Raw genomic sequence first — 125980 nt, 5'->3', positions numbered from 1 at the left:
CCAGTAGTAGTTCAGGTGGTTAAACTCTCCTGTCACTCCCATACCTTAGTTTCCAAGTCTGTAATGTGGACGAAAAATGATACCTGCCCAAGGTTTTTGTGACGATTAAAGGATATGGCCATGAAAATCCAGAGATCAGCACCTGGCCGTAAGTTCTGATATCTACTCGCTGTTAGGTTTCTTACAGAACCTGTTAGGAGAGAGCCTTGGCATGCACCAAGCAGCTGGGATCTGGAATGTTCTCATCTCTTGTGTTGGTTTTCTCTATTCTCTGTCCCGTGTGGATGCTTGCTGTGTCCTTCCGCCTGGACACCTGGCAGTGCTTTCCTAGTTTTTTCTTTTTCTGCCCTGGGCAGCATATCTGGGGCCTGTCCAGCTGTCTGCTGGCCTGCCTCAGACCCACATCCTTGTCTAGGGCCTCAAGGTCACCAGAACTTTCTAAACTGGATCACAGTAGATGTATACAGTAGATGCAGTATTAGCCGTCCCATTTTACAGATGGAAAAATTGAAGCTTATGGAAACGAGGGACTTGATTAGGGCCAACTAGACAGAGTAGCAAACCCAGAACTGCAAATCTCTGTTTGTCACCTCCAGTTCCAGTGTCCTTCTGCTTTATCACGGTTCCTGGGGTCCAGGAAAGGGCACTGCAGTAGAAGGGGAGGAGCTCAGTATTTCAAGCCAGACTTGGTGATAACTATTTTGTGTTGGAAAATCTCCACCTCGTGTGGCTTTGGTTTCATCTGTAGCATGGATCATTAGTGTTGGTATGAGAATCAAACAAGGCGGTAGAGAACAGCACTTAGCTGCGCCCAGGTGATGGGTGACTTGGTTGTCACAACTGTTATGGAGGCCAGTTTCAGGCAGGGTCCAGCCTAAGCAAGAAAGTAGGGGGAAGAAAAGGCAGGTTGGGGTGAAGAGGATGAAATGGTGCCAGCAGCTAGACTAGAATATGGTTTGGGCTCTGTGGCTGTCTGCCAAAAAGAGATGATATGTGGCTCGGTTGCCTTCATCTACTCAGCCAAGCACAGAGTCAGTCATACAACAGGGCCACAGTCAGTACTCGCTCCCACTAAAGATGAAGACAGCGCTTGCATTCGACAGCTAGTGATGTAAGAGTCATCTGCTTGAGAGCTGTAACTCAGTGGGTGACGTGCTTGCTCAGTGGGTAGCATGCTCAAAGCCTGAGGTTCAATCCCCAGCACCAAATAAACAGCACATTGGTGCACATCTGTAATCCCAGCACAGAGGAGCTGGAGGCAGGAGGATCAGAAATTCAAAGTACCACACGCCCACTTAGCATCCGTGACACAAAGACCTTCATCTTTCCAAGATGGCCCCTGGGCTATCTCATTGGCATTGGCCACTTCCGGTAAGGAGACACAGTCCCATCTAATCCCTCTGCTCTGATTGGTCAAGTCAGAGACACCCATCCGCAGGAACAGAGGATGCCTCACCATCATCTCAATAATATAGACCGTACCTGGGTGGGAAACAGAGGCCCTGTTCCCTGAGATAGGAGGAACTGATGCTAGCCAAACAAAAACAGCCAGTAAACATAAAGGAGGCATGCTAGCTCCATGCTGGAGATTTAGAGCAGGCACTTGGCACACAAAGATCCAGGGTTCAGGTCCCAACATGAAAGCAAAACAAACATACCATTGTCTCGAGATGAGGTGGTAACAAATTGCAATTTGTGCTCATGTTGAAGTTCACTGCGTATGTGGAAATACAAAGGCAGGCAGAAGGAAAACGGAGCTGAAGCAGAAGGAAGAAAAGGGGGGACTCAGTTCTACTGAATGAGGGCAGCAGTCGGAATGGCCTTCCTAGAGAAGGTGGTTTGAATAAGACCTTGAACGGTAGATGGTGCAGACTGTTCATCAACAGAGAGCCAAAGGGCCTGCCAGCGGAGGGGACTGCACAGACAGGGCTCTAATGTCCCGAGGAAGGTAGACCCGGGTGCGAATGTACTGCATGGTTCAGACAGCATGGGTGCTGGCGGACTTCAGGGATGAGGCCTCTTCGTATCATCTCAGTGCAGGAGAACAGGAGAGCTTCCTGGACTCAGGAGGCTGGCTGGGTATGAGGTGGCAGCAGTGGCTTCAGCCTTATTCATTTCTTCCTTCTGGCAAGGAACTTCATCCAGCTTCAAGAAGATGCCCTTGAACTGGAATAGGCAGCTTCTTCCACCTCTGTCCCTCCCTTCCCTTGAAAGCAAGGTTTGCCCTAGGTGGCCCTCCAGCTCTCCAGTCTTTATTCCAGGTCTAAATGGGGGAGTCTTGGGAGCCCCAGGCCCTTGCCAAGTGCTCCATCTGTGTTAATCAATCCTTCTGAAACCCAATCCGGCGTACACTCCAGCCTCACAATAAACGTGCAGAGTGTAGGCGCCTGGCTTTTATGGTGAATGAGAAAATGGATTGAGAACAATGGGAGCTGTGCAGAGGGCGGCGCAGAGGGGCAGATGCTGAGGACTGAGTGGCCATGTCAAGGGCAGGTGAGCCTCACCACAAAGCCCCTGCAGGATCCTGTCAGCTCTCTGGCTTGTGTCTGCTCTGTGTGATGGAGGAGTCTTGGCAATTACCAGACCTGCCTAATGGCCTCTCAGCCCTCCCAGTCTTTGTCACCCATTTAGGTGGCTCTCTAGACAGCATTTGCTTTCAGAAATTCCAAGCATGTATGCTCAATGCAGGGCCTCCTGGACTGTCAGGGCTTCACCTGAACAGGCTGGGGCTTTGGGACCTATTCTTTCTCTGACAGTGTGTCTGGCCCTCCTTCCGTTCTGAGCTGGAGCCCGATATAACCAGGAGAGAGCTGTTGCATTGTCTTATGACCTGGATGTGTGACAGGCCACCTGAGTCTGGGAGACAGGATGCTGGCCAGAGAGCTCACTAAAGCTTTTAATTAACTGGTACCTGTTCTCAGCTCCTAGGCAGGAGCAAGCCTCAGATTCCCCCGCATGGACTCAAGGGATTGTTTCCATCTGAGCAAAGGGATCAAAGCAGGGGTTACTGCTAATCTGAAATGTCAAGATTCCTTTAAACCCCGATGGAGCCTGGCATGCTGGGGCACACCTATAATCCCAGCTCCAAGGCATTAGGAGTACAAGTGTGAGCAGGCTCAGGCAACACCGAGTTCCTAGCCAGTCTGAACAACTTTGGGAGACCCTGTCTCAGAAGTAAAAAAAGGGATGAGGTAGAGCTCAGTGGGAGAGCCATTATCCAGCCCGTGCATTGTCCTGGGTTGGATGGCAGCACTGAGAAACAGACAGAAATCTGGCCAAAGCCCTGGCTCCTTAGGAAAACGCACGTAAATGCATATACAGATAGTCATATAGGAATAACCACATATATACGCAAGCACATGCATGAATATATGTGCAACACAAATGCTCATGTGTTCCTTTATACATACACATGCGTGGATGGATATATGACCTTGCATGTACATATACATGTACACATAGATTTCCTGTCAAGATTAGGTTCAGGCAGGCGGCGCCTCAGGTGGTAATGATTCCAAGTCCTGGCCCCACCCCTTCAACACGCGGAAATTATTTATGCATGCCCTCCGCACCAAGCATTTTTCAGTATCCTACTTTCTTGTCTGCAGATGAAAGCCCAGAGTGGGGCGGGAATCCCAGGAATCACAGAAAGCAGTGTGTGTGTGTGTGTGTGTGTGTGTGTGTGTGAGAGAGAGAGAGAGAGAGAGAGAGAGAGAGAGAGAGAGAGAGAGAGAGAGAGAGAGCACTCCAGCCTTCTTTCCAGCTTGTGGTTGGTTCTGCCTCACCAGCGTTTCCTCTGACTGATTAGCTATTGCTTATTCTCCATGCTGCACAAAACAAAAACCACTTCTTACCCCCACCCCAGGAATGTATAATGCTTTCACTGACTGGGGTGGAGTGGGTGGGAGGGAGGAATGAGAAATCTATTTCCTAGTTGAGGTCCACAAGATCTTGGCCTAATGCTTATGATTAAACTCTACTTCAGACAGCTTGACGCTGAAAATCCTAGGTACTCTTATTTCCCAAAGAGGAACTATTTCAATGTCCTGATATTGAAAACTTCACAGCTTGTAGTAACCCCAACATAACACCCACAACCCTTTTACTGGCCTGGCTAGGGTGACAGGTGCTGGATGCCTGGAGGCCTGGATCCCTTAGCTGCAGTTTCCTGTGGAGGTGCAGTAGACCCCTTCCTGCAGGGGGCGCTGCTGAGTAGCCACTGCAGGTTCAGAGTAACTGGCTCAACTCACAGTCCTCCCACAAGGTGCGCGCGCGCGTGCGTGCGTGCGTGCGTGCGTGCGTGCGTGTGTGTGTGTGTGTACGTGTGTGTAGGGGTGGGGGCGGGGGCTGCTGTGTTTCAGGAAGCTTTCTGTAACCTTTAACCTTGGCAGGGCTTTGGGGGGTTGTTGGGCCTCCTTGATGACCCTGCCCCCAGCGTCTTTGTTTGGAATTCGTGGTGCTGGTTCCCATCGCACTTTTATCGGTGGCGATGGCTGCACCACTCCTTCCATATTACAGCTCCTGGGGTTCCAGGTCCCTAGCCTGGGTTGTACTCATGCAGTCTAGCTTTGACCACACAGGCCTGGCCGGAAGGAGCAGTGCACAAGTGATGTTCCTTTCTGAGCCACTGACTTTCAGATCATTCCAGGTCTGGCCAAAATCTTTGTTCAAAGAAAAGATGGCTGCTACGCTTGTAACTCGAGGCCCTCTCAAGCTGCCTGAGTTCCTGTCTACTTTCTAAGCCATTCCTTGGGGATTCCCTGCAGACCGCTTACTGGAAGACCCTTTGGACTCCTGCGGGCCTTGAGTCTATTCCTTACAATGGGGGCGAACACTTGTCATCTGGATCTCCTAGGACTGCTGCAAGCCATGCAGACTCAACAGTCACATGAGGCTTCTTCCGGCAACAGGATCTGGAAAATAAACTTTCTTTTGGGCATAGAGAAGGAAGAAAGGAAGGAGGGAGAGACGAGACAGATAATTGCTCCTCCTCCACTGTGTGTATATGTGTGTGTTGTCTGCACATATATTTACATATGTGGGGGCACACATGTGGGGTTCGGGTACTTGTGCATGGGGAGGACTAAGGCTAACTTTTGGTATCTTCCTCAACACTCTCTACCTTACATATCAAGGCAAGGTCTCTTAATTGAACATAGAGCTCTCTGATTCAGCTAGTCTAGCTGGCCAGCTTGCTCAGGGGATCCCCTGTTTCTGCTTCTTGAATGCTGGGGCTACAGGCAGCTCAACACACCCAATGTGAGCGCTGGAAATCAGGTCCAGTCCTCTTGTTTTCATGGCAAATGCTTTTCCTACTGAGCCATCTCCCCAGCACTACCTCACCGTGTGAGTCCTGTCTTTCACTGAACCTGGACTCACCAACTAGGCTATTCTAGTTGGCAGCCCCAGCGAACCTCCCGTCTCTGCCTGCCTAGTGCTTCTGCGCCCTAGAGGATGCTGAGGCTTGGAACTCAGGTCCCCGTGCTCACACAACAAGCCCTTTACTGGCAGAGCTGTCTCCCCAGCACCAGGTTTGTTTTTTTCTTGTTTTACGGTCACCTTATTACCTGGATCCCAGCTTGTCAACTGTACAGCATGGTGCTGGGCACGCTGGGCTGGGGTGGAATGCAGTGGGCAGCGTCAGGTTGTCCTTCAAACTAGTGAGCTCCCTTATTAGTGTAGAGGATGCCTCCCCTAAACGGAATCCCCCCACTGGGTGCTCTCAGCCTGTCCATCAACACAGATGGCCCCTCCCCTTTGTGTTCCTTGTAAATTCTGACTGAAATCGGAAGTGCCGGCGAACACTTTCCTTTTAGCCTTTGCTTCCCACCCTTAGAAACAGATTTATATAAAATAACCAGGAGGGGTTTCTAGAACCACATTTTTATTCCCCAGCAGCTTTTCTGTGCCAAGATATTTCCTTGATGGACTGTGATCCTTCAACCTGCAATTTAATTGGCACCTGCTTGGTGAAATGTCTCCCACCGAGGCTTGCTGAGCGGCAGGGAAAGGACTGTTTGCATCTCCGTGATACCAGGAGTCCCTGGGGTGTCCTTTGCTTCAGCATGTAATCTAGTATATCTTTAATAAGTGGAGTCAATTCACTTTCAAAACCCTTGTAAAAATTCAGCCTTTTAGTCATTCTGACCAGAAGCATTCAAATTGCAATATGAATAGATAGCCCTGCAGCCCAGGAGATCTGCCTGGGAGACCAGTTTAGCAGTTGCATTGATAGCCCTGGGAGGCCTTTGCCTAGACAAAGGCAGTCACATCTGTGTGCGGGAGAATCCTGCAGACTCAGCGCCTCTACCTGTCAGAGCGCTTCCCTGGGGGATTCAGAAAAACCACAGGGATCGTATCCCAGCTACCAAAGCTCTGAGAACCCCGTGGGACCAGTGGGCCTACAGCAAGCACAGACAAGGAAACATGCAGATACAGTGGGCTAGGGAACAGCTAAGGCTGCAGAGGAGTTGGGGGCAAAACCCCAGTGTCTTGGTTTCCTGTAGGATGTGTGTATGTGTGTGTATGTGCGCGCGTTCGTGCATGTGTGTGTGTTTGTCTGTCTGTCTGTGTCTGTGCGTGACAAAGATGTGGAGATCAGAAGGTAACTTTCCACTTCAGATTCCGAGGCTTGAACTCAGGCTTGAGTAATTGGGCTGCAAGCGCGTTTATCCGCTGAGCCTGTCTCACTGGCCCCCCTGTCTCTGTCCCTTCTGTGGTTAAATAAAAAACGAGAGTGGGCATTGGAAGCTTTAAGTTTGCTTTCTTGTTCTGTCGCTTATCACAGGCTGTGGGGCCTCAAGAAGGATGCGGCACTCCTCTGGGCCTCGATTATCTTATCTCTAAAATGAGCGTGGTCAGAATGCCTGTCTCATTCTTTTGATATAAAAATTTAACCAGGTAACAGAGCACTCCTAAACATGATCTCCTCACCCACAGACACCTGGGACTCATACTGTTTCTATGACATGAAAATGAGTTGTTACAGTGGAGATTGTGGAGCAAACACAGCCCAAGCTTCCCAGCTGGCAGTGTTAGGGAGCCAGGAGTCTCCCTATAGGTGAAGGGATTTTTCCCCCTAACATGCTTTAAGACACTCTCTCTCTTCTCTGTCTTCTGCACACTAGGCCAGGACTTTGCCACACACACCCACACCCCGCCCTAAGATTCATATTTGGTTTTTGCTGTATTTTTTTTTTGAGTCAGGGTCTCACATCTCAGGTTGACCTTGAATTTAACCTGTAGTGGAGGGATGACCTTGAACTTCTGATCGTCCTGCCTGTACCTCTGGATTACACCCTGGGCCCTCACACGTGCTAGGTCAGCTGTACCCATTGAGGAAGATATCATTGGGTTATGAGTCCTGTTCAGACCTTCCATGGTTCTCTCTCTTCCTGGAAAGGTTTTTAGTGGGTACTATGTATCCAACATAGAGAACAAAGTTATTTCTATCCAGGGGCTCAATGAGGCTGCAGCCATAACTAGTTCTACAGGAAACTCTGATTCTAGGGAAGGGCAGTGGGGTCCTGGGCTACATGTCAAAACACCTGGGCTCTGGGTCTTATCATCTTACAACCAAATGCAGACATTGGTAGAATGCCCCTGTTGTTTGTGAAAATAAACCATGCATGTCTGAGTTCTTTCCCATGGGAACACGCCAAGTGCAGAAGGCATTTAACGCAGAATCGCGCATGAGATTGAGGTGATCCCTGATCTTCCTGTGCCTCAGTTTCCTCACCTATCATCCAGTGTGAAAGGTCATTAGATGACTGTCCTTATCATGCTACTGTGTAGAATCCTCAGAGGTTATTTGGAGAAAATTAAAGAAATAAAATGAAGTACATTATGTAACAAAATACCATGCAGCCAACAAAAGGAATAAGGCAAACCACACGTCCCTGTGGCTGGAATTTTACGTCCAGCACGGGGACTGTGAGTGGTGTTGGCATCCTTCAAATTAGCTACAAGGGAAGATGTTGAAGATTCTTGCTACAAAGAAGTGCCACGTGTTTAAGGTGATGGATATGTGATTATCCTGATTTAATCGCTGAACAATGTACACATGTCTCAAAACATTATATAAATGTCAAAATAGACAACCTTAAAAATAATATGAAAAAGAGGGCCGGTGAGACAGCTCAAGGAGTAAAGGGTTTGCTGGCAAGCCTGTCGACTCACATGTGGAAGGAGGGAACCAACTCTGGGACCTCGTCTCCTGACTTCCAAACTCTGGGTGTGGCATCCGAGCATGCACATGCTCACACACACTAAATAAAAATGTACTAGTAACATTAAAAGGAAAAGGCAGACACTACCTGATACGGTATCCCTATGTTTTTTTTTTTTTTTTTTTTTGAGATAAGGTCTCATTGTATATCTCTGATTGGCCTGGAACTCATGGAGCGCTGCCTGCCTCTGACTCTTGCAGAGCTTTGATTAAAGGCATGTGCCACCATGCCCCACTGTCTATGTCTTAACACTTGATTGTATAGTGTCTGCAAACATATGTGTGGGGAAAGCTTTTGAAGTCAGACTAGAAAATAGGCACATTTCAGAGAGGCTCCACAGAAGGGGGCAGGGGATTTGGAGGTAAATGAGAGACTGGTGCGAGGTGCCAGGCTGCCAGAAGACACAAGAGACCCTGTTCTACTCAACTACACTTATCTTGGGTAGAAACAAAATGACAAAAGTTCTTTGGGCCTCCATGATTTCCTGGGCTCCTCCACTCTGTGTTCACCGTCTTGGACAAGAATAGTCAGAGCTAGAAACAGTGAAGGATTCCAGAGCAGCAGAGCCAGAGAGCAAGCCTTATCTGAGGTAGGTGGACAGGAGCCATAATATGTGTAGATGGCATAATACAAGCTGATAAAGCCCGTCTGTTACACAATCTATTTACATAATCTGATAGTGAATTCTGCCCTGGCCGATAGAGCTGTATTAGTAATCACCCCCTCTCCCTCCATTTATGTATTGTTTCTTCAGTACCTTATCATCTACAACTGTATTTGAGTTTCTGCACTCTGGAATTCATAATAAATAAATGGTGGGGGGGGTTGTGTGTGGGGGTGTGGTGTGTGTGTGGTATGTGATGGGGCAGGAGTGGGAGAACTGTGATGTCAGAGCGCGTGGGAGTGCTGGTTCCGGCACTCCATGCTGCCAGGCACTTGCCAGGAATGCAGAGTCAAAAGCCAAAAGTCAAAAAGATTTTTACCCAATACCAGGTATGATTTGAAAATAACCGGACTTGCCTGGGACCAGTTCTAACTGTCTGGACCTTAAACAAATGCAAAACACAGGCCCACAAGCAGAAGAACCCAAGATAGTAAAACTGTGGGTGTCCTTTCCATGGGCAGGGAAAGGGGTCCTGGCAGAGCCGCTGGACTAGCTGAAGTAAGCTGTATCCTTTCCGTCCTTCAGCTTAGAACTGCTGTGTTTCCCGACTCCCCCCACCGACACTTTCTTTTCTTGAAAAACTTAACGCATCACCTCACCTCTTGACACCTGCTGTCCAAAATCTTATCTGCTGGCACCACCCACTCTGTAAGATGGAGGTCCATGGAGATGGAACAAATCACAGTTTCTAAAAGGCAGCGGGTGAAGATGGTTCACCAGTACTAGATGCTGGCTGTGTAAGCCAAATGACCTGAGTTTGGTCCTTGGACCCCACATGAAGGCAGAAGGAGAGAATGGCTCACTGTGGTGTGTGTGGCATATGCCACAATAATAATAAAATATTTGAAGTGTTTTACATTTGTTTATTTTATGTCACGTGTCTAAGGTGTTTCTGTCTACAGGTATGTACATGCACCATGGGTGTGCTGCTCAGAAGAGAACGTCAGGTTCCCTGGAACTGGAATTGTAGTTTGTGAGCCACTGTGTGGGTGCTGCTCTTCTGTTGAAGCATCTCTCCAGCCCACTGATGACGTTCAGCACAATGGGGTCTTCCCTTCCTCCTTTCTTGTTTTCTTCTTTCTTTCCTCCTTCCTTCCAGCTATCCTTAAACTCTCAGGCTGATACCCAATTTGGCCAGTTCCACAGACTCAGCAGGTTGTTGCCACCATCTTTTGAACATACCGAGGAACAACGTGCACATGTAGCTACTAGTGTCTACAGCTCACTCTACTGAGAACAACATGAAGAAACCCACTGATGAGAAAGTGCTTTTGGCCTTGTCTGTGTGGTAGGGACCCATCTTCTCTTTGATCCTCACACCCTGGGATCTTGGGGTTGACATTAAGGAAATCTTCTTGCTTCTTCAAGAGCCCCTGGGTGCCACAGGCCTTCCTTTTAGCATGTGCCTTGAGGGTAAGGCCATGGATGCCCACATAACTAGAGAGATGGCCCCCACCATGGAAATCAGGACAGGCGTGGTTCTACCTTTCCTGGGATGAAGGTGGACACACACAGAAAATAGTCCTAGCTGCCAGGAGGGAGAAGAAAAGGCTCAAGGATGAGATGCACTACACTTGTCCTGAGCTCTAGGCAGAACCAGGACAGCTTGGAGTGAGAACGTGAGCAGGAGAGCAGGTAGCTACTCTCAGAGCTATTCTAGGAGTCTCAAGGAGCAACTCAGTCTGGGGCTGTTCTGTGATTGGAGGTGGTCCCCACAGGCATGGGTGGCAATTGAGGGACTTGGAAAGAACTAGTAAGGAGGGGCTGACAAGGACCAAAAGCCAGCCCGAAGACCCCTCTGGAAGGAAAGGAGCTGCCAGTGGTCCAAGGATAATGATGTTCTAATGACAAGGTCGCAGAGGGAGACGAGAAGTGAGTGGGGCTGTGCAAGCCTGGAAGTGGGAACACAAGGCGGGAGCTTGGGAAATACTTGGAGAAAGGATACCAGGCCTAGATATGCTTGTTTGTTCTTGTTTAGCTCATCCTCTTAACTGTGGCTCAGAGCCCCAGCTGTGAAGACCACTGTGAGTCGCTGTGCACCTGCCAGATGGCTCCCTGCCTCTCGGTTGAGTACACTTCTGCTAACTGGCATGACGGGCTCCAAGGCCACCCTCCACTGGAGCCCATCCCAGAGTGACAGAAGCATGTCATGTGATCAGGTCATCATCTTGCCGTGGCTCACTGTGTTGTTCACGGAGTTGCCAGCGGAGAGTTGAGCAGAGCTGCGCCCTAGTCCAGATGGTGTGTTAATGCCCAACTCTACCAGCCTTTACAGCCAAGTCCAGAAAGAAAATGAGCTGGACCCAGCTTGACTTTTCTTGTAGTCACATTGGCTCTTAGTTCTTGCTTATAATTCCAAAAGCCTGAATACCATTTCTCCAGGACTAATATTCAGGCCTGGGGTCTGACTTGATGGGGAATCATTCTGCCACCAGACTCCCCCTGCCCATTTGCCTGGAACTCTGCCATTGGACCACATCTGTGCCTGAGTGTGGGCTGGGCTGTTTCCTTTCTCCACTTCTCCAGATTTTAATATTTTCCTGGACTGGAGAGCGACTGACCACCATGATGGCAAAAGCACTGTGACCTCAGAGAAGGAAACCCAGGCACAGTCACTCTCCCACTAGGAGCTGGAGGCCTAGGAGACACCGCTGGCCCAGGCTCCTCCCTCCGCCAGGCAGGGAGGTCAGCTGCTGCAAATTGCTAGTTATTCCTTTCTTCAATTAAGGACAATTCTTCTGATGCAGGAAGTTAACTCCCACCAGTTAATCTAATGGCCTTGAGATCCGAAGTGTTTGCTCTGTCTGAAGGCAGGGCTGAGAAACTGCCTTGGCAGTCATTCCAGGTCTATGCACAGAAGCTGCCTGAGAGGCCTAGCTGTGCAAGCCTTTGCTGGGCTCCACACCCACCCCTCAGGAAGCTTCTTGCTGGCTGGGGTTGCAGAGAAGCCTTACAGGGAGTCAGGAAGTCTGCTTTCTCACCTGGCCAATCTGGTCCACTGTCATTCCATACGAGGAATGGAATGGGGAGCTGTAGACTTGTGAGGTGACTTTGCAAGTACCCATCTGCTTGGCACCTCAGCTGTGTGATCCACCCCTGCTCAAGGTCAGTAGTCTAGGGCTTGGGATGGCCAGACTCACAGAGAAGAGGGTCTTGGGGGCTCCTGTGGAGTATCACTAGTAAGCACATGTGTTTTTCTGGGTCTCTGTGTATATGAATGTGCACACTGGTATCCATGTACATGTATACTCATGTATATGCTTGTGCACAAATGTGTGTGTATGGACACACACATACACACCCAGCTGTGCCAGGAAACAGGGCTGCCGTCAACTTGTGGTGACTGTCCCTGGTGTGAGCCAAGACCTGGGCTTGTGCTTAAGCCCAGCTGTGCCCCTTCTGGGACTGGTTTATTATGCCTTCTGTAGCCAGTGGTGTCTACTGTCACCACTCATGTACCCACAGGCCAGGTGGCCAAATTGAGACATTGTACAAGCTTCTAGGCCTCTGAAACTCCCACAGTTGAAGGGGAGTCTGAGGACAAGGAGACCCAGAGGGATAGATAACAGGCCTGAAATGGAATTCTGTAAGACCACGAGTCGCGGAGCCCTGAAGTTTCTTAGCCTGTTTCCTCGGTGTAAACTGGGGATAACACAATACCCTTCAGAAGGTACATTGGGACTTAACAAAAGTCCATACAGAAAGCCACTCACAGACTGCTCGTTCAGTAACATCCACTGCAGTTCCAGTATGGGGGAGCAGTCCAGGATTAGGGATGGGTTGGGAGTATCCACACCCTCTCTCTGGTAGCCAATAGCATGAGCTGGTGAGCAGCTCCGAATTTATGACTTTAGGACTTCTGAACTTCTATGTCGACAGGAGTCTGTGTTGTCTGAGTCTGGAGTCCTAGGGACTAAAGGGTTTCTTGAGAGGTGAGACTTTCATAGCTAAATCTAGAACAGTCCTTGTCAAAGCACAGTGGCAGAGAGGATCCTAGGAAGCCCTGGTTTGGCAGATGAGGCATCAGAAGGCAGAGAGACCATGGGTAGGTGGTGCAGGATTCAGACTTCTACTCAGGTGAAGAACATTTTACTGCTAGATCCGTGCAAAAGTTTTGGAAAGGCTCTTGCCTGAGGTACTGAGTTCACTGCCTTCGTTTAGAATCAAGAGGGAACTGAAAGACCACTCCTGATTAACAGGAGCGGCTGTGTGTATGATGGGCTAAAGGTCCATGGAGGCCCCTTGTGTGCTCTGTTTCCATGGGACATTGGATATGACACTAAAGTCCTGGCTGGCTCACGGGTGGAACTATCTGGTGCACAGGGTGGGTGCTTGACTGCAGACTGTGGGAGAAACGTAGGGTTCAGGAGAGACCCAGCAGGCTTCTGAAGAACCTATCCCTCACAGAGGTGGCCTAGAACTGAGCTAGGGAGAGGACTATTCTCTCCTGGACACTACCTTCTAGGCTCCATCTAAAACGTCTGGTCATTTCCTGTGGGCCCTCTGACTGCATTGAGCAGAAACCACTATTTAAATGTTTCAGGAGACCTGTTAACTAGAATGCCTGCACTTCCATGAGAAAAGTGTTAAGGAATACTGCTTCTTGCCAGCCCCCTGCCCCCCCCCAACCTGCTTAGGTTGGATGGCAGGTGGGACTTGCAAGTTTAACGGGTCCTTTAGTCTAAAAGGACAAAAACCCTTTCTTCTGCGCTAAAGAAGATCCTAGCACCGTGAATCCCTGGACCCAGGAGCTGATGAAGAAGTCCCCACTGTCTCTCATCTGTGTAAGACTTCGTTCGTTCTAGGATTTTCCGTCTCTTGAGTCTTGGTTTCTCTTGCTCTCGCCCTGTCCTTCTCACTGGCCCTAACCAGCTCCGATTTCCTTGAATTTCTCTTTCCCAAGGGTGTTTTGGCCGTAGGAGTGTCTCTTTCTGGCTCAGTGTCTCAGGGTCACTGCGCCCCAGGCTTGCAGACCTTGTCTCCATCCCTGTCCAGCTTTCAGCGTCTCTGAGCTGTGAACCATAATCTGTCTACGTCGGCGACTCGCCTCGGGGTCTCGGTGGCCCCGGCCCGTGGGCTGCGCCTCCTCGCTGCGGTGGCCGCGCGGCTTGGGCGGGAGTGCGGGCCCGCGGGGGCGGTGTCGGGCGCCTTCCGTCGTCAGTCCCTCCCCGGCGGCGCGGAGGGGGGGGCGGCGCGGCCGCCGCTCGGCGCCTTTAAGGGAGCGGGAGGGAGCGGAGAGGCGGCGGCTGCGGTGGCGGCGGCCGAGCTAGCGGGGCGGGGGCGCGGGGCGCGGCGCGCGCGGAGAGTCCGCTCCGGCCGGAGGTGCCGGGGCCCGGCCGGGAGCGAACAGCGCCGGCAGCGCAGCGGAGCCCGCCGCCTGGGACATGGCCAAGGCGGGCGGCGCAGGTGAGCGCGGCGCGGGGCGCTCGGCGGGTGGCGGGAGGGATCCCGGCCCAGGTGAGCCCCTCGCCAGGTGGGCGGAGGCACAGAGACCGTGGGGACCTGGCCGGACCCCCGGGCTTTCATAAGGGGCTCCGCGCTCCCCACGTCCTTCCCGCGCCCCGGGTCACCTCGCGGGACACGGCATCATGCTCTCCCTGCAGCAGAGGGTCAGGTCTGCGCCTCCCCTATCCTGTCCGGCAGTTGGGAGCTGTCGCTGCCCTCCGAGAGGCCCGGGAGTAGACCCCGGCACCCGGACCCAAAGGGGTTGTCCCGTGGCCGCCTATCCATCCCACGCCCAGCTACGCAAACCAGGACGCGCCCCCTTGTCCTGTCACTGTGTATCCTGAATGCGACAATCCCCCACCCCCGCTGCCAGCTGGGTCAGGAGACCCGGATTCCTGGTCGGACCGCAGGAGGAGTACTCCACAGCTGGGGAACCGCCCCGCCCCCCACCCGACCTGGAGGTAGAGCCTAGGTGCCAGGTTAAGCAGGCGGGGCATCTGCTGGGGTCCCATGGGCTCTGCTTTCTCACAAGCTCTGTGCTATAGCCTGAGGATCTCAAGGAGTGGGTGTTAGTCATTCCTTCATTCATCCAGCCAGGGGTTCATTCACCAGCATCTGCTCTGGTGCCAGGCCCTGAGTTGGCTGGGACCTGGAGAGGATCAGATTCAGTCCCCTATTTCCCAATCTGCACCCTGGACTCCCATCGTACCCTGGGAAGCCAAGTTGAAGAAAGCCCATGCAGGCGAGGCTGGTCTCAGCAGTCCTGAGCTTGGGAGCTGGCGTGTGAGAATCTACCATGAACTCACACCCAGCCTGTGACGTTGGCAGGTGCCATGCCATCCCCGTGGGGCCTGGTGTGAATGCCACTTCTCCACCCATAAGGCATGGTAAAGATGGAATGAACATGGCCATCTGTCCACACTCTGGACGTGAGTGCCACTGAGCAGCCTGTGACCCAGGGACAGGTCCCAGTTCTTGGGCTTGTCCTGGCCTTGTGACTCAGGTGCCTGAGACTATACTCCCTGCTATTACATTGAAATCTTGTCAGGGAGAAGCTGGTTGTGTGAGGTAGCAAGAACCAAATGCATCTAAACACCCCCTTTCCCACTTCCCTCTCCTGCCCTCCTGAGAGAGGCACAGTGAGATGACACCAGGAGGCTGGAAAAGGCTCTGCTCCCTTTTTTCTCCTGCCTTGGTCCCTCCCTACCCCTGCTCTTCACAAAGGGGGAGGGCACATGTTTCTGTCTCTTGCCCACTTTACATGTGCTCATGTGTGTGCAGAGGTCTGGAGGCCAGGATCCAGGTCTCTTGCCAGGGCGCCACAGTAGCAAGAGCAGTTAAAGCAATCCCTTTTTGTACTGTGCACCAAGTAATGTGCCAAATCCCTTTACTGCCCCATGATCCTGAGAGGTAGGGTGGCACTCCCCTTTTTAAATCCTTCAGAAGCAAATAGCTCCCTTGAGGTGGCTGGGAAGCTGAGGGGTCTGGGCAGAGCCTGGATGTCAGACCAAGTTATTTGGATGCTAACGAATCTTTCCACTCCCCTTCCCATTCTGGGAGAGGGGTGGCCCCAGGTCCTCTGCAGTGGCTTGTGGGTCCTTTGGTCCCTGGCTGAGGTCCATAGGGATGAGTCCCTGGTGAAAGGTGAAGAAATTGCCAGGCCTCCCAGCACTGCTGCCTGGAGCTGCTTTACAACTTTGTGATTTCACACTCAGTCCTTTCCCTTAGAGCAAATCAGACTTCCCTCCCCTGTGACCCTGCTGCCTGGTGCCTCTATCCCTTACTCAGCTGCCACCCCAAGGAGCTCTGCAGATGACCTCTGGCAAGATCTGACTACTCATCCCTTCACAGCTCTTTAAGGCAACTTTGGCAGCTTGCTAACATCCCTTCTCTTCTTTAGCTGCCTAAACCCAGTGACTTAAAAATACACAGTAGAGAGGGAACCAACCCCATTTATGTTGAACAATATAGGCAGACTTTAGAGCCAAGTCCTTCTGTTTATAGCTAAGGAAACGGAGGACCAAGGAAGAGATACACAAGAGGGGAAGGTGGTAGTTTCTTACCACCTGCAGATCAAAAGGCAGAAGATTCAGGCCTTCACTTTGAGAGGTGAGGCTAGAATAAAGGGAGGTTGTAGGTCTTGTGTAGAGGTTGTAGGACATCTTGCCCATGAGAGAAGGGTCTGCTTCCCAATTTGTGTGGGGTTTCCTCTGAAAACTGGCCAATAGCCCAGCCTCCGAGGGAAGAGATGGGATTTGGGTCCTGAAGCTGTTGTGGTACCTGATTCCAGGTCATCACATCGTGGTAAATGACAGTGCTTGAGTTGTACAGTATATAGCCTGAGTCGAGCAGCCAGCCATGGCTGTGCCAGCTGTGCCAGGAGTGGAAGAAAAACAGTTCAAGGACTTTCGTGTAGCTAGGAGAATTCAGGTACAAGAAAAAATGTAAGCAGATCCCAGAAAGGATGAGATTAACTTGCAGAGAGTGGATCCAACTTGATTATTACCAGTTTTCAACCTCCAGGCAACCTCAGCCACATAGGAATCATTTTAGTTGGCCAGCCCCAATACTTGGAAAGGAAGAACACTCCTTGGTCTTGCTCCGTGGACAAAAGAAAGACAGGATGAAAACCAGTGGTAGGGTGGGGAGGAGGAGAGGACTGGAAGAAATGACTGTTCTCTGTAGAGAGCCACCTGTGGGCCAGAAGAGGCCGCAGGTTGGAGCAGTGAAGACTGGACTTTCTAGTTGGCTCTTTGAGGTTAGCAGAGTTTGAACAGGATGGTAGCAAGGGCCAGGCTTCTTGGTTCTGCAGAAGCTTCAGCAAAGGCTGGGAGGCTGGATAAAGGGGGAAAGAGCACGTGTGCAGGGGCTGCTACAGAGAAACCCAGCTGATTGTGGTGCTGGGTTCGTAAAGCCTTGGTGCAGAGGTTTGCAGGAACTCCAGAGAGCATGGGGACCAGCAGCGAGATGCTGAGCCTCGTGTGTTTGGACAAATCCCTCTGGCACACTGTGAGGGTTCTGGAGGCTGGAGAGCTGCCAGCATGGGAGCTGCCTCTGTTGGGAAGGGCTTGCTCTGCTTTCTGCCAGCAGTCCTGCCCCTCCCTTCCTGTGAACCTTGCTATTCTCCCCCCCCACCTTTATCCCAGTGCACCCACAGGCTTGGTCTGTCCCCAGGCTAGTGCAAACTGGAGACATGGGTCCTTAGGCAGACTGAGCACATCAGGTAGCCAGTAGAGTTTGTTAAGCTCTAGGAGAAGGACAGGAAATGTTTGGGGAGCCTAGAGCCCATGCCACAGGGCTGGGCAGGTATTCCAGGCTGGACGAACCAGTCTGTGCCATTTCTAGGTGTTGGCTGACAGAGGACAGCAAGACTAATCATCAGCGGCACTAAAATACCAATCGGATACATGGAGGCTTGGGGGGAGGTACTTGCAGATACTCAGGTTCAAAGCTCTGATTGAGAAGGAGATGTGGAGGCTTAGGTGTGTGTTCAAGGTCACAGGAAAAGGTAACAACAGACCGGAGTGCTCTAGGAGGTGGGTGTGTGTTCTCACACCTCTGCAAGGGACCAGGGAAGCAGACCAGGAGAGAAAACAACCCGAAGTTTGGGGAAGGGACCAAGGCTGGTCTTGCACTTTGGGAAGATGGCAGAATAACTGAGCCACATCTGAGAAACTCCCAGACCTAGGGTACCAGGACAATATCTCTATGTATCTTGGGAAAGTTACCACTTCTGCAAGGGGCCTGCCATCAGACTCCAGAACTTCTTCAGACGCTGCCTCCAGGAAGCCTTCCTGAGCTTGCTGCAGTCCTGCAGTGCTTAGGTTCTTGTGTGAAAACGTAGTCTCTGTGAAATCTCTTGTCACAGCGGCTGATGCATAGGCTATAGTCTGAGACCCTTCACAACCTCTTAATCCTGGTGTGGTTTATTATATGAGCAAAGATGGTACAGCCCAAACAGAAACTGTTAGCATGGGACCCTTACTCCTTACTCCCATTAGAGGTCCCTGTTCCTTGGTCTGTTTGGGGGTATAACTTTGGGAGACATACTAAAGGTGGTTAGCTGTGCTCCCTACTGCTCTCTGGAGCCCTGTCTGCAGCTGGCAAAGTGTGATAGTTCCCAGTCAGAAGTCTGGAGACTTCTAGTTCACCTGTTAAAAATTCACGAGGGGAGTGGGGTAAAAGAAATGGCTCGGTGGCTAAGAGCACTTGTTGCTCTTGAAATGGGCCCAAGTTCAATTCCCAGAACCCACGCAGGGAATAATCACCATCTATAACAACAGTTCCAGAGGATCTGATGCCCTCTTCTAACCTCTGTGGGCACTAAGCACACACATGGTACACACACACACACACACACACACACACACACACACGTCAAACACTCATGCATAAAATAAGATGAACTAATCTAACTTAAAAAATTATGATGGGAGGCAGAGTCCAGAGAGGCAAAGGGTCCCTCCATGAATCAAGGGCAGGAATGTGAACTCCAGAGGTTTCTGAAAAAGAACCAGCCACTTCCCAGGGGTGCTCTGAGATGCCAGGTTTGCAGAAAGGAAAACAGACCAGGGGTTTGCATCTGGCTCTTTTTTACGGAAGCCCTTAGCATTATTTCCCAGCTGATGGCCAGACAGCACCTCTTTGCAGAGGTGAGGTCGGGGGCTAGGAGGGGTATGAATGGGTGACTGGGCACACATACAATCACAATGTTGTTCCTATCTTGTAGATGGGGAAACGGAACCTCAGAGAGGTTGAGCATCTGGTTCTAGACTCACCCGCAGACTTGGAGGCAGGCTGAAACTAGCAAGTAGAGCTCTTTCATTCTTGCCTCCAACATTATGTTGTCTAACCTGGCATGGGGCTGACCTTGAACAGCTCCCTCTGAGCCTCAGCTTTTGCATCTGTAAAAAGGAATGAGAAAGAAGAGTGTGGGTTCTGGAGGGGCTGGAAGTTCTACTTAGCTCTTGCTGTGCTCTTTCTTTTCTATCCACCCTCGTCCTGGGGTCTATCTGTCTTTACTGCTCCAGGAAAGGGCCTCACCTCATGTAGATGGGACTTGGAGGAGTTGAGGATTGAGAATCCCTGGAGAGTCAAGGGTATTCACAGCCTAGGCCTTCTAGGGGTCTTTGACTCTAGTTTGTCACCGAGCCTCATGGAAGAGGGTGGCCAGAACTCCCCTCGGGAGAGGTTTGGAGGTGGGAGGGGTAGGAGAGAATGCATAGCAAATAAGTTTGGAAATCAAATGAGATCTGAGCTCCCCACCCACTCCCTCAAATCTCTCTACTCTCTCTCTTTTAAAATTCTTGTTTTCTAAAGAGAAAGAAAATGCTAAATTGCACCCCCTTTCTCAAGGAATCGGAGCCTTAGTGAGTCACTCCGGAGGTAAATGCCACCTCCAAGGTCCCACGTGTGCCCGCGGAGGCCTGTACAGCTGTGTGGCCACAGCCCCCAACTGGGGTATGCATGTGGGTAGGGTGACAGGGTTCTCCTGCTTGTTTCAGCTCTGGGTAAGAGCTGGGTCCCTGCAGGAGGACCTAGTCAGCTGACCTGCTTCCTCCGGCATACCCCAGATGGGGCCAGGCTTTGAGCCAGTGTAACAATCGGCTTTCAGTTTCGGGCTGAGGAGCTGTGTTTGGTGGCATGGTGGGGCCATCTGAGGCTGGAATGGGTCACAGTATGGGTGCTCTTGAGGCACTGGGGGTGAGAGGTTGGCCCACGCAACTAGGTGTGCCAGGCTGAGGGGGTCTCCTGGCGTCGAGCTGTGGCTAGGTGTGTCAGGGCAGGCAAGGTCAGTGAGGAGGTGTGCCACCTCCCCGTGACCCATTATTCTGGAGGGAGGAGAAGTAGCCCGTCTGTTGGCTGGGGATGCCAAACAAGGGTTGAAGGCAGAAATAGAAACGCACTGGGCTCCGTCTGGGAGGGGCGCTGAGGCGCTGAGTTCTGGTGGCTGGAGAGGCCTCTTCTGAGCCGGCTGTTGCTGACGCTGTGTTTGTTCGGCTCTGGGTATTTGCAGACTACGTCATTGCCCTCCTGCCCTCCTTAGGGACAGACTTAGGTCTACAGACTTTGTGACCATGAACTCAAGGTAGGCTGGCAGCTGGAAGGCTCTGAGCATGCTCCAGGAGCCTGTCTTCATGCATACGTTGGTCGCACGTTTGACCTTTCCTGGATTGTTCCAGATTGGTCCCAAGTGCCATGCTCCTGGATCAGAACTCCCTTCTGCTCTGCTGCGGCTTCCCTTTATGAGCCTGGCCTGAGCTGAGCACTTCTGGAGTCTCCCCTGGCAGCATAGCTATTTTGAGCCTCCTATTAGGGCCTGGTATGGGGAATGTGTTTATCCTTTGCTGTGTTTTGTTTTCTTCTTGTGTAGTATAATTTGGGGCAGTGAAAGACAGAATTATCCGGCCTGCCTCTGGGGCTCCGCTGGTTCACTGGCAATTGCTGGCGCTGTGATTTGACACCAAATGGAGGGGCCTGAGGGCAGAGATCACCTTGAAGCCCATCCTTACAGCCTGGGAGTTGCAGGTGGAATGGGGTGTCCATATGGGGTCACACTGGCCATTGCTGGGGTGTGGCAGGGTCCTGCTGATGGCAGCCTTTGATGCCCTTACCAAAAGCCAGCTATCTCATTGGGGGGGCTGTTCCTGCAAGAATGTGCAGCATCCTCCGAGGAGTCTCCGGCCGTGCTCTGGCTTCCTAATCCACTGGCTTGATGCATAGATGTCAAGTCCATATTCTCTGGTCCCTACAAATGGGTCCTGGGATGATTAGGGAGAATGTCATCCTCTCAACACCCCAGACCGCCCTATTGTCCTCCCACATGTGGCACAGTAGTAGGTGCCTATGGAGAGATTCCTATGGGGTAGAGGTGACTGCTTCTGCCTTATATAGCAAGAGTCTGGTAGGACATAGGGGGGACAGCTGGGCATTGGGGAAATTGTTCCAAATAATTCAGAACTGTTAGGATCCTAATTGGCAGAGCAAATGGAAGTACAATAGCCAAAGCTATTAATCACTCATTATCTCCTAAATAAAGTAATTAAGGGGTATTAAAATGGCATATTTATAAGATACCAGCAGGTCTTCAAAAGCACATCTTTCCCAAAGCAACTGGTTTGGCCAACTGGGCCAGGCACAGAGACTGAGGTTCTAGTTCCTGCCTTGTACCCACCCTCCCCTTCCCCCTAAACTCCTCTCTGCAGGGACATCCCTACACTTGGGAAGGCAACAGGTCACAGAATCCCCTGCAGTGTATAAAATACATTGCAGCATCTAGAGTGTGCTGCAAAAACATTTTTCTTTGTCTTTCTTTTCTTTTCTTTTCTTTTCTTTTCCTTCCTTCCTTCCTTCCTTCCTTCCTTCCTTCCTTCCTTCCTTTCTTTCTTTCTTTCTTTTTTTGGCTTTTCAAGACAAGATTTCCCTGTATATCCTGGAACTTGCTTTGTAGATCAGTCCGGCCTCATAGAGATCCACCTGCCTCTGCCTCCTAAGTGCTGGGATTAAAGGTGTGCGCCACCACACCTGGTCTACGAAAACATTCTTTAGACACAAACAGCCTTATGACATTTTGGCTCGGTGTTGTCACCTACAAAGTTAATGCTTGAGATCTGTGCAATGGAATTTATAAGATAAAAGTATTCTAATAAGTTAAATAAATTTACAGTTTTGTATTAGACCCTAATCATATTGCCCCTTAGTCACATATGGGCTGTAGATCATAGCTATGCCTGAAAATTATTTGATGTGGCCCTGGGTCCAGACTGTGTGCCATGACTGGATTCCTCCTGTGCCTATACTTGCCACTTGTCATGTGACTGACTTAAGGGTAGGCTTGTGGTCAGACTCAGGTTTGAGTTTGAGGCTGGTCTATGCTAACGGCTGAACCTAAGGTTTAGGATATGGTTGAGGTCAAGGTTTAGGCCATGGTTGGGTTAAGGAATCCAGTTGTTGTTGGGATGATTCTGCATTGTGAAGGCTCAGTGCCAGCCCTTGGGTGTGCTCCCCATGGACTGGATCTCTCCTTCAGGATCCTGGCTCCTGAAGCTGGGTACCATAACAGACAGCCCCTTTGGGGTTCCTGACAGTCCCCTGAAAGAGATCAGCACACAGCTCATCGGTGGCACATCTAGCATTTTAGGAGATAGTTAGGACTGTTTCTATAGCAACCAACCCCCGACCAGCACTGGTTTCCTTCAATAATGCCTTTTTCTGGAAGCAGCTTCTCCTGGTCTCTCATCCCTCCCAGGGTGTCCGCACAGCCCCTTGAAGGCCAAGCATGAGATAGTTGGTCTTGGATTGTCTGGTCCCCATTTTACCCTGACCTACAAAGGGGGCCTGAGGTCACACCTTAGGGTATACTCCCCAGAGAGCAACCTTCTGAGGTCCTTCCTGTGCTGTTGCATGCTGAGCCCCAAGAGAACTTTTACCACATAGTTCCATTCAGGGAGAGGCTATGGGCCTGGGAGGGGCCCCTGCCAGGCATCTCCTCCAGGGAAGCCCATGATCCAGAGAGGTAGGATGGCAGGGATGCCGACATTGACTCTGGTGGGACACTGGTGAGTAATTTGGCGCTAGTCTGACCTGGGAGCAGGGAAGTGCCTCCCCTTCCTCTGGTAGGGATGGGGTGGAGAATGGAGGCCCCACTGAAGGCCTGGAGGAAGAGGGGGAAGCGTGGAAAGTTCTCAGTGGCTAGTGTGGCTAGGGCCAGACGGTGGGAGGGTAGGCTGAGAGAAAGCCGAATGAGGGGAGGAGAGGAGAGGAGCAGCTCCCATTCCAGGGGCCCCAGGAGAGTGGCCTGCTCTTAGAAATTTCCGCTTAAGAAACAAGCAAAGAATAGCCCTTGGATAATCACGGCTTCTTATTCCATTTAACACGTTCCTTTACTTATTTTCTTCTACTTTATTTATTGCGTGTGTGTGTGTGTGCATGTGTGCATGTGTGTGACAGACATGTTTGGAGATTGGAGGTCGACTTGCAGGAACTGGTTCTCTCATTCTGCTATGTAAGTTCTGGGGATCAAACAAGGGTCATTGGGCTTGCACAGTAAGGGCCTTTCCCCACTGAGTCATCTTGGCAGCCCCTTAACAAGCCCTGCAATGGCGGCAGTGGAGGCTGAGTCCTATGCTGAACCTTTCTCAAAGACTCATTCATTTACCCTCTTCATTACTTGTGATGTAAGTGTGACCGTTATCCCTGTTTTACAGAGGAGAAACTGAGGCACAAAGTCATTGGTAAATGTCTAAGCTGGAAATGAGGCCACTGGGAGTGGGTAGGTTCCCTGGAGGGAGGAGGAAGGTATAGGAGAAAGGAAAGAACTAGGGAAGGAGGAGGAGATGACAGCAGAGGCAGTGGTAAGGAGGCAGCTTCCTTGGGATCAGTCACCTGTCTGTCTGTAGAGCCTCAGGCACTGTAAAATGTCAGTCTCCACGTGCCGCCTCCTGACCCTGAGACCCCAGCGCTATCTTGAGGATCAGGGATGTGTTTCTAAGTGTGTTTCAGTCACACTGATGGCCAGGACTTAGACCACAGCGCTGGCTTGTAGAGCCCACTTGTCTGTGTGTGCATGGTAGTGGGTAGGGGTGGGTGTCTAAGGACTGTAACCTTACCTTCCTGTCACCGTCTCTGCTGACACACCGAGGTTCCTGTGTATCAGTGCCACCAGGACAGTTTCAAATGCAGTGGGGCAACAGTCACTGCCAGGCAGGCAAGTGTGGCTATAGACAAGCCCAGCGCTGTGCAACCCAGGTCATGTTCAGAGGTGCTTGCTTCATCCTGGGATCTATTTGGATACCCCAGAGTCATGGCTCCCAGCAAATGTCCATGATCTTACTCTGACATACTGAGTTGCCAACTGCAGGGTGGGGGTGGTGGGAAGTTCTATATCCTCTTTGCCTGGAAATGGCTGCCACTGTGGCCTTGCTTTTCCCTGGCCCTGTTCTGTCTCTGTCTCATCAGCCCTGCTCGCTTCTTCCTTTGAGGCTCAGCTTGGATCTCCTCCCCAAGAAAGATCACTAGGTCTCTTCTTGGGGTGTGGTCACCCCTGTGTGACCCTGCCTGGACAGAGACCTTTTCTATGGAATCTGGCCCACGGACCAAGCTCCTTGCCCTCTGCAAGACAGAGCAGGCCTGTGCCTTGAGCCAGCACTCCAAAGAGCCAGGATGGTTCCAGTTCCTCTCTATGCTCACCCCCCTCCTCTCTCCAGGCACCATCTGGTCTAAGGTTTGGCCCAGGAAGCATTGGCTTATACTTCTGCCTCCTTCCTGTGGCGTGGCTTCCCTTTTAACCAGGGCTCCTAAGTACAGGGTAGTGTCTCCTTAAAGAGGGCACTCTGCCTTCAGGCGAGCTGACCTGAGGTCCTCAGGACAGAGCAGAAGGCTCCTGTCTGGTTGTGTCTGCCTTTTGGTCTATTATAGACGTGGGACCTGAGATGGGGCCAGTGATCTGAGTTGGTGTCTGGCCTTACTCGTGTAGGAGAAACCCAGGCCTGTCCCTAGTTCTTAGAAACCACACTGGGCCTGAGGTAGGGGGTTGATGGGTCTGGAGGCAGACTGAGGATGGCTCTAATGCCCCCAAACCCCTGCAGGCCCAGCTTGGGACTGCGGAGCAGCAGGAGGATTTAGGTAGCCTCTTCTTGATGCTGATTTTAGGTAATTGTGGTCCTCAGGCAGATACAAACTGAGCCTTGAAAGACATAAGCCTGAAGGAGCCCCCTGGCAGCAGCTCAGAATTTCTTGGGTATTCTTTCCCTGCCTTGAGCCTTGGTTCTATGGCTAACAAAGGTTCCCTCCAGGCAGTGGACTGCAAACTCTGGTGGCTGATCTTAAACTGAAATCTTATAATAATGAAGTAAGACTCATGATGCCCATTGTAGAGATGAGAAAAACTGAGACTCTGAGAGGTTAATTTTCTTTGAATCATAGAGAAGTGAGTGAATGCAAAACCGTGTCATTCAAAAGCCCACACTCCAAGTTCTGTGCAGAACTTTTACCCGTGCCTGGCAACTGATTGCCTGTAACACAGGAACAATCCTAGGAAGGCAGAGCGGAGGATTGGGAGCTCACACCCCTCAAGGCACACACATACACACACACACACACACACACACACACGTTCACTTTGTGAGTCTGGTCTTTTTCATCATTCAGTTTCCAGCTTGCCTGATTTCTTTTCCAAACAGCTTTTCCCTCAGCAGACTCCTGTGCTCTTTTCTTTCTTTGAAATATGATCTTTGCCATTGCTAAAATCAGCATACAGAAGGGTCTGCCAACCTATAGGAGAGTCTGCCCACAGACTATCCTCTTCCATCTGGGAGCCTGCTTCTTTTTTATCTATCTATCTATCTATCTATCTATCTATCTATCTATCTATCTATCTATCTATCTATGTGTGTCTACATGCATGGACATGTATGTATATAGGCATGCATTTGCTACAACTTTCAGGGAGTTGATTCTCTTGGGCTGTGTGGGGTCCAGGATCAAATGCAGGTCTTCAGGTTTGATGGCGATCACCTTTACTTGCAGAACCATCTTGCTGGTTTTGACAGCTTCTTCTTTTTTTTGTTTTTGTTTTTTGAGGCAGGGTTTCTCTGTAGCTTTGGAGTCTGTCCTGGAACTAGCTCTTGTAGACCAGGCTGGCCTCGAACTAGCAGAGATCTGCCTGCCTCTGCCTCACGAGTGCTGGGATTAAAGGCATGTGCCACCACCGCTCGGTGACAGCTACTTCTTAACATGACCATTCTATTATTATTATTATTATTATTATTATTATTATTATTATTATTATTATTATTATTTTAGAGATAAGATCTCACTGTGTAACTCTGGCTGGTCTGGACCTCACTATATATACCCAGCTGGCCCAGAACTGACGGAGATCTGTCTGCCTCTGCTTACTGAGTACTGGGATTAAAGGTTTGCAGTTACATTTGGCTACAAGTTCTTTTTTATATTAGATATTTATCTTCTTTAAGATTTCTATTGCTGTGATGAAATAACATGAACAAAAAGCAAGTTATGGAAGAAAGTGTTACTTCAGCTTACACTTCCATATTGCCGTTTATCACCAAAGGAAGTCAGGATAGGAACAGGGTAGAGACTTGGAAACAGGAGGTGATGCAGAGGCCATAGAAGGATGCTGCTTACTGGCTTCTTTCCCCTGGCTTGCTCAGCCTGTTTTCTTATTGAACCCAAGACCACCAGCCAATGAGTGGTACCACCCACCATGGGCTAGACCCTCCCCACTGATCACTAATTGAGAAAATGCCTTAGAGCTGGATCTCATGGGGACATTTCCTCAGCTGAGGCTCCTTCCTCTCTGATGACTCTAGCTTATGTCAAATTGACACACAAAACCAGTCAGTACAGTATATAGGTGGGGTCCCTGTTAGTTTTACAGAGGTTGTTTTTGGTAGACTCTGACCAGTGAGAGAGAAGGCCTAGTGTCTTCCTTCTTTAAACAAACTTAGAGTACACATTGAAAAGAATGTGGGCGTGTAGTTTGAAATCAAGGAGGGTACCGGGCGGTGGTGGTGCACGCCTTGAATACCAGCACTTGGGAGGCAGAAGCAAGCAGATCTCTGTGAGTTCAGGGCCAGCCTGATCTACAGAGCTAGTTCCAGGATAGCCAAGGCTATACAAAGGAACCCTGTCTCAAAAAAATCAAACCAACCAACCAACCAACCAAACAATAAACAAAAAAGAAAGCAAAAATGAATAAGTCAGAATGTTTAATTGAAAATAAACTCAAAGATAGGATTTGAACACAGAGGGAGGCAAAGGCATCACCAGAGAGGAGAGTTTCTGTGAGCTGGAGACAAAGGGAGCTGCGAGGTTGGTTCACACATAAAACTAGCATGCGCCATCAAGTGCTTCTCATGAGCAAGGCCGGGTTACAGACCCATGCATGTGCCTGTCTTTATCAGGCAGTGCTAACACTGTTAGAAACACTTGTGGAAGAAAGAGTTGCAAGGGACCAGTACACATTTGTAGTACCTCTTCCCGTTGGGGTGGTTTTGTTCTTTAGGTGATCCAGGTGGCCTTCGCCAGCCTTTTAGAATGTGAGCATGGCAGCAGCCCCACCCTGTCCCTTTTATTCACCACAGTGTCTCTAGCCCTCCTTGCAGTGCCTGTGGGATGGGATCTTCCTTTGAGGCCCACCAGCCTCTTCATTGCTGTTTCAGCTGGGAGAACTTGCTCCCCCTGTCAGAGCCTCTCTGCTTCTGCCCCAGTGCTCTCTGGGGACCCTCAGAATGTTGTAGTGACCTCAGATGATATGGCTGGTCCTGGGGGCCACGGGGAGGATGATGAACCCTCTTCTGTTTTTCTTAGGCTGTGGCACACACTGGAAGCAGGTGGTTGGTAGGAATGCCCATGCCTTTGCGCTCGTGTATATGGCCTGTGTGTGAGCATCTCCGTGTGCAGACGCCTATCACTCATCTCTGGCTATTCACACTCAGGAACCGGAGAGACTCTAGCAACTCTCCAGACGGGTCCATCACTTCATAAGCGCCCACTGCTCACTGTCCCAAGTGCAGCAGTTGAATAGACAAGGATGACAACACTTTTCTTTCTTTCTTTTTTTTCAAGACAGGGTTTCTCTGTGTAACAGCCCTGGGTGTCCTGGAACTCGCTCTGTAGACCAGGCTGTTCTCACAGAGATCCACGTGCCTCTGCCTCCTGAGTGCTGGGATTAAAGGTGTGCGTTACCATTGCCCAGGGACAATGCTTTCCTTACCACCCAGGCAAGCTTTTACTTCTTTGGAGTGAAATAGACTTGATTCGTAAGGGATATTTGTATATCAATAAATAATATGTATTCATATAGGCTATATGATAATTTTAATAATTAACATCTGTTTCTTGAGAAAACTATTAATTAAGTTAATGTAAGTTTGGGGCAAATTTTAAATGATTTTTGTCTTGTCTTGTTTTGTTTTTTTTGTTCTCTGTGTAGCCTTTGCTGTCCTGGAACTCACTCTGTAGACCAGGCTGGCCTCAAACTCAGAGATCCATCTATTTCTGCCTCCAGAGTGGTGGGACTAAAGACATGCACCACCATTATCTGGCCACTGTTTTTACATTCTTAATTTTTTCAGGTTTATTTTTATTTGTGTGTGTGTGTTGGGGTGTGAGTCAGTGCCCATGTGTACAGGAGCTTTGAGGAAGTAAAAGACTCAGCTTCCTCCTGAGCTGGAGTCCAGGCAGCTGAGAGCCTCCTGATGTGGGAATGGAAGTTGAGCCCTTTGCAAGAGCGGTGTGTGTTTTTAACTTCCGATGCATCTGTCTAGCCCCATTGGTTGTGTTTTGGAGTCACAAAAATCTCTACATATATTTGAGAACAAAAAGACAATACCATATCACAAAAACTATTGAGGCATAAATCAAATTCCAGCTGTTCGTTACTAGTGTGCAGGAATGCAGTGAATTCTTGCATATTCATCTCGGTTCCTGCCAGTCATGCTATGCTCAAGCATTAGTTCCTGTGGGTTCTCTCTGTAGAGTTTTGGCCTTTTTGTGTAGATGATCATGTGATCTCAGAATAAACACAAGTTTGTTTCTGGTTTCTCAATTTATATTTTCCTTTTTTTTCCTTGTCTTATTGCACTAGCCCAAAACTTCCACGTCCATTTAGAAAATAGTCTCATATTCATGGTAGAAAGTCACATCTACATTCAGACCTCCTTACAGCAAAGCCAGGGCCTAAGGGTGGGAAACTGAGTGCCCCTGTCCTTCTGAAGTTTCAAGGGGCTCCATAGAAAGTGTGGGGCCAGAAATGACTTTGCATCTAGAGGGGAATTCCACATTGGTGCTTCCTGTGACCTCTGCCCTTTTGTGTTTCAGAATGTTCTCTCTCTTGGCTGCAAACCATAGAACATAACCTGGGTATGTGTCTGGGAGTTTGTTCTGGGCAGGGCAGGAGGGTTGGCCTCTCTAGAAACTGTTCATGCACAGGGTGGGGAGTAGTGCCAGCATCCTGCAGGCTGGTGCGGTGGGGTGAGCTGGGATGTAGTGGGTTCTCCACAGACTGTGCTCCCTGCCTGAGGATGGGCAGTAGAGTCCACCTCTCACAGTTCTCGGTACCAACTATGTGCCGGATGGACTCTAGATTTAGAATCACATTTTATTCCCCCCATAGGGGGGCCTCAATCATGTTTCTCATCATACAGATGGGGAAGCTGAGGCAAAAGCATTGTTGGTATTACTGGCCCCCCCAGTCTCTGTGGGGACAGGAAGTGACAGCCTGATGGCCAAAGCCTCTGGTGCAGGGAAGATGTACCCTATATGCATGGTGATTTAATGTTTTTTATTGAACATGCCCAGACTGCAGGATACAGTCTTACTCTACATATCAGTGAAGAGAAGGATTGAATGATGCTACTTGGCTCATGATGTACCCTCACCTAAGTCACCACGCAGTTCCAAAGATACTTGTGTGGGGAAGGTGCCTCTTAGAACTGGCAAAAGGAGACCAAAATCTTGGTAATCATATAAGATTACGCACACAGTGTGAAAGCTGAGTTCCCTCTGCCTTCTCTTATCAAATACCACTCCATAGAGATAAATGTTTATAAACGGCATCTTGGCATGTGTCCTCCCAAACATTTTAACACCTCTGGAAGCATATTTATGTAATAATTACTGTTCCAAACACTTGATCTTTGCAAGACATGATGCTAAGCTTTTCATACATTTTGTTTAATCATTGCAATTCGCTCCTAAGGCTGGCATGGACGAGCCCCACAGTATAGATGAGGAAACCAGTGCACAGAGAGGAGAGGCAACTCACTTGACATCACACAGCTTCTAAGAGGCAAGACCTGAGCTTGAACCCAGGCCTGACCCCTTAGCCCACATGCCACACATATCTCTCAGTATGCTGGTGTATGTCATTTTTAAAAAGGAGGTCAAAAGAATATTCTGGAACTCTCTTGTGTATTTCTCTGAACCACACGCCATAGGCATCTTCCCATGTCAGCGCCTAATGCGCTACTTCATTCTTTCAACAGCTGCTGGGCATCTCATATAGCTGTATATGGATGTGTGTAGCTCATCTCCTACAGATGAACGCCAGGGTTTCTTTGCAGTATAGGTATCACCGAAATACTATGAGCAGTTTATACCTCTGTCTTTGCGAACGTCTCCAGGAAAATTACCAGGTTGATTTTCTTCTACCACTTCCATGGTTTTCATTCTAAAAACCAGATTGCAATCTACCTGCAATCTCTTGCATCTCGCACACTTCTGAGTGTGTATGCAGAGGGCTTCGTGTGCATGCTGGTCCCATGTGAACCCCAGAGTGTTGAATAGGGAGGATTAGAGAGTGGGGGTAGGTGCCTGCTGTGTTCTTGTCCTACCTCCCTTTGGCCCCAGGGCAGGAAGTAAGATGGGGCAGAGTTTGGTTAAGGGACCACTCTCAGTGTCCATGTTTCGTCCTTGCTCCGGAGGGCCCTTAGCCCTGCATGCTGCCTTTGGGGGGGAGACTAATAGTGGCTGCTGCCAATTTTGAGCCCCCCTGAAACTCAGGCATGGAATACATAATTTCTTATCCATTCAGCTGGAGATTGATTGTCTGCAGGGGGAGGGAGGAACTGAGACTGGGATGGAAAGGGAGTGGCTTTTCAGACTGCTAATGGCAGAGACAGGACACATCCTCAGTCATGTCCCTCTTCTCTTGGATGTGTTGTGCTGAGCTCTGTCCTGTCCTGCATGTACTGTGTGTGGCTGATGTCTTTGGTGGTCAACAGGATGCCTGGTCTTCCTATGGGGCTTTGACCAATGAAATGGGAACAGAGCATGCCATTCCTGGGCAGAAGCGTTTAAATCTGGGCATGATTTCCTGCGTTTCCTTGCTTCACTGGACCTTGACATCTCATTTTGAGATGGTGACATCATAAGGTGGTGGCTCCTTGGAGCGAGCATGATGAAAAGGGCCCTTTCTGACCCTTGTAAGTGGAAGTGAATCACCATTGCTATAAACAGCTGAGATATTTTATTACCAAAGCTCTACTAATGCTGACCAATACACTCTCCTTGGTTAAGTCTGTGGGCCACTCCCAATCCTTCCCTGTGGAGCTTCCTCAGAGAGAATTTTTGGACTTAAATGAAAACACCGTGGTGAGAAGGATTAGTGTGGTCTGAGGGTACAGAAGGGGAGAACCCAGACTTCGAGGGTGAGGTTGATTTTTGTCTGGGAGAACCCAGACATGGAGGATGAGGTTGATTTTTGTCTGAGGGGTCTCGAACTGGCCCCACTGTATTGGGGCACTCTATTAGTCTTGACTAACATATATGCTCTCTTTGGTAGGTGGCCCTTCCCCGGGTGGCGGTGCCCCCTGGCACCTTCAGAATGTCCTCAGTGATTCGGTGGAGAGTTCAGATGATGAATTCTTTGATGCTAGAGGTAAGTTCCATCTCCACACAACCAGTTGGGCGACCTTTTGAGATATGCTAAAAAGTGGATCCCTGCTGAGGCCAAGAGCCTTCTCCACCCTTCTTGCAGCCTTCTTGCAGTTTTGCACTCCATTCTTAGACAATTGATGGGATTAGAAATGTTTTTAAATCTCCTAATATGTGTGAGGTGATTGGGACACCATGGGATATGGTGGTCTTGCTTGCTGTTCTCATAACCGTATGAGCTAGCTCGAGAGGCAAACATCACAAGATGATACAAAGGACCTTGGTGGGAGTGAGGCCATCAAGTAAAAGCTACCAGCTGACATGAGGGAGAATTCAGCCAGGGCACTGGCTTTGATGTGGGCAGGATATCCTTTCTGCAGAGTCAGGAAGTAGGAGCTTGTCAGGTGAGGAGATGAAAGAGGCTTCCAGACAGATGTGAGACCAGGTGTGGTGTCTCTAAATTAGGAACGACTGAAGAGTATTTGGGCCCCTGAACGGAGGTGGTTGGAGGTGGTTGGAGGTGGTATGCCAGTGGAAAAGGAGTCAGCGAGACTGATCTGGGATGCCTACAGTACCCATGTTGCTTCCAAGACAGGCTTCACAGATATGAAGAGAGCCACCAGTGATGCTTAGGAGAGCTGTGACAGATAGTGGGCACCCAAATGGCACCCAGAGGGACCACAAGAGTGGCATTTCAGGTAGGGAGAACACAGGCACCAAGGTGTGATTGTATCAGGCAGATGCCAGGGTGGGAGATGTGTCAATCTGGAATTAGGAGAGAAGAGAAGGTAGCCACGCTGAGCCAGCCTGGGTACAAGTGGTGAAAAACCCTGCGAGTCTGATCTCGGCTGGAGGGTCCCTGTGCCTTCTAGCTTTGTTGGTCCTACCCTGGGTGTTAACTTATTTGGAATGGAACTAGTTAGAAATGCCTGGTAAACATGATCTTGAAGACAGACAGATGTTAGGCGTCATCTAGACCTAGAACAGGACAGCGGGGACAGGTCTGAACATGACCCCGACTTTGGCTTCAGTTAAGTCTTTCCCTTCTTGGGGTCTCAGTTTCCCTCTCAGCTCTGTATACCCCCAATTTGAGAACATTTCCCAAATATTAAGGTTCAGAAGATTTCCAGGGAAGCCTGGCTGGATGCGGGGGCTGTCCTCACTCAAGGCTTCCCCATCCCTGGCTCTGGGCAGAGAAACCTCTCCCCAATGCTATCCCTAAAGCAGCCCGTTGGGGGCTCATTTCCCATCTTCCCTTGGTGTCTGATTGGAGTGGCTGCCAGGGCTGCGTTTCTCCATAGCAACTAGCCCACAGTATGACAACACAGCTTCAATATTTTGATACACGGAAGAGTTTCATTTCAATATTTCTGCAGTTCATCAGGGCTGTGTGTCCCTAGCTGCTATGATGGCATACTGCAGGAGGCAAGCATCTGTGGGGGGCACCAGGTCATATCTGTCTTGGGGCTGCTGACCCATCTTCCCTGTGAACAGCTGGAGGTCCTGCCTGCCCCCACCCCTGGGACCACTGTCTCTCTCAGCTGCCCTCAGCCGTGTTTGTTTTCCCTCCTCAGTCTCAGAGAACCTGGCCCTCCCATGTGCTCGCCTGTGGCCACAGCGTACCTCTGTTCTTCCCTCCCTCTGTCTTGTCATCGCCTTCTTTCTGATCTCCCAGGATTCTAGGCTCTCCCTCAGGAGGTGGCCTCAGACCCAGATCATATAAGACCTGGGATGCCCCTCTAGGTCTTTTATGTGCATATTTGTATGCAACGTGTTTGTGTGTGTGATTTGTTTATGTGTGTGTGTGTTTGTGTGTAGATAATAGAAGTCAACCTTGAGTGTCATTCTTCAGATGCCATCCACCTTAATTTTGGGACAGGGTCTTTCAATGGCCTAAGGAACATCAATCAGACTAGTCAGGCTAGTCAAAGAGTTCCAGGGACCCACTTGTCTCCATCTCCCCAGCTCTGAGATTGTAAATTACCCAGCCTTTTACATGAGTGTTGGGGATCAAACCAAGTCACTCACACAGCAAGCATTTTACTAGCTTAGCCTTCTTCACAGTCCCATCCCATTTTACAAGGTGAGAAATGGAGGCAGGGGATTTATTTAGGGATACAGATTGTAACAGAGAAGAGGGTAGAATTCTACTTATTTAGTCCCTTCTTTCATAGGTATTTATTGAGTATATGCTCAATCAGCGTTAGGCCCCACCCTCAGTGTAGAGAAGACAGACTCCATTCCAGTCCTCATGGAGCTACTGCTTAGATAACAGGTGAAAAGGGAGAAGACAGTGCTCAGGCAAATAAAATACACTGAGAATTGCTCTAAGAAGAACACAAAGCAATAGGCACTTCACTGTAGAGAGTGTTTGAATGGCAAACAAACACATGCACAGTTGCTCAGCACCATCAATCCTCAAGGAAAGGCAAATCAAAACTGCAGAGAGGACTGTAAGGGTGGCTCAGCTGGTAAAGTGTTTGCCTTGCTAGCACAGGTACATGAGTTCAATCCCCAGCAATCCACTTACATGAAGACACCAGGCATTGATGTAATCCCAGAACTGCGGAGGCCAACACAATACCAGTCAGTCTAGTCTAACTGATGAGTTCCAGTGAGAGACTCTCTCAAGGAAATGGATTGTGTTCCTGAAAATGATACTGAGTTTGTCTCCTGGTGGCCACATGCATGTGTACACACATGTATGTGTACACTCACACATTTAAAACAAAACAAAACAAAGCAACCTGTAAAGATGGGCTGGTGAAATGGCTCAGCAGGTAAAGGTGCTTGTTGCCAAGCTTCATGACCTGAGTTCAATCCCAGGAACTAAGGTAGTGGAAGCAGAGAACCATCTCCTGAGAGTTGCCCTCTAACCTCCACATGTGTTTTGTGGTACAAGAGTACCTCTCCATATGCACTCAAAATAAACAAATATAATGAATTGTTTAAATTGTAATGATACCACTATGTACCTGTTAGAATGTTCTATTAGAATGGCTGAGGTCAGGCGGTGGTGGTGCATGTCTTTAATCCCAGCACTTGGGAGGCCGAGGCAGGTGGATATCAGTGAGTTCCAGAGCAGCCAGGACACAGAGAAACCCTGTCTTGAAAAACAAACAAACAACAAGCAAACAGAAACCCAAAACAACAACAACAACAACTCAACAAAATGTGGAATAACTGGTCCTTTCAAACTATTCTCAGGGGAAATGGAAAAAAAAAATTGATGGCAGCTATTAAAGAGGGGTGGGGGGTGTAGAGCAATGTGGAATTTCCCAGCATGCACAAGGGCCTGGGCTTCATCCTGTTCTGTTGCTAAGTGTTTACTCAAATTAAGGGGAATGTTATGCCAGCCTGATTTATTCTAATCCCAATCTGAAAACGTCCCAAATGAAAACCAGTGAGCGAATGGCGAAACAGAGTCTGGTCTAGACGGAAGGAACGAACTGAGGCAGGCGACAGCGGGGACGACATCGGAATAAGTCACCCTGACAGAAAACAAGTCCGACTGCAGAAGAGCGTTGTCTGACTGCCCTGACAGCAAAACTCTAGAAAATGCCACTCAGCCTGCAGGGACAGGAGCAGATCAATGGCTTCTCAGGGTGGGAAGGAGGGTGAAACAGAGATCACAATTACTGCCTTGTGGTACCTACAGTGGTCAAAACATCACATTAGCTGTTTCATTTCATTCATTCATTCATTCATTCATTCATTTCTCCAAAATTTTTATTAGAAGATTTAAATTTGCACAATAAAAACTAATGAAGGTTGAAAGGCATCAAGATCAAAATGAAAACTGTTAGGGATTGCTGTTCTTGTGGTCCGCGATGTCTAGGCACATTCCCTCATTGAGTTGAGAAGTACCTGTTCCTTTCGGGTTTCCTCTCTGGCATCTAAGTACCCACCCCTCCTTCGATGAATATGCATGAACAAACTGGACTTGGCCTTTACAGGGCCAGTGCCTGGGGAAATGAGGGCTCTGGGGCCTGATTATATTTAGGTACACTGGCGCTGGGAAGTCTAACCAAGAACAAAGCAAAGAGACCCCCTCCCCCTCTCAGGGCGCCAACCTTCTGTCCTTTATCCATCTCTGTTCTCTTTTTCTTGGTTCTCAGGATTAGGCTAGTCCCCTGTCTCTGCTTCATTTAAGGCTGGAGTGTGTAGACCTGGATGCTGGGCAGCATAGACCATTCATGGTTGTAGTCCTCTGCCTTCCATAGCAGCTAGGAGAAGATGGTGCTGAGATTAATAGCCTCATTTTACAGAAGACTCTAAGGCAAGGGCAGGTCTCATAGCTGATGGGGAAATTAGGCTAGGTCTTCCCTCCTTGTTTGGGCTTCTGTTGTGAGATCGTGACTCGCAGAGACTCCAAGCTGGGAAAAGACGGAGAAGAAAACCTGGGATCTGAGGGCCACTGGCTGGTGGCTCTCTGAGCTCAGGCATGTCTCAAACCCCTCTTTTTTCCTCTGGAAGACAATAGGAATGTAGCTGTTTAGTCCATGGATGAAGAGGAAAGAGGCCATGGGGAGTAGAGTGGTGGTTGCTAGACAGAGGAACTCTTGTAGATGCAAACCAGAGGGGTCTCTAAGGCCCTGCTCTCATCCCTTGTTGGGGGAGGGGGTGGAGAGAGAGCGTCATGATGCTGCCCTAAAATTTCTGGGGGTGAGGTAAGGTAGGGACCATCATCAAGGTGAGGGAGAATGTAGAGTGTAGAGACATTCAGGATGAGGTCTGTGTTAGGGCAGGGTGAAGGTGAGGACCAAGTGACAAGCACTAAGGTCTTTAGAAAGACTGTTTTTGTGGGCCTGATATGAATGCTATTGGACAACCAACTAGAGAAGGTGACAAGTCCTCTGTTCCATGAGCTGGAGACCCAGGAGAGTGCTGGAGCCCTGGGAAGGAAGAAAGGCTTCCTAATAACTCTAGAGGCTGGGCTTATAGGGTGCTCCCAGGATTTGTCAGGGGCTTAGCCAAGGGCAGAGTCGTGCTGGGGGTAAGGTCAGAGTTGTACTCAAAGTGAGTGAGGCTCAGCATGGAGCTTAGCATGAGGAGGGACTGGAGATGCCGCCACACTGTCTGCACCAGGGGCTACGTGGGTATGGGAACTAACATGCAAAGGAACATATACTCAGTTCCCAGGGCAGTCATTCAGATGTTTCCTCTGGGGTCCTGTGGTCTACCAGGAAAGAAAGTGAAGGGAGGCTAGGGTCGGACCTTTCTGATAGGAAACACTCTGAAAGGAGCCATTTTACATGTTGTGCATTCTCTCACCCTTCTGCCCTTCTCCGTGTGTGTGTGTGTGTGTGTGTGTGTGTGTGTGTGTGAGAGAGAGAGAGAGAGAGAGAGAGAGAGAGAGAGAGAGTTCTGGGCCTTGTAGGGGGCAAAGCCCATTGCTTCCAGAGTGAAGATCTGAAGGCTGAATGTGGAGGGGGGGGGCAGGCAAGAATTCTAGGGGGAGGGAGAGGCAAGAGACAAAGCATTTGGAAGGGTGGGCAAGTGGAGAGGGAGAACGGGAGAATAGGGCAGAGAGACAGGGAGAGGGAGCAACCCAGGGGAGATTCGAGAAAGGAAGCAGGAGGGAGAGAGGGAGAGAGGACACCACACACACACACACACACACACACACACACACACACACACACACACACACACGAGAGAGAGAGAGAGAGAGAGAGAGAGAGAGAGAGAGAGAGAGAGAGAGAATGAGAGAGAGAGAGAGAGCGTGAGCTCAGGAGTGTAGAACTGAGGGGGGTGGAGGATGTGGGGATGCATAAGACAGCCAGTGATCAGGAAGAGGAGGGGCAAAGGGCAGGAAAGTCTTCCAAATGGAGTGAGGACCCTACGCAGGAGACAAGATCCTGCAGAAGAAAAGGAACTCCAAAGACATAAGAGAGATTAAGGAGGCTCTTCCACTCAGAGAAAAGGAGAGACCCAGAGGGAGGGGAAGAGGGCAGATACTGGGCTGTGATAGGACAAGGGAGAGACAGTGAAGGCATCCTGAGAGAACACAGGGAGTCTGAGAGACACAGAGGCAAGTTCAAGGACCCTAAGAGGTACAGGCTCACGGGAGGAAAACCCTTGAGAATCCATCTTTGGTGGTGGTGGTGGTGGGGGGGCACGACGACAGGGTCTGGAACCAGGCAGGAGGGATCATGCTGAGTTTGTGAGAGAAAGAGGTGTTTGATGCAAAACCAGACAAGAGACCAAAGGCGAAGGGAGTTGAGCCACCCAGGGAGAGAGAGACAGAGAAAGAGCCCTGATGCACAGAAATCTGCATGCTCAGAGCTATGGAGCCCTGGCAGACCCCAAGGGCTCTGGTGGCCTCACATACACCTCTGGGATAGAATCTCCTGCATCGTAGGAAGCACTCACCAACATGTACTGAGCACCTTCCTGGCACTGGACCTGGTCTTCCCAGAGTTCTTTATGGTGATGTCCTTCACATCACTGACTTCCTGTGGGACAGAGGTCATATCCTACACACACAGTATGTGCTTAGGAGTCTTTTTGCTGTAGGATAGTTGTTGGAATGGGCAAAGAAATACCCGTTTGCTTGGATAATCAACAGAGCCAAGAGACAGAATTAAGGCATGTGCCACTATGCCTGGCTTTAACCTCATGGCGGTTCTGCTTCTTTAAGGATGATGGTACCTTGTATTTTTGCACAGTGTTTTAGCTTGTGTAGTTCTTTCAAGTTTATTACATCATTTGTTCCTGTGGCAGCTTGATAGAAGAGTAGGAGAGCTACAGGTTTTATTGCTGTTTGAGGGACAAGAAAACAGACCAAAGTGTGTGTGTGTGTGTGTGTGTGTGTGTGTGCAAAAGGAAAGTTCACAGCTTGTACAATGGGAACCAGAAGCTGGTTTAGATACTTTCCCAGTAATTTGATGCCACCTACAGGTGTGAACTTGTCCCCAGAAGGAGCACACCTGACTGAGGAAGCTGTCCAGGTGTGTGGGGCCAGGCAATACAGGATGTCCAGGACAGGATATCGGGAGGGTAAAATGTTAGGGCAGGGCTTTCTTTATGCTTTTTTGTGAGTCAGGTTCTCACTATGTAGCCTAGGTTGGCCCCAAACCTTATGGTCCTCCTACCACAGCTTCCCAAGTGCTGGGATTATAGTTGTATGCCACAGTGGCAGGCTGAGGGAAATCTTAGTTTACTCAAGTGCCCAATGTATCTGGTTTTGAATCTGGATGCTAGGTAGAATCCTTGAGCAAGGATTATTCAACTTCTGTTTTCTGCAGTTTCCTGGTTTACAAAATAAAGATAGTAATCATTGTTCCTTGTTGTTGTTGTTGTGTGTGAGAGAGATTTTGTGTGGTGTTTGTGGGGTGCATACGCTTGTTGCTATGGGTTTTTCGTGTGTATGTGTATGTGGAGATGAGAGGTTGGGTGTCTGTTTTGATGACTCTCCACTATACCTGAAATTTAATTGGGCAAGGCTGTCTGATTAATCAGCTTCAGGACCCACCTGGCTTTGCCTCACAACTTCCAGCACTGGGGTTGGTTACAGGCATGTGAAGCCATTTTTTGTTTTTGTTTTTGGTTCTGATAATCTGAACTTGTCTTCATGCTTGGATAGCAAGACTTTACTGACAGAGCCATCCCTAATCCCACTATTAGTCCCATTTGTACGAGAATTGAATTAGTTTCTTTTTGGTTTTGCTTTATATAGTTTGAGAGAGGGTTTTATGTAGTCCTAGTTGGTCTTGAATCCACGATATAACCAAAGCTGTCTTGAACTTCTGATCTCCTGCCTTCACCTCCTGAATGTTAGAATTGCAGGGATGCACCACCATGTCTACCTTATGAATTAATATTTGTAAATATGTATACCAATATCACTAGTAAAAGTTTCATAATGACTGTTAAATCAATCAAATAAATAACGCAATAAGGCAGGAGGCATTTTCAGATATGAGATCCGGATTACTGAGCGCTAGTGTGAGTCAGAACGCTGGACAGCTCCCAAAACTTTTTGTCCGCCATATTGGTTGCTGGAGAAACCTTCTGCCAGAAAGGCAGCTATCAGCTTTTATTCTTTATTACCCAGAATTGGGGATTCTCCTCAACACCCTTGCTTTCTGCGATGTGAAGGAATCCACAAAGCTCTTCACCATGAGGGCTCATCTTGGGTGGGTGGTGACAGTGAGAAATGTGTCTGTTCCCACTGGTGTGCTCTTATAGAAAAACATTCCTTCTCACCAGCAAGAATTGTGTCACAGGTGTGGTGGGGGACCCAGAGGCTTGTGTATGGTATGGATGGGGGATAGGGATCCACTGCTTCTTCCCAGAGTAATCATTAAGGACAGAGACAGGGCTAGGGGAAGTGGAGCAGGAATGGAGACATTAGAAGGTTCCTGTAGTTGAGATGGAAGCTAAGGTCTCCATACAGCTCATACACCTTAGAACCAGAAGGCTTTCCCTCCCCTTACCTCAGAGTTACTCCAGCACCACTCCAGATCCAACCAGCCCAAGCCTTGCTGGTGAGAGACTTGTCAGGAGGAGACGGGAGCACAATGGCTCTTATCTCTGGGCCCCTTCTGTGCACCAAGGCTCTGAAACCCTTCACCTCATCTGATTCTCCCCAGAACCCTGTGAGGTGGACATTGCCTGTTTATTTTACTGTTGGGAAAAATGGAGGTTCATAGAAGTCCAGTCACATTTCTGAAGGAAAACCATGGGCAAATCATACATTTTTGGTCTTTTCTTTCCAAGAAATGCTATTCTCAGTGCTAGGAGTGGATAACTGTCTCATTGCCAGTTTCTTTTGCTATAGCACATGGGCCCTGCTGAGTCACAGCATCATGGTTGCAATGACAAATTCCTCAATAGTTAGTCCTGTGAGTGAAGATACTTTCAGTAGTTGAACTCATGGGTGGACGTCGAAGCTCAGTGGTAGAGGTCTTGTCTGCCATGTGCAAGGTCCTAGGTCCATCTCTAGCACTGAAAAAAAAAGCCAAAAGCTTTTCAAATCTTTTTCAACTTGTGGGTGAGATGAGTACCCCCTTAGACACCAGCTCTGGTTAGGGCCACCCATACCTGGCCCCATTTGCTAATATCCATCTCTCCCCTTCCCTCAGAGGAGGTGGCTGAAGGTAAGAGTGCCATCCTTATTGGAATGAGCCAGTGGAGCTCCAATGACCTGGTGGAGCAGATTGAGACCATGGGCAAGCTGGAAGAGCATCAAGGTGAGCCTCTGCCTCTCCCAAGACTGGCTGTGCATGTGTGTGTTACACGGTGGGGGTGGAGGCTGCCCCTTGTGCCTGGGACCTATAAGACTCTTTGAGGGACCATATGTGGGGGCTGACTGGGGCAAAATAACCTCAGGGCACTTCAATAGGACACCTCTTCTGTCCTCAGAATAGCACTCAGGACCATGGGTAATCAAGGGCTATCTAGGCCAAACTGTTAGAGTTCTAGGTCTATGGGATTGAAATCATTTAGATAGATAGACTTCCAGGAACCGACCTGCTCACAAGACCTGCATGAGTCCCTTCCCAAGGGAGTAGTCACAGCCCAATCACTTCCTAGCAGGCTCCATCTTTAAGATACTCCATAGTCTCCATGCTATTACACTAGGAACTAAGCTCCCAGCATATGAAACTTTGGGAACAGACATATCCAATACCTAACATCCATTTCATTTTTCCAATCCTTTCTTAGCCAGACTAAAACACTCGATAGTTTTAGTCTGGGCAAGCCAGAGTTGCTAAGTAGCCACAGCCAACCTAATCAGGAGTTGTCCAGAGAAGGTGGTGTTAGCCCAGCCCAAGAAAATGGCCATCTTGCCCCAGGATTCGCTCCTTTTCTTATCCCAAATCCCTTCTATTTTGGATCAGGGCTTGTTCCATGCAGAAGTACCTACCCTGAGAGACAGGCAGGCTCAACTTATTGTTTTCATTTTAAGAATGAAGAAGATACAGAAGCTGGGTCCGGGTCTTATTTAAGGTCCTTCTAGGCTGGGACATTGTCTCTAAATTGGCCTTAGGGGTCAGATGAAGACTGGATCCTTCCTTGAATGTGAGAGCAATCTAGGGACCATTTAAAGAGTTGGTTCTACTGGTGTGGGTGACAGTGCCCAGCCACGTATTTGTGGCTGGATCCTCAGTCTGCTCTTTGCTTCACCCCAGGAGCTCAGAAGGAATCCAGGATGGTTCCCCTATTCTGGATCCCACTCTCCAGCCAGGCTTAGTAGCCACAAAAAGACAAACCCAGGTCTGTAGTCACTGCTCAGTTGGCCTTCCCTCCTCGCTTCCACCCCCACCTGTCTGCTAAGGCTCATGTGACTCAGACCCAGTGTGAGCTCAGCAGGGGTGAGGGAGAGGCAGTGCAAACGGTGAGGGTGGTGTGGTGGTGGGTGGGGGGAGTGGAAGGGGGAAGAAAGCAGAAGGAAGGTTCATGGGTCAGGCAGAGCCTCTGAAGTATAAGGTCTGGACAGGAGCTTCTGTCCTGCCACATCTCAGGAGCTCCGAGTCTTGTTTTCTTCAGCTGCAGTGTGGGGGGTACGAGTAACATGGGTGTGCGAATTATGAGATCATGCTTTCAGTAATGCAATCAGGTCATTATGATGATGAGTGAACCATCTTACACTTCATCAATATGCGCCTGCCTGCTTCAAACTTTCTGCCCTTCCATTTACATCTCATCCGGGGTACCCCTTCATGGTAGTGCCTGGCTGATCGCCTTACCTCCCCAAACAGGAGCTCTTAAGAGCTCCAGACTCCTGTTTGCTGGCAATACTCTGTCTGCATGACTAAAAGACCCCTCGTCTCCACAACTTCTGAATCCTGCTGACCTTCCACTGCCCCTTGAATTATCTTTTGCTTTCCATCTTTTCTGTCCACCACCATTTCTGTCATGCCGCACAGACACTTCTTTGCCAGCCTAACATCCAGACTTTGAGGGTGCTGGCTCTGGGGAGAGTGTACCTGTGTGCACGTGCTCCTGGGTTATACTTCTTTTCTTTTTAAATTGTGACCACTTCTTGGTCTCTTGGTCACCCAGTTGTCTGTGTGTTTCTTCATGTCCTAGACCACGTCATGTCCCCAGAGAGACTGCTCTCGCTCTCTCTCTCTCTCTCTCTCTCTCTCTCTCTCTCTCTCTTCTCTCTCTCTCTCTCTCTCTCTCGTTTTTTAGACAGGGTCTCTCTATATGTTCCCTACTTTACTTTCCAGGGACTCACTCTATAGACCAGGCCATCTCAAACTTACAAAGATCCTTCTGCCTCTGCCTTCCAAGTCTAGTTTCTCTTGTTTTTCTTTCTCTGAACTGGGGGATTTCACTCACCTTGAATATTTTTATGCTAAACCTACAGTTCAGAGTTTCTATTCCCCATGGGTGGTATAAATTTAGACCCCACACCCATAAGTGGCACAGAGGGTGTTAATTACTCATGTGTGACTTTTTCTTTCTCACTGTCTGTGAATGTTTTTTTGGTTGCTGTCCCAAAGGAATGGTGTCTGACTCTCTCTGTGTGTATGTGGATGTGAATTTTTGTGTATGTATGTATATATGCATTTATATATACATATATGTGTTTGTGTGTATGTTATGTGCAATTGTATATATGTATGTGTTTAAGTGTTTGTATATATTTGTGTTTGTGTGTATATTGTATATATATGTGTGTGTCTAAGTATTATGTGCATATGTGCATTTGTGTGTATATGTGTTTGTATGTATGTGTGTACTGGGGTATGTGTGCGTATGTGTAAGTATTCTTTTATGGACATCACATTCCTTCAAGGATCCACTTTAGCTCCTCACCATCCACAGACTGGGATCAAATCTCGAGTTGGCAGCTTGTACTCAGCCTCCATCCATGGGATTCCAGGATCCCGGGTCTGGGTCTGCTCCGTGCTGATGTTATCTTCCTCTCCAGGGCTCTTCTCGCTTTGTTTCTGTCCTTTGCCTGTCATCACTCTTTATTGTAGGCCAGGCTACAGATTCACATTTGGGGTGATATATATTTCACTAAAAAGAGATCCTTAGGTGTGAGCCCTGTGCACTTTAGTTATTATTTGATCATTACTTCTTCTATTTTAATTAGCATTTTATTGTTGTAAAATCTACATAGCATATTTTAAAAAAATATGTTCAGTGTCTGGTTCAGCAGCATGACGTCACGTTGCTGTCTGGCTGTCCTCATGCATCATTAGAACTTTGTTACCATTCCAGACTGACATGCTGTATTGAGCACCTGTCCTCACCCCTCAGCCCCTGACAGATAGCAGGCTGCTTCCCGTCTCTTCTCCAGGCCCCTAAGAAGTAAGATCATACGGTGTTTGTCCTTTTGTGGTTGGCTTTTTTATTAGCATAATACTTTTGAGATTCATCCATGTTGCAGTATGAATCAGGACTTTATTCCATTTTGTGACTGAACAATTTTCCATTGTATATACCCATTGTGTTAATTCATTCATCTCATGATGGACATTCAGGTTTCTACCTATTGTGATTAATGCAGCTGAGAGCATTAGCATACAAATACCCACCTTCTTTCTAGACTATGTTCTTGTTGGAAGAAAATCAAACAATAAAAACCAAGCCAAAATCTTCCTTCCTGGTCCCTTTCACCTTAGACCTCCTTGTACAGCTCTCTAACTGGCATAGTTCAGTGGCTCAAATTAGACATTAGTGTTGCAAATCGCCTGTTTTTTTTTTTTTTTAACTTAGCAGTGGCCTTGAAGAGCTTTTTCTATTGCAAACAGATTCATCCCATTCTTTTTGCCTCCAGTATTGTACAGTAGATGCACCATCATTTACATAGACATTCTGTAGTGACAGATATTTTTCGTTATGAGAAGAATGCTTAAAGGTTTATTTCATTTTTTAAAGTTATATATACCTGTGTATGTGTGTGGTTAGATGCACATGAATGCAGGTGCCCACAGCAACCAGACGAGGACATCAGGGCTCCTGGAGCTGGAGCTATAGGTGGTTGTGAGCTTCCTGACATGGATGCTGGGAACCAAACTCAGGTTCTCGGCAAGAGCAGTGTGCATTCTCAGCTACTGATCTCTCTCTCTCTCTCTCTCTCTCTCTCTCTCTCTCTCTCTCTCTCCCCCCTCTTCTTAATTTATTATTATTATTGTTGTTGTTATTGTTATTATGAGTGTGTATGTTGAAACAGCGTCTGGCTGTCCCGGAACTCACTATGTAGACCAGGTTGACCTTGAACTCACAGAGATCTGCCTGCCTCTACCTCCACAGTATCTCACAGTATCTGACCTTCTTTCTTTCTCTTTCTTTCTTTCTTTCTTTCTTTCTTTCTTTCTTTCTTTCTTTCTTTCTTTCTTTCTTTCTTTCTGGATTTTTCGAGACAGGGTTTCTCCGTTTTTTTTTTTTTTTTTTTTTTTTTTTTTTTTTTTTTTTGAGCCTGTCCTGGAACTAGTTCTTGTAGACCAGGCTGGCCTTGAACTCACAGAGATCCGCCTGCCTCTGCCTCCCGAGTGCTGGGATTAAAGGCGTGCGCCACCACCGCCCGGCAGTATCTGACTTTCTTAAACACATTTTTTATCCCATCCTCTATTGGCATGTTTGTCTTTTGCTTATATGTGCTTACATGTTCTGGATGTAAGTTATTTTCTGTTATTGAGTGAGTTATCCAGTCTGAGCAGGGACCACACCTTCCTGGGTCAAGAAACAGAGACTGAAACATGCCTTGAGCCCGGCTTTTTCCTTTTTTTTTCTAACAGGTGTCTATGTATGTGGTATGTGTGTCTGCATGTTTATACATGTGCATGTCACACGTGTGTGTGAGACCATAGTTTGGCATTAGGTGCCTTTCTCAGTCATTTTCTACCTAGTGTATTGAGGATTTCTTGGAGTTTACTCATCTGGTTCGTCTGACTAACTAGCTTGCTAGGGGCTGATATCACAGGCAGACTGCCACACCCACCCACATTTATGTGACTGCTGAGGGTCTGAACTCGTAGTATGATAAAAGTGACAATCAAAATGAACCATCACAGCTGCATATTTGAAATTTTGCTTCTTCGAAATCTTGTACCAGCATTAACAGTTTGTCAGCTGAGTCTTTTGGGTTTTTCAATGTGCCATATCATCTAAAAATCTTAGCAGTTATATTCTTGCCAATATTTATACTACTTATTTTTCTTTTTAAATTGCATCATATAGCTATCTTAGAATTTTGCCTCCATATTTACTCCAATTTCTGTAACAGGGCAACCCACTTCAGGAAGCAATTTATTTACTTTCATTTATGTGTTTATGTGTCTATATACATGAATTTATCTGCACCACATGCATACAAAGTGCCTGTGGAGGCCAGCAGAGAACATCTGATTACTCAGAACTGGAGTTCCAGGTGGCTGTAAACTGCCATGTGGGTGCTGGGAACTGAACTCGGGTCTCCTGGAAGAGCAGCAAGTGCTCTCAATCACCGAGCCATCTCTCCAGCCCCAGTGATCCACTTTTAGTGCCCAAATCACAGTTCACAATAAAAATATCACATATTTATTTGTACAACAGGTACCTGAGGTGTTTGTATCCCTAGGCCAATATCTAGCAGATAAAATCATGGCAGGCTTTTGATTCTGATTGTGGTGATGTCACCCACTTTACAAGAAATGACAGTCCTTACTGGTGGTTTCAGAAATGCCCACCATCAGGTTGACAAAAGAAAACTTTCTAAAAAATTATATTTTCTAGTTTCCCAACTGTTAGTATCCATTCTTCCCCATCATTCTCAATCCTTTTTGTCAAAGATTTACCAATTTTGCAAAAAAAAAAAAAGTATGGTTCTTAGTTTTATTTTTAATCAGCTCTACTGCCAACTCTGTTTTTTTCTATTTAATTTATATAAATTGATATTGCTTTTATTTCATGACTTCCCCTCCTACTCTCCATGTGATGCAGTTTAGAGAGAACAGAAGACACTCGCCAGTCCTTTCTGAGGTGCTGGGGCGGGGGTTACATCTTCAGTGGGAGATTAATTTCGCAAATATCTTTTGATGATTTTTTTTCCTTAAAGGAGACTCCTCCATTGTACAAGTTTCTCTCACTGGTCCATCTCACAGGTCTGAATAAGGAATCTTCTCACTCAGTTAATCCCAAGGGGTTCAAAACCTCCATTTTCTTCTTGATCTAATGAATACTTAGAACCGTTTATAAAAATCTTGGTGAATAGATTATTTTTTTATTGTTAATTTGCAATTTTCAGTACCTTGTGGCTAAAATGTTTGATTTTTAAGTATTACTTCTTCAAGGCCCCTTCTTGTTTATTGTATGTTTTCCCCATCTATGAACATTCCTTACAGTTTTTGTGTTGTTTTTGTTTTTTGAGACAGGGTCTCTCTGTAGCTCAGGCTTCCTGGAACTTGCTCTGTAGACCAGGCTGATCTCACAGAGACCCGTCTACCTCTGCTTCCCTAGTACTGGATTAAAGATGTGTTGACTACATAAGGCTTCCATGATGTTTTTAAAAATAAATTTCTTCTGCTTGTAGGTTCTATTTTCTCTATCTATTAGGTCAAATATATCAACCTTTCTCCTTTCAGTTTTTTAATGCCTTTGATTGGAATAACTAAATTTTTTTTACACATCCTTTTCCTGTATTTCTAAAAACTTGCATTTTTAAACATTTATTTGCATGTGTGCCTGTGTGTCGACCAGGAGACAGTTTCTGAAAGTCTGGTCTTTTCTTCTACCATATGGGTTCTGGGGCTCAAACACAGGTCAGGCTTGGTGACAAGGGGCTATACCCCCTGAACCATCTGGCCTGTTCAACAAGTCCAGGTGTTTTTAAGCATGCCTTTGTTTTGCCTTTGAATGCAATGTTGGTTACATACAGATCTTTGTCAGTGGCTTTCTTGCATGCTGTGTCTCTGGCGAGCAGTCGGAGGTAAATGTAATCCTCATTCCTGGGTGGAGAGCCTGTGGTTTCTGTCCCCGAAGCTGTCACTGCTCCAGTGTTCTCCTCTTTGCATTCTGCTCACACTTTCTGAGTGGAATTCACTGGCATTGTTTGTGTGCTGGCACCTGGATGTTCTCATCATTGCTGGGAAGTTTCCTTTTCATTGTTCCTTCAATTCAAGAACATTTTTCCTGTTGGCCCTTCCAATGCTTATGCTGGACTGATGCAAGAATTTTTGCAGTTGCATTTCAATTTCGAACTTATCCTTATCCCTCACACCCCACCTTATTTATTATTACTATTATTATTATTATTATTATTATTATTATTATTATTATTATTTTATGATAGGGTCTCACTATGTAGCTCTGGTTGCCCTAGAACTCCTTATGTAAAACAGGCTAGCCTTGAACTCACATGCATGCCTCTGCCCTCCAAGTGCTGGAATTAAAGGGCTATGCCGTTATATCTGACTAACTTGTCTGTATTATTTCTTGGTCCTGTTTGGGTTCTGGGTGGTTTTCCTTAGTTCTAATTAGCAGCTAGTCCATTTTCTCTTCCTCAGCGCTTTCTTTTGGCATCTGTGGAGCTGGTTTCATTTCAGCAATCATCTTCCCACTTTCTTATACTCCCATCCGGTTTTGGTTTTTACCTAACCCGGCATTGCGTCATTGAGACCACAGGTTCAATCTATGTTTTCTGAAGTTCCCTTTTGCTCTATTAAATCTCAGAGTTTCCTGTTGATTGGAGATGGGCGAGAACAGACCACACACTTGAGGTGTGATCAATTAGCCATGGCTTGAAAGCGAGATCACTGCACAGGGCAGTGGCTTTTTGATTCCATTAGCTCAGGAACGTGCAGCTCCTGCGAACGCTGTCCAAGTGAAATACCTCTTGCCAAATTCTATTTTTAAGCTGAGGTATAATTCACATGCTATAGAATTCACTCTTTCAAAGTGTTCATCCCGTGGTTTTTGTATTGTTACCTACTTCCAGAACATTCTTTGTCCCCCCAAAAGAAACCCCTTTCCACTCGAGGATCACGCCAACCCTTGTCGATGGACTCCAGCAGATATGGTCCTTTGTGTCTGACTTCTTTCCTCTGTTGTCACTTTCTGAGCCTCTCCTCTATTGGAGCACATATCAGTGCTCCATCGTCTCTTACGTTCCGTGTTACTCCATGGTGCAGACACACCACATGCTTCCACTTTTTGGCTATTGTGAATAACTGATGTGTCTGTGCGTGCATGTGTGTGTGTGTGTGTTAGTGTGTGTACCCACACGTATGTGTGTACACATGCAATCAACTCTCTTGATACATAGCTAAGAGTTAGAATTTTTGTGCAATATGGGAATTTTGTTTAACTTTTTGAAGAACTGGCAGCATCTTCCAGAGGAGGCGCCCCTTTCACATTCCCTCTGGTGACATGAAAGGGGTCTGGGTTTCCAGAGCCTCCCTGATGCTCGATGCTCATATCCGCTGCCTTTTAGGTTATTGCCTCCTAGTGAGTGCTTTGGATTTTCATTTCCCTAATGGCTAGTTATGTTAGCATCTTTCATGCGATTATTGGCCGTTGGCTTTCCTTTTGGAGAACTTTCCACTCAAATCCTTTGCCCGCTGGTTGTCTTTATTCTGTTGAGCCGTGAGAGCTCCAGATGCACCCCAACACTGGCACCTGACCAGATGTATGACTTACAAATGCTCTCTCCATCTTATTGGTGGTCGTTTCATTTCCTTAACAGTGCCTTTTGAGGCACAAAGATTTAAAATTTTCTTGAAGTTCGAATAATCCATTTTCATTGTCTGTGCTTTTGGTCCCATAGCCAAGAAACTATTACCTAACACAAGAGACTGACGATTTATATGCTTTTAGAATTTTATAGTTCCAGCTCATATACTTAGGGTTTTAAAAAATTAATGCACTCAGAGTTTGTTTTGTGCATGATATGAGACAGAGATTCAGCTTTATTCTTAACTGCTTTCATTTTTAAAGTCTTATGTGTATCTGTGCACGTCTCTGTGTGAAGGAGGCTAGAGGCATCATATCCCCTGGAGGTGAAACTGCAGGTGGTCGTGAACAGGTTCTCTGCAAGAGCAGCAAGCTCTCTTGACCCCTGAGCTGTCTCTCCAGCCCCTCAGTTATACTCTTTTGCATATAGGTAATCAGTTGTCCCAGAACCATGTGTTGAAAAGATTTTCATCCTTATTGTCTTGCTTGGGTATCTTTGTCAAAGTCAGCTGGTCAGAGGCATATGGATTTATTTCTAGATGTTCCATCTTACTGAGCTTATGTGCCAGGGAGTTCTGTGTATTTACAATAAAACCAGAGGTAGGACAGCAAAAAATTTTTTTTCTTTTGCAAGATTTCTCTGACTGTTCTGGATTTTTATATGATTTTAGGGTCAGATTGCTCATTTCTGCGAAGGGACCAGCTGGGACTGGCTGACTCTGGAGATCAGCCTGGAGTCTTACTTTCATGGCATTATCAGTCCTAACACATCAATATGGAATGCCTTTACATTTACCTAGGTCTTCTTTGTTTATTTCTTTAAAACTAATGTGTCTGTGCATGTGTGCATGTGCATATGTATGTGAGAGTGTGGTATATGCCCATGTGTGTGCACAGAGGCTAGTAGCGGATGTCCGGGGTCCTGCTCTATTCTCTTCTATTCTCTTGAGTCAAGGTCTTTACTGAACCCGGAGCTAGGCTGGTTGCTAGCAAGCGCAGCATCATCCTGTCTCTGCCTCTGAAGCACATGTGGCCACACTCTACCTTCTACATGTGTGCTAGGATTTGAAATCTGGTCCTTGTGCTTGCACAGCAAGTGCTCTTTCCTCCTGAGCCATCTCTCCAGCTCCTCTTCTCTAATTTCTTTCAATGATGTTTTATAGTTTTCATTGAACAAGTCTGAGCACTTGTTTCATTAAATTCACTCCTCAATATTTTCTTTTATTGTAACTGGAATTGTTCCTTAATTCCATTTTGACACTGTTTATTGCAAATCTGTGGCAATGCAACTGACCCTCTTTGTTGATCATGCATCCTGAAACCTTGATAGATTTACGTGTGTGTGTGTGTGTGTGTGTAAGAGCAAAGGGATTCCTTAGGGTTTCCTATATGTAAGGTCATGTCACCTCCAAATAGAGATAGTTTTGCTTCTTTTTTTCTAGTCTGGTTACATTTTGTTTCTCCTAGTCTAATTTCCCTGATCATGCCCTGGAGAGTAACGTTGTACAGAAGTGGAAAGAGCAGAATCTTGTCTCATTCCTGATTGCTTGGGGATGTTTTCAGTCTCTTACCATTACACATATTCATTGCAGTGATGTATTTTTTATGTGTAAATAGGTGTTTTACAGCATGTATGTCTTTGTGCCACCTTCATGCCTGGTGCTAGCAGAGGTCAGAAGAAGGGGCTGGATCACCTGGAACTGGAGTTAGAATTGATTTTGAGCCTCTTCATGGATGTTGAGAGTGAACACAGGTCATCTGCAAAAGCAGCAACTGCTCTTAACTGCCAAGCCATCTCTTTGGGGGTTTTTGAATGTATCCCTCATCTGTTCCCTCATATTTCTAACTTATTGGGGATTATTATTTAGTTGAAGGTGTTGGGTCATGCCAAATGCTTGTTTATGCTCCTCTATTGAGATGCTTGTGTGTTTTTCCTCCTTTGTTCTGTCTCTTTGGTATAGTTGACTTTTATACATCGACTAACTTTTTGAGGTGCTTGACAGGCTTTTCCATGTTGTTAACCTCTTATACTCAGGGTTCATATCTTCCAGAATCGTATATACTAATAGTCTACGAGCTATCCCTTAGGAGTCGTCTAGGGTCAGGGCTCTTTTCATTCCTAAACAATCTCATCATCACTGATGGCAAAGAAGCAGTCAATATTATGTATCCCTGATAAATTTCTCTGTCCCCATCTCTGCACTCTTTAGCTCTGCTCCCCAGCTGTTCACCGCAACTTTAGATTCCATTCCTGCATCTAGACACATGGTTCCCAAAGAGTTGGGCCAATAACATTAGCATCACTCGGGGACTTCTCAGAAATGCGAGGGCGGGATTTCCACCCAATCATACAGAGCCAGCTCAATACGAGAGGCACTTAGGAGCCATTTAGCTAGCCCTCTAAGGGACTCTGTTGCGTGTTAACTTAAAGAGTGATTAAGGATTATGATGCCGGACGGTTCTGGGGATGCACAGCCCCATTTCCCTCCACTTGCCTTGCTGCAGCCGTTGAGTTTGGTAACTTTCTTGCACAGCCTTGGCTTTCCTTTCATGTTTAGCAACATTTGGCATTGTGTTCCACTTTGTAGCTGCCTGTTAGTGGAGCTCTGAGTGATGGGAACTGTCTATTTAGCACAATCTGCCGCCATGTGATCACTAGAAAGGGCTAGGAAACACCACGGGATGAGTAAACAGCTCCTGATTTATTCTTTTTGCATATTTTCATCTTCTAAAGGGGTCCTCTTCCTCAGATGTCCACTTTTTCTCACACATAGGGAAGGTGTCTTTGCTTGGCACACACAGGGGTCTGGGAAGGCTTATTTCACTGCCTCATCCACTGTGGATGGATGCCCAACTTCTTGCAGAATTCGGGGCCTCTAGTGCTTCCCCCTAAGCCTGCTTTGTTCTCTGAGCTTCCTCCACATGCCCTAGACCTCACCCTGCAGAGCTGAGCTTAGGCGCTCCTCTAGACTGAGCTGGCTTTCTGGGCACTTGGCCTTTGTAGTCACACAAGGCTCCACACCGAGAGGGGTCCACAGTCCATGTCATGCTCTACTGTCGCCATCTTGAAATCTTTAACAGTTTTGAATAAGGTGATTTAATCTTCCATTTTGCTCTGGCTCCTTCCAACTCTGTAGCCATCCCCAGCTCTGTCCTCCAGTACTCTCTGCCTTCTGTCTTTTTTTGGGAGGGGGAGGGGGCATGCTTATGCACAGTTTTGTTTTTCAGAAGACATTTCTTCTTATTTTCCTTGGCTGCTGGAGATTCAGATGGAAGTAATTTATGTTCTTTGTAGAGATTTGGGGCAGAGGAAAAAGTCTGGGTCATGCAATCAATTTACTGTCTTCCTTCTCCACTTCTGTGATGTTCCTAAAATAGGAAAGCAGTAACATTGGCTGCTGTGGTAGTGGGAACTGAGTCATTGCTACCTGCAGGATGGAGCATAAAACTTCCATCCTGGCAGGCATGGCCATCCTTGTTCCCCACAGTCGTCATTTCCCAGGGCTAGTGAGTTCTCTATTACTACAAGGAATTTAGCATCCTTGAGCAGGTACCATGAAGGACATTTAAAAAGGGGGCATCAAACTATTGCTAAGGCCTGAGATACCAACATCATCTCTGATGGTCTCGGCATTCCTCTGCTCCCCTCCAATCAATCACTCTGTGTTTCTAGTTCACTAGAGAGGATCAGGGGTAAGCTTGTCAATGCTTGCTCAGATCCACCTGGAGCAGCTCCACCTTCATCCTTCCCTGCTCCATCTCTAGTTCTTACTATCCTGGGCTCCAGGAAGCTCCCCTGAGATCCCATCCTTGTCCTGTCTGCCCTGCCCAGCACAGCTCATCTGCCCCTCACTTGCCTATCTGTGCACAGTTGTGTCTTTCTGGGTTTGCACTTTCCTTACACAGCCTGGCATTTAAGTCCATCTTGACCCCAAAGCAGCCAGTCAGGTGTCCTCGTGCATCCACACCTCCCATCCCTCACTCACATGTTACTTTGTGTCAGAACCTGTGCTAGTCCCTGTAGGTAATTTGGGAAGGGCCTCAGGTTTGATTGATTGCCCAGCCTCCAGCCCACTTGAGCTGTTACAGTCCACTTAATCAGTTGCTCTAACAAGATGGGGGAGAAATAAAGAGAGAGCCAAGAGGACACAGAGCCAGAGCTGAGACTCCAGGGGCTAAGGAAGCTGTGCTGGGGCTGGGATAGACCAAGGAGGACACAACAGACATAGGGAGCAAGTGTCAAAGTGAGGAGGAAGGTCTGAGAGGCAGGGAGGTTTGGGAAGTACGTGAAGCTCATCTTATTTCCTTTTCTTTTTTGAGGGGGCACGGGAGGTTAGGGCCTCACTAAGTAGTTCAGTTTATCTGTGACCTGGAGACCCTCCTGCCTGGGTTTCTTTCTTTCTTTTTTTTTTTTTTATTTTCGAGACAGGGTTTCTCCGTAGCTTTTGGTTCCTGTCCTGGAACTAGCTCTTGTAGACCAGGCTGGCCTCGAACTCACAGAGATCCGCCTGCCTCTGCCTTCCGAGTGCTGGGATTAAAGGCGTGCGCCACCACCGCCCGGCCCTGCCTGGGTTTCTTGAGTGCCTAGGTTCAGGTGTGTGCCACCATGCCTGGTCTACAAAGTTCCTTCTCACTGAAGTTGGGGTATTAGGCATTAGATGAGGAATAGAAAGGGGTGGAGGAGTCTTGTGAAGGGAGCAGGGAAAAGAAAACTGAAGCTGAAGCTGAAGGTCCTGCATGGAGGCTGAGGAATGGGGGCTTCCTTGGGAATGGCCCTGGGTCTGTAAAATGGATTAAGCAGGGAAGTGTTGAGCTAATTTTGGCGGAGCTCATTCTGAAAAGCAGCTTAGTCACTGAGGGTTGGGGATTGGAGGTAATGAACTACTTACTACCTGCAATGAGCAGTACTCAGCATTTGGGGAGTGGCCTGTTTAGGAGGGGCAGGTAGGTCTTTCCTGGCCAGCCTCCTTCGTGAACTGACCTAACAGCTGGGCTGAACCTGTTAAGGCTTTCCAAGGCCCAGGAACAGGAGCATATCAGGCACATAGGGGCTTTAGCCTCTCGTGTCCTGGAAGAACAGATCGAGAATTCCCAGACCTTGCTCTGGGGTCTGAAACCCTCCCAAGGAGCCACACAATCTCCCTTTGAATGCAGAGAATGGTTTCTCTTGTTCTGCATGTTTGTTGAAAGAGATTGGTTCGTGGTTATGCATTTTGCATATTTTGTGTCTCTGGGAGAGAGCTGGTGGTTTTCTGGAAGAGGGGTGGGAAGAGGAAAGAGATCACTTGGTGATTAGCTAAGAGTCATTAGCACGGTAGGAAGTGTCTTCTCTGGGGAGATGCTGTGGCCAAATCCCCCAGACTGTATGAACTTGAGAAAGGCAAGATTTATGGGACTACAGCCTGAAGCAGCAGTGGCCCTAGCTCCCAGCCCAATCCTTAGCCTCCAACCCCAGCCCCCAGTCCCCAACCTCCAACCCCAGCCCACAACCCCCAGCCCTCTCACCTAACTATCTGGCTTGTGAGTGCTTCTGGCAGCTTCTGTGATTGAAGCAAGCTTAAGCAGAGACAAAGTGGTTGGGCCCAGGGGCCCTGGAAAGTTCCAGGCCAAGTGGGGTCTCATTTAGGTAACGCAGAGCCAGCTGCACATTTGGTTAATGGCCCACGTCCTGGGAGCCCGCTAATCAGGAAATGGGGTTTCACAGCTTATATAATTCCTCTGTCACTGGTGGTGGCTCTGAGGGGAAATAAAGCCAGTCTAGGCTGCCAGGCAAGGCCAGCCTGCTGCTGTTGCTGCCATCCCCCATCCCCATCCCATATACATCATTTATAATGTAGATTGTAGGCCCACCAAGGTGACAGTTCTGTAATCTAGCACACTGGTGGTGTGGCTGAGACAGGAAGATTGGAATTCCAGGCCAGCCTGGGCAACATAATGAGATGCTCTCTGAAAAAACAAGGGGTCGATAGGGATTGGAGGGAGACCAGGTGGGCTAGGTGGCAAGAATAATCAACGCATTGTACATATCTGTAATAAATCAAAGAACAAAACTGATAGAGAGAAAACAAGATGGCAACAGCAAAAAACAGACTCGTGACCTCAGTGTCCTCATCAGTCTCGTGGGATACCTGGCTCCAGCATCACTGTAGGTGAACTATGTCTGCAGGAAACACTGGCCAGCCTCAACACCCCTTGCTAAGAGTCCCTTCTCTGCTCTCTTCCCAACCACCCTCAGCCTTTCTGCCTCAAAGACCCTCCCCTCACCACCTTAGCCCTCCCAAGAGGCCACAGCCTAGAGATTACAAGAGGCAGAGAGGCAGGGTAATGGGAAGGAGAAGTCCTCATCATGGCCAAGTGATGGAGCCCACTGAGTCTCCATCTTCGTATCTGTGAAGGGCACCTGTTTTTCATAGGTGGAAGGCACAGCTATTTCAGGTGTGGAAAGCACAGGCAGGATGTAAAGTATCTGCACTCCTAGGAATAGCCTGCTGAGTGTACACAGCAGTAGCCATGCTCCGGGCTGGCTGTGAGATCTCTGGGCTTATCTCTGATCTCCTTCCTAACACTTCCTTTTCCAAATCTATTAGCATCCTATGTGGCATTATCTCAAATTAACAAGCCTCCTGACTTCCCCCACTCTCTACATCTCAGCTTCTCCAGCAGACTCTCAGGCCCTTTGACCACTTCTCCATCAGATAAACTTGCTGATGAAAATCCTGCCTCAGTTCAAAGTTGTCCTTGCTTTGTGGTCAGGAGAGCACCAAATGGGGCGAGCAGCTCATAAAGGGTCTAGGTGTGGAACTTCTGTGGCCTGGGCGAGGACCCAGAGATGGTGAACCAGAACGGTCTCCCTTTGCTGGTAGGTGTATAACAAATGCCAGGGCATTGTTTATTATAGTAAGGGATGTGACCAGTGCTCCTTGGTTTGGGCTTTACTGTTCCCAGTTTGGAATTATTTCATCTCCGATTTTGTGGTTTGTGAGTGAAGTCTGCGGGTCCTGTGCCCCAGGCTGAGGCTTTGTTGAATGTGACCCTGTGCTGCAGCACCTCGAGACCTCCCGAGATGGGTGCTTGGCTCTTCCTCAGTCCCATCTGGCTGCCTGTCCCACCTTTCCTTTCCCTCCAACAGGAACCTGGGCTCAAGCAGGGTAAGGGACAGGTGCTTCAACCTGCTATGTCTCCCTAGGCTGGCACTGTCAGGGTGTATTCTGAGCGTAACTCGGAGGAACCAAACTATTACCCATCCTATCCAGGAAGCAAGTGCTCCCTTCCTAGAGGGTGAGGACAGCTCACCCTAGGTGGGGACAAGAGGTACGCGGGAGGCCAGGTGTATCACTCCACTCCCCAGCTGGCCATTATGCACCGTAGCTGGCAGAGGCTGGCAGTGGAGGACTTGGGAGATGGTGGGCTCCCAGTGTGTGTGTTCTGTGTCAGGGAGTGGGGTTCCAGGCTACTGAGAGTCACTGCCGTTCTTACAAGGAACCCTGAGTACAAAGGATCATATACTAGTATTTGGCAGACCCAGGTTGTGAGTCTTCAGAACAAACTCGGCACCTTTGCTGCTCTTCTTGCTATCCTGGCAGAGACATTGCTGTTCCTTTTGCCTAGAACTCAGCTAATTATGTAGCTGTTTCTGGGTCCAATCGAAGCGGCAAGAGCTTTGGGAGCTATTGTAAGTCGTTGCTGCACCAGAGCTTGGCTTTCTTGCTTATTATATTCATGTAAATGAACTTCCTGCCCAGGGTCACCCACCCCCGCATCCTGCCTCTCCTGGGCTTGGCATGCCTTGAGCATGGTGTTTGCTGACCGTTTGTAACAGCCTGCCTTTTTCTCGGAAGCTCAAATCATGGCTCTGCTGCAGGCTTCCCCCCCTGCCCTCGTCCCCCATCCATCATGGCTGACTGCATGCTCAGCACCATGCTCCATGCAGAGGTCTTCTTGTACGCACTTTGCTCAGTATTGCCCAAAGCACTTGGTACCATAAGTGGGAAACAGAGAATGTGTGACCTCATTTCTGTGTTAGGGAAAGTGACTTTGTCCAGATGCACTTATGCTCTGTGGCCTCAGATGATACCTAAGAGCGACACCTGTCATTGCTATCTGATGCTGGGTCTTCCCTGGTTTCCGTCTGCATCCAGGTTATTCTCATTCCTGGGACACAGTTTGTGGCTATCCCATCATGCTGGGTGGGGGCCACTCCATGAAGGCCCCATTCTCTCTTTCCCAAGTGGACTCTTCTTGGACACAGACTGTCCTGCTGCTGGGCCTGGGAAGTGCTCTGAGCCATGCACACATTAGCCGTTGGCTCTGTCCATCTGGCTCCACCTTGTGTTGTGATGAGGGCAAGAGATGACGTCTTGAGCCAGTTGTCATATGTAAATCAGTAAATATAACAGTAAGGGCAAACTGGGCTTGGTGCTGCACACCACATGATATCATCATGAAGGAGAATAAGAGTAGACAGATCTCTGAGTTCGAGGCCAACCTGGGCCGCAGAGTTCCAGGCCAGATAGGGCTGTCGATCTACAGTGAGACCCTGTCTCAGAAACAAACAACAGCAACAGAAAAGGGCAGTCCTGGTGAAGCAAGCCTTAGCTTCCTGCTGTGTTCTAAGAGCTCTAATTACTCACTGCACAAGGCCATTCTGAGCAAGGTACCAGCAGGATCATCCATTGTAGAAAGGAGTCACAGTGGACCCTGGAGCACTGGCTGGGAAGACAGGGATTTCCTGGATGACAATGCCCTGGGTCCTGGGGAAAGGAACAGGGCAGCCTCACATGGTCTAGGAGATCCTCGAGGGGACATCCTGAAGTGCCCTGAGCCCTTCTGTAGAGAACCAGGGTTTTTCCAGACATTCCCCCCCCCCCCCCACCAGCAACTCAGAGTTGTTTAAGAAGTCCTTAGCCATGGAGAATGTGAGGTGTCTGGGAAGTCTCCACAGAAGCCAGAGGCAGCAGGATGCACAAATCAAAAACTGAGGACAGAGATCTGGGCTTGGGAAAGGTTTAACTACTGCGGCTTGAACACAGTACCCAGCTAAGACCCTCATAGGACAGGGTGATGGTGGGGGAGGGAGGGAAGCATCTGTCAACCACTGCTTCATAAAGTGGGAGAAGGGAAGAGCCAGCAAAGATAACCCTGGGAAGGCTAAGATCAAGGGCATCACCAAGGAGTCAAACACACTCAACATGATGTCACGTAGGGGCTCGGTGCTGGGTCACACACAAAGGCCAAGGGCTGACTCTGGTGTGGGTGGGGTACAGGATGGATGACGCCTCTGCCACCCCAGCTCTGCAGGCCAACCGTCAGCAGTTCCTCCAGGAAGTGCAGCATTGGTGTCTCATGTCCTTCTTGTTTCCACAGGAGAAGGGGCCACAGCGTGTACGTCCAGCATCTTGCAGGAGAAACAGCGTGAGTTACACCTGGTCCCCCAGAGCCTTTCCTTCCATTAGAAGAGGGGTGCCCCTGGGCCTGGTCCCCTCTCAGGCTGAAAGCTCCAAGAGTGGAAGGACCTCTCCCATTTGGCTCCTGAGCAAGAGTAGAGAGCCTAGGGCCACTTGGTCTGAGTTTAGGCAGCTCTCCTGAGACCCTGGGGTTTTTAAACCATCCATGCTGGGCAGTTCTGGTGTCAGAACTAGAGCTCTGACATGAGGCTGATGACCCTGATAGGGGATCACAGAAAGTTCGGTGGCTGTCCTATTCTCGGGGATGGAGAGCGGGAGGGACTGGGGAGGCAGCCTTCTTGAGCCTCTGTGGCATCAACATTGGATGCCAACTTCCAACAGCCGTGGTTAGTCCTGTGGTGAGCAAGGTCAGAGTGCATGAGGTTGTTCAAGGCTGGGCTCCAGAGGATGCTCCCTTCTAAACACATTCTGCTTTCTAGATACTGTCATTGTGTATGTGAGTGTGGGAACATGTGAGGTCAGAGGCCATCTTTCTGGACTTGGTTCTCTCCTTCCGTCATGGGTTCTGGGGATCAAACTCAGGTTCAGGCTGCACAGCAAGTGCTTGTATCAGTGAGTTATCCCACTGGCCCTGGACACGCTGCTCCTTCAAACCCCTCCATAGAATGGCGAACCCAGGAGTCCTGGGACTGAGTTCTAGGGTTTCCTGTCTGCGTGTGTGTGTGTGTGAGAGAGAGACAACAGCTTGTCTTGATTCTTTCTGCCTGTTTTCTTAGGGAAGATGGTTATGGGATTGGGTGTGCTAAGGTCACGCCAGCACACTGGTCACATGTCCCACTGACACACCACATGGTTTGGTGGGCAGCACCCGTGCCAGATCTTGTCTTCACTATGGGGCAATATTGACTTCCACATGAGGCTGGGTTTGGGGCAAGGGCTCAGAACTCCCCTCATTTTCCTGCCTGCTGTTCTGTTTGCGGCTATAGCTTTGGGGAGGTTCAACCCATATTGCTTCCTAACTCCCCAGGCCCCAGCTTGAGGCCTTCCCTTAAGCCCTCCCTTCCTCAGCTGATCTTCTGTGGAGGGTGTGTCAATATCAGCATCCATAATTCACGGTCCAGCCCAAACGGCTACACTGGCCTCCAGCATAGCTTCCCTGGTCCCTGGTGTCGCAGTGCACAAAGATAAGGACAGAGGGCTGGTGGTCATGTGCCTCTGTCAGGAGCGGCCCTCAGGCTCCAACCTCCAGCATGAAGGCAAAGAGAAAGGACAGGGTGCCAGGAAAGGGGGCAGTTAAAATTGTGCCTTATTTCATGGAGGTGACAATGGTGACACAGAGACTAAAGCCACCAATGAAAAGAAATGATTACAGAATTTGCAAGAGCTGAGCCACTACAATAGGAGAGAGGGAAGCCCCGACCCTGGCAGCAGCCTGTGTGTGTGTGTCGGGTGGGCACTGTGTGTGTGCGTGTGTCGGGTGGGCACTGTGTGCGTGTGTCGGGTGGGCACTGTGTGTGTGCGTGTGTCGGGTGGGCACTGTGTGCGTGTGTCGGGTGGGCACTGTGTGCGTGTGTCGGGTGGGCACTGTGTGCGTGTGTCGGGTGGGCACTGTGTGTGTGCGTGTGTCGGGTGGGCACTGTGTGCGTGTGTCGGGTGGGCACTGTGTGTGTGCGTGTGTCGGGTGGGCACTGTGTGCGTGTGTCGGGTGGGCACTGTGTGCGTGTGTCGGGTGGGCACTGTGTGTGTGCGTGTGTCGGGTGGGCACTGTGTGCGTGTGTCGGGTGGGCACTGTGTGTGTGCGTGTGTCGGGTGGGCACTGTGTGAGTGTGTCGGGTGGGCACTGTGTGTGTGCGTGTGTCGGGTGGGCACTGTGTGCGTGTGTCGGGTGGGCACTGTGTGTGTGCGTGTGTCGGGTGGGCACTGTGTGCGTGTGTCGGGTGGGCACTGTGTGCGTGTGTCGGGTGGGCACTGTGTGTGTGTGTCGGGTGGGCACTGTGTGTGTGTGTTGGGCAGGTGGGTAAATGTTCTTCGGAGGAAAAGGGCAGGGGAACAGCTTGGGACTCCCGGTTTGAATAATGTCTGGGGATTTTAACTAGGCTGGTCCCTAGTTACCTGGCACCTGGCCCTGATTGTCTCAGGGCAGAGGAAGAAGACAGGAGTGGTGGATGGGTGTTAGCTACAATAGGCTGGGTGTGGATTGGGGTGTGGTTGGCTGGCTTTGAAAGGCTGTATTCATGGGCAAGTTTGTTTCTGTCAGAATTAGCCCATGTAGGATTACCAGTGTCTCATCTGACCAGGAAGTCCCCAACATGCTGAACCATCAAGAAGTAAAAAAAAAAAAAAAACCAATATAAATATATAAATACACAAGGAAGGAAAAGACCAGATCATCTATCTATGCCGTGCTTCCTTCTTGTTTATTTCATATTTATTTTAGAGACAGAGTCTCACTATATAGCCCAAGCTGGCCTCAGACTTTTAGCAGTCTTCCTGCCTCAACATCTCAAGTGCGGGGAGTTCAGTCCTGTACTATCGTGACTTGCTGCCGCTGTCCCTTTAGTAGTGGCTCGGAGGTGAAACCGAGCCACCTGCAACAGGCTTTGTCACCAGGAGGCCAGTCACAGCTCCCTTCCACGTGTTCCCACATACACAATTGAATTGACAGGATGCCTCTATCTCCTGTGACTCCCTGGGGAAAAATTGCATTTCGGTAGTAGCAAAGTCTTTTTTATCTCATGATTATAGATTTTGGTCAAAATTATATTGCTGAGAGCTGTCATTGTCTCCTGCTCCTCGAGGATATTCTTATGAGGGAAAGAATAGCAGCTGATGTGCAAAAGAATTTTAGAGCCATCACATCTTTGTCTTGAAGACTTCCCTGGCTGGCACTACCCAAGTCTAAGCCCAGTGTGTTCGGCCGGGAGGAAACTTGCACTGTAACGGGCTTTCCTGCGAAGGCGGAAGTCTTTAGCTGAGACCATCGCTTTCCACATAACTCTACAATTATGTCCTGCCTACAATTTCAGGCATTAAAATCATTTTTCTTTTATGAAGTGATAGTGGTAATTGATGGTAATGTGTTTGTTTATTTCAAATCTGAAATAGGCAAAATAAAAGTTTGTGACCTGCATTTGGAAAGGCTGTTTCAGGCTCTATGTTGGGAATGTGCTTTTCCCCTGGCAGTGCACATCTGTACATTTTACCTCAATTGACTTTTCCCACTGCGTGTTTGAACACTCTGAAGATAAGATAGTCCTCGGGGTGAGGAGTCAGATTCCCTGCCACCTGGGGCATCACGCTGTGATGGCTGGTGTTTAAAGCTCTATCCCATTACTGTGACTCTTTGGGAAAGTGACTTAGCATCTCTGAGCCTCATTATATGTGGGAAGATGGCTGAATTCTCTGCTTTCCAGGTCAGCCGAGGGTATCAGGGGCTGTGGAGCAGATGCACAGGAAGGGTCTTTACCGTCCTCAATTATACCTTGGATTTCCATAAGCCCTCACAGCCAGAACTCCTGGGCCGGTGTGTCTCGTGGAGCTCATCCTATGGCTACCTGGCTTTACCGTGATGTAAATAGCATTTCTCCTTTGTTACGGTTCAGATATGAATTACCACCCCCCTGACCGTTGGTGTCCGACTGGAGGGTCCAGTCACTGAGAAGTGATGGGTTTATAATTTGATGTTGTTACTGGGAGATGACAGAAATAACTGGAGTCATAGTCTTGGAGATTGTATCTTGTCCCTAGCTCCTTACCTTGCCCCTCCCTCTGCCTCCTGGCCACCTTGAGGTGAGCAGTTTTGCATCTTCATGTCTTTCTGCCCTGATGGTCTGCCTCGGTACATCACAGACATACCTGAGTCCCAATAAACCTGGAGCCTTTCCATTGCTTCTCTGTGACATTTGGTCATACTGATAAAAAGCTAACTAACTGGTGGGAGGTTGCCAGGACCTCTGGTTAGCAGCTCTGGGACTTGTGTGCTCCTTGGACTCCCTGCTTCCTCACAGTCCTGTGTTTGTTTGCATTTGGACAGACGGCCTGGAAGTCCATGACCACTTGTGTTATTTAGAACCTGGTGAGGTGGGACGAAACGGGGGAGCACTTGGGTGTGGGGACAGTGTCGGGGCTTGGTCTGGGGAGCAGGGTGCCTGGGCCATTCCTCCCAGCTTGCCTTGCAGTCATGGCCAGGACTGGGGCCCAGTCCTCTGTTCTGTCGGTTGATGGATGGAGTCCCTCTGGGTGTGTTATTCTAGGTGTCTCTGCTGCTGCCTCTTTGTCTCCTGGTTTCCTTTGTCCATGTCTCTTTGCATTTCTGCCTGTCACTGCTCACTGATCACAGGGACATTATCAGATGTTTCCCTTGTGCCCGAGTGAGCCCTCCTGTGGATGTGGGTCCCGAGAGACTGAAGCTCACTGCTCTGTTCTTCCCTTCAGAGAGAAAAGCCTCATTCTCCATAAATCTGAATTTCAAACTTGGGCTCTTTCTAGACAGCGCGCCCCCATCGTCTTCACCGCCACCTTGACAAATGGGCCCCCAGGACAGCATATTGCCTCCAGCAGAAAGAACTCAGGCTCACCTCCCTTTCTTGACCACCATCCCTAATTTATAGGAATCCTAGGCTTCTCTTGCTAACCTGCCCTGGCTTCCTACACTGACCTCCATGCCTCCGATGTCCGCCATTCTTGTCCTTACGAGTGGCAGGGAGGTCTTTGCAGGAAATCTGGACTTTCTAGGCCTGCTTGCCTCACTCACTTACTGCCCAGCGCTCCATCTGTGTCTACACCCTCCTTCCCCTTCCATCAGTGTTTCCTTGTCGTTTGGATGTCAGTTGTCTGTCTCCTTTCTAGAAACCATCTGCACATGCACTTCTCGTAGGATAGTGGGGAGGTCTGAGATCCTGCTCACCCCAGCATCCCAGTGGAGGGACAGCAGATGGCAGGAAAGACATAGGTCCCAGGGGACTCCCTCATTTCCCGCTTCAGGACTGCAGACACTGGATGGCATGCTCTATGGAGGGAGCTGTTCTGTCCTTGTGAGCTTCCTTCATTGTCTACGGGATGGAAGTCTGCTGCCTCTCCTCACAGGGGACATGAGACCTGTTCCCCACAGGCCTCCCCTGTCACTCTGGCTCAGCAGGTGCTAGGTGTGTTGGGAATGGCTCAGGATTTCCCCTCTGATACCCATTAGACCTGGAGCTTGGAAGGACTGAAACCATGATTTCAGGATCACAATGTGAAAACAAAGATGGCCAGGAGCAGATGGCTTCTAAGCAAGGCAGTCATTCTGCTCTCCGCACCACTCAATCAACCGCAGAACTTGACCGTGCCTGACCAATGCAGATCTAAGGTTTCTCCTTTCTGAAGTGTTTTTCTTCCCAGTTGACCCAGGAACCTGGGGAAATACTCTGTCCATTCTGTCACACAGGTACTTTCTGAAGGACCAGCTTCATTACCACTCGTCATCCAGACTGCATAGGACAGGGACACGGAAGGACGCTTGAAGCTCCCTCTTCATGGAAAAAGTTTACCTCCTGTGGCCCTCAGGGTTAGACCTGGCCCACATGGCATACAACATGAACTTGAGACATGCTGGCTACCAACTAACTTTCCCAAGGGCCAGTGCCGGCATCAGCTACATCTGTCCCAGGTGTGGGCAGCTAACCCCAGCCATGTTTGTAGATCAGAGTGGGGGTGCTCAGTGGGAATCTAACTCCCTCTAGTTCCCAGATCAGAACCTGGCAGTGGCCAATACTAGGCTCCAGTTTTCTGGTCCCAGACTGACTCTGCATCTTTATCCTTACCCCAGCCTCTCTGTTAGAGCCAGATGTATCTAGGGGCTGGGTCCAGATTCCAGCCCCTGGCTCTAGTCTGAGAATGGATCCTCAACTTAGATGGAGGTGATGAGGGTATCTCGTCATCACCCTCCCGCTGGACAAGGCTGATGTTGTACCCCATTGCCTAGGCTCAAAAACCAGAGGACAGTTTCCTTCCCTACAAACCCTCAGATCATAGCCCACCTGGGATGACCCCCAGGCACGGTGTACAAAGCCCCTTGCCCACAGCTGGCCTCCCCTCCTCCGCCTGGTAACTGGTATCTTTTCCTGGCCTGTGTGGGCAGCTTGCTGAGCACAGCTGCAGACAGGCTATATTTAGCCAGCTTTAATGAGCTCAGGGTGGCAGACGTCCGCCTTGGGAGCACTTTTTCTTGCATGTGTGCGTATGTTTGGGCCTGGCACGCTTCCTTTCTTTGTGCGCGTCCACGAATGGAATGTCCCCTCACCTGTGGCAGTGCACTGACGTGCTCATTTACCTGGGGCTAGTGTGTACGGTGTGCACAGATGTAAGTCTCTCTGCACAGAATCTCTTGTGTTGGGGTTGTGTACAGTTCTGATGCTTGTGGTGCAGAATGGGAACAAATCATTAGTCCATTCGCTTGTTTGTTGAAAAAAATATTTAATGAACACCTTTATTAGCCAGGGCCGTGATAGTCTCTGGGGATAAAACAGAGCACAGCCAAATGAACACAGTCTATCTTTTAAAGGTTTTATAGCCTGGGAGCTGGAGGAAGAGTCCTCAAATAACTATAAAACTATAATTGTGGGCTGAAGAGATAGATGGCTCAGCAGATAATGGTGCTTGCTGCCAAGGCTGACAATCTAAGTTTTTCCCTGGAACCAGCATGGTAGAAGAGAATCAATTCCCACAAGTTGTCTTCTGTTCTCCACATGCGTGCCGTGGCACATGAGTACTGGTATTTGCCTGCTTGTGCATGCTCATGCAATGCACACACACACACACACACACACACACACACACACACTCGTGCACACACACACAGTGGTAAGGATTTCTGGGCTAGATAGTTGACTTAGCAGTTAAGAGGACTGGCTGTTCTTCCAGAGGACCCAGGTTCAATTCCCAGTACTCACATAGAAGCTTAACAACCATCTTTAACTTCAGTTCTGGGGAATCCAACATCCTCTTCTGGCCTCCATGAGTACCAGGCATGCATGCAGTGGTGCATAGACACACATGCAGGCAGAATACCTATACTCATAAAATACAAAAGCTAAAGACAATTGTAAATACTTGTCCCAGGAAAGAGATCCATGTTGCTTTGTGGGGGGAAAAGTACATCCCCTCTCTAGGAGGAAGGAACATGAATGCTTCTGTAAGAAATGGGGACACATGAACAGTATTCAAAAGTCCAGACATAAGAAGTAGAGGTTCAAGGTTCAAGTGTGGTGAGAGGGAAGAGGGGGTTTGTTTCTGAAAGGCAGAAGTGGCTGAGTTTGGAGGGAACGAGGGACCAGAGGTAGAGGTAGGCAGAGTGGTGGTGGTGGCAGGGGGGGGCCGGGGGGGAGAGAAGGTGCAGACTCTGGTTGACAAAGAAGTGTGGAGCAAGGGGAAAGGTGAGACTAGAGGGTATGGTGATTCACAGCTGTAGGCTGTAGCCTGGGTCTCAGGCAGAGTCCGGCAGAGGGAAGGCTCATAAACCACATGGCAGGAGGAGAGCCTTGCAGAGGGACGCAATTCACAGATGACTCAGTTGGCATCCATGGGGGCAGCTTCCTGGACAGTGCCTGACAGAGGGAGCATGCCTCTTCTCAGTTCTCCTATAGCTCTCCCTATGGCTCAACCTTACCAGAAGCCATGGAGCCTCCACTTTAGGGGCAGGGCTTAGAATGTGTGGCCGGTGGGGGTGGGGGCGGGCACTGGAGGCCACTCAGTGTAGACCAAGGACTTGATGTCAAGGAACTGCACTGTCCTCTGTTTCTCAGAAAGCCAGTGTGGCTTTGGCCTTAGGTCCCACCCGGTTGAGCAGATGAAGGATCCCTCTGGCGAGTGCACAGGCATCTCCTTCCCTAGTTTCCCTGAGACTCTGCATCTTCCCTGACATTGGTTGGTGTCTGCACCCCTGTGCACACATGGGCAGAATCCCCGTGCCCATACTGGAGGGTACAGGGACTTTTAACCCAGTCCCTGGTCACCTATTTGTCTTCATCTGTAGCTTCTGGTGGATTCCTGGGTCTCTAGGTGGCCAAGCCTTTGAGTTCCTCTCCCTCACGGGACTGTGAAGGGCCCAGACCAGGTCTTCGTCCTCCCCTCAACTGGGACGATGGAGCAGGAACCTTTTATTTTTAACTTGAAGGAATCTCTTGTGTCTTCAAATCCGCTTTTCCTGGTACAAAGAGAAAACAAGAGCTGGGGAGCTTTGCCACAAACCTTGAGGCAAAGGAGTTGGAACAAGCAGAAAATATAAAGTCAAATCTCAGAAAGGAAAAAAAAATCACCTTGTTATATGCACTTTGAAAATATTCTTAGTTTTGATCTGTTTTTTTGAGTAGGCTGTGCGTGAACAAGGTAAAAGCTCAAAAGGCATGAAGGATGACGCATGCACCTCCCTCTCTCCCTCTCTGCACCCAGCTCAGCTCACCCAGCCCTTCTTCCCAGAAGTGGAGAGGATGACAAGTATCTCATGTCCCACTCCAGACTCTGAAAACATGAACATATCCATAAATATTCACTTCCATATATATTTTTATATGTACCCCACACAGATGGGAGTGCGCTGTGTGCTCCGTTTCCCTCCTTGCCTTCTGTGGATAATATACCGCGATTCTCCTTCTCTCTCAGAACATCTACAGTGTTCAGGTTCATTGACCTTGGCCTTGAGTGTGTGCTGCATCTCTGTGAAGCATTTTATTTAGCTTGTCCCCTATAGGTTGCCTCTCATCATTCAGTATTGTAAACAACATAGCAGCGGTTAATGGGGGTACATGTAACATGTTCATCACATGGGCTTGGCATTGCTGGGTCATTGGCGTTTTGTATTTTGGATGGCATTGCCAGATGGCCCTCCAGAGACGTTGTGTTGACTTTTATTCTCAAAAAACCTGCTTTCTCACAGGGTGTTGACAGTGGCTGATCTGCAAAACAAAGGCAAGGAATTGTGGGTTATTTCAGTAAACTTTAGGGTTCTCAGCACCTTTTTGTGTGTGAGAGTCATTTCCTGTCCCTTGGCTGGGAGCCACTGTGTTTGCAAGGGATGCTTAAGTGGGGGAGGGGGGAGTCACGCTGGATGAGTCTGCTATGTTCCGTTGTGAGAGTGTGTACTTCCAGGCAGGCAAGCCCAGGCCTGATCAGACAGGAAATCCTAACAGAGTCAGGCCCCACTGTCCCAGAAAGCTCCTGTGCCCCATAATAGGGCCTGCCTGCTTTCCCTCCTAGCCCTGGCTCTTGTGAGGGGTCAGAGCTGTGATGCAGGAGGCATTTGGGGACTGAAGAGATCACCCCTTTCCTACTCAACTCCCTGACAGTAGGAAGTAAGAAGTGTGACCCGTGACCTGAGTTCAGATCCTCTCAGGTGTTCTCAGTTAGCTTTTCCCACACTGTGACAAAAATATCTGTTAGGTTGGGGTTCTTTTGATTCAGAGCTAAGTTCTTCCTGTGGTGAAGACCTGTGCATGAAGCCTGTGGTAGAGTGGTTCATTTGTGCCTTGAAGGAACAGGAAACAGGGGTGGCTATAACCTCTAAGAGGCTTGCTCTTTAGAGCCTGGTGTCTGCCACCTAGAAGCCATGTTCACAACCTCCCCAGAACAATACCACCAGCTTGGGACTGGTTGTTCAGAAACTTAGGCCCACGAGGAATGTTCTATACTGAGACCATCCACTTCCATCCAGAGAAGAGTCCCTTAGTCCTTCTGAGTCTTGGTGAGTCTCTGTGAGATGTTTAGGCTCTCCTGACTTCTCAGGAGAACGTGAAGACTGCCCGAGACGTGGGGTGAGGACTGCACACTGGAGACCCAGATGAAGGGACCTGTGTTCAGTACAGAGGGCTCAGTGGGGACACCAGGCTTGGGGATGTTGCACCCTCCTGGCAAACTCACCTGGCCTTGTTCAAGATGGTGGCTTTCTAGCCCTGAAATGGGTTCCCTTAGCTGGGTTACTTCTCTAAGACGTTCCCATGCTCATTTAGGGTACCCAACAGTATATGCTGAATAGGTAAGGTCTAAGGTCCAGACCCTAGCAAGGGTCAAGTGTCAAGGGGTATGGGGAAAGCTTTCATCTGGCTAGTACCTGTTTAAAGACACTGGTTTACTGCACACACATCTGCCTGTTAGCTAGGCAAAGCCAGGTGGATATGATTGGATTTTGACCTTGAGAGGGTTAAGAAGGCACCTGAGGGAATCTCAGTTTCTAGATCCCACTAACCCTGGGTGGAAATTCCATCCCAGCATCTCTGCCAAGCGTATATTGCATAGCTTGCTTGCATAACATCAGTAAAAGAGAATTCCCTGCCTGCAGGCCAGAACAGGCCACTGTAGACAGCTGTAAATGCTTCCAAAGTATGCTCAACCATGACATGCTGTTGTCTTGCACTCTACTTCCCAGGTTCAAACATGGCTCAGTATGCATCCCTAACTGGGTCTGCAGTGTAGATCTGTGGTGTGGGTCTTCACTGTGAATCTGTGGTGTACAACTACAGTGTGTATCTACTAAGTGATCTGTAGTATGAATCTGTGGTGTGGATCTTCAGTGTGTATCCACAGAGTCAGTAGGTCTATGGTGGGGAATCCATGGCGTGGCTCTGCGGTGTGTATCTGCAGCATTAGTTAGTGTTGTGAATCTACTGTGGGAATCAGCTTGGATCTTCAGAGTGGATCTTCAGAGTGTATCTTTAGTGTGGATCTGTAGCCTGGGCATGCAGTGAGGATCTGTGGCATCGACCTGTAGCCTGGGTATGCAGCATGGATTTGTAGCATGGATCTGCAGCCTGGGCATGCAGTGTGGATTTGCAGCATGGATCTGTAGCCTGGACATGCAGTGTGAATCTGCAGCCTGAGCATGTAGTATGGATCTGCAGCCTGGGCATGCAGTAAGGATCTGTGGCATAGATCTGCAGTGTGGATCTTCAGCTTGGGCATGCAGTGTGGATTTGCAACATAGACCTGTAGCCTGGGCATACAGTGTGGATTTGTAGCATGGATCTGCAGCTTGGGCATGCAGTGTGTATCTACAGTGTGGATTTGCAGCATGGATCTGCAGCCTGGACATGCAGTATGGGTCTGCAGCCTGGGCATGCAGTGTGGGTTTGCAGCCTGGGCATGCAGTGTGGACATGCAGTGTGGATCTGCAGCCTGGGTATGCAGCCTGGACATGCAGTGTGGAGCTACAGCCTGGGCATGCAGTGTAGATCTGCATCCTGGATCTGTAGCCTGGGCATGCAGTGTGGATCTGCAGGTTCACTTGGTTGACTCTTTTCCAGGCTGGCCCTAAACTTTCCACAGTGTTCCTGCCAAATTATCAGGCTCCGGGTATGCCCTCAAAGTGGCCTGAAGTCCTCACTTTGAACTGTAATTCTGGTTTGGGCAATCTCATTTTGTAGCTCTGGATCATGTAAGTAGATTTGGTCATATGATCTAGATAAGTTTTAGGCATGTGACTCTGACTTGGTCATATGACTTGACTTTGTTCATGTGATCTTCCAAGCTTGAGATCCCTGTAGCCTGGTGCTGGATTTTCTGGGTGTTTTCAGCTCTGACCCGAGTTGGGTGATAGATAATCAAAAGAGCAGAAATCAGAAAGAAAAACTGAGTGTTAAAGCCAAATACAAGATGTAAGTTTGTGACCAGCTTGTAATTGTTCTTAGTGTAAATATGACAACACATGTTTATAGTGCCCACTTAATGTACATCTTCATAAATACTTTGAGACTAAAATAAACATGAACCAACTAAAGAAACAGTAGAGCATAAGGAAAGGTGGAGAATAGGGGAACCAACCTTGGTCCCATGAGACAAAAATTTACAACATTTCTATGATTTCCTTTGACTACAAGGCTCAAGAGCCCTATCCTACCCCTTCCACCTGCCTAGAATGTTGTTTCCCAAGGCTGGGTGCTAGGACAACTTCAGGGGAGGGTGACTTGGTATGTGATCGATGATTGAAGCCAGGAGTTTTCAAGTCCTGCCCTGAGGAGCCTTCTGGGACTGCCTAGCAGCAAGGCTGGGCTAGAGTCAGGAAGTAGGCCCAAGTTAGTCAACTTTCTGCTCCCTGCCCCAACACTTGATACAATTAACTCTAAAGAAAGATAGGCTGAACACTCAATGGAATTCAGCTGGCTCACTTTCATTTTTTTCAAGTAGCCCCTAGGGAAAGGTTCATTGGTTAGGAAATTTCTTGGTTTTATAAGAGCCCAGGAACTTTCTGGAAAAGACCTGTGTTGTTGTTGTTGTTGTTTTTTTTTTTTTTTTCTCTTCTGCTTCTTGCCATCCTGTCTGAATTCTGCTGGTGAAGATCAATCCCCACCTATTTTTGGCTCAGAGTTTTGGAGGTGTCAGTCAGTGGTTGCTTGGAGTCTGGGTGGCACAGTATACCTTGCTGAGAACATGTAGGGGAGGAAGTTGTTCACCTCCTGCTGGCCAGGAAGCAAAGGAGAGACAGAAAGAGGGCCTGGGGGCCCTAGAGACACTTTAAGTCTACACCCCTTTCTCACACCAGTCCCCATTTTCCAATAGAACTGCAGCTTGGGGACCAAGTCTTCAACGCATGGGCACCAGTGGGACATACAAGCTCTAGTATGGAGCAAGAGGGCAAAGTCTCCAGGAGCTGCAAAGCGATGCTTCTGCCTATCTGCGTATTCTGTCTTGCAGGCATTTAGGTCCATTCAGGACAGGCTACATGATCATGGGCTGGGCCAGCTCCACTCAGTTCATTTCACAGGTCGCTGGTAGAGGTGACAGCCACTGCCAGGGGACCAGAGGCTGGAGAACGAAACTGAGTAGTGAGCCTTTGCTCCTGCTAGGTCCTGGCAATGGGTGGCAAGTGGCTGGGGACAGTTGGGCTCTTCTGCCAGGCTAGGGTGATGTTTTGCTTGCTTAGGGAACCAAGCACGTGGGTGCTGACCTTGGCTTTTGTCTCTGGAGCAGTATGGTGCATGGTAATTAGAAGGGATGATCAGGATTTGTGCTTTCCCAAGGCTGTGATTAAGCAAAAATAGCCTCTGTTCTTTAGCCGGCAGAAAGAAGCATGGTGAGCTGGGTGGTTCACCAGTCCCAGGGCTGGGGCTGGCAGGGTGCTGGGAGCAGGCACTGTAGTAGCTGGCCTGCCTCAAAACCCGTCATAAAACATTGTCACAAACCAGTTTACCTACCCTAAGTGTGAGCCCAGTAGGGACCCAGCCTGAACAGGGTCATGCAAATAGAGATGAACAGGTGGTGGAGAGAAACAGGTGGCTTGATGACCAAGTCCTGGGGCACCTTGCAGGTGGCTTTCCACCACCCAGAATCCTTTGCTGGCCTCTCAGCACCAGAAAACCTGGTGAATCCTCCAGGTGTGGAACAACAGGCAGGTCAGGAGCAGCTAGCATTCCCAGAGCACCTTAGATCCTAGCTCCTCCCAGGATTCACTCAGGGAATTCTGCCTCACCAAGGAAGAGAGGTTGTTCCCTGAACCTGGAGTCTCTGGGGCCTGAGCAGCTTGGAGAGGCTGTGTAACCATGAGCACCTGGGACCATCACTTCTAAGCAGTTTTTATGAAAGGGCCAGACCCTGAAAGCTGATAATGTCTGCTTTTATGAGGCTCCTTGTTTGAAGGAAAATAAAGCAACCTTATAATAGCAGGTCACACCCCATTCAGCACGTGAGGTAACATCCTGGTCTAGGTAGATCTGAGCAGACTTTCCAGAAGGAGTGGCTATTGAGTAGAGTTGCGGAACACAGATGTGTTTTTAGTTTGCAAAGGGAAGAAAGGCTCATAGGCACACAGCTTGGCATAAGCGAAGGTGGAGAGGAGCAGAAGAGTTCTGCTTTGTGGGAGAATCAAACCCAGTGATCTTGATTGTTGTGCGAGGTTCTTAAAAGAACTAGTCTTTGCTGAGTGTGGGGGTACCTGCCTATAATCTCAGTATACAGAAGGCTGAGGCAGGAGGATTGCCAAGGACTGGAAGCCAGCCTGAGCTACATTGTAAGATCTAGTTTTGAAACAGCAGTGACAGCAACAGCAGTAACAATAGCAACATTGCAAAGCCTTATGGGAAGGGCACAGACAGACAGACAGACACAGCAGTCTTAAGGTTACTCTCCTGCTTGTTCACAGAAGCCTCTGCTAGCCTCTGGATGACTCTGGTCCTGGCAGGAAGTGCTCAAGGGAGCAGTGGCTGCATTCACCAGGAAAGGTCTCCTGGCCTCTCTGACAAACATCTATACCTCTGTGGCTCTAAGGAAGCAAGGTTCTGTTCCCAAACTGCAGAAAGAATGAGATGCTTCCTTTCTGCTGGGGAGCGAGGCAGGGAGAAGTCATGCTGCAGATATCTCTGTCTAGTTTCTAGCCCTCAGCTCTCATCCCTACTGATTGGGGAGCTGTTTCAGCATCATCTGTGGTCAAGATGCCTTGTGCATCCACCAGTTCCATGAGTACTGTGTGGTCCCCAGGGAGCTGACACCAGGCAGATGGAGACTGTTGGAGCTCCTAGGTCTGTGTCACCAGTGAAGATGCAGGATTCAGTCCCTACTTAACCGAGGGCATGGTGCCCGGAAGACAGCAGGACCCTCATGTCTTCCCTGCAAGTTATTTATAGCCTCGCAATGGTAATTTGTAGCAATCACAGCATTTAATCCTGTAATCACACTGCAAGCAGGCACCCAGCCCAGTGAGGTCGGTGAGCCTGCCAGGGCTCAGGGAGGGACTTGGCGGCAGGACAGGGAGTGTGGAGGCGGTAATGTCCTTATCAGCCTCTACCTCATCTTGTCAGCCAAGCCCCGCCCCCTGCACTCTGGATAATACGAATAACAATAGCAGCTAACACATTTCACAGGTGTCATAGTCTATGCCTTGTTCAGAAGCCGTCACCCACAGGAGCTCACTCATCTCCGCTGTCGCTCCATAAGGGAGTTATAGTATCACTGTGGCATTCCTGCACTCCAGGTGAGGAAACAGGCTCAGGTCACACAGCTGCTAAGAGTCATGTCTTGAACTCAGGCCTTTTGGTTTCAAAGCCCAGGGTTTTGGAGTCCATGGTCTCAGAGGTAGAGATGTCCCGTCTACCTCTGTCCCACCCCTACTATTAGCTTTGGCTCTGCAGACACACACTCTGGGCTCCTCCGCGCGCTTGCTCCAGAGGAGCATATGTGCTCAAGAGGCCACACGCACCACAAGACAACTTTTCACTTTGTGTTGGCGTTGGCTTCTTTCCCAGACACTCTTTCCCCGGTGACAAAGTTTAGAAAGAGGACTTGGGCAGCACACCCGGACTCTATTCATCAGATGTCCTCTGCTTTTTGCCTCTGCGGAGAGGGACAGCCTGCCGCTTGCCGCTTGGAAGGGCGGGGCACATCTGGCTGAGTGCCCTCTTCTATGGAGGTGGGGCCCTCTAGCGGGGAGTCCTTGGCCCTTTTTATTCTATGGCTGTCCCAAATGGCCTGGGTGGGATGCATGTGAGCTACACGTTTTAAAATTTACTCATCTGTAAAATGGGACTAAGAACAAGAGTCACTTAAACTGAGAAGGCTGATGGGGCGATGGGTGAGTTGACCCATGTCAGCCCTTAATAAAGACTCATTGAAGTGGGCTCATTCCTCTTACCTTTATGGCCATCCTGACCTGAGTGCAGAATTTAGGCTTCTCCTATTCAGACTCAGGGCCAGGTCTTTTATAGTTAGAAGAAGAACAGGGGACTGGGGGAAGGGCAGCACTGGTCTCCAATCTCAATACCCAGGATACAGGGGAGAGGAGGATGGTGAGTTCCATGCCAGCCTAGGCTATTTAGGGAGACCTTGTCTCAATAAAAACACAAAACAAAAACAAGAAGCAGGGGTGAGGAAGGCACGTGCCACGCAAGTGTGAGTGCCCGAGTTGGAATCCCCAGAAGTCACTTAGAGCTGGACACAGACCCTATGTCTGTAATTCCAGTGTTCTTACTGCAAGATGGGAAGTCAAGACAACAGAATTCTCAGAAGCTTGCACGTGACCATTTCTCAACAAGGTGAGAGATGAGGACCATTGCCTGAGGCTGTCTTCTGACCTCCACATGCAGGCTATGGCACTTCTGCACACACACACACACACACACACACACACACACACAGAGAGAGAGAGAGAGAGAGAGAGAGAGAGAGAGAGAGTCAGTCACTTGCTCATACTATATAAACTGACGAAAACAGACAGGAGAATTAGGAAACGTGGTAGGCAGAGCCAGGCCTCAGGAACATTTGTGCTAGCCTCTTCCTCATAAGAACCAACCTGTCCTATTACCCAGGAAACAATTTTCATCCCCACAGAAGTAGCTCAGAGCTCACAAAGCAGTTGCCTTTAGCCCAGGGTTGTGTCTTAGGGACCGGAGAGTTCAGAACTGCTCTTCCTGGCTGAGAACAACTCCTTGTGTAGAATTCTTTGCAGATAGATCTCACTGGACCAGGCTGGGGAATGGGGAATGTCGTCAGTCCTAGGCTGACTACAGTCATGGGAAGGACCTCCACTAACCCTGCAGGGGTGAGAGGGACCTTGGGGAGGATTATCCTCATCTAGAATTGACTTCTGAGCGAGAAGGTGAGTTCCCCATCAACAGAGGCAAGCAAGTGCTTCAGAGTCCAGCTGGGTTTTGTCTGAACACAGGCAATATAGTATCCATCTCCTGGGGAAGGGAGAGGAGGCACGGTGGGCTGGGTGAAGTAAGGACACATGGGTGGCAGACATTGTTTATGTAAAGGGAGGCTGTGGGATATCTAAGATCTCTTTCCATATGAGAGTCTGGTTCAGTCTTACCTAATGTAGAACACGGGGCTTAGATCAAGCATTGGCACATTATTCTGAAAAAAATCCAGATAAATATCTTATGGCTGTGAGTTTGTTGTCACCACTGAAGTCAGGCCTGTGGTGTGAAGGCAGCCATAGATGATACATAAATGGACGAACTGTCTGTGTGCCAAGAAAACTTTATTTACCCAAACAAGGGGCAGATTCTGTCCTTGGCTAGAGACGTCTATATTCGAGCAGTGGGAACCCAGGAGCCTGAGAAGCCCTTCCCGGGGGAGGTGTTGGCTTAGGCAGCTAGCAGAAGTGAGGAAAGCACTTCTAAGTGATTCCAAAGTGCCTGCTGGATGCCAAGTGACATGCCAGATGGTGGCCTTCCCTTTCTGAGTGGTCACCTCCCTCTGGACTATAATCCTGTAGTTCAAAGCTTTGCTATCTCACTAAGAACTTCAGCCAGCTTTGATTATTTATTTGTGGTGGAAATGGAAGCCAGGATGTTGTGCATGTTAGGCAAGTGTGCTCTTACACTCCCAGTCCCAAGGAGATATTTTTTAAAAATACTTTTTTTAAAAAAAAAATTGGTCTGAGACTGGAGAGTTGACACAGCGGTTAAGTGTATTTGTTCTTGCAGACGATCTGGGTTCAATTATCAGCACCCACATGGTGGCTCATGACCCTTTGTAACTCTAGTCCCAGGGAATGCGATGTTCCATGATCTTCTCACCTTTGTGGACAACAGGGACACATGTGTTACACAGATATACATTAAGGCAAAATATTTATAGTCATTAAAAAAAACCAACCAAGCAACAGCAACAGAAACGGGCTAGTAAAATGGTTCGGCAGGTAAAGGAACTTACCACTAAACCTGATTGATAGCCTGAGTTCAGTCCCTGGGACCCACGTGATCAAAGGAGAGAACTGATTGCTGTGCGCTGTCCTCTGCATGCTTACACAAACAAAATAAATAAATAATGTAATAAGAGAAAAATCAGCAACAATTCCCCCAAAAGAAGAAAAACAAAAATAAAAATGGAATTTGTCTAATGAGTGCTGTGCTTGTACAATAGTAAAAACTGAGAAGTCCTGTCTCTGCTCTCCATTCAAAGCCCATGAAATATAGTGATATCATTGCTGTCCAAGCCCAATGGCCCGAGCTCCAGAGGAGCCAGGGATATCCCAAGGCTGACAGTGTGCCCCTCCCAACCCTTTTGTTTTGTTCAGACCTCCACAGAAGGGATGGCACCTGCTTACCCCAAGGGCAGAATATTCTCAACTCAGCTTCTGTGGTTAGAGCACAACCCTCCTGGAAGCCCCTCACAGACACACTTGGAAGACACAGGGCATCTCTTAGCCCGGTCACATTTAGACCTGAAACACAGCAGCTCCCCAGCTGTTCTCAAGGGGCATTTGTATCAAGTTCCTAGATGTCATAGGTCTCTAGCACAGCTGCCATTACTGGTGAAATAAGAAGGGCAGCTCTTTCTTAGGGCATCCTGTCTTCTGGCCTCAGCTGGGCTTCTTTTCCCTAGAAGGGCAAGGGCGTTTTGTGTGTGTATACTCTCGAAACAGGGTCTGGACTGGCTGACCCTCCCTAGCTGCTGACTGTAACTCCAGCTTCCCAATAAATCAGGGCCTCTGCTACACCCACGGGGGGGCCAACGTGGTGGGCGCCTGCTGCATTCTTTCTGTCCTCTGCAGGAGAACTGTATCGGGTGTCCCTAAGAAGACAAAGGTTCCCAGCTCAAGGAAGCATTGAGATCCATGAAGACGGAGAGGTGTGCTGGGTTTTGGAGGCATCCGGTCCATCTGTAGCCGGTATCTTAGGAAGAACCCTGGGACTAGACAGGCTGCCTAGTTTCCATTCAGTTCTTTGCTGGATGACCCCTGTGTTCCTCCCTGTTCTCCAGGCTTCAGGCTCTTGTAGGCACAAGAAGAGTCACTGAAGACTCATCTTGCTGTGCTGTTCATTGAGGGTGTGGCCCTCCTGGTAGCCTTCTGGATGCACCAGAGTCCCACAGGGGTCGCGGGGTGTCAGTCATAGTCCTCGTGTCTCTGTCCTTGTGCGTCCTGTGGTTCTGCTGCCTCCCTGTCTCTATCCCTGTCATGTCCCTCTCAGGAAGGCTGCTTACAGCGTTCCTGCAAGACGCATGTCCTCCTGCTGGTGCTGCACGGGGGCAATGTCCTAGACACCGGTTCTGGTGACCCTTCCTGCAAGGCGGCCGACATTCACACCTTCAGTTCTGTGCTGGAGAAGGTCACGCGTGCCCACTTCCCTGCTGCCCTGGGCCACATTCTCATCAAATTTGTCCCTTGTCCTGCCATCTGCTCAGAGGCTTTCTCGCTCGTCTCTAAGTGAGTCATTTCGGCTTGTTTGTACAGTCTGGGTTTGGTGTGGGAGGTGTAAGTGGAGGGGATACCCCTGCCTTGGGAGGCCTGTCTGGTGTCAAATCAGAATTGCGGAGAGCATCCTTAGTGGGATATGGTCATTAAGAGTCCTCTATCAGGATCTGGGAGCGCCAGCTTCCCCATGCTAGCCCATTATCACTTCTTGTGCCTCAGTTTGAATGAAAGAAGAAACAGGCCCCAAGAAGTTTATCCATTTCCCCCAGCTATCCAAGAATGGAGCCAGGAGTCACACCAACGCAGCCTCCCTCCAGAGACCAGCCCTATAGGAATAGGCACTGTAATGGAGGTAGCCCGAGATACAACTAATACCCAGTCAGGGAAGACTTCCCAGAGGAGAGTTGATTTTAATGTCATAGCGTGGCTAAGTGTATGTCCTCTCTGGGGCCTGGACTTGAATCTTGGCTGTGTGACTTTGGGGAATTGTGCCACCTGCTCCTCCCTTAAGTCCCTCACCTGTAAGATGGAGGTGATACTGATGCTGGTGTGTAGGTGTAGGGACACACGGCAAGTGTCCACATAGCGCCGAGATGACCCTGGCTGCCCCACTAGCATCCTCCTAGGGCCAGGGGCATGCTCAGCTTGTTTCCTGTTGATAGAGAGTGAGATGATGGGGTCCTGTCCTAGCTCACAGCAGAGACCAACTTGTAGGTGCAGGAAGGGAAAGGACGGTATGGCAGAAGCACAGGCTGAACACTAGGCTACTTCTTACAAGTGCTGGTATGTCCCTCCCATTGTGGACCCAGGAAGCAGTGAGGGGCAGACTCAGAGACCAGGGGCTCTATGGGAACTGGGTCCTAAGGGGAAATTCTACCCACCATGCTAGGATTTGAGGGCTCCAGTGCTCTAGAGCCCTGCGTGTCACTGTTGAAGTAGCTGAAGGTTGGTACCTGGAGCCAGGTGGACACCTGCTTTCTTCCTTTGTGCACCTGCAGAGCCCCCATGGCCTAGACACTGAGCAAATTATTGAGACTGAAGCAGGGAGACCAGACTTTCCTGCAGGTGGGGTCAAAAGGGAGCTGTTGGCACCCCTGCCTCACCGCCCCTCACATGACCTTGGAAAGCCCCTCCGTCAAGCCCCTCCTCCAGGCTTTTTTCCTTGTGTGGAACATACTCAGAGTCCCAAGAGAAGGGGAGCAATGTGCTTAGCTTCAGTCAGATGGGGCTCTGAGCCCAGGGGCTCCAGTGTGGGATGGGCCCAAGAGCCCTGTTTTTCACTTCTAGTAGCTCAGGATCTAGCAGGGGCTGGACCATTTAGCATCCTGCTCACTTCCTGACTGGTGCTCAGAGGCTTCAGGATGCCCTCGGGTGGATCTCCATTAGATACACAAGTCAGGAAGCAGGTTAGGCCTATTGCTTCTTAGCTTAGCCAATTGCCCCAGTATCTGGGGTGATCCATGCCAATTGCCCCCGTATCTGATGTGACGCATGTCACACGCAAGATGTGCAGGCGCCCATGGAGCAGCTGAGTGGGCGGAGCCTTGGAATCTGCTTCCTAGACAAGGGCTTGCTGCACTCTTCTGTTGTGGGATTTAGGAGCAGCTGAGTGGGTGGCCAGACTCTGGTCCCTCACACTCACAGAATTCCCAGAGTTAATCTTGCTGGTCCACAATCCATCTCAAGACTCACCCCCAGGATGGCTGACCTCCTGAGCTGGGTCATCCTTATCTCCAGGAAGACGGATGTCCAGGCCATTTGAGGGGAGAGCAGGAGGGAGCTTACCTCTCCCCCAGGCAGCTCTTGCTGGGGCCATTAATCACCGGTAATCACTGCTGGGAGGGAGCTCCTTCTCGGCTAATTAAAACCTCTCCGGCTGCAATCGAGGCCTGTTTCCTCTAATTTGCGTTAGTTGGAGATGAGAAATGGTTGGTGGGGCCTGCCTTGTACACTGCTAGGACCCTGCCACCTGCTGAGGGTGCCTGAGTCCTGTCCCCTGCCCTGGATTCTTCTGGTTCTTAGCCCCATCTGCCCTAGGCTTTGGGCACTCTGGCGCTAGGCACGTGGGGGTAAGGACAGGCTGTTGGCCTTGGGTAGGAAGTTCTCAGACTCCTTTTGTGTCTGTTCTGAAAAGCCAAGGCCAACAGATCATCAGGGTTGGGTCTGCTGGGGGACAGAGGCAATCCAGGTAGGGATGGGAAGACGGGTGGGTCTGAGCTGCCCAGAGAGAGAGGAACTTCCTAGTAGGGAGATGGAGGGGTGCAGTGGCCTCTGGGAGTGGAGTTCTGTAGGGCAGGCGCCCAACCCTCTCTGTGAAACTTGAAGCAGAAGATCTGTCCCTTGAATACAGAACATACTGTCATACAGGCAGCTAGGAGCCCCTTCACACTAGGGCCATTGTCTCAGCTTCTCACTGGTTCCTCCTCAGATTCCCCCAGAGCCTCTTTTGAGAGTTTAATTCAGCCCCTTCCTCCTCTAGGAGGTCTACCATGATACCGTTTTCCCACACTGTTCTGTGTTGACTGATTCTCTAAGTTCTTTCAGAACTGGGGTGTTTTTAGGTTCTTGCCAAACAGCATGGCTGTGCCACACAGCAAGACTGGCATGGATTGGCATATATGGAATCAGCACAGTCTTGAATCCCCATCCCCCCCCATCCCCTCCTTAAAATTTTTCTGCAACTGAACCTAGTGCCCAGGAGGCGTGCATGTTCTTCCAAAGAGCCCACAGTCCCACGTCACCCACTTCTTGGTCCTGGCTAGGCTGACTTTGGGTCCCCGTGTCTGCAGCCTGAACCCCTATAGCCACGACGAGGGCTGCCTCAGCGCCAGCCAGGACCATGTTCCCCTGGCTGCCCTTCCTCTGCTGGCCATCTCCTCTCCACAGTACCAGAATGCTGTTGCCACTGTCATCGAGCGAGCCAACCACATCTATGGAGAGTTTCTCAAGTCCTCTGATGGGATTGGCTTCAGTGGGCAGGTAAGAACCTGCTTTCTTCCACTCTGTGTCAACTGCTGCCTAAAAGAGAGGCTGGGGTCTGCTGCGGGATCAAGGCAGGCTAAAACTGTAACCTCTGAGATTGGAGGAGCCTTTTGATGGGTTTGGTATTCTCCTTTTACAGACAGAAAAACTGCCCTTATTTGGAGTCCATGATGACCCTTAGCTAGTCTGACTCCTAATCGTGGCCTGACCACTCACCTCAGGCTGACCACAAAGGAAATCGATTGTCAGGATGAGCCTACCCTCCATTTGGGCTCTAAGCAACTCCTTAGGACAAGTTCCTTATTCTCTCGTGGGAACATACCCCTGTTCTGGCTGGATTCGGGGTGAAAGGGTTGTGGCAGGCAAGCCTGCAGCCCAACTGTGCCTCTGCAGGTGTGTCTCATCGGGGACTGTGTGGGCGGCCTCCTGGCTTTCGATGCCATCTGCTACAGTGCGGGGCCCTCAGGGGACAGTCCTGGCAGCAGCAGCCGGAAGGGAAGCATCAGCAGTACCCAGGTGTGGTCAGGCTGGGGGATGGGAGAGGGCATGTCCCTGGTGTCTCTCATAGGAGCAGAGGAGCAGGTGCTCCCCAGGGAATGCAGTGCTGGGTTTTCATGTTGGGACTGTGGTGTCTATAATACAAAGCGTTATATGGAAATAGCTAGGACATGTTTAGCGCAGACCAATAAAGAGGCCCAGAGGCGGTCTACTAGTATTTGTCTCTCTAGGTTGTCATAGGAGATGGTCTGTGCCTTCACCCCCACCCCTCATCACCATGAGGTGTTTGGAAGCATAGTTTCCACATGGGAAGACGGGGCTCATTTATGCCCAGGGGAGGAGGCAGGGTCCCAGGGCCCCTTTGATCGTTACGCTTTCTGCTCAAGGACACCCCTGTGGTGGAGGAGGACTGTGATCTGGCCAGCAGTAAGCGTCTCAGCAAGAGTAACATCGATGTATCCAGTGGAGTGGAGGATGAGGAGCCCAAAAGGCCATTGCCACGGAAACAGAGCGACTCCTCCACCTATGACTGTGAGGCCATCACCCAGCACCACGCTTTCCTCTCAAGGTAACCTTCCTGGGCCGCTGCCTTCACAGCTAACAGCATCCGTGAGTGGAAGAGCCTTGGTCAGAGTCACCAAGGGGGCCTGTGACCAGGCAGTCATCCCAGACCCCTCTACAGGGGCCCATAGATAGTAGAAATTTTGTCACCGCTTGTCATTGGCTCTGCATCTACACCACAGAATTTCCTATTTGTCTCCACTCTGTTCAAACCTGCAGATACTGGACATGATCTGTTCCACCTCTCTGGGCTTCGTTTTCCTCTTCTGTGAAAGGACAGGGTTGCCCAGCCGCCCCTTGGTATAGCTTAGAGAATCTAGAGAGGTCACAGATAGGGGTATACTTGGTGGGATACCCCAGGGGTTCATATTTGTTCTCAGAGGAGGGAGTATGACTCCGCTAGGTCCCAAAGATCTGGGGCCAGCATTCTGCTCGTCCTTCCTCACATCCATGTCTTAGGCATGACAAACTTCATAAACTACCCTTTCACTTTCTAGAAGAAATGGTTGGTGAGCAGCTAAAGGAACCATCTGATCATTGATTCAGGTTGAGAGAATTGAGCATTGAACATGGACCAAATCGGTACAGGGTGGGGCATTTTTCCTCTCCGTTTCTCTCTAGTTCTCCCCTTTCCTATCCTCTCCACCTTCTCTCACTGGCTCCCCAAGTTATAAGTATCATGGATCATCAAAAGAGTGATTATTTTTTACATAACTTATGTGTAGTTTTACTTAAAAACAAAGAATACAGCCTTGTATACTGTGACCTTTCCCTCATATGATTAAAAATACTTGGTAAAGATTCTTTTTCTTCTTTCTCTCATTCTCGCTCTCTCTCAGTAAAGATTTTTTTCTTCCCTCCCCCCTCTCTTTTGAGACAGGCTTTCTCTGTGTAACTACTCTGGCTGTCCTGGAACTCACTTTGTAGACCAGGCTGGCCTCAAACTCATAGAGATCTGCCTGCCTCTGCCTCCCGAGTGCTGGGATTAAAGGCGTGTGCCACCACAGCCCAGCTGGTAAACATTGTTAATGCAATATAAATTTGGGTGAATAACTACTTCCTCAATCCCACTAACTGAATATTTTGTGTTTTTCCAGTTCTTTGCACTTATAAAAATCACTGGACTGGACATATTTTAAAAAAGATGACTTTGTTTGTCTTACGTATGTGTGCCTGCATATGTCTGTGCGAATACCTGCAGAGGCTGGAAGACAGCACTGGATCCCCTGGATCTGGAGTTACAGGTGGTTGTGAGCTACCTGATGGTGGCTGCTGGGATCCAGTTCTCTGCAAGAGCACAATGCTCTTGACCACTGAACCATCTCTCTAGCCCCTAGGCTGGAGATCTTTGTGCATAATCATTAATGTATGTGCTAGACTTACAGTGAAGACTAACCATGGTTTGAAAATATGAACTAGAAAATTCCAGAAGTAAATCAGTTCTAAGTTGTAAGTTGTACACTCTACAGAGCAGCATGGTGAAGTCTCATGCTGCCCTACTTGCATTTACTCCTTCGTCCAGAGTATCCTGTCTCTCTGTGCTACTTACCTGTTGATCACTTGGGCCGTCTCAGGTATTAGATCCACTGTCATGGTACCACAGTGCTTGTGGTCATATGTATGCCCTTGCTTTCCTTTTTAATAGTTCCAAAGTGTAAGAGTAAACAAGGATGCTGGTAATTCAGATATGACAAAGAGAAGCTGCTGGGTGTCTAAGAGGAAATGTGAAAGCACAGCATTTTGCAAGGGGCACTGATACAACTTTTATTATGTGTATTGCTGTAATTTTACATTTTATTATTAATTGCTCTCTTAATTGCTTATTGTGTAAATTAAACTTTATCCCAGGTGCTTTAAGTATAAGAAAAAGAACCACATGTAATGGTTTTGGCACTTTGCCACTGAGGTCTTGGGATATGTTCCTGTGGATGAGTGGGGACTTCTGTACTTCCTGCAGGGAGATCCCAGGAGGTGGAATAGGAGGCCGCAGGTTCTGTGGGGTTAAGCTTTGAATGTTAAGGCTCCTCTATCAGATCAGCCTCGCAGTAATGTGCAAAGGAGGGTTGCAAAGTGAAAACCTCAACATTTCTGGTTCATCCTTGAAACAGCCTCCAGGAAAGCTCAAATCAGGAGAGTGCCAGACATCGGCCACTTTCAGTAGTGAGCCCAACACAGCCAGGTTGTTGGGTTGTGGTGCAGGAACAGATGGTAACTAAGTAGTTGGCACGTGTTTAGGGACCAGGCTGTACATGAAATATACGTAGTTGAGCTTCATCATCATTGACGGAGACAGTAGAAGGCAGAAGACTGGGTGCCCTGTTTACTGGCTGGCTCACTTCTGAGGGTGGACCTCTTGCCTGTAGCCTTTTAACTGTTACTTTGAAAGATTTTTTCTCCAGCTTGAGTGTTTTAGATGGGTTGGCTTTCAGAAGTTGGCTGATACATCATGTCATTCCCCCCTGCCGTGGTTTAACCCCAGTACTGTCCCTGGTGCTTGTTGGAAGGCCAGAGAAGCAGCTTTGGCTTCTGTTTATGTTCAGTGCCCAGCTCAGCATCTGTGGCTAAACACAGCCTAGACGGACTCTTGGGATGAGAACGTGGGATCCTGCTCTCTGGTACCTGTCCAGGGGAGTGGGGAGGCCAGATTGTTTGCATCTGTGTGTGCCTGTGACCTGGAATACGAGTTATGGTGGAAGCCTTGGTGCTGGCAGTGCCAGCAGCAACCAGGTCCCCATGCTGGCCAGGATGGGCTCCTCCTGTGGCAAGTGCAGGGGCTTTCAGGGTGGCTGTCAGCAAACACCATGGAAGGTTCAGCCTGTCATTCAGGTGCTCAGCCAGCTTTCATAAGAAAAGTTGTGGCAGATCCCAGCTACACAGATTGCTTAAACATGGCTTGTGGCTGTCTGACATGGCAGAATAAATCCAGGCGGTAGAAGCAGGTGGCCCACAAAGTCTTTCAGACTCACCACCTGGCCCTGTGCAGAAAACGTTTGCTGAACTCGGCTCCAGCCAAATGTTGGCTAGGCCTGCGTGGCTAATGCTGAGGGTCTCCAGCCTGTGTGGATGATGCCAACAGTGATCTCTGGTTCTGAGTCCCCTTCCAGCGATAGAAGGTCGGGCACTCTGCCCTCAGAATGCAGCTGTGCTGCAGAGTGGACACGCCCACGGTCCTGGCCCTCTTCTGATCTGCCATTCCTCTCTCTGGCAGCATCCACTCCAGTGTGCTGAAGGATGAGGCCGAGGTTCCTGCAGCTGGCACACCCCAGCTCGCTGAGGTCAGCCTGGGTCGCTTTGACTTTGACGTGTCTGACTTCTTCCTCTTTGGCTCACCCCTGGGCCTCGTCCTGGCCATGCGGAGGACAGTGCTGCCTGGGATAGATGGTGGGTATGGTTATTAGGCCAATGGCTCAGGGGATCAAACCGGTGGAGTGGGAGGGTGGACAGAGTGATGGAGGCAGGGTAGATGGAGAGAAAGGATGGAAGCTGAGGGAGAGGCCAGGCGGCTTCTCCGGGTGGGGCAAAGGTGAGGCAGCTTGATGGACTTCACTGTCCCTTTCCTGTGTCCCTAGATTACTTGCCTCTCTGTCATGTCCTACGAGAACATGGGACACAGCATTCTCCTTATCACAGCAAATCCTTTCTCCCTCCCTCCCTGTCCCCAGCAAACTTCCTGCAGTCAGTTAGGTCTCAGAACCTTTCTACCCAAACCGGCACTGGTGCCTTTACCCACAGAGCATCTGAAGCCTAAAGCTCTTGCCAGCTCATACAGGGCAGACTTATGATGCCATTTGACCAGCCTGGGCCTTAGGAGAGTCTGAGGGCAGGAGTGCAGGCTGTTATTCATTGCTCTCTGCTGAGGCTCTGAAGTGAGGGGCTGAACTGAGGCGAGGCACTCAGTGTTGCAGAGGGCCTTAGGACCCCTTAAATGCAGCTGACTCAAAAGCCCTTGACCCAGGACAGGTGGGAGGCAAGGACCTCTATGGTGACACCTGCTGGCCAGGGGCAGAAGTGCTTCACCTGCTCCGCCTAATGCTGAGAGCACCCAAGGCCTTGGATATCCGGTAGTGACTATATCCGGTAGTGACTGAGTGGTGGCGAGAGGGGCTGCAAGAAGTACTCCAGTGTGGATACAGTCAATACTAAAAGGAAATGTTACAATAGTAAAACAAAGGCCTGGGATTCTGAAGAATCAACTGAGCACAGGGGAAGAAAAGCAGCAAGCTTACAGATGTCCACCAGGGCGGCAGTACTGGGTACCCACAATGGTGCCCTTATGGGGAGCAGATTGACAAGGCCTTCAATGCCAAACTGGGTATTTTGTTTCTGAGTAGTGTATGGCTAGTTTTCTGTGAAACTGACCTAGGCTAGATTCATCTGAGAGGAGGGAACAACAATTGAGAGGGTGTCTCGAGAAGATTGGCCTGTAGGCAGGACCGTGGGGGTGTTTTTATAACTAATGATTGATGTGGAAGGGTCCAGCTCACTGAGGGTGGTCCTGCCCCTGGGTGGGTGGTCCTGGGGTAGATATGAAAGCAAGTTGAGTAAGTCAGTAAGCAGCGCTCCTCCATGGCTTTTGCTTCAGTTCCTGCCTCCAGGTTCCTGCCTTGAGTTCCTGCCCTGACTTCCCCCAGTGATGGAGTGTGACCCGAGAGTTGTAAGATGAACTAAACCCTTTCCTCCCCGAGTTGATTTTAGTTATGGTGTTTGATCACAGCAATAGAAACCCTAACTAAGATTGGTAACAAGGACCCAGGGGAGGTTCTTGATCAGGAGATAAGGCTACTCAAGGCCGCACTCCAGGGAGCCCTTTAGAGCCTTTAGAAAGGGCTTCTGCATGTGTCTTCTCCCACTCACTCAGGTTTCCAGATGCGGCCTGCCTGTAGCCAGGTCTACAGCTTCTTCCACTGTGCGGATCCCTCTGCCTCACGGCTTGAGCCACTGTTGGAGCCCAAGTTCCACCTGGTGCCTCCTGTCAGCGTGCCTCGCTACCAGAGGTTCCCCCTGGGCGACGGACAGTCTCTCCTGCTCGGTAGGTCCTGGGACTGCGACACCGTGCTGAGTTGGAGGCTGGTAGGTTCTAGGAATGTTCTTTCTGGTTCGGCCTCTCAAGTTGTCAGCTGTCGGGTGGCTCATGGGAGCGGGGCTGTGCTGTTAGAGGAGAGGGCAGGAAGCCAGCTGGCTTCAATGCTCTAGAGTAGCTGCTTATGCCAAGGACCTGCTCTGTGCCAGGCATTGTGGTGCCAGGGCTCTGATCACCCCACACCCTGCCAGGCTCCCATTTGAGCTTCAATGGCTAAGGTTGGGATAGTGGTGGGGTTGTTGACTCTGAAGGGCAAGTTAAAGGCACATTCCCAGTGCTGTTTCCCAGTGCCCACCCTGTACCCTGCAAAGATACATCAGAAAGTGTCCCATCCTGGTAGTCTTCATGGAAGAGGTAGCCTTTGGCTAGGGCCTAGAGAAGGGGTATGTTTGGATAGATGGAGAGGTATTGGAGGGGCAATAAGAGCAGGGCAGGAAGGTTTGGAGAAGGACCAGTGGCTTCCAGGTTCAAAGGGGGTATGTATGTGACTGAGGATATGGCCAAAGGCAGACCTGGAATGGACAGTCAGGCACTTGGCAATCAGAGTCTTGGCTCCATAGCTCCCTATCGCCATTGAGAAACTCCAGCCTAATCCTTTTCAAAGGTTTGAGCCAGAAATGAGGGGATGCTATTCCTGGGACTCACTTCAGGGTTAAAACTTACCCTTCCTTGTTCTTCATCTCAAAGGGATATATTTGTCTAGCACTTCCATGATGAAGCAAGGCTCCAAAGTTCCCTTCTGCTACCTTAAATGTTTCCTCTGAAAAGGGGATCCTCCAATCTCAGATGTCTCTTCCCCCATGACCCTAGCTTGTAGACTGGAGTCATTTTCATCTACTTTCACCTCAGCCATATGCCTCTGTGGGTCAGGAAGGAATTTGATGAGAGAGGACATTGATAGGCTTCACATCATGACCTCAGCTTGGCCTTAGGGCCCAGCTTCCAGGCTTCCCTGAAACCTTGGGGAGATAGGGTGATGTTGCGATCCCCACTCATGTCTATATTACTCCTAGTTTAATAAAAGATGAAACTGTTAATGTACTATGCTGGTGGGGTGGGGGAAGGGGTGCTAATGGCCTGTTAGACCTGAGCCAGCTGCTTTGTATTTCTAGTCTCTTGCCCTGACCTTGCAATTCCCCCTCCAGCTGATGCCCTGCACACCCACAGTCCCCTATTCCTGGAGGGCAGCTCCCGGGGAAGCCCCCCACTTCTGGATGCCTCTGCCTCGCCCCCTCAGGCCCCAAGATTCCAGCGGCCAGGACGGAGGCTAAGTGAAGGCAGCTCCCATAGCGACAGTTCGGAGTCCTCAGACAGCCTGGCACCTATGGGAGCCTCCCGCAGTGAGTGAGGTCCTTTTGGGGCCCAGCCTGCATTTGAGGGGCCTGGGTGGTGGTGGTGGGTCTGCAGCAGCGCTTCATTGGGTGGGATTTTGGGCTGGGAGGCACTGTGGAAGAAGTCATGGGGACATTCCTGTCTTTGGGAAAAGGGTTGGGGATGGTGGCATGTGGGGTGGTGGAGGGAGGACCCATTTGGTTTCCCACTGAGTCATCACTGCTTTCCTAGACTAAGCTCTGACCTAGGTTAGAGCCCCAGATGTACCAGCTAGGGCGATGCTTCCCTCCATCCCTACACTCAGCGCTGGGTGTTAAGCCCAAGCCACATACTAACCCAACACTAACAGCTAAGCCTCATTTCCAACCTTTGAGTCAGAGTTCTGATTTTGAATGGAGCTTTGACCTCTGACCAAGGCCCACTGAGTTTTTGATCTCAAACATAGCCTTGATCTTTGACCTTATTCATGCCTCTGATCTCTTGATCATGCATTGTGCCCTGACCTCTGCAGGCACAGACTGATTCCTCACTATGGAGAGAGCCCTTGGGAACTTACTATGGAGCTGCACCAGGGGGTTCAACTATGGCCATCTCTGAGGGCCTGGTCTTCTTCCTTGTGACCAGCTGGGAGCCCATGTTTTAGTGGAGGGTGATTATAAGGGCTAGTGAAAGGGCAGGACTCCCCTCCCCAACTCTTTCAGGGCAGCTGCTGTGGCCCCAAGCTTGTTGGCACATCTCCACTGAGTCTGTGCCTGCTGGCTTTTGGCCATTCTGTCCTCATCTCCTTCTTGGCCCCACAGTCACAGCCAAGTGGTGGGGAACCAAGAGGATTGACTATGCCCTGTATTGCCCCGATGTCCTCACCGCCTTCCCCACTGTGGCCCTACCCCACCTCTTCCACGCCAGCTACTGGGAGTCTACCGATGTGGTTGCCTTCATCTTAAGACAGGTACTGTGGCTTCCTTACTGGGCCCAGCCTGTTGGCCTCTTTGGGGGGAATCCCAGGGTCCCGGGGTCCCAGGGAGTAGCTGGCCTCTATCTGACAGTGTTGAGAAAGCACTGGGATTCTGAAGCGAAAGTGACAGGCCAGAGAAGAACTCCAACTCTGTAGGTAATTAAGTGAAACCTGCTGAGGAAGCCATGCTGATGTGTCAACATTGAGGCTGGAGAAATGCTTCAGTGGAGTGCTGGGGACAGGACAGAGCAGAGGAGGTAGGTGAGGGAGTGCTGGAGTCTCATGGAGAACTTGGTGCTATGGACAAGGCATGAGGGTCTCCAATGAGAAGACATGCTCAGGTGAGATGACCAGTGGTAGGCATTTTGAGATGTTGAAGAGAATGGCCCACCTGAAAAGCTCTAAATCAGAGAAGGGAGCGCTGCTGAAGCAACGGTCTCGAGGAAGGAACAGGACTGAGTCAGGGCTCCAACTGGCCTTAGGCAAAGGTCACCCACAATAGAGGAGGGGAGGCAGAGAACAAATGAATGCTAGTTAGGAAGCTCTAAGAGTCAGGCATGAATGTCAGAGGCTGCCCCCAAAGCAGAGCTACCAAGGGGACAGTTCTCTGGTTCCAGCTGTCCAGACAGATAGGACTGGAGACAACTCGCAGGGCCCCAGCAGGGTCCAGGCGATGTCATAGGATGGCCAGAAGTAGGGCTTGGCTGGCTACTGTCCGGGGAGGCAGAAGGGTTGAGGACGTGCTCCCAAGCCCCGCCTCGCTTTTGACTAGGTGATGCGTTATGAGAGCGCAAGTGTGAAGGAGAGCACTGGCCTGGACCCCATGGCTCTGAGCCCCACTAACCCCCGGGAGAAGTGGCTGCGCAAGCGGACCCAGGTCAAGTTGCGGGTAAGAGCTTGCTGCAGTTGTATTTATTGGATAGGTGACCTTGAGAGTCTGGGCAACCATGTACCAGATAAGACCTTTGGTTTCCTGGTGGAGCTCTTCTCCATTCCTGTTGGCCTGAGTGCTTGCATGAGGGAGCAGCTGTGAGTTCTTCTCCCATGGTCGGGCTCCACCTGGAAGTCCAGGGCTCTGGGGATGGTAAAAGCAGGGTGGTTGTGGAATGATTGCTCCATGCCAGGCTCCTGGAGACATGGATTTGACATAGATCATCTTGCCTGTGCCCCAGGCCTCTCAGCCATTGAGTAGGGATGGGGGTGATCCTAGCCTCAACAGGAAGGATGTACCTACACATCAGGATGAAGGTGGCTAGGACTGCGGATTGCCAGGACAGACCACACTAGACTTCTCTAAAGATGGGGCTCTTCTGTAGGGTACTGGGGGATAAAGAGGAGTTTGGGAGGCATTCATTCACGCATTCTCTCGGTCAACCGCCATCACTGCTACTCTGTCTCGGAGCTGCACGTCATCCCAGGGTATGCCAACACAGCATTGCTCTGGTGAGAAAGAACATCAAGCGTGGATCCTAAAAGCAGTCCTGGAAGGCAGAGTGACTAATGCTTCAGGCATCAATGTTTTTGTGCATGGACATACACAAAATTACACACCACATAGGTGATATAATTCACCTGTCACACAATCCAGTGTCAAATAATATATTCACAGCTGCATGCAAACCCAACCACAATCGGTTTTAGAACTTTTTTGTCACCTCATACAGGAGACCCCTTTCCCTGCAGCCCTTTTCCCTCCCTGCTGCCTTGGGCTCCTCCCGGAGTAGCCAGGCAGTCATCAGTGTTGGTCTCTGTAGTTGCACCTGTTCTCGACATTTCGTGTATCTGAAGTCACATGTGTGTTTATATCTTCCTTCTTTCACTTAGCATGTTTTCAAGGTTCACTCATGTTGTGTCATGCATAGCATCTTGTCTCCTTTTCCTGACTGGATACTATTCTACTGTATCCATGTATTCTGTCCATCCAGTTGTCAGCTGATAGGCATTTGGGTTGTTTCTACCTGTTGGCTATTTTGAATAGTACTGCTTTACATACTCATCTATGTAGTTTGTGGGCATATATATATATATATATATATATACATACATACACATATACATATACACACACATAAATGCATATATATGTATATATATGCAGTTTGTGGACATATATTTTTATTATTTTGGGTATAGATGAGGAGTGGTATTTCTACACTTAATCTCCTGAGGAACCACTGTGCTGCTTTCCACAGTGGCTACCCCATTGTAGACATGGTAGATGACTCTTTATGCCAAGAAAGACCCAAAGGTGACTGGGTAGTTTCCAGCCCAGGTACCTAAAAATGAACGCAGGTTGTAAAGGCCAGTTGTCACCTCAGGAGGTGTGCAGACTCAAGAGCATGGGGTCTGCCTCGGTGGGCAGCCTAAGAAGCAGTTTTGGTAGCTCAGTCTGCTTCTGGAATCCTAGTGCGGGCAGCTCCTGGATGCCTGACTCAGCTGGGCCATGGCCCAGAAGTCATCCTTTCAAGGCTTTAATGATAAAGCAAGAGTGAGCAAGAAAGGATCACTCTTTAATGATAAAGCAAGAGTGAGCAAGAAAGGCTGAGCCCGGCCGTTTCTTTCTGTCCTTGCAGAATGTCACTGCGAACCACCGTGCTAATGATGTAATTGCGGCTGAAGATGGCCCCCAGGTCCTGGTGGGGCGCTTCATGTATGGCCCTCTTGACATGGTGGCTCTGACTGGAGAGAAGGTACCAAGGGTTGAGCATCTTCTTGGCTCTCCTGTGTCACATGGCTCATAGTATCACGGACAGAAAGGGTGATAGAAGAACGGTGTTGGAACACGAAGCAGGGAGCCCTTTCCCGGCCTGGGAGACCAACGAAAGATTAGGGGAACTTGGTATCTCCAAGGAGGTGGGGAAGCCAGTGTGGCTGCCACATGGAGGGAGGGTTATAGGAAACTCGAGGATGTGGCAGGCAGGAAACTGTGCCCAGGTGTCTGTTGTTTTGGCTGTCAAGCATGTAGTCCTTCAGCTTTTAGCAAGTCCCTCACTTCCTTCACTGACTGCAGGTGGACATCCTAGTGATGACAGAGCCATCGTCAGGCCGCTGGGTCCACCTGGACACAGAGATCACCAACAACAGTGGCAGGATCACATACAGTGTGCCGCGGCCCCGGCGCCTGGGGGTTGGTGTCTACCCTGTAAAGATGGTGGTCAGGTAGGACCAGGGTGTGTGTGAGGATCTCATAATGGACTTTTGGGTGGCTCCCCCATCCAAGCTTGGCTGGAAGACAGAGTTTATTTCTGTTTACATGGAGACAGGAAAATGGAAGAGGCTACCAGCCATGGTATCAGGAGGCACCACCAGGAACCTGGCCCCAGACTGACTGATTTTAGCTGTAGGCTGACCTCAGGCTGATACCTTTCAGGGGTGACCAGACCTGTGCGATGAGCTACCTCACAGTGCTGCCCCGAGGCATGGAGTGTGTTGTGTTCAGTATTGATGGATCCTTTGCGGCTAGTGTGTCTATCATGGGAAGCGACCCCAAGGTCCGGCCAGGTGCAGTGGATGTTGTTCGGTGAGTGTCACCTCCCCTAAGGAAGGTGTTTCCCCAGGGCAGGAACCAGCAGCTTTGGAGGAAGTGCTAATTAGTTATCCCCTGACCTCAAACCAGCTTTCTCTAGGACTTCTGTAGGTCTCTGGGCCTAGGCACTGCCAAGTTCTGGCTTTACCTCCTGCAGCCATTCACTGGGAATCTCTGGGGAGATCGGTCCCTTTTGTAGACTTTAGCTCATTCATTTGTTCCTCCCCCCTCTTCTCTTCTCCTGGGCATCCTTTCATCTTTTCCCTGAGGTCAGCTCCAGACTCCAGGCTCTTGGGTTCTGCTGTAAAGATTGCTGCTGGTGGGAGAATCCGAGACCAGCGGAGGAAAAGAAACCATTGTCATTGGTGACAATAGAAGCTTAGACCCCAAGATGGACAGGAATGGGGAGACACCGGGAGTTTGGGGCAGCTGGGGTAGGGATTGCCCTGCCTTGCTCAGGGAGAGAAGCTGGACTGACTTTGAGGCTCTGGAGAGACAGTTCTCTCCAGCTGCTTTCTGGCCCTGTTGGAGAAGTCCTGCACAGCCCGCTGAGAGGATTGGTTGGTTTATCCCATGGGGGCTGTGCTCTCTCCCTCTGTGGCTCTACCCTCCTTCACCACGGGGCTGCCACACCTTGCTGGCTGTCAGAACCTGCTTTCTATGAGTCTGACACAGACCCTGCCTCTCTGGGGGTCGCTCTGGGAGCCCCCAGCATCATTGTAACACCCACACTGCATATTTTCTCATCTTTCAGATGGTCAGGCCACTGTCTGGATTTAGGAAGCCCAATCAATGGCAGCAGGCTGATGGCTAGTGTCGTAATAATACCTACCCAGATCTGGGCCCATCTGTACCGTGGGCCATCCATGGAAAACAGTAAAGAACTGATTCTACCCGGGAAATGAGAATTGGGACCCTGAAGGATGAAGATGTAGATAGGCAGGGTGTCTAGGAGAGGGTCCTGAGCCAAGAGCACAGGGTTTGTACAGGGGAGGCAGAGCAGCCCTGTGTGGACAGGGAGGTTCTACTCATCAGAGTGCAGTCCAAGAGTAGAGGGAAGTCTTTAAATATGGGATCCAGGCGTGGTTTCAGGAATAAGAGCAATGGCTTTGGGTTTGTGGTTTATAGAAATTGCCAGGAAACAGTCAAGGATGATAATGAAACCAACTTTGCCAGGTAGACTATGCCAGTCGGGTTTGGGATCAATGCCTTTATCCTTGGAATAATCCCATGGAACGTTTGGATGAATAACCCTGTCTTGCAGATGGGGAAACTAAACATACGCACGAGAGAGACTAGTTCCAAGTTACACAGGGTCAGATCCGAGAGGGAGAACAAGAGGGAAAGTGGTCACCCACGACTTTTGTTGTGGCCCATGGGAAAGATGGGGTGAAACTAAGGACCAGTCACTGAAGGTGGGCACAAAGCCCCTGGCCTGGGAGTACTGCAAGCTTTTTTTGATAGTGGAGAAGGCCAAAGCAGGAGAGGTAAAGGTGGGGAACCAGGTCAGGCCAGTTCTCATAGGCCATCTGGAGGAATAGTACACTATTCACCGACCTGGAGCCGGAGCGAGGACTTGAGAGCCCTTTTACCAATACCTATCCCTTCTCTAGAGGGCAGCAGCAGCCAGGACAGGTATTTGGGCAGTGGGCGGCCTGCAGGGGCCGAGCTGGACCCAGCAATGCCGTCTCACCAGGCACTGGCAGGACCTGGGCTACATGATCCTTTACATCACCGGGCGGCCAGACATGCAGAAGCAGCGGGTGGTGTCGTGGCTGTCCCAGCACAACTTCCCACAGGGCATGATCTTCTTCTCGGACGGACTGGTGCACGACCCGCTGAGGCAGAAGGCCATCTTCCTTCGCAACCTCATGCAGGAGGTAAGTGTGGAACCGGGGAGGGACTGCGGCTTCACCCACGCGAGCGCCCCCAGGTGGCAGGCTGGCCTTTTTTAGCCAGAGAGGAGTTAATTCTGGACCCTCTGCAAGCTCCTCCCCCTTTCAGGCCCAAGGGGTTGGGCATCGGGATCCTCTGCTGGCGAAGGAAAGGGAGGCATGTTTTTTTGTTGGTAGAGTGCGGTCCTCTCATGGGACCATCTTAATAGAGCTAAGAGGCAGGTGTTATCTTCATTGACAGATATTCATGCTTTATCTTCTCCTGACTCCAGTCTCTACATCTGGTTATTCCTGCAGTAGATATCTCAGTGCCTATTGAGGCACTTCAGGCTTTGTTGTGTTTCTAGTTGCCGGGTGCTGGTGTTTCTAGCCCGATTTCCTGACTCTGTCGCCTCGAGCTGTGATTCTCCAGCTGCACTTAGGAATCATTAAAAAAAAAAAAAAAGGCAAATTCCTAGGCTCAGAGAAACTCTGAGTTTCTGCTCAGGCAGCAGAAACTCTGGGAGGAGACTGGAACATCTTTGTGCAAAGCCCTCAATGAAATCCTCACCCTGTAGGATTAGAAGTGGGGTGGTGGGGAGGGGGAGAGGGAAGGGGAGAGAGAGAGAGAGAGAGAGAGAGAGAGAGAGAGAGAGGAGATACAGAGACTGATTTGCAGATGAGAAGCAGGAGTAGACAAATGAAAATTATACGAGTTTAAATTTCAGTGTCCATAAATAAAGTTTTATTGGCACAGGGCCAAGCTCATCTGTTTATGTATTGTCTGTGGCTGCCTTTACGATGCAGTGAAAGAGCCGAGTCGAGTTGCTGTGGCAGAGCTCAAAGCCTAAAATATTTACTGTTTGGCTTTTCAAAGAAAAAGTCTGCCAATCTCTGATCTAGAGAAAGAAAGGCATGCAAATTGACAATTAGTGGTGTGTGGCAGAAAAAGGGCAATATTGGCAAACAGAGGAGACAGGACCTAGGTTTGCCCGGGAAAGCTGAGCAGTTTCTCGTAGGTAATAACTTCTGGGCTTAGTCTTGACCTATGAGTATGAGTTGTCAGGTAGACGATGAAACGGCATTTGCTGGGCCTGGGGAAATATAAAGACAGACGTGAAATCAAGTTTCATTTGAGACTAGCCCTGTGGGAGGATGCATGTGCCATGCTGGTTTATGGAACTTCTCGAAGAGGGTGAGGCAAAGGGGATTTGAAAAGGTAATGATGGAGGAGGAAGACAAAATGTGTCCTAAGACGATAACTGTTCGGCTGTTACAGGAAATAACAATGGTGACCTCAGTCTGAGCGTGCACGGACAGTTGCCGAGCGAATGTTCTTGGAGAAATCATGCGTGTGTGAGATTGCTGTGACCTCTTAAAACTTTTAGATCAGATAACCCTGTGTAACCCTGGCTTGCCTGGGAATCCCAATGTAACCAGGCTGGCCACAAACTCACAGAGATTCATCTGCCTCTGCCTCCCAAGTGCTGGAATTAGGGGGTGTGTGTCACCATATCTGGCCATTGCGCTTTTGTGTAAGGTTGTGGTCCTGGTAGATTGTGTGTGTGTGTGTGTGAGAGAGAGAGATAGAGACAGAGAGAGACAGAGACAGAGAGTTATTATCAGGCCATCACGAGTGTGAATACCTCCTTCATGAACTCTTGACTTGGTGTTTCTGATGGGGTTGGCCCAAGTGATTCCATTATGATTTTGACAACTTTCACCAGATGCAAAGGTGCAGGGGTGAGAAATGGCCTGGGCTGTTCTCAGAACTGAGGCAATACAGGGTGGGGGTAATGCAGACAGGGTCAGATCAAGAACAGGTGGGAACTGAGATCCTAGAGCTCACTAGGGACCCAAACTTGCTAGGTTTAGGAATCCTGGAAACCAGATCAAGATCTTGGGCTCTCTGCTGAGGGCAGCGTGGAGCAATGGGGGAGTTTGGACTAGGGCTGTGATAGCATCTAGTTTGGGTTGTAGGAAGATCCTTCTGGAAACTCACTGGAAAACACAGTGGCAAAGTGAAGAAGGAAGGGTAGTTAGGATGCTGTTACCCCAGCAAGAAGGCTAGAATCCAGACAGTCAGACAGTAGCTATGCTATGGAGAGAAAGGCATACACAGCCAGAAGACTGAACAGTTGGCATTGCCAGGACTTGGGAATGGTTGATTCATGGGCACGGCACTCTCAGTTGTCCTATTACATGACCAAGAGAGATCAAGGTGGCATTGGGCTTATTTGTGTTGTTCAAGATGTATCTCCAGGATCTGGGGTAGTGGTGGCACGCAGTAGGTGCTCAGTAAGTGCTAGTAGCATGAATACATACATGAATAAACGGATGAAACAGGAAGGGATACAGGAGAAGGGTCAGGCAGGGAGAAGATGAAGTCAGATGCACACACGAGGACACTGAAAAGGCCATGGATCATGAGCCATGCAGATCCCAGTGCATGGATCAGGGCAGTAGCCTGGGCTGTAGGCAGAGACTGGAGCCCTGGATACGAGTCAGTGGAGCTGCGTGGGGGCAGGGCAGGCACCACCCAAGGATGGATGGAGCTAGGTGAAGCTGTGCTGTGCTTCTGGGAGCAGGGTGAAAGCCAGCTGAGAACAGGGAGAACAGTTGGGAAGGAAGAGGCCAGGGTAGGGAGGGTTTCAAGCAACAGACCCTTTCTCGTGGAAGTGGGACAGTGACAGCTGTCTGCTAGCTGAAGCCTGACCAGTGGATGGCCTTGGTGAGAAAAGGACACCTCTGAAGGCCAAGGGAATAGAGAGGTGGGGTCCAGAAAAAGGCGAGTCTCAACCTGGAGCAGGTTGTAAGGGTGGGGAGCAACAGGCTCTCCATGTGGACAGTGTGTTCTTGAGAAATTGACCTGAGGAAAAGTTTTTTTGGCTCATGGTTTCAGAGGTGTCCATCTGTGGTCTGCTAGCTCCATTGCTGTAGGCCTGAGGTGGAAGTAAAATATACTGGTGGGAGTGGGCGGCAGAAGAAAGCTGCTTGCCTCATGGTGGCCAGGAAACAGAGCAAGCCAGCGGAAAGCTTCCTCTAACTTTATCTAAGTCCATTCAGCTGTGAACTTGTCAATGGCTCAACCCCATGGATGAAATCAGTACACATTAACTTGCTACTTCTCAGTGGCATCACTAGCTGGAGACCAGGCTTCCTGCACACGTGCCTATGGGGCTCACTTCATATTTGAATCATAGTTGGCAGTGTCGTCCTAGTGATGACAGTGCATTGAAAGGAGGGAAACTGTAGCTCAGACTTAAGTCCCCTGTCCTGGTCAGGGTTACTGTTGCTGTGATGAAGCACCGTGACCCAAAGCAAATTGAGGAGGAAATGCTTACACTTCCACATCGTAATTCATCACCGAAGGAAGTCAGGATAGGAATTCAAGCAGGGAAGGAACCTGGAGGCAGAAATGGATGCAAAGGCCGTAGAGGAGTGCTGCTTAATGGCTTGCCCAGCCTCTTCTCTTACAGAACTCACAACCACCAGCCTAGGGATGCCGCTACTCACAATGGGCTGGCCCTCCCCCGTCAATCACTATTTTAAAATATACCCTGCAGCCAGATCTTATGGAGGCATTTTCTCAACTGAGGTTCTTTCCAGATAACTCTAGCTTGTGTCGAGTTGCTATTAAACTAGCCAGCACGTCCTCAGTGAACATGGTAGGACAGAGGGCGACGCTGACAGGGGACACACAGTGAGGGTGTAGTGTAGTGAGCATCACCAGCTGGGTAGGTGGGAGATCAAGGCAATTAACTGAAGGAAGCACCCCAGGACGGGGAGGGCAAATCTCTAAATTGGGTCTGGATTTTTGGGGAGCTCAACAGACCAACTATCAGGAGGCAGGGGTCACATGGCTAGCCTAGAGCTTGCCCCTAGTTTAGGGTCCATAATGCATAACTTGGTCCCACTGTGGGAGGTGTGTGGGGTGTGTGGGTAGGTGTGTGTGGTGGGAGGGGGTTGGGACTGGGCAGTAGTGTCAGTAAGTAATGTATTTCCATTCCCTGATAGAGCCATAGTGTCCCACCTCAGATTTAGTGTGAAGAACTGGGGGAAGGAGGGGCAGTCATCTGGGGGTGGCTCCTAGCAGACTTGGTGTCTGAGTGCAGATGAAGGGCTCCCCAGCAGGGTCTCCCTAGGTCTTCTTCCCTCTTCTCCAGCTTGCTTTGTGTTTCAGTGCTTCATCAAAATCACTGCAGCCTACGGCTCCACGAAAGACATATCGGTCTACAGTGTGCTGGGCCTCCCTGCATCCCAGATCTTCATCGTGGGCCGGCCCACCAAGAAGTACCAAACCCAGTGCCAGGTGTGTTGGAGCCAGGGAAGGGAATCGAGGGCAGCACCTAATCATTCAGTTACTTTCTCATCCCTTCGTTTACTCATTCATTTATTCCTACTGAGCAATGCCTTGGGCCAGGCCCCCTGCTGGACGCAGGGGAGAATCCAAGTGGAGACGGATGTAATGGCATCTAGGGGAAGGGGAAATGGCAATGACTGTTTATTACAAAACAAGTGCCACTCTGAATGGATGAGTGATGAGGCCCTGGAGATGCGCTACAAGCCTAGACTCCAGGGTAAAGCTGGCCTCCGGGAAAGGGTGAGGAGGACGACGTACAGCCAGAAAGAACCTGGGGTTGAGTCAGAGTGCAGGGGTTCAGACAGGGGTGCTCAGTGGCCTGCGGGAACCCTAGAACTGTAATGAGCCTCTCTGCTACTGCTTTTGGGGTCCTGGAGAAGCTGCAGACTCCCTTGGAGGATGCCCAAGGGAAGTAGCGATGTTGGGGGACACGGTCAGATGCTAGCCTGATGCTTGTCTCCTCCACAGTTCCTGAGTGAAGGCTATGCCGCACACCTGGCGGCACTGGAGGCCAGCCACCGCTCGCGCCCCAAGAAGAACAACTCGCGGATGATCCTGCGCAAGGGCAGCTTCGGGTTGCATGCGCAGCCGGAGTTTCTGCGCAAGCGCAACCACCTGCGCAGGACCATGTCAGTGCAGCAGCCGGACCCACCCGCCCCTAACCCCAAGCCCGAGCGGGCACAGAGCCAGCCGGAGTCCGACAAGGACCACGAGCGGCCGCTGCCTGCGCTCAGCTGGGCTCGTGGGCCCCCCAAGTTCGAGTCGGTGCCCTGAAGGGTGGGCGGTGCTCAGAACAGTGGGGGCAGTTAGGCGGCCTGCAGGGAAGGGAAGGGTTGCCTTCTCCCTGATAAAGGCATTTTCCTGCTTTTTCCCTCCCGTGTCTGTCCAGCAGTGTCCGACCAGAGCAGGGAGGGACCTTGCCCTGACACTGGGGAGCTTTCTGGGCTGCTATGGGGTGAAATCGGGGTGTCTCAGTGCAGCCACCGCCGCTTCCCCGTGCCTGTGCTCACAAGCCGGAGTCAGGGGTGATATGTGAGTGACCCTTGGGCCAAGCCTGCCTGTGCCCATTGTTTGGGTAAAGTTGACCATCTTTTCGAGTCCTGAGGTTTCTGTAGCTGTGCTAGGCAGGCTCAAACTAGAGAAGCCCCCGGAAGCCCCCGCGCTAGGTAGACTGCCAGACAGGTGTTTACCTCTGGCCGCTTGCAGGTGCGACAACTTGACTGTATGTAGAAGAGTGAGTGGCATTTGTGCCTGCCCTCCTTGTGACATCTGGGGCACCACTTTGGGGCTGGCTGTCTTATGACACAGTGAGATCACTTTATGGGAGAGGACATTCTCTGGGTCCAATCTGTGTATGTGGAGTCGATCCACAACCCCTGGGGACTGGGTCTGGTGCTGACTGTCTGTCTTGCAGCTGTCCTTTGCTCCCCTTCTTGTTCTCCTGTGGCCCTTGAAGACAGATGTTCCTCTTCCTTGAGTCTTGCCTTGTGCACTTCCCTGAGAGGCTGCAGCCATGGGCTCTGCCCCAAATTGGTCTGGCTACAGTCCGTAGCATATCCTCTTTGGGCCCTGCCTTTTTCTGTAACTAGAAGGGGCCTCTTGGCTGAGAAGGGTCCTGGGTTTGATTCCGAGGCTATACAGCATTTGTGCTCTCTGGGGCTTCACAGAATGCCCAGTGGGCCTCCCTCCATTCCAGCCCTCCCCACCCTGGGATAGAGATTCTAGATGGGACTGAAAGGGAGCCTAGCACCCCAGAGGAAGGAAGCCACAACTTCGTGGAGAAATAAGCTTGTTTGTGTACACTGAGGGAAACAGAAAGTGCTTCGTTCCGCCAACAAAGGGGACAACATGGTGGCCCCTTCCATAGCTCTGCTCGGACTGGCTTTTTCTCTTTAGGTTTTCTGGAATGCACAGAACTGAGATCTTGGGTTCTGGAGGTTCATGGAATATTGACTCAAGCTGTAGTAATCTCTTCCCCTCCCTGGCAACTCAGTTAAGTTTGAGCATAGAATCTCCTCTAGGGTAGTCAGACACCTTACGGTGGTGGCAGGGGGTGTTTCTTTGCTGCCGAGTCCCTGGCCTTGGCGACTTTCCCCCTTGCTCCGTGGCCCAGGCTGACACCTGTTGTATGGCTGCCTGGGTGTCTTAGAACCCCCTGGGCCACCACAGAGGCTAGAGCCAAATATCTGCGTACACAGCAGGCTCCTGTCAGCTCGGTGTCGCTTCTGTTCGATGTCTACCTCTTGCAGCTCCCATGCAGCCTGTGGTGGCTGCTGATGGGGGTGACTGGCACTAGGTTGTGAGTTGCTCAGCAAACTGGGTGCCTCACTTGGGCTGGAGGGGGTGTGGGTTCCCAGTACCCACCCGGCTTTTCCCACCCAAATATCTTCTTCAGCCTGCCAGCTCCTGTTCCCTCTGCCCATGCCATCCTATCTGCCAGCTCCTGTTCCCTCTGCCCATCCCATCCTATCTGCCAGCTCCTGTTCCCTCTGCCCATGCCATCCTATCTGACAGCTCCTGTTCCCTCTGCCCATCCCATCCTATCTGACAGCTCTTTCAGCGGCATCAGCACTGTACCTGGCAAACCATGCCCATCACTGCCAGGGGGCTGCAGAGAGGGCAAGGCAGTATGGAACCAGCTTCAGCTTCCTCTTTCTATTCTGCCTCTTAGAAGTTCATACCTGCCCCCCATTTCTCTTAGAAGTTTATACATGCCCCCCATTTCTCTTAGAAGTTATACTTGCCCCCGCTGCCCCACACCACCTTCCTCCACCATTCCGCACTGTCTTTTGGCACCAACTCATATGGTATAACCACCTTAACTACAGTCCTTTCCCCTAAATGCTGTGATTTGAGCTTGGATAGACATGACTGATTCTCCTCCCAGCAGGAGCCACTGAGTCTAACTTTCAAATGATAAACACCTCTCCCTTTTCTGAGAACCCCAGACTGAGTGTTTGTGTGAGTGGGGGACCCCCAGGGAGACTGGAGCCAGTGACCGGGCTCTGTGGGTCAGAGCCAGCCAGAGGCCCCACTCCTCTTTTGCTAGAGCCTCACACTGGGGCTAGGGTGATCCCTTTTGTGGGATGCCGCTGGTGTACAGGTGTTGTGAATACCACCCTAGGAGCCGTGGCGCCTGTGTGAAGTACGCGCTCACTGCTCTGTTTAGAGAACAGCTCAGTCTTGGCTTCCTGGCAACTGTACTCTGCGTGTGCTTTCTGCTAGTTCTGTGTTCAGTTAGGTCAGAGATCAGAGGAACTGATACCTAGTGTTCTCCAGAGGAGAGTGCCGTTGCCTCCTCCAGTACTTCTGTGACGCCCCATCCAGCTGTTTTCTAGAGACCTCTAGCTCCCGGTGTGCCTGCTCTCCAGCTGCTGAAACACGTTCCTGCTTGACCAAAGTTTCCGTATCTGAGTGGCATGTTTGTTTTTCCCATGTGGTAGCCGTCCTGACCTGGCTGAGGGACACCTAACACCTTCCCTTATCCCTCGTCCTGTTGTGGGTTGCTGGAGTCTGCTCTTTCAGCCTCATGCCCCTCACCCCTAAAGACTGACCCCCTGAAGCATCACAAGATATTTTTTAAAGAAAATAAATTATTTTCATGCATTCAGACGAACAGCCTTCCCGCCTGGGTGCTGGGCTACATCAAATGTATCTGAACCCCAGTATTCCTGAGATTGGGGTGGTTCTCTGAAGAAGGGAAAGCTGTATCTAATGGTTTTTAAACTGTACTTTGGGCACTCCGCAGCCCAGAGCTGTGCCCTGGAAGTATCCTGCAGACAAAACATGGCACCTATCTTTAATTGGGGAATGGACCCTGCCAGACCGATGTGCCCAGGTCTGGAGGAGGTGCCACTTTTGCAGGCATACTCTCCACTCAGCTCAGGTGAAGCCCCATCTGGGAGGGGCACCCTGACTGTAGGAGCCTTGCAGTTGACCCCGCCTTAAACAACCACTTTCCAGCGGAATCCCCGGGGTTCCATTCCAAGTGCTCTGAAAATTAAAAAAAAAAAAAATCCCTTTTCTTTCCCTTCTGGGCTAGGGAGGAATTTCTTATACACCCAAGTTAAATGTTTAGTACAAGTAGCAAAGCCCTGATCTTGCTGGTAAACTAACAGGGAGGTTGGGAAAAAAAAATCAGTATTTGACTCCACCCTATGATGGTGCAGAAGAGGTAGGGGACACCAAGGAATGGTAGGCACAGTGGCAGGGTGGGACATGCCCCTCAGACCCAGACCCACTGTCCTTTTCTTTGTTTACTCAGTGGTGGCAGCCAGTCTGACCTTGTCTGTGGTCTGCCTGTCCCTGTGTGTGTAACTTCCAGTACTCGCTGTGATGGCTGGTTCTGTGATAGAAAAGGCTTATTACAGTCCTCATGGCTGCCTTGTACAAAATCCGTTAGAAGAGAAAATGTAAAATATCCAATTTCTAACAAGACAAAAACAGCATTATGGAATTAAAAAGATTTTTACAATTGGTCTTGATTTTGATGTGAGCTGTTTTTAACTGAAATGTTGTCACTTAAATAAAAACCTTATTTGCCTTTAAGATGTGCTTTGGTGAAAAAGCTTTTCTTTTATCTATTTTTATGTGCGTTGTGTTTTGTCATGGGTGTCGGGTGCCCTGGAACTGGAGTTACACACAATTATGCGCTGCCATGTTCTTGCTGGGAATTGAACCTGGGTCCTCTGGAAGAGCAGCCAGTGCTCTTAACCACTGAGCCATTTTTCTGCACTCTGGTTCTCTTGGCGAGAAGAACAGGAGCAGAGGGGATGGGAGACATGGAGCTGAGTTCCAGTCCTACGGCTGTGCACTCAGTGTGGTCAGAGCGTGTATGTAACAAAAATGCCAAGTGTCAAAGACAAGTTTTTATTATGAAAAAGCAATGTGATCTGGGAAACTGACACACTGGTATCTTTTTATTAAAAAGACAGCAGATTTCCTAAATAATTTACAAAGAGCAGAAACTGGTCTCGACCAGTGTTCCCCTCTCAGCATGCCCACAGTGCCCCACACTGAGCTGATAGGTAGGCCCCAAGAGCTCAGGCTTGCACAGTTTACCAATATCTCCTTTCTTCCCGTGGAGCCCTGTGGGAGCAGGGATAAAAGTGGGTTCCCAAGAATCTCTGCACTGTGAATAAAGGGGGTGGTTTCATGGGATGGCTCCTGCAGGGCCTTGGTCCTAGTTACAAGGCTCAGAACCGCCTAGCATCTTTAGGTACATTCCTAATATAGATGGGCCACTGTGAGGCTGGAGAGAAGGTTGCCTATGAGTCCCCAGAAGAGCATGGGCAGTTCTCACCACCTCTTCAAGGTCTTCCTATATCACTCAGGCTGTGGCCAGTGGTTACCAACTGGCCCAGATATGGTTGAAACAGAAGGATTCTGGATCCCATGTTAGTCAAGTCCTTGTTAGTAGTGGTCTGGGGATGCTGATGAGTCCAACTGCACCTCCTCCTGGAAGTTCATAGGGTGGGTGGCACAGACATTCTGGTGACTTGATGGCTGGACAGGGCCTGTTTCCTGTAAGAGAGAGCTTTCATTGTGCTTCTCCCTGTCTCAAGGCAGGGGATGTAGGAAGCTATAGCCCTCCTCTCCAGATCCAAAAGGTTGGAAGGCGGCTTCCAGTCCTTTGAAATCACAGGGTTCTGATGTGATCAGTAAGGGGAGCAGCTTTGGCTGAGGGAAGAAAACCCAGATACTTTCTACTCTGCTCTTTACCCACCCTGCGGTTTTCTCAATCCATTCACTTCTTTAGCACTCTTGCAAGCACACATGCACATTTACATGTAGTGAAGGAGGAGGTGAGAGAGGAGGAGGAGACTGAGAAAGAGGGAGGGGATATTACCTGTAGGATGCTTGTTGTCCTCATTCACAAATAAGGGAGACAGTCATGTCACCACTAGGAATAGAGAAGGGGGTGAGACTGATGAACTGGATGCTTCGTGTTCCGAAGGCATCCCAGCCCAGACTAGACAAGACCAGAACCTGGAAACATGGTGGGAACATGGCCACAGGGGACATATGGCCTAAGAACCCTTTATACAAATAGGAAAACAGTTTCCAAGTTAGGGAAGATCCAGAACAAGGCAATGTCTCCATGGTTGGAATCCTGAACAGATAGACCAGGGACTACACAGCAACCATGTTGTTTTTGCCAAGTTCATGCGTAGACAGGGTATAGAGGAGCCATAAAAGGTAGTGGAGGAAGGGAAGGCCTCTCAAGAAGTAGGTACCCAGCCACACATGAAATTCAAGGTGATGGGCAAAGGTGAGTTCAAGGCCTGAAGGGCTCATAGTGCATCCTTCACCATCATCCCAAGACTGGAGCATAGAGGGACAGGGACTGGTCTTGGTCATGTGGCAGACTGGTGTTGGAACAGCACTTCCTAGAAATACAGTATGGTTCAAGGGGCCCATGGCCATTTCACTCTGACCCCAGGATGCAGCTCACCTCTCTTCAGCCTTGATGGCTTTGTCCAGCTTTTGAGACAGCTTCTGAAGATGCTGGATTCCAGCTCCCACAGGCTCCAGGTCACTGTCAGACTCACTGAACACAAGAAGATGCCACAAGCAGGGGTTAGCGAGAGCCCTGGGCAGACAACACTGGCTGACTGGGAAAGTCCCACTAAAGCCTCGCTGTGGCGTGCGACATGCAAGCCTGTGAGACTGAGCCGTGGGGAATGATTTTGCAGTGAGATGAGGGCTGCTGTTGCCCTCAAACCTGTGCCCCAGGCTTCTAGATGTCCCCCATCTAGAATGGAGTGGGACTCATCTCTTAACCCTTTTACAGGTAGGGAGAGAGGACTGGAGAGATTTCCCCCCTTCAGGTCCTCACTAGCTCTGCGGCAGACCTGGGCCAGGAAAAGGATGTGACAGATCAGGGAGGGTGTCCTCGGCCCGGGTAGTACTGAGGAGACTTGTGGGACAGGAAGGGAAATCATGCTGGGCTCAGAGACTACTTGCCTGGGAGAGCAGAGAGGTTCTGTGGAGGAGCAGGGGCTCTGGAGGGCAACCTCCCTCCTTAACCGCTGGCGTCGATGGCCGTGTGAACCCATCTGGCCAGAGAGGCGAGGATTTCCCCCAACTCTGGCATCCCGGTTGGCCCTGCATAGCCGAGTGTTCTTTTGGTTCAGACTGGGTGGTGGGGACCCACGGTCCTTCTGGGCTTCTCGTTTTCTCTTCACTTTCACCTGTGTTCCCATCAGCCACTTGGTGCCGCTTTGGCACGACTCCTGGATTCTCTGTGATGGGTTCATGTGGGAAGGTGAGCATAGATAGGACCAATGGGCTGTCAGCTTTCGGCTACCCCACAGACACAGTCTGCTGTTAGTCTCAAGAGTGACAGTATGATTCCCTGTGAGATGGTACTCTCCTGCAAGATCTTCCCAGAGACCCAGCGCAGGTAGCAGCAAGATCACACCACAACTAAGCCCTCCAGGAACAGACTAACCTAGAAAGTGAGGGAGGTTCAGTTTCCTGAATACTGGCTCACTTGCCATCCACTCTGGTCTTATTCCTTCTCCTCCCTTCTCCATCTTAGTCCACACAGACCCTTCAATGATATATCTGACAGCTGTGATCACAACACTTAATTGCTCTAACCCCTTCTATGGCTCTCTACACTCTATAGCATGAAGTCCCAGACCTTGGATCTTTTACATGTGGCTGGATCAAATGGTTCTGCTTAGATTGCCTTTGTCTTGGCAAACCAGAGCCCAGAAGTTGGAGCAAGGCCCGAGGTAAGTTTGATGAGTTGGGTGACCTTAGACAGGATGTCACATTTCATCGTTCTGAGCTATAGCTGTTGAAAGCAATCTTAGGGCTCTTCCAAGTCAAAGCTAGACTTTGGCCAGGAGGCCTCTCTGCAGAGTTGCCAGGAGCCTCTGTTCTCTCCCCACACCATCAAAATGCCCAGAAAGATGCCCACCCCTTCTCTCCCTGGAGGTCTGTTCATTTTTATAGCTTCTGTTCTTTCCAGGGGCCACCTGCCCACATCTCCAGCTCTCGGTTTAGAGACCTGGGGTCAGTGAGATAGCTCGCAGGTCGAGGTTCTTGCCACCATTTGATCTCCAGAATCCTCACGGTGGGAGGGAGAGAGCCCACTCCTGCACATTGTTCTCCGACCTCCAGGTGAATACCACCACGTGGATGCTCCTCCCATAAATAGATATAAACATTTAAATAAATACTTTAAGAAGACACCTGCCTGGAAGGCTCCTGGGCACACTGCACCCGAACACCACCCCTCAAACCTGCCTTCTGAACCGCTCGAGAAGTTGCATCCTTCTGCAAGCCCAGCTTCTCTGCCTTTTCCTACCAAGTAGCTGATAGCCAAGGCATAATAAGTAGTCTGACTGGGAGATTTAGATGGGGGTCAGCACATAGCATCTTCCTCTTCACTGTGACTTAGTCCTCACACCAAGGCCCCTTCAGCATCTAGGCTGGACTCACACCATCCTGCTGGTCCTGTGCCTCCACATACCTCCCCTTTCCTGAGTTATCGTGGAAGGATGATCTATTCTAGGGAGGCTTTATCCACTAAGCTTGAGATTGATATCTCTTTATAGTTAGCCATTTCTTGCAATTTCCTATCATAAGGCACAGCAGGTTACCTTACATGGAGAGCATCAATTTCTTCCATGACCTTTCTCACCCACTGATTTGTTGGGAAACTTATGTGCCAGAACGAGGGGCAGGGGTGTTTGAGGGGGAAACTGCCAAGGACCTAATCAAACTCCAAGACCCCACCGACTCTATTCTTGGAGCCTCCCTGAGGATAGGAATTTTTAATACCCAGGACACTTCTGTCATTGTTACCTGGGACATAGCACCCAAGGCGCATTTGGCTGAGCGAGCTGCACCCTGAAGACCCTGCTGCTCTGGCTCTGGGGTTTCCAGGCGTTTCCAGGAGGGGCCACTCCCCAGGTTGAGGCTGACAGCTCTCAGTGGCAGCCTCCTTTGAAATTGTCTGCACAGGGAGCCCAGATGGCCCTCAGCAGACCGGGTCACCCCCTTCTCTAGATGTTCCTCCTTTAGGAGCGATCGTCTGCGCATGGAGGCCGTCATGCCCTGCCACTGAGACGCCATGTGCTTGGTCCAGTCTCCTCTGTCCGCTAGATCCTGGGGAGGTCAAAAGGTCATCAAAGTACTCTCTGGTCATATTCCCAGGCATCAGAGACCCTGGGAACCGGGAAAGAGATGAAATGTAACCTCTTCGGGTAAACTTTTGCTCAATTTGTGGATGCCAGAAAGACGACCACGGCGTCACGGTCAGCAGCTGCCTCGACTGCAAGGGGGCAAATTGTCTTTCCATCCCAGCCTCCTTCACGGAGGCTCAACGGAGAGCCACAGAGGTCACCGAGCCTCGGCGCTTATGCAGGGCACCATCAGCAAGCGACTCTTTCATAAATTCGCGCTCCTCTGCGGAGCAGACTCTGGCCACCCCTCCAAGGATCAGATGGGGTGTTTTAAATCTCCAGATACCCCTTTTGCGTTGCAGGTCTTATCCAAAGCCCCTGGCCCGCTCCCTTCTAGAAGCCGCCCGTGAGAAACCCTCCCCAAGCCCTCGTGAGACCCCCTCCCCAAGCCCTCGATGTCCCCGCGCTCACCTCCCTGCTTGATACCCGGGATCCGAAGACCAACACCCGCTCCTCGCCCACTGCAGTAGATTTGAAACTCCGCGCGGCCCCACCCCGGCCTGGTACTCGCAGCTCATTGGCCCTATCAGCTTTCCGCCGCCACCGCCCCTGGATTCCGATTGGTCTGTTTCTCTCGCGACCATAAATCGTGCTTTGGGATTGGCCGGGCCACGCCCATACATCGCTCGGGACCCCCGCCTGGGTCGCTGCAAAGGGTCCAGCAGGTCCGGCGGTCTCGGTCTGACTGCTGTCACCTCCTGGTTGCAGGGTTTGGCGTGGCCTCCCCTCTTCCATGTCCTTCGCACGCCCAGACCCTGCCCAGACCCTGAAGTCAGGCTTCTCGGCGGGATGCTGCGAGGTCGCGGGACACGGTCACCCAGGGCACCCCTTCCAGCCCTTTACCCCATCTAACTTCTCTCTCACATCCAGTAGTTTTGTCAGAGCGTTAGACTGGACAGAACTGCTGAGCGCTGCGTTCCTTGGGAAGTTTTGTTTCAAATTCCCCGCCGGATCCTCTTCCTTCCTGAGAGACCGCCCTGCCCCTGTCAGTTCCTCAAACTCACCACCCGGCTGGCGCCCAAGAAAGAACATCTCAGAGGAGGGGACAGACTGTAGATCACCCTCTCCATCCGTTAAGTCAGTTCCTCTGCCTGGTCTTGCCCCAGCCATCTTTCCCTTAGTCTTCCAGCAAGCTAATCACCGCCACCATCATCAAAAGCATGGTTTGCTTTCTCCTATGTACCTGCTTTTATTTTTGAAGTCTTGACATTTTGTTTTTTATATTTTTAAGATTTTATTTTTGTTTTTAATTATGCATCTCTGTGTGAATTTGTGAATGCTTGCAGGGTTGGGGTGGGGGTGTGAGACAGAAGAAGTCAGATTCTCTGGAGCTGGAGTTGGAGATGGTTGTGAGGTACCCCATGTGGGTGCTTACAACCAAACTCAGGTCTTTCTGCAAGAACAATAGCACCATCCCTCTTGCCCTCTTTCTTTCTTTCTTTCTTTCTTTCTTTCTTTCTTTCTTTCTTTCTTTCTTTCTTTCTTTCTTTCTTTCCTTCCTCCCTTCCTCCCTCCTCTCTCCCTCTCTCCCTCCCTCTCTCCCTCCCTCCCTTCCTCCCTCCCTTCCTTCTTTTTCTCCTTCCTGGCTCAATCTCCCCAATATTGAAACCAAGGGTCCCAGGTGTGCCAGCACAATGGGGCCCACTTACCTTCTTCTCCAAGAAGCATTATCGTTCCTCTCTCTTCCTGTCCCTTGCCTAAGCCTGGGGTAGGACTCCTAGAGACTCTTCAGGCCTCTTCCTGGTGTCCGGATTGTCTGACCCTCTCCCTGAGAATCTATGTTCACCTCCCAACCCTCCCTGTGACAATGATTGAATTTTATGCAGCACTTTCAAGAATGGCCCCTGTGTATTCATGAACTCATTTACTCCCAATGCCACACAACTCTATGATGTAGCTGAGGTGCAGAGCTGGCCATATTTCACTCTGTGAAAGTGCAGCAGGGTGAAGGATCCAGACACTATCTACGCAAGAGCAGAGTTTCTGTGGACCAGGGTTGGCTCCCTCACTGATGCTTCTCAGCCCTCACACCTCCTTCCCCAACCTGGATCTCTCCCCTGACTCCTGAAGCCAGTAATCTCCTGGGTCCTATCACCTCCTGCTGGTTACTTAAAGGGAACAAACCCAAGTTGGAGCCCCCTGGTTTTCCCGATCTCCCCGCCCCCCACGGTCTCTCTAATCTTACAAGTGGGAACTTGTGATTTATTAAACTCTGTGCTAAAAGGAGCCAGAAAATGCCCATTTCTTACTTCCATGGGACTCAAGTTTAGCATGCCTGGAGAGATGAGCATCTCCAGATCAACTCCAACAATCAGGCAGAGAACCACATGGTATCCAAACCTGAGACTCAGGGCATGAGCTGGCCAGGCAGAGAGTATGCTTGCATCTATGTGTTTGTGGGCGTGTGTCTTTGTGAGTGTGTGTGTTGTGGTTTTTGCACATGGCATATCATATTCAAGGCCACTCTCTGTAAGAAACCTGACACACACACATATGCAACCCCAAATAAAGTCTTCAGAGTATGGCTTGTGACTGCATGATGTGCTGAGAGGCTTTATTGCGGCCGGTGAGCAACGGGTGCAGGCTGTGGTTTGCAAGCTGCTGCCCTCAGGAGCCTGTTGTCTTTGTCCGCCAGCTTCTTCTCCTTGGGACTATTTACCAGGAATCTCAGACTGCTTGTGTCTCTTGCATTTGTGATCACAATAAAAAAATACACCCGGTGAATCAGATGGAGGGAAAGAGAGTGGTTCCTGTGAAGACAGGGGTCAAAGCGAGGGGACGTCTCAATGAAGATGAAACACTGGGAACGGATCTCTCAAAGAGTGTTTTTGCCACATTCATCTCCTCAGCACCTGCCGCAGTGCCTGGCGTGTCAAGGCATTCATAATAATAGCTTATATTTTCTGAGTCCTTATCACGTGTCGGACACTCAGCCGAGTGCATCGACGTTCTTCCTTCTCCGTTCTCGCTGCAGCTCTGGGAAGTCGGCTCTATTTTTATTCCCATTACTGATGACGAAACTGGAGATTCAGACAGGCGACACCCTAGGTCTCTTGACTCTGGGCTCTGTGTTCCTCTCTTCGGGTCACACATCCTTGCTGAGCATCTGGAGTGTGTGCATGCGTGCATGTGTGTAGAGAGTGTTCTCAATGCCTGCTGCTCTCTCCCCTTTCGCCACTTGGAGACATAACTGGCAGATCAGGTTAATGAAGGGAAGTCTCCATGGCAACGCAAGAAGGCAGAAGAAGTATTTTCTTCTGAATGGGAAGCTGCTGCCTTCAGCCTTGCATGGGTTGCAGCTGGAGGGGGCTCCACACAGGCGTATCTCTTTGATGAGTGGTGGGTGCAGGGTCTCCTGCTCCACTGGAGGAGGACAATGCAGCGAGGAGCACAAGTGGGGCTTAGCCTCTGGAGGAGGGAGGTAGGGAAGGGGTGCTCCAGCAGCTCCCTCTCCCCCGGCTTTCACTCACTATTCCCATCCCTGGAATGATCACATCTCATAGAAGAAAACTGACATCCAGCAGTTATGGTGCCATGGACTTGAAGAGTCAGAGGCTATGGGAAGAGAAAAGGACACAGGGAGGGTGGGTGGCTTTTTCAAATATGTGACATTCTAGTTGAGGCACTGGGTGGAGGGTGATGCCAAGAACCTTGCCACATTCCAGGACTAAAACTGAGAGAAGCAGAGGGCGTGGCCAGGATGGGGGGCCAGGAGCAGAGACCTGGATTAGGGCAGGAGTTTGGAATAGATCTGGGTGGGAAGTCAGCTGGCTTTGAAGAGAGGAGCAGGTGACCAGAACTGTGGTCCAATAAAGGCTTTGGAAAGATTGGAGACTGTGGCCTGAACAGGCAATGGATGCCCCCTCTACAGCAGTGAAACCTGGTCCCTGAAATCCCTTTGCCCCTTCCCTTTGCTGTGGGTTTTTTGACTCTGCAAAGTTGACTTTGTCTGCTAGCCTCTCCTCCATGGGACTATTTACCAGGAATCTCAGACTACTTGTGTCTCTTGCATTTGTGATCACAATCAGGAAATACACCCAGTGAATCAGACGGAGGGAAAGAGAGTGGCTCCTGTGAAGACAGGGGTCAAAGCGAGGGGACGTCTCAATGAAGATGTAACACTCTCAGAGTGTTTTGCTACATTCATCTCCTCAGCACCTGCCACAGTGCTTGACATGTCAAGGCATTCGTAACATTAGCTTATATGGAACATATGGAAACAGTAGCAAAGTATCAAGCGTGGAAAGGAGCACAGGCTGGGTCCTTCTCTCCCATTGTGCATCTGATCAGGAGGGAGAAATGTCTCAGAGAGAAACTGTGTTATAAGGAGAGTCATCATAAAGCAACTCACAAGACCATCCTCCATGGCATGGGAGAGCACTGCAGGGAGCTTAGGATCAGTGCTGGGCCATCGCCTAGGTTCTCCTACCCCACCCCATGGTCATGGCAGTGATGTCCCTGTCTGTTCATTCTACCTCCTCAACACACATGCCCCTCTAGGCTGTCATATGGCTGGAGAAAGATAGCAGGGAAGAGGAAAAGGCCTCTGCACCTTCAGTATTACCTGCTCCCCAAGACTGGGATGGAAACAAGTCCTGAGATGGGGACCTGGCACTCAGGGAGGGCTTTCTAGAATTCTAGGCTGCATCCTCTGTGTCTGACCAGTGTGCCTAGATTTGTTCTTAAGGCAAGAACTCTTTATGGTAATCAAGACTTTTGAGGGTGCTGAAGATAGGGAACCCCAGGACCCAGGCCTTACTGGAGAAGGGAATTGAGGAATGGTGGATTGGAGACACGTAAGGCCTTCCTCTGATGTAGGAATCTCTGGTTGGCTTTTATACAAGTTATAATCTCTCCCCTTTGCAAGGTCAGTGTTCTGCCTCTTGGTCATGAGTAAACGTCCAGAAGAGACTGATTTTGGGGTGCTTGGAGTCCATTATTAGCCTCAAGATTCTGGAGAGAAGCATGAGAATTTGAGGTGGCCACAAGGTGGCGCCAAACACTAAGTCTTCACATTACATTTTTTCTTCTAGTCTCCGAAGGGGGTCCCGGGGGCTTCTAAATGTTTTGCAGGACCCAGGACTGAGGTCTAGCCAGACCTTAGAGTGGAGGCAGAAGCTTAGTGCTAGGAGTGCCTCAATTTCTCCCAGAACTGTTCCAACCTCTCTTAGTTACCCCAGAGTCAGAACCCCGCTGCTGCCCTCTGGTCACTTCTCCCAGCTCCCAGGAAAGTGCTAAGAGACAGAGACTGGACAAGGTTGGCACTGCAGGCACAGGAGGGATGGACAGTGGTGGCTTTGGGCCTCCACTCTTCTTCTCCTTGGGTAGTCCCATGCCTCTCCTGCTGCCTTCCTTCTCCACTCCCTCCTCACGGAAACATCAGCTGACCTCTTTTGCTGAGATTGAAAGAAAGCAAAGCCTGTGGGTGTCAGACTCAATGGAGTTTGTAGTGGTCAGGCGTCCTACCTTCCTCCTGTGTCCCTTCCCTGCCAGGAAATCCTCCAGGTGCCAGCTGCTTAACCGTCCTTTCCTGTGGGGGATTATCTAGTCAGGTCTCTAACTGGGTGTCAGTAGGATTATCTAAGTCAGCACAAACCTCTCCCATACCTGCAGCATGGACGTCTCTCTACTCCTCAATGTGGAGGGTGTTAAGAAGACCATTCTGCACGGGGGAGTAGGAGAACTCCCTAACTTCATCTCTGGCTCCCGGGTGAGTAACCTTCCCCCAGCTAGAGCCCCCATGGTCCCTTCCTGAGTTCCAGCTGTGCCCAGGGCATTGCAAATAGCTTTTGGTTCAGCCCTAATCCAGCCAGGCAGGCCTTTTCTGGAATTGCCCACCCTATGCACCTAGGCTGCCCTGCTTTAAAGTTTATAAACAGGCTATTTTGGGGGGTAGTTTTTGGGGGTAGCTTTAGTGCGGACTGAGGGGTTGGGGTTGGGGGATTTTCCAGAGCTCCAAATGTCAGGTGAATAGGAAGGAATCTCAGGAGTTCTGGTGTTTGTCCCCTTGTGTTTGATGGGTCTCCCAGTGTGGATGAACGCATCCCTGGGCATTTGAGCTTATTGGGGAAGGAATTCTTGACTCTTGGTCGTGAGAGACGGGCACGGGTTATGCTAGAAAGAAATGGGTTCCTTGTGGGCACTTGCAGGGTGTGTCTGATGCATCTTAGCTTATCAGGCGTGGAGGAGCTGACTCTGAGGAGAGCCCTAGGAACCTGTGGTGGCTGGGTGGCCGCAGCTGGAATTCTGGAGGTATGTCTACACCAGACCCCTCTGTTCTGGGGACTAGGTGACGTTTCATTTCCGAACCATGAAGTGTGATGAGGAGCACACAGTGATAGATGACAGCAGACAGGTGGGCCAGCCCATGAGCATCATCCTCGGAAATATGTTCAAGCTGGAGGTGTGGGAGACGCTGCTGACGTCCATGCGGCTCGGGGAAGTGGCCGAGTTCTGGTGCGACACCATCGTAAGTAGGCCACATGGCTCTTTCCCCATTTGGTCCCCTTACACTCTTCCTGGAACCGCAAGGTTCAGGAAAGTTAGGGCAAACAAGCCTCTCTATTCTAGCCTAAATCCCCATTCTCTGCTATTACAAACGTGGTGCCCTTCAGGCAAAGCAGGCCTTAAAGTGACATAAAATGTATGGTTGGCTGGGGGGCTTTGGAGAGGACCTTGGGGTAGGAGAGGATCATGGGATAGGAGAAGTAGGAGAGGGTCTCCCCACCCTTTTATTTCTGCTCAGTGAAGCAAGTTCTGGAGTTTGTGGTCACCGGGCTTTTTTGCCCTCCCCCTATTCCTTCCAGCTCTATGACTCAGTTCATACTTACATCACTCATAAGTCATCTTTACGACGTCTTGCTCTGTGATTTGAAGAGACAGGCGCTTCTTAGAGAAACTTGAGAACATGCGAAAGTCAGGAGAAGCCTATCAAACGCTTGCCCCCTAGGCTGGCACAACCAGCCCACCACCCTGTCTTGAGTCCTCTTACCTCCAGGGCACTTCCCTTCCTCATCCCACACCGTGTGGGCAAATTCCAGGCATCGCAGCCATTCATCTGGGAACACTAGATTTGGTGACTCTGAAGCTACTGGACATTTGAAAAACAGCCACAGCACCGTTGTTAAATCTCCAGAGAACCCAAACACCCCTGCACACTCTCTAATGGCCCGACACAGGATTCTCTGACCATCTCATTTAGTCCCTTTACAAGATTTAATTTTATTTATTTATTTATTTATTTATTTATTTATTTATTATGTATACAATATTCTTTCTGCGTTATGCCTGAAGGCCAGAAGAGGGCACCAGACCTCATTACAGATGGTTGTGAACCACCATATGGTTGCTGGAAATTGAACTCAGGACCTTTGGAAGAGCAGGCAATGCTCTTAACCTCTGAGCCATCTCTCTAGCACCCTACAAGATTTAATTTTTATTTTTAAGTGTGTCTATGCATGCATGTATCTATGTGGATCCGTTCACATGAGTGCAGGTGTCCACGGGGTACAGAAGAGGGTGTTGGATCCTCTGGAGCTGGAGTTGTAGATGGTTGTGAGCTGCCTGGCCTGGGTACTGGGAGCTGCACTCTATCCCTTTGAAAGAACAGCAAATGCTCTTACCTGTTGGGTCACCCCCACTCCATCTCGCTCACTTATTCTTTAGAAATGAGTGGCATTTGTGTGCGCAGGCAGGATCCAAACAAAACCAGTGTGTCAGGCTTTACCTGTGTTGCTCTGTATCTGTCTCCCTGGGTTTCCTGGCCCTTTCGGGTCATGGAGTTAGTGGTCCTAGAGATACTCACATTTGGATCCTGCTGGTTGCTTCTGAATGTAATTGTCTGATATATTCCTTTATTTCTTGTATTTCTGACAAATGAGCTTTTTGTCTAAAATCTTGAAAATTCTTTCATTCTTTCTTCTTCTTTCTTTCCTTCTCACTGAATTGTTTTTGTCCAGGGTTTCATGTAGCTCAGGCTGGCTTCAAAATCCCTATGTAGCTGAGGATGACCTTGAACTTCTGATCCTCCTGCCTCTACCACCCAGGTGTGAGGATTACAGGTGTGTGACACCACATCTCGTTTATGTAGTACTAGGGATTGGGAATTTGAGCATGGCAGGCAAGTACTCCCCACCCCCAGTCTTTGTTTTAAAGTCACGGATAGCTCTGTGAACGTCTCACTGAGGGCCGCACTGTACCTACCTATCACATGCAAGATTGAGATTGATGGGTGAGTTCAGGTGTTGACAAGCTGAGCTGTCTATCACAAGGCTCCCCCTGGATCTTCACAGTGGATGGTGGTTAGATACTCTTTATTTCATGGGGAGCTAATGATCTTTTTGAAAGAGCAGTTTGGTGGAGAGACAGATTGCATTTGAGACGTATTTTATTAGTGTGGAGTGACCTGGGGAGATTCTTTCTCCTCTTTCCACTCTGTCTCCTCATCTGTAAATGAACAAATGGAGTGTTCAGGGCTATTTTGGGAGTCACAGGATATGATATAAATGAGTGGAAGTCATGGTGTGCATAAGGCGATTAAAAGGTAGAAGCTATTATTTTGAGCTAGAAGGATGTTGAAGATTAACTCCTTTGTTTTACTGAGGAGCCTTACTCTGAATATGATTCTGAGAGTGGAAGTAATGTGCTCTGGTTCAAACAAGCTGAGGGGCAAAATCCAAATGGGATCCTTAGCTTTCTTGTCGAGTACCTGCACCTTTTAACAGAGCCAGACTGCAGTACCACCGTCTACCACTAGGGGATACAATGCAATACATGACTCCCCTGTGTTCCTCAGTCTGAAGCCCAGCATCTTTTCTTTTATTTTAATCTTAATTAATTTCCTTTAACTTAAACTTTCTGTTAGTTCAGGCCTTCATTCAGTTGGTTTATTCTGTGATGTGAGTTTAGAACCCGAGCTTGGAAGACCCCTATGCATCTACTTCAGGCTTTCTATCTACAAGCCTTTGTCATCAGCAAGAGTCCCTTCACCTCCTCAGGGTGCATATTTGCTAACATGGTGGGCTGCATGCACAGAAAGCTGTCAACGCAATCTTGATTTGTTGATTGATTTGTTGTGCAAAGCCACAAGCTGCCGCTCACTCCAGGAGCAGTTCCTGGGGACTCTGTGGTCTTTTGGCCACTTCAGCAGTCATATGTTGTCCAGCTCATAGGTTGGTAAGTTTTAGAGCATAGTGGCTGTTGGTTTTCCCACTGCTTGTGGCTTTTGTGAATGTGCATGTGAGTCTCTTGTCAGCTATACAGCTGCACTCTATCTCTCCATATAGCCATTCGCCCAACAACCTCCCAGGGCGCTGGTTTATTCCACTTCTCTTCGGCCAGTGCTCGGTCACAATCCAGTCTTTCATCATTAAGCCTTATGTCCTCCAGGACTGTAGATGCACCACCTACCATACCTGCCTTATGTCACCAGGACTGTAGATGCACCACCTACCACACCTGCCTTATGTCACCAGGACTGTAGATGCACCTCCCACCACACCTGCCTTATGTCACCAGGACTGTAGATGCACCACCTACCACACCTGCCTTATGTCACCAGGACTGTAGATGCACCTCCCACTACACCTGCCTTATGTCATCAGGACTGTAGATGCACCACCTACCACACCTGCCTTATGTCACCAGGACTGTAGATGCACCTCCCACCACACCTGCCTTATGTCACCAGGACTGTAGATGCACCTCCCACCACACCTGCTTTATGTGGATTCCAGGCATCTGAACTTAGGTCCTCACACCCACACAACAAGCACTTTCGACAAAGTACCATCTCCCTAGTACCCATAACCCAGATTTCAGCACTACATCTACACCATATGTATATATGTATATCTTACCGTATCTCCTCTTATCCTCCTATTCTTCCTTCCTCGTCTCTCTTCCTCATATCACCAAGCCTTTGATGGGCATCTGTTTGGCATGTTTTCTGTGTTAGGAATGATACAGGTGGTCTCTAACCCTGGAGGAACTGAATTCTGGAGGAGCAGAGACTCAGCCCTTTATAGGGTGCCAGGTAGCCAGGGCACGGTGTGGAGAACAAGGGAAGAGTGCTCCAGAGCCACAAAGGGGAAAGCTGTCTGCTTTAGAGTCTCGCAGTGGAGTTTCTTCAAGAAGGTGACATTGAGCTGGGTCTTGAAGGATGAGTGAGAGTTCACATGAAGTGCGGACTGGTTTTATGTCAACACGACACAAGCTGGAGTCATGTTGGAAAAGGGAGTCTCAGTTGTGAAAATGCTCCCGTTAGATTGCTCTGTGAACAAGCCTGTGGAGCATGTTCACCATGGGTGACGGCTGTGGAAGGACCCAGACCACTGTGGCTGGTGGTCCTGAGTCTGTAAGAAAGCAGGTTGAGGAAGCCATGAGGAACAAACCAGTAAGCGGCACCCCTCTCATGGCTTCTGTGTCCGCTCCTGCCTCCAGGTTTCTGCCTTTGATGATGGATTGGGAGGTGGACCTGTAAACTGAAATAAATCCTGTCTGCCTCAGGTTGCTTTTGGTCATGGTGTTTTATCACAGTAATGGAAACCTAACTAAAATACCTGCCCTAGGAAGAGTATATGTAACTGTGTTTAGTGAGCACCTTTTCTGTGGGCAGCCTCTACTCAGGAACCAGAGTTCTAGATAGATTCAGTCACCAGTAGGGCAGGCACAGGCCCAAGAAGACATGACTAAGGAGTCATTGGGTGTCACTTCCTGTCCTGCACTCTGCCTGGACTGTCCTTGTTCAGTCAGCTTGGAGTTATATCTTTGCAGGAATAGGGACTGCCTCCCTCTCTCCCCCAGTACAGAGGGGCAGGGTGGGTTGGAGTTTCTGGCCCTTTGTCTGCCTCCAAAGGTCTGTCTCCACCTAGAACCTGTTGTTGGTGCTCAGTTTTGTGAGGCCAGAGAAACAAATTCTGATTCCACAGGATCTGGGTCCCCAGTTGCCCAATGGGTAGGAGCAGCTGTTTCAAGTTCACGGAGGAAATGGGCTAGCAGCCATAGCCGCCACTGCAGCACCAGCAGCAGCAGCGGCAGGATACTTGGGCTCTGGATTCCATCACGGGTCTGTTACTACTTTGTGTTTAAACACGGGCAATAAATTTAAAAAACCGACAGCCCCCCACCCCAACCAAGCCCAACACATTGAGAGTCAGTGGATGTGGTTGGTAATACTGCAGGTGGCAGCCTCCCGTCCAGACAGGGCCTTGGCCTGAGCCAGGCTCTGACCTCAGAGCAAAAAGGGAACCATGATGATGGGCTCCCTGATTGGTTGAGTCCTCAGATGTCTAGAGCCCATGGGTGGCAATGACTGCTCTTGTAGCCTGTAACCTGGTAGGAGGGCTCCAGGGTCCCTCCCTTTCACAAAGTTGGTGCTAGGAAAATGTCCTCAAACTTGGTTCCTTCTTCTAGGTTCTATCTTGCTCCTGATGTCACTCCATAACCCTGGGCATGGGCTGGGGCACCAGACCAGCCAGGTTGGCAGATATCTAGTAGAATGCAGCCTTTGTCTGAGGTCTTGCTTAAATGGCCCCAGTGGACTCCTCCCCAAAGCAAGCTGGTGGAAGGAGGATGCTTCTTCCCTTATTCTAGCCTTAATCCTTCAGACAGCTGCCATCTGGCTGTGCCTCTCAGAAGTCAGCTCAGGGCATTTGGGCTAATCCGGGCCAGTGGGGGTGGGGAGAATGACCTTCAGCCTTCAGCATCTGTCCTTTCCACCAGGGGAGGGACAGGAATGGCTTCGTAGTGATCTGAACTTGACCTCTGTGGAGATGGGCTCTGAGGCTCTACCAAAGAGTCGAGGCCTAGTATGGAGCAGACCTTGCTGAACCCCAAGGGCCAACTCTGGATGCAGCTGGATCAGACCAGACATACACTTGCACTGGCACATTCAATGGCTCTCTCAGATTTAGGACCCTGCTCCATTCACTGCTACATCCTGGAAACTCTGGGACTCCTTGGGGAAGAAATGTATTATGCTGACCACAGGGCTATAAAGGGGCAACATGTGGCTAAAAGCACAGCTTGGAGAGGCGTGTTCAAATCCTGTCTGTGTCATGCCTGACTGTGTAGCTTTGAGGTCTAACCCCTCTGGGCTTCTTTTCTTCAGCTGTAGCACAGGGATATTCACAATGACTCTTTTGCTGGGTGGTCATAAGGATTAGAGGTGCCAACAGGATTAGAGCGGTTGGGCACACTGTGAAATACAGTTGTTCCGGTAGGTGTCCTGGGATGGCAGTGCCCATGAGAAGGGTACATCCCAGGCTGGGTGTGGTCTGGCTAGCTCTGAACAGACAGCTAAGACAATGCTCCTTCATCTCTCCTACAGCACACAGGAGTCTACCCTATGTTGTCTCGCAGTCTACGGCAGGTGGCTGAGGGCAAGGACCCCACCGGATGGCATGTGCACACGTGCGGGTTGGCCAACATGTTCGCATACCATACTCTGGGCTACGAGGACCTGGATGAACTGCAGAAGGAGCCGCAGCCACTCATCTTCCTGATTGAGCTGCTGCAGGTGGGAGCCGGGTGTGGGAGGGGCTGGCCCAGGTCAGGAGGGATCCTGAGGACTCCCGACCCCATGCCCACTTCACTTGCTTCTCTAGAAAACAAGAGGCTGGCCAGGGACCCCAGCAGAATTGAAAGTTGCAAACCCCCTCCAAAGGAAAACTCATTTGGAAGCAACGTTTGAAAAATGGGATTTAATTTCATTTTTGAAGCATCTTTATTTAATTGGTCATCTGTCTGCTTCCATTTCTGCAAGATTTAGGGTTGCAGCCTCTTTCTTGGTTCCTGTAACTTGTGGGTTTGGACTTGGGTCTGGCACAGTAAGAGAGCCTGCATGGGGCTAAAAGAGCCAGAGTCAAGGTCGAGGCCAGGTCAGGACTCAGCTTATGACCAAGGTTGAAGCTCAACCTGAGGGCTGCATGGGTAAGGAAAACTAAAAAAGAACAGTTGTGTGATTTGTGCACTGTGCGGGAACATCCCTTCAAAAGCGCTCTTTGTAGACATTACACGTTTGTGTTATTATGATGACAAATTCTCTCCAGATGGCAATAAAAGTGTCTTGTTCTAACACAGCGAGCACTCATGACAATCTTCCAACTACTGGAAGTAAACTTTCCTTAAGAAAGGAGCCTTTTCATAATTTCCCCAAAGGCACTGACTTGCTTAGGGCAGGGCTGGATCTTGTTGCTTCCTTGCTCTGTTCTCAAGGTCTTGACCAGCACAACTGATATGGTGCCTCACTGTGGGACAAGGCAAACCACTTCAGAAGGATGCTGGGGTCATCTCACTGGTCCTTTCCTGGCTAACGTGTAGCTCCTGGACTAGGTGGAGGCCCCGAGCGAGTACCAGAGGGAGACGTGGAATCTGAACAATGAAGAGAGGATGCAGGCCGTTCCTCTCCTTCACGGGGAAGGCAACAGGCTCTACAAGCTGGGTCGCTACGATCAGGCTGCCACCAAGTACCAGGAGGCCATCGTGTGCCTGAGGAATCTTCAGACTAAGGTTGGGGGCTACCGCTGGCTGGGTGGGCTGGGATGAGTCTTACCCAGCCGGTGGCTGAGCTTCTGCCTCGCAGGAGAAGCCCTGGGAGGTGGAGTGGCTGAAGTTGGAGAAGATGATCAACACCTTAATCCTCAACTACTGCCAGTGCCTGCTGAAGAAGGAGGAGTACTACGAGGTGTTGGAGCATACCAGCGACATCCTGCGTCATCACCCAGGTGCAACCCCAGCAGGGGTGAGGGGGTAGGGGTGGGGAGCAGTGGAGTAGGAGTGAGGGTGGAGGAATGGGGGGGGTGAGGGTAAAGGAGTAGGGGTGGTGGAGATGGAGGTGGGGGTGGGGGAGATACAGGCAGCCAGGTCACCGCCACTGGCACTGGCCTCACATGGCCCTTTCTGCGGTGAGAGGCACGGAAGCTTGTCTTCACCCTGTTGACTTCCCCAAGCCTGCAACTGCATTGTCGCTGCTTCTGGGTGGGTGATATTTATTGAGGGAGCTGTTTGTTTCAGACTGAGGCTGGCCATGTAGCCCAGGCTCACTGGGAATTTGTGATCCTCCTGCCTTAGCTTTTAGAGCTCTGGGTTTTACAGGTGTGCACAATCATGGCTTTAGGGAGGTGGTTTTTAAAATCTTATTTATTTTTATGCTTTTCAAATGTGCATGTGGCTGTTATTCCATTAGTTTGGGAGTCGTAACCAGGCTTTGAAAGGAGGCCAGCAATCCAGAGAAAAATATGAAATTGACTTTGCTAGTATTTGAGAAGGAGTTTGACAACTAACGCTAAGCAGGATAGCACAACATTTGCTGCAGGCACTAAGTACTCCACCCTTATTATTGCACTGAGCCTCACCGTCACCCGGATTGGTCAGGCACAATAACAGGGTCCGATGGTGACAAAGCTTGGGTCCTCGGAGGTAACAATACAAAAATTCTGAAAGTGAAATTGGTTACAGCACTTGGAAGAAATCGAGGTCAGGAGGTCTGATGCCAGGGCTCTCTGGGGCTGGTCGGTTGGGTGCAGCTTGCTCCCCTCTGCAGGGATCGTGAAGGCCTACTATGTGCGCGCACGCGCTCACGCAGAGGTTTGGAACGCTGAGGAGGCCAAGGCGGACCTCGAGAAAGTACTGGAGCTGGAACCTTCCATGCGCAAGGCGGTGCTCAGGGAACTGAGGCAGCTGGAGAGTCGTCTGTCGGACAAGCAGGAGGAGGAGCGGCAGCGCTGCCGGAATATGCTGGGCTAGGCACGGGCTGGGCTGGGCTGGGCTGGGCTAGGCATTGCTAGGTTGGGCTGGGCTGGCCAGGGTAGGAGCTGCTGTCTGAAATGCTGGACTGAGGACTGGGGCAGTGGACTGGGCACTGAGCTCACACTGTCCCACTTGCTCTGCAGGGTGCCCCAGGGCGCAGTCTTGGTTGTCATGAGACTGTCAGTGACTCCTCAGCAGTTGGTCGCACAGCCTGTGGACCACATTCAGCAAGCATAGCCCGAGCATCCCTGGTTCAATTAACAAGGACTTCGATGTTGCTTTTTAGCATATACTCATACTAAATTATATTATGACTAATTTCTGAGGGCTGTGGATATAGCACAGTGGTAGTGAGCTTGTTTAGCAATCCTGGAGCCCTGAGTTTGATCTTTAGTATAAATAGATACATATAAATACATGTATTTTGTGGGATCAAAGTCATAGGTGCCCATGAAAATCAACCCCCCCCCCAGATTAACAAATGGCACAGGCTAGCTCCCCTTCCTTAGCTCAGGTGCAGTAATCAACCTTACTTTAAATTAAAATATTTAAAAACGATTTATTAATTTTAATTTGTATGTATATATGTGTCTCTGTGTGTATATGCTACGTGCGCACGGGTATCCAAGGAAGCCAGAAGAGGGCTTGCAATCCTATAAAGCTAGAGTTGTGGGTGGTTGTGAGCTGCCCTATCTGAGCGCTGGGAACCAAACTCAGGTCCCCTGGAAGAGCAGTGTGTGCTCTTGACTGCTGAGCCTTCTCTCCAGTCCCAAAAGGAAAAAAAAATGTTTTTAATTAGCACTCACAGAATTGATTTTCATTATGGTGTTTTCAAGCAAAAGTAGTTTTTGTTGATTCTCCCATTGCTCTTTCTGTTATGTCCAGTTTTATTTTTCTAGTAGTTCCTCCCACCCTGTCCCCATGTTAGTGCCCACTACAGTCTCTTGCTGTATCCTGTATCAGTGCTGATTACAAAAAGGACTTCCCCCACCTTTTCCTGTGTTTGGGTAGCCGTATTTTGGGCCTCTGATTCTCTTGGTTCGTTTTTTAAAATTACTTTATACTCCAAAACCACAGAGAAACCCTGTCTCGAAAAACCAAAAAAAAAATAAATAAATAAAATTACTTTATAATCACTAGACATAGAACCCCTCCGACTGTCACTGACCTTGATGTCTCTGGGGACTCCTGGAAGATGGATAGTGACAGCATCCACTGTGCTACTCTCTCCGCAAGGGTGGGGTGACTTCCTTTTCCATCATGCCTATAGTTAACATCCACCCCGAGCTTAGCAAACAAATGAAGTCTGTACTCGGGTTGACTGGAAAATCTGAAAATCAATAAACAACTTTGACATGATGGTAGCTGTGCTATGTATTCTCTGCTGGGCTTTCACTGCAGCTCTCCTGATTCTTCAGTCCCCAGGTCACTAGAACAAGGACACTCCTGGCATCCAGGGGTTTCCATGTCAGCTCTCTTAGCCTGGGAGAAAAGATGGCTCATTTTTAATTGACTTGGGTCTGAGTCTACTAGACCACCTGTGTCCATGGTGAGGAGGAAGCGGGAGGCAGGAGAGGACAGAGGAAGGGACATCGTGACCTGCTGAGGCCACCGAGTCCTGAGCTGTGGAGCAGGGAGGGAGGGCATAAGGACCTTCACCGTCTTCTCCAGCAGTGCTGCCCAGGGGACCCCTGCATGGTGCACACCGTCAAAGCACCTGTGTGGCTCTGAGCAGAGGAGGACCCTGGCAAGGGATCTTAATGAAGGGCCAGGAATGACGGCCCCAGACTTCCCCTTTCCTCCCTTCCCCTCCCCTCCCATTTCTCCCTCCCCTTTCTTTTATTCCCCCTTTTTTTCTAGCCTTTCTTCAGGCTTCCCGGTGTTGTTTTTGAGACAGGGTCTCACTGTGCAGCTTAGGCTGGTCTGGAACTTTGCAATCCTCCTGCTTCCAAGGGCAGGGATGACCGGGCATGCAGGGATGACCGGGCATGCTATCCCTTTCTGTGTGCACTGTCCCCTCCATTGCCTTTCTTTCTGCAGTTAGAGAGGATCCCACCTTATTTGTCAGTATACAGCCCACAGCCTCCCCCACACAACCAACGCCTCGAGGCATCTACGGCCCCTGATTGGTCCTGTCTGACCCTTCTAGGTGGGGATTATCCCTTCTGATGCCCTAGGAAATTTGCAAGCCCAAGACCCAAGAAAGCTGTGGCTCAGGACGCCTGTGAACTATGGTGTGAGGCACATTGGAGAGAGAGTCCTATTGCTCCTGGCACCCCAAAATAATGAAGGGGCCATGGAAGTCCTGTTCAGAAGCCACTGTATCTTATACCTAACTCACTCGTGAGGAGGGGGTGATGCGAAAGTGGCAGAGATGCAGCCAACTATCCATCCAGGGCTCTGGTGCATGCCTGGGTTTCCTTCTGTGCTCTGGAAGCAATCAATCTCCTATGAGGTCCTGGCTGATCTCACAGGTAGCCTTCAGAGGACTACGGTCCCAGATTCTAGCCAGCAGGGGGCAGCAGACAACAAGCATCCTGAAGTCCCTGGTGGTCTGATGCCATGCTCCACCTCCCTTGACCACCCCTAATGCCTGCAGAGTGGTCACAGCCAAGGGGACACTTAGAACGAGATCGCTGGGAGACTAGGGACTCAGGGAACCTAGTTCCCACCAGCTTTGTACAGTCTGGGAACCCGAGGCTCAAATGGAAGGTAGATCCTAGATGAGCACTCAGGCTTCAGACTTCTGGCTGGGACTTTGTGGGCTACTCTGGGCAGCTCAGCAGCTGATTCATGCTGGGAATGATGCATGAAAAAGGAAAGGAGAAAAACGTAAAGCTCACATAATGAAGCAAGCCTGCCTTCTAGTAGCCTCTGCATGGAAGCAGTTAGAGAGGCCGAGACAGGGCCCGTGTGGGTTCCTCAGCCACACTCCCTCCCTCTTAGAGTCAGTACACATTAGTTAAGGCGTTTGGGCCAGGTGTGAGCTGCTGTTTGAACTGTGTCCT

At 49.8% G+C, this 125980-nt stretch overlaps 3 protein-coding genes across 4 annotated transcripts; 2 read left to right on the top strand and 1 right to left on the bottom strand.

Annotated features, from left to right (window-relative positions):
* The first annotated feature begins 14139 nt into the window (after window positions 1-14139).
* Window positions 14140-103570, top strand: Pitpnm3 (PITPNM family member 3). 2 transcript variants are annotated; one of them, XM_057773744.1, is made up of 21 exons: window positions 14140-14298; window positions 29182-29223; window positions 31646-31741; window positions 40827-40934; window positions 58717-58764; window positions 77212-77288; window positions 77630-77865; window positions 80643-80832; window positions 81229-81351; window positions 81720-81901; window positions 85103-85275; window positions 86753-86923; window positions 88120-88314; window positions 89107-89255; window positions 90034-90150; window positions 91835-91951; window positions 92272-92420; window positions 92632-92781; window positions 94484-94667; window positions 98845-98973; window positions 99493-103570. In XM_057773744.1, the coding sequence occupies exons 1-21, from the start codon at window positions 14277-14279 to the stop codon at window positions 99796-99798; spliced, it is 2964 nt and encodes a 987-aa protein (XP_057629727.1). In that variant the 5' UTR covers window positions 14140-14276; the 3' UTR covers window positions 99799-103570. The 2 variants fall into 2 exon arrangements, with proteins under 2 accessions (XP_057629727.1, XP_057629728.1); XM_057773745.1 differs by lacking the exon at window positions 29182-29223 and having other exon boundaries at window positions 80616-80832.
* A 352-nt stretch (window positions 103571-103922) lies between these two features.
* Pimreg (PICALM interacting mitotic regulator) lies at window positions 103923-108143 on the bottom strand. Its single transcript, XM_057776199.1, has 5 exons — window positions 107845-108143; window positions 105991-106268; window positions 105479-105574; window positions 104873-104926; window positions 103923-104547 (listed from the first exon to the last, which is right to left on the bottom strand). Exons 1-4 carry the CDS (start codon window positions 108112-108114, stop codon window positions 104893-104895), a joined length of 678 nt encoding a protein of 225 aa, XP_057632182.1. The 5' UTR covers window positions 108115-108143; the 3' UTR covers window positions 103923-104547; window positions 104873-104892.
* Window positions 108144-113838: 5695 nt separating this feature from the next.
* Aipl1 (aryl hydrocarbon receptor interacting protein like 1) lies at window positions 113839-122969 on the top strand. The gene is made up of 6 exons (XM_057776401.1): window positions 113839-113934; window positions 114514-114693; window positions 120553-120741; window positions 121557-121733; window positions 121807-121948; window positions 122767-122969. Exons 1-6 carry the CDS (start codon window positions 113839-113841, stop codon window positions 122967-122969), a joined length of 987 nt encoding a protein of 328 aa, XP_057632384.1.
* The last annotated feature ends 3011 nt before the right edge of the window (window positions 122970-125980 follow it).

This window comes from Chionomys nivalis, chromosome 7, assembly GCF_950005125.1.
Source record: "Chionomys nivalis chromosome 7, mChiNiv1.1, whole genome shotgun sequence".
In the NCBI taxonomy this organism is placed as follows: domain Eukaryota; kingdom Metazoa; phylum Chordata; class Mammalia; order Rodentia; family Cricetidae; genus Chionomys; species Chionomys nivalis.
Note: the sequence above shows the minus strand (reverse complement) of the source record. Positions and strands in the feature narration are given on the sequence as shown.

Coding starts and splice junctions, on each gene's coding strand:
- Pitpnm3 (XM_057773744.1), top strand. CDS start 14,277: ATGGCCAAGGCGGGCGGCGCAG. Junction 14,299..29,181: donor GGCCAAGGCGGGCGGCGCAG/GTGAGCGCGGCG, acceptor TTTGTGTTTCAG/AATGTTCTCTCTCTTGGCTG. Junction 40,935..58,716: donor CAAGCTGGAAGAGCATCAAG/GTGAGCCTCTGC, acceptor TTGTTTCCACAG/GAGAAGGGGCCACAGCGTGT.
- Pimreg (XM_057776199.1), bottom strand. CDS start 108,114: ATGGCGTCTCAGTGGCAGGGCATGACGGCCTCCATGCGCAGACGATCG. Junction 106,269..107,844: donor CCTTGGGTGCTATGTCCCAG/GTAACAATGACA, acceptor AACCCATCACAG/AGAATCCAGGAGTCGTGCCA. Junction 104,927..105,478: donor GCCATCAAGGCTGAAGAGAG/GTGAGCTGCATC, acceptor CTCTATTCCTAG/TGGTGACATGACTGTCTCCC.
- Aipl1 (XM_057776401.1), top strand. CDS start 113,839: ATGGACGTCTCTCTACTCCTCAATGTGGAGGGTGTTAAGAAGACCATT. Junction 114,694..120,552: donor AGTTCTGGTGCGACACCATC/GTAAGTAGGCCA, acceptor TCTCTCCTACAG/CACACAGGAGTCTACCCTAT. Junction 120,742..121,556: donor TCCTGATTGAGCTGCTGCAG/GTGGGAGCCGGG, acceptor CTCCTGGACTAG/GTGGAGGCCCCGAGCGAGTA.